Source organism: Bombina bombina, chromosome 2 (assembly GCF_027579735.1).
Source record: "Bombina bombina isolate aBomBom1 chromosome 2, aBomBom1.pri, whole genome shotgun sequence".
In the NCBI taxonomy this organism is placed as follows: Eukaryota; Metazoa; Chordata; class Amphibia; order Anura; family Bombinatoridae; genus Bombina; species Bombina bombina.
In genome coordinates this window covers 190,574,927-190,719,105 of record NC_069500.1, presented here as the reverse complement: position 1 = coordinate 190,719,105, position 144,179 = coordinate 190,574,927, and positions in this window count along the sequence as shown.

Genomic DNA, 144,179 nt, shown 5'->3' with positions numbered 1-144,179 from the left:
TTCTGCGTTACAATGCGATTCCCCTTATATTCCATACTGATAAGGTGGTTTTGCGTACTAAACCTGGATTCCTTCCTAAGGTTGTTTCAAATAAGAATATTAATCAGGAAATTGTGGTTCCTTCCTTGTGTCCTAATCCTTCCTCTAAGAAGGAACGTCTGTTACATAACTTGGACGTGGTTCGTTCTTTAAAATTTTATTTACAAGCGACCAAGGATTTCCGTCAAACATCTTCTCTGTTTGTTGTTTATTCTGGAAAACGTAGGGGTCAAAAAGCTACGGCTACCTCTCTCTCTTTTTGGCTGAAAAGCATCATCCGCCTGGCATACGAGACTGCTGGCCAGCAGCCTCCTGAAAAAATGACGGCTCATTCCACTAGAGCTGTGGCTTCCACATGGGCCTTTAAAAACGATGCTTCTGTTGAACAGATTTGTAAGGATGCGACTTGGTCCTCCCTTCATACTTTTTACAAATTTGATACTTTTGCTTCTTCGGAGGCTATTTTTGGGAGAAAGGTGCTTCAAGCAGTGGTACCTTCCATTTAGGTTCCTGTCTTGTCCCTCCCTTTCATCCGTGTCATAAAGCTTTGGTATTGGTATCCCACAAGTAAGGATGAAACCCGTGGACTCAGTATATCTTGTAAAAGAAAAGGAAATTAATGCTTACCTGATAAATTGATTTCTTTTACGATATACCGAGTCCACGGCCCACCCTGTCATTTTGGGACAGGATTTATTTTTCTAAACTTCAGTCACCTCTGCACCTTTGTAGTTTTTCCCTTTCTCTTCCTATACCTTCGGTCGAATGACTGGGGTGAGGAGTTAAGGGAGGAGCTATATAGCAGCTCTGCTTTGGTGCTCTTTGCCACTTCCCGTTAACAGGAGGATTATATCCCACAAGTAAGGATGAAACCCGTGGACTCGGTATATCGTAAAAGAAATCAATTTATCAGGTAAGTATAAATTTCCTTTTATCTGCCTCTGAATTAACTATCATATTTAGTGATTTTTTTTATTTATTTTTTATACTGCTTAATTTAACTAGGTCATTCTTGTATAATATATATTGTGTACTGGGAAAGAAGCATATGATATAAAACCATATAAAGAAATGTAGAGATTTGAAGTACAAATGTTATCCTTAATTGTTATCATTAATTTTTATCATTAAAATATTTACACAAGTTCACTTATCTTGGCCAGTGAACCAAAGTAAAATCATAGTTAGAAAGCCACAGGAGAAAAAGAAAAAAACATATTGCGTAAATATGAAGAAGTGCTGCCTTGCCTGTAAGACCATACATAGTGCATTAGTCATGCAAAATTGGTCCATACTGTCTTCTAATTTATAAAATAATCCCCTTATTTAAATGGTGGGGACTTTCTTCCTGCACATGTAGCCATTAAGATATTGGAACAAATTCAGTTGGTCAAAGCAGCCTTGGAACAAAGGGCTAGTCTTCCCCATACCTTAATTTTTTTTTCCAACTAATGCTAAAGAACTCTTTATACAAGTTTGACATGTTTTGTACTTGGGCAGAATGGCTAATATTCATATAAGAAAATTTAAAATATATATATATATATATATATATATATATCATATCCCCCTAAACCACCTTATGATGGAACAATGTAGTGCCTCAATTTTAAATAATTTTCTAGCTGAGGACAAAAATGTATAAAGTCTCCTGATTATTATTATTAATGTTAAACACAACCTATGCATTGGTTCAAAAGGATGATGTTAAAATACTTGCAGAAGCAAATTATAAAAAAAAAAAAAAACGTTCAACCTGTTATAAACCAACCCAACACCATCTATGTTTTAAATCTGCAATATCTGATACAATATGTGCCAAGAAGTGATACTATAAGAAATTTCAGAAATATACTTAAATTTAATAGTTGCAAAAATACTCCCAGGAAATATTCTTGGTAATGAATTCCTCAAAAACAAAGAAAAATAGTGTAATACTGTTTCCAGGAGTATTTATTTTAAACAGGTCAGTTTTACTCACAAACAGAGCTACGTTAGGTCTAAGATAAGCGTTCAAACAGGATCTCGCTACAATATATGAATATATTTTGAAGATATTCTGTTTTTACTGGAGGCATATATAGAGTTAAAGGGATAGTCTAGACCAAATTAGACTTTCATGATTCAGATAGAGCACTGGTTTTCAAACGGCATTTTGAGGATATCTGAACTGGAGCACAGGTGTGCTAGCCTAACCTAATCAACAGTTCTAAACTGGGAGCTTCTAATTAAGTTTTTTTGAATGTTTTATATTGGATTTTATTTATATATACAATATATATCAGTAGCCACCAATAAGCAAGGGCTATCCAGGGTGCTGAACCTAAAATTCGGTAAATTAGAAAGTTGCTTAAAATTGCATGCTCTGAGTCATGAAAGAAAAAGAAAAACATAATTTATGTAAGAACTTGCCTGATAAATTAATTTATTTCATATTGGCAACAGTCCATGAGCTAGTGACGTATGGGATATACAATCCTACCAGGAGGGGCAAAGTTTCCCAAACCTCAAAATGCCTGTAAGTACACCCCTCACAACACCCACAATTCAGTTTAACGAATAGCCAAGTAGTGGGGTGATAAAGAAAGGAGTAAAAAGCATCAACAAAGGAAATTGGAAATAATTGTGCTTTATACAAAAAAAAAAAAATCAATAACCACCATAAAAAGGGTGGGTCTCATGGACTCCTGCCAATATGAAAGAAATTAATTTATCAGGTAAGTTCTTACATAAATCATGTTTTCTTTCATGTAATTGGCAAGAGTCCATGAGCTAGTGACGTATGGGATAGTAATACCCAAGATGTGGAACTCCACAGAAGAGTAACTAGAGAGGGAGGGATAAAATAACAGCCATTTTCCGCTGGAAAAAGTTAATCCACAACCCAAAATATAAGTTTATTTTCATAATGAAAAGAAAAAAACTTAAACATAAGCAGAGCAATCAAACTGAAACAGCTGCCTGAAATACTTTTCTACCAAAAACTGCTTCCGAAGAAACAAATACATCAAAACGGTAGAATTTAGTAAATGTATGCAAAGAAGACCAAGTTGCTGCTTTGCAAATCTGATCAAAAGCCCACGAAGTGGAGACTGATCTAGTAGAATGAGCTGTAATTCTGAGGCAGGGCCTGACCCGACTCTAAATAAGCCTGATGAATCAAAAGCTTTAACCAAGATGCCAAGGAAATGGCAGAAGCCTTCTGACCTTTCCTAGAACCAGAAAAGATAACAAATAGACTAGAAGTCTTCCTGAAATCTTTAGTAGCTTCAACATAATATTTCAAAGCTCTTACCACATCCAAAGAATGTAAGCATCTCTCCAAAGAATTCTTAGGATTAGGACACAAAGAAGGGACAACAATTTCTCTATTAATGTTGTTAGAATTCACAACCTTAGGAAGAAATTTAAATGAAGTTCGCAAAACTGCCTTATCCTGATGGAAAATCAGAAAAGGAGATTCACAAGAAAGAGCAGATCATTCGGAAACTCTTCTCGCAGAAGAGATGGCCAAAAGGAACAACACTTTCCAAGGAAGTAGTTTAATGTCCAAAGAATGCATAGGCTCAAACAGAGGAGCCTGTAAAGCCTTCAAAACCAAATTAAGACTCCAAGGAGGAGAGATTGATTTAATGACAGGCTTGATACGGACTAAAGCCTGTACAAAACAGCGAATATCAGGAAGCTTAGCAATCTTTCTGTGAAATAAAACGGAAAGAGCACAGATTTGTCCCTTCAAGGAACTTGCAGACAATCCCTTATCCAAACCATCCTGAAGAAACTGTAACATTCTAGGAATTCTAAAAGAATGCCAGGAGAATTTATGAGAACACCATGAAATATAAGTCTTCCAAACTCGATAATAAATCTTCCTAGAAACAGATTTACGAGCCTGTAACATAGTATTAATCAAGGAGTCAGAGAAACCTCTATGACTAAGCACTAGGCATTCAATTTCCATACCTTCAAATTTAATGATTTGAGATCCTGATGGAAAAACAGACCTTGAGACAGAAGGTCTGGCCTTAATGGAAGTGGCCAAGGTTGGCAACTGGACATCCGAACAAGATTCGCATACCAAAACCTGTGAGGCCATGCTGGAGCTAACACTTGTGTGTCTTACCCCTTTTTTGTTTAAGTAGACTAGGACAGTCCTTTACCCCATGGTCTTTGGCAGCATAATATAAACATAGGTTATGTAACCTGCGTCTAGTATTTTCCTCGGCCTTAAGAGGCCCTTTTACAAAAGCGATCTCCATAGGTTTGTCTATAGATCTTGATGGCATAATAGGATTAGATGGGTAGGATTTTATTTGTAGGAAACTTCTGATAGTCCTTTCTCAGATTTCCTCTCCCTGAGACGGCGGTCTATAGATAAGGTCATAAGGGATTCTAAATCAGTAGGGATGTCACCACGTGCCAATTCATCCTTCAGCAACTCAGAAGACTCAGCGACTCAGAAGATATGATATGACAGTTAATACTTCACTTTTTCAGTGGGGTAAGTTCTAGGCTTAAGTCAAAAATATAGAGTACACAAATTTTTAAATTTGCGAAAGAGGGATCTTTCTCCGGCTAACTTTCTGGTGCACATATTTAAGGTTCAGGGACAACATCAGAAGGAGGGGTTTTGTTAGATAAATGATCCCTAATGGACTTCCTAAAATGTTCATTTTCTGTTGGGATGTCTCTAAGACCCTGTATCATGAGATCCGTGTTTTGAGCTAAGGTACCTACGCGGTTTGTAAGCTCTGTGATATCCATATTGTTTTGGGTATATTTTATGGCTAGGTAATATGTAAGGAATACAGGTAACGTTAACCCAATATGTTGTTACCACTCAGTCTCACACCAAACCTCAGGTTCAAATGATGTAACTTAGAACCCTATTGTGCTCATAGATCTGAGGGTGACTTATGAATAAGTCAAGCAAGATAATTAATATGTTTATATATATATATATATATATATATATACACATATACAAATTAAGGCTAGGACCTAAAGCAAGTAGAATTGGTGTTTGTGTCCCAGAACTCTCAGATTGTGAATGTGCTAATGGTGGATAAATGCACAAATATTTATCTTGCAGAGTTAGTGTGCATAAATTAGTAATATACAGATTTTCCAAACTATAGCTTTGACAGGTAGTAGTTAGGGAGATAGCTGAATTACAGTCCTATGAATGTTTTAGCAAGCAGTATCTGTTAAACCGTAATTAGTTTCAGTTAGTAGTATAAAACACAAAGACTCTTGTAATTTAAGATATAGGCTGCAAATGTCTAGTTCTGAAACAAAGTAGAACTATACCATAATCCTGATGAGTTGTCTCTGAGCTCAGCCACGCTGGAAGCTGATGTCACACGCAGACTGCGTGTCTGATGCTGATGAAGCAAAAGAGACAAGTCTCCTTACCGGAATACCAGGCAGAATACCGGGCTGAAAGGATAAGACCCTTAGCAAGTGGTGAATTGGGTACTTGCTGAAGGAAGACCTACTGTGGTAGGAAGGTGATCCGGATAAGCGAAACAGCGGAGCTCTGTCAGAACTACAAAGTGTAATTAGTTTAGTTTGCTGTCTGGCTTAACTAGAGAGGTCTCCAACTGAATGGACAGGCTAGGAAGTCGAGGCACTGACTGGAAGTAGTATCCACTGCTAACAAATTACCTAGCAATGAGAATAGTAAGGAGGGGCCTTAAAGGAACATGAAACCCAAATTTTTTCTTTGATGATTCAGATAGAGAATACAATTTTAAACAACTTTCCAATGTACTTCTATTATTTAACTTGCTTCATTTTATTGTTATCATTTGATGAAAGGTTTATCTATGTAAGCTCAGGAGCAGCAAAGAACATAGGTACTAGCTGCTGATTGGTGGCTGCATATATATGCAGATTGTCATTGGCTCATCCATGTGTTCAGTTAGAAACCAGTAGTGCATTGCGACTCCTTCAACAAATGATACCAAGAGAATTAAATAAATGTGATAATAGAAGTAAATTAGAAAGTTGTTTAAAACTGTATTCTCTATCTGAATCATGAAACAATTTTTTTTGGGTTTCATGACCCTTTAAGTAAGGTAGAAAACCATGTGATGCAAGGTCTTAAAGGGAAAACCCTAAATAGGAATAAAATACCATTATAACATGACACAAACACTTTTAAATTGTGGCTCTTCCATTTGGCCTTGCCAGAGCTCCCAGCATTTTCTTAAAGGTTCTGAGGCTCTCTTGGCAGTTTTCAGGTCCCGGAGAATTGCAGTGGTGCCATTTCTGGACGACATATTGGTTCAGACGCCATCTTTTCAACAAGCAAACTCTCATACACAGATCTTGTTGTCTTTTCTATGTTGCCACGGTTGGAAAGTGAATCTGGAAAAGAGTTCCCTTGTTCGAGCTACAAGGGTTGTTTTCTTAGGGACCATAATAGATTCCCTATCTATGAAAAATTTTCTGGTGGAGGTCAGAAAATCCAGAATTCTCTCCTCTTGCCTCTCTCTACAGTCTACTGTTTGGCCATCAGTGGCTCAATGTATGGAGGTAATTGGTCTGATGGTCGCTTCCATGGACATCATTCCCTTTGCTCGATTTCATTTGAAAACTCTGCAATTATGCATGCTCAGACAATGGAACGGAAACCATTCAGGTCTGTCTCAGAGGATAGATCTAGACCAGTCGACAAGAGACTCTCTCCCATGGTGGCTTTCTCAGGACCATCTGTCTCAGGACACATGCTTCCGGAGTCCTTCCTGGGTGATTGTGACCACGAATGCCAGCCTGCTAGGCTGGGGAGCAGTCTGGGACTCTTTAAAGGCACAGGGACTAAGGACTCGGGAGGAGTCTGCTCTCCCCATAAACATCTTGGAATTGAGTGCGACTTACAATGCTCTGATGGCTTAGCCTCAATTGTCCTTAGCCCGGTTTATCAGGTTTGAGTCGGACAACATCACCTCAGTGGCTTACATCAACCACCAGGGAGGAACTTAAATTTCCATAGCCATTGAAGTAGGTGGCACAGATTATTCAGTGGGCGGAAAGCTCACAATTGTTGTCTATCTGCCATCCACATTCCTGGAGTGGACAACTGGGAAGCGGATTTCCCGAGCAGACAAACATTTCATCCTGGGGAGTGGGCTCTCCATCCAGAGGTGTTCACCAGGTTAACCCTCAAATGGCGGGTGCCGGAGTTGGATCTGATGGCGTCTCCACGCTTCCAAGGTACAGTTCAAGGTCAAGAGATCCTCAGACCGAGTAAAGATGTCATCTCGGCCACCTTGGAGGTTGCCTCTGAGGAAGGACCTTCTAACTCAGGGTCCATTCCTCTATCCAAATCTTGTTTCTCTGAAGCTGACTGCTTGGAGATTGAACGCTTAGTTCTGTCTAAGCGTGGACTTTGAGTCGGTCATTGAGACCATGATCCAGGCTCGCAAGCCTGTTTCTCTAAAAATTTACTATAAAGGTATGGCGTAAGTACATTTATTGGTGTGAATCTACGGGCTACTCTTGGAGTAGGGTCAGGATTCCTAGAATTTTGTCTTTTTTCCAGGAAGGTCTGGAGAAAGGGTTGTCAGTCAGTTCTCTGAAAGGTCAGATTTCTGCATTATCTATTTTATTACACAAGCGTCTGGCGGATGTGCCAGATGTTCAATCTTTTTGTCAGGTCCTGGTCAGAATCAGGCCTGTGTTTAAACCTGTTGCTCCTCCTTGGAGCCTTAATCTTGTTCTTAAAGTTTTGCAGCCAATGCATTCCATAGATATTAAGTTGCTATCTTGGAAGGTTTTGTTTCTTATTGCTATCTCTTCTGCTCAGAGAGTCTCGGAACTCTCGGCTTTGCAGTGTGATTCGTCTTACCTTATCTTTCATGCGGACAGGGCAGTTCTTCGTACTAAATTGGGGTTTTTTCCTAAAGTGGTTTCGGATAGAAATATTAATCAGGAAATTGTTGTTCTCTGTCCCAATCCTTCTTCTCATAAAGAACATCTGTTGCACAACTTGGATGTTGTGCATGCTCTAAAGTTCTACCTACAGGCAACAGGATTTTCGTCAGTCTTCTGCCCTGTTTGTATCTCAGGAAAGTAAGGGTCAAAAGGCTACTGCTACTTCTCTTTCCCTCTGCTGGAGAAGTATAATTCATTTTGCTTATGAGACTTCTGGACAGCAGCCTCCTGGAAGAATTACAGCTCATTCCACTAGGGCTGTCTCCTTTTCTTGGGCTTTCAAACATGAAGCTTCTGTGGAACAGATTTACAAGGCTGCAACTTGGTCCTCTATGCATATTTTTTCTAAATTTTACAAATTTGATACTTTTGCCTCGGCTGAGGCCTCTTTTGGGAGAAAGGTTCTTCAAGCGGTGGTGCCTTCTGTTTAGGTCTGCCTGTCTTGTTCATTCTGTGTCCTCTAGCTTGGGTATTGGTTACCACTAGTAATTGAATGACATCGTGGACTCTCCATATCTTAGGAAAGAAAACAAAATTTATGCTTACCTGATAAATTTATTTATTTCCGGATATTTTTTACTAAATCTCAGGCACCTCTACACCTTTTTGTTATTCCTTTTCCATTTCCCTTCGGTCGAATGACTGGGGATTATGGGTAGGGGAGTGACACTTAACAACTTTGCTGTGGTGCTCTTTGCTGCCTCCTACTGGTCAGGAGTGATATTTCCACTAGTAATTGAATGACTTTGTGGACTCTCCATATCCGGAAAGAAAGAAATTGATCAGGTAAGCATACATTTTGTTTTTCTTTCATATAGGTGGCGAGAGTCCACGACCTGTTACTTTGGGGATATAATACCTAAGATGTGGAAGTCCACGAGTAACAATAAATGGAGGGATTAAAATAAACAGCTATTTTCGCTGGGAAATTAAATTCATAACCCAACAAATAATGTCTTTTATGACAAAAGATATATAGGCACAATTATCAAACAGAGACAACTGCCTCAAGGACCTTTCTACCAAACGCTGCTTCAGATGAAGCAAAACCGTCAAAATTGTTATATTTAGTAAATGTATGCAAAGAAGACCAAGTGGCTGCCTTGCAATTTTCTATTTTTTTTTCAAATAATTTTTTTATTAGTATTTTAGTTGCAAACAATAAATTAAAACATAGGTATTGCATGGTGAAGTATCATTACATACAGTAAGAGACACAATATACTATTGGATACATAGCTCAGTAGTAGCTTAACAATACAGTGATAGCTTTCAATCACGTAGGAAACAACTTTAGCTGGGTATTAATATCTTTAAAAATGTCTAAATCGTAATTTTACACATGGTAAGTTATTATGATAGGTTCTAGTATGGGGAGGCTATAGTTTATTGGATGGGGGAGGGGGCAAAGATAAAAAAGGGGGGTTGCTAGAAGGGTAGAGAAAAAAAATTCAAGGTCAAGTTATTAAGGGGAGAACTATAGTCTCTAGGCGCAGTTCTGGTTTTATCGTTATAGATTTTAATTTAAAGGGTCTACGGACTATCTGTGTATCCACACGTCCCAAATTTCCCAATACGTTTCTAGTCTATCTTGTGATGTGTAGTAGTGTTTTTCCATCTCCGCCATGTATTCTATTGTAGCCAGAACTTTAGATATATGTGGAGGATCCTGTTTTTTTCCATTCCCTAGCAATGAGAGTTTGGTAGCTGGTAAGATATTAAAAGCTAATTTTTAAAAAAGCGCTAATACCAATATAAATCAATATTCTCAGGAATTCCTATATTGAATTATAACAACAAGCAATAGTATTAAATACACAAATTGGATCAATTTGATATCTAAGAAAAAAGAAAATACCCAGGAGCGCTAACACAAAGCTAAAGTGTAACTGTATTGGATAATATATAAAAAACAAGCCCACATAAGACTCTAAAATATAATAAAATGTATTACAAAGAGTATGGAAGCTGACAACTACCATGCAGCAATAGAATATGATAAGTTTTTTAGATAAAATATTTATTAATATCAGGTGGAGAAAACTGAAAAAATGTAACTGCGGACAAACGCAGAAGATTAACCACAGATGTCTATTATAACAGTACAAATTTAATCAATAACCTCAACAATAAAAAACTACCAAACTAATTAAAATAGATTTAAGATCACAAAAAAGAAAAAAAACACAATTAAGGTCGACTTTAAGAAAAATAAAAAAAAACACAATTCATAAAAATCGATACATACAAGATATTTCTTTAAAAGCAATTTCATAGAAGACACCGCTTCATAAGCTTAGCGGTGCAAACAGAGCGAAAAAAAGGGTGACAAATTAATAGCAAGCAAATTAATATGTATAGAAAAAAATAAAAAAAATAAAAATAATGGATAATAATGCTGATAACAGATACGCAGGGACAAGCGTTTCAAAGTCAGTATGAGTCCAGTGTTCGTAAACAGAAGCGTAATCCTCAGCACTGTGTGTGAATAGTAGTATTCGTTGAAATTTCTAAGTTGTATGTAGGTTCCTCCTAGTAGAAGAGAGAATCCTCTTAGTGCAATATACAAGCCGTGTGAAATAACGAACAATCTGTACTCACAGTATTAAACTGCTTCGGTCTGCATAGCGGTTCTGCACATTAGAAAACAGCTGATGTTCCATATATGTCCGTCCGTAAATGCAAAATTTAGACTGAATGTCCAAATAAACGAGGTGCAAGAAACACCTTGCTAACAAGTCTTTAAGAGTGCAGAAAAGTACCACAAATTAAAAGAAGCAAGTGTCTCTATTGCGCTAGCTAACTGAATACACAGTGCTCAATCCGGCTGATATACAACCAGCCAAAAAAAGTCAGAGGTGCCGTAGCTAAATCCAGTAGCAGCCAAACTTCGAGAACACTAAGCTTAGTACTAAAACAAGTGTGCTCCGTTAAGGAGACCACATGAGCTAACGCAATAGAGACACTTGCTTCTTTTAATTTCTGGTACTTTTCTGCACTCTTAAAGACTTGTTAGCAAGGTGTTTCTTGCACCTCGTTTATTTGGACATTCAGTCTAAATCTTGCATTTACAGTCGGACATATATGGAACATCAGCTGTTTTCTAATGTGCAGAACCGCTATGCAGACCGAAGCAGTTTAATACTGTGAGTACAGATTGTTCGTTATTTCACACGGCTTGTATATTGCACTAAGAGGATTCTCTCTTCTACTAGGAGGAACCTACATACAACTTAGAAATTTCAACGAATACTACTATTCACACACAGTGCTGAGGATTACGCTTCTGTTTACGAACACTGGACTCATACTGACTTTGAAACGCTTGTCCCTACGTATCTGTTATCAGCATTATTATCCATTATTTGTTTGTTTGGTTTTTTTTCTATACATTCTTTATTTGCTTGCTATTAATTTGTCACCCTTTTTTCGCTCTGTTTGCACCGCTAAGCTTATGAAGCGGTGTCTTCTATGAAATTGCTTTTAAAGAAATATCTTGTATGTATCGATTTTTATGAATTGTGTTTTTTTTTATTTTTCTTAAGGTCGACCTTAATTGTGTTTTTTTCATTTTTGTGATCTTAAATCTATTTTAATTAGTTTGGTAGTTTTTTATTGTTGAGGTTATTGATTAAATTTGTACTGTTATAATAGACATCTGTGGTTAATCTTCTGCGTTTGTCCGCAGTTAAATTTTTTTCAGTTTTCTCCACCTGATATTAATAAATATTTCTCTTGTTAAGTGTATCCAGTCCACGGATCATCCATTACTTATGGGATATTAACTCCTCCCCAACAGGAAGTGCAAGAGGATTCACCCAGCAGAGCTGCTATATAGCTCCTCCCCTAACTGCCATTACCAGTCATTCTCTTGCACCCAACGACTAGATAGGATGTGTGAGAGGACTATGGTGATTATATTTAGTTTTATACCTTCAATCAAAAGTTTGTTATTTTATAATAGCACCGGAGTGTGTTATTCCTTCTCTGGTAGAATTTGAAGAAGAATCTACCTGAGTTTTTACTATGATTTTAGCCGGCGTAGTTAAGATCATATTGCTGTTTCTCGGCCATCTGAGGAGAGGTAAACTTCAGATCAGGGGACAGCGGGCAGATTAATCTGCAAAGAGGTATGTAGCAGCTTATTATTTTCTGACAATGGAATTGATGAGAAAATTCTGCCATACCGATATAATGTAAACTCAGCCTTAAATGCAGTAGCAGCAACTGGTATCAGGCTGTCATGTATGTATATTTTACACTTCAGTATTCTGGGGAATGGCACTTCACTGGAATTATACTGTGTGCATAAGACTTTAGCCTCATTTGCAGGGACTGGCAACAGGCTCTTTAATAATACTTAATTTATGTTAAACGTTTTTTGCTGGCATGTAAAATCGTTTCATTTTCTGAGGTACTGGGTGAATAAAATGTTTTGGGCATTATTTTTTCCACTTGACAGTTGTTTTATTTAATTTATGACAGTTTACTGATCTCTCTCACTGTTGTGTGTGAGGGGGAGGTAAAAAAATTCAGTCAGAAGCTCATTGTATTTCCTGCATGATCCGGTTCATCTCTACAGAACTCAGGGGTCTTCAAAACTTGTTTTGAGGGAGGTAATCATTCACAGCAGAGCTGTGAGATTGTAGTTGACTGTGATAAAAACGTTTATATCTGTAACTTTTTTTTCTGCTATCAGGGTTAGTTATCCTTCGCTAATGGGAACAAGCCTTTGCTAAAATTGTGTTTTTTACAAAGATTTGATGCTATAACCTTTCAGTTTATTAACTTTCAACTGTCATAACTCTTTCTGTGCTTCTTATAGGCACAGTACGTTTTCATATTATAGTAAATTACTTGAAAAGTATTTCCAAGTTGCTAGTTTATTTGCTAGTGTGTTAAACATGTCTGATTCAGAGGAAGACATCTGTGCTATATGTGCTAATGCCAAAGTGGAGCCCAATAGAAATTTATGTACTAACTGTATTGATGCTACTTTAAATAAAAGTCAATCTGTACAAATTGAACACATTTCACCAAACAACGAGGGGAGAGTTATGCCGACTAACTCGCCTCACGTGTCAGTACCTGCATCTCCCGCTCGGGGGGTGCGTGATATTGTGGCGCCGAGTACATCTGGGCGGCCATTACAAATCACATTACAGGATATGGCTACTGTTATGACTGAAGTTTTGGCTAAATTACCAGAACTAAGAGGTAAGCGTGATCACTCTGGGGTGAGAACAGAGTGCGCTGATAATGTTAGGGCCATGTCAGATACTGCGTCACAACTTGCAGAACATGAGGACGGAGAGCTTCATTCTGCGGCTGACGGTTCTGATCCAAACAGATTGGATTCAGATATTTCAAATTTTAAATTTAAGCTGGAAAACCTCCGTGTATTACTAGGGGAGGTGTTAGCGGCTCTGAATGATTGTAACACAGTTGCAATAGCAGAAAAAATGTGTAGGTTGGATAAATATTTTGCGGTACCGTCGAGTACTGACGTTTTTCCTATACCTAAGAGACTTACTGAAATTGTTACTAAGGAGTGGGATAGACCCGGTGTGCCGTTCTCACCCCCTCCGATATTTAGAAAGATGTTTCCAATAGACACCACCACACGGGACTTATGGCAAACGATCCCTAAGGTGGAGGGAGCAGTTTCTACTTTAGCTAAGCGTACCACTATCCCGGTGGAGGATAGCTGTGCCTTTTCAGATCCAATGGATAAAAAGTTAGAGGGTTACCTTAAGAAAATGTTTGTTCAATAAGGTTTTATATTGCAACCCCTTGCATGCATTGCGCATGTCACGGCTGCAGCAGCATTTTGGTTTGAGTCTCTGGAAGGGACACTTGAATCAGCTCCATTAGATGAGATTACACACAGGCTTAAAGCTCTTAAGTTAGCTAACTCATTTATTTCAGATGCCGTAGTACATTTAACTAAGCTTACGGCTAAGAATTCCGGATTCGCCATTCAGGCGCGCAGAGCACTGTGGCTAAAATCCTGGTCAGCTGACGTTACTTCTAAGTCTAAATTTCTTAATATACCTTTCAAAGGGCAGACCTTATTCGGGCCCGGATTGAAAGAAATTATCGCTGACATTACAGGAGGTAAAGGCCATGCCCTGCCTCAAGACAGAGCCAAACCTAAGGCTAGACAATCTAATTTTCGTTCCTTTCGGAATTTCAAAGCAGGAGCAGCATCAACTTCCTCTGCTCCAAAACAAGAAGGATCTGTTGCTCGCTACAGACAAGGCTGGAGACCTAACCAGTCCTGGAACAAGGGCAAGCAGGCCAGGAAACCTGCTGGTGCCCCTAAAACAGCATGAATTGAGGGCCCCCGATCCGGGAACGGATCTAGTGGGGGGCAGACTTTCTCTCTTCGCCCAGGCTTGGGCAAGAGATGTCCAGGATCCCTGGGCGCTAGAGATAATATCTCAGGGATACCTTCTGGACTTCAAATACTCTCCCCCAAGAGAGAGATTTCATCTGTCAAGGTTGTCAACAAACCAAATAAAGAAAGAGGCGTTTCTACGCTGCGTACAAGAGCTTTTATTAATGGGAGTAATCCATCCAGTTCCACGGTCGGAACAGGGACAAGGGTTTTACTCAAATCTGTTTGTGGTTCCCAAAAAAGAGGGAACTTTCAGGCCAATCCTGGATTTAAAGATCCTAAACAAATTCCTAAGAGTTCCATCGTTCAAAATGGAGACTATTCGGACAATTTTACCCATGATCCAAAAGGGTCAGTACATGACCACAGTGGATTTAAAGGATGCTTACCTTCACATACCGATTCACAAAGATCATTACCGGTATCTAAGGTTTGCCTTTCTAGACAGGCATTACCAGTTTGTAGCTCTTCCATTCGGATTGGCTACGGCTCCGAGAATCTTCACAAAGGTTCTGGGTGCTCTTCTGGCGGTACTAAGACCGCGAGGAATTGCGGTAGCTCCGTACCTAGACGGCATTCTGATACAAGCTTCAAGCTTTCAAACTGCCAAGTCTCATACAGAGTTAGTACTGGCATTTCTAAGGTCGCATGGATGGAAGGTGAACGAAAAGAAGAGTTCTCTCTTTCCACTCACAAGAGTTCCCTTCTTGGGGACTCTTATAGATTCTGTAGAAATGAAGATTTACCTGACAGAAGACAGGTTAACAAAGCTTCAAAATGCATGCCGTGTCCTTCATTCCATTCAACACCCGTCAGTGGCTCAATGCATGGAGGTGATCGGCTTAATGGTAGCAGCAATGGACATAGTACCCTTTGCACGCCTACATCTCAGACCGCTGCAATTGTGCATGCTAAGTCAGTGGAATGGGGATTACTCAGACTTGTCCCCTACTCTGAATCTGGATCAAGAGACCAGAAATTCTCTTCTATGGTGGCTTTCTCGGCCACATCTGTCCAGGGGGATGCCATTCAGCAGGCCGGACTGGACAATTGTAACAACAGACGCCAGCCTACTAGGTTGGGGCGCTGTCTGGAATTCTCTGAAGGCTCAGGGACAATGGACTCAGGAGGAGAGTCTCCTACCAATAAACATTCTGGAATTGAGAGCAGTTCTCAATGCCCTTCTGGCTTGGCCCCAGTTAACAACTCGGGGGTTCATCAGGTTTCAGTCGGACAACATCACGACTGTAGCTTACATCAACCATCAGGGAGGGACAAGAAGCTCCCTAGCAATGATGGAAGTATCAAAGATAATTCGCTGGGCAGAGTCTCACTCTTGCCACCTGTCAGCAATCCACATCCCGGGAGTGGAGAACTGGGAGGCGGATTTCTTAAGTCGTCAGACTTTTCATCCGGGGGAGTGGGAACTTCATCCGGAGGTCTTTGCCCAAATACTTCGACGTTGGGGCAAACCAGAGATAGATCTCATGGCGTCTCGACAGAACGCCAAGCTTCCTCGTTACGGGTCCAGATCCAGGGATCCGGGAGCGGTTCTGATAGATGCTTTGACAGCACCTTGGACCTTCGGGATGGCTTATGTGTTTCCACCCTTCCCGATGCTTCCTCGATTGATTGCCAGAATCAAACAGGAGAGAGCATCAGTGATTCTAATAGCGCCTGCATGGCCACGCAGGACTTGGTATGCAGATCTAGTGGACATGTCATCCTGTCCACCTTGGTCGCTACCTCTGAAACAGGACCTTCTGATCCAGGGTCCCTTCAAACATCAAAATCTAATTTCTCTGAAGCTGACTGCTTGGAAATTGAACGCTTGATTTTATCAAAACGTGGTTTTTCTGAGTCAGTTATTGATACCTTAATACAGGCTAGGAAGCCTGTTACCAGAAAGATTTACCATAAGATATGACGCAAATACTTATATTGGTGCGAATCCAAGAGTTACTCATGGAGTAAGGTTAGGATTCCGAGGATATTGTCTTTTCTACATGAAGGTTTAGAAAAGGGTTTATCCGCTAGTTCCTTAAAGGGACAGATTTCAGCTCTGTCCATTCTTTTACACAAACGTCTGTCAGAAGTTCCGGACGTTCAAGCTTTTTGTCAGGCTTTAGCTAGGATCAAGCCTGTGTTTAAAACTGTTGCTCCACCATGGAGTTTGAACTTAGTTCTTAATGTTTTACAGGGGGTTCCGTTTGAACCCCTTCATTCCATTGATATCAAGTTGTTATCTTGGAAAGTTCTGTTTTTAATGGCGATTTCCTCGGCTCGAAGAGTCTCTGAGTTATCTGCCTTACATTGTGATTCTCCTTATCTGATTTTTCATTCAGACAAGGTAGTTCTGCGTACTAAACCTGGGTTCCTACCTAAGGTGGTCACTAACAGGAATATCAATCAAGAGATTGTGGTTCCATCTTTGTGTCCTAATCCTTCTTCGAAAAAGGAACGTCTGCTACACAATCTAGATGTAGTCCGTGCCCTGAAATTTTATCTACAGGCAACTAAGGATTTTCGACAAACGTCTTCCCTGTTTGTCGTTTATTCTGGTCAGAGGAGAGGTCAAAAAGCTTCGGCTACCTCTCTCTCCTTTTGGCTTCGTAGCATAATACGGTTAGCCTATGAGACTGCTGGACAGCAGCCTCCTGAAAGAATTACAGCACATTCTACTAGAGCTGTGGCTTCCACTTGGGCCTTTAAGAATGAGGCTTCTGTTGAACAGATTTGCAAGGCTGCAACTTGGTCTTCTCTTCATACTTTTTCCAAATTTTACAAATTTGACACTTTTGCTTCTTCGGAGGCTGTTTTTGGGAGAAAGGTTCTTCAGGCAGTGGTTCCTTCCGTATAAAGAGCCTGCCTGTCCCTCCCGTCATCCGTGTACTTTAGCTTTGGTATTGGTATCCCATAAGTAATGGATGATCCGTGGACTGGATACACTTAACAAGAGAAAACATAATTTATGCTTACCTGATAAATGTATTTCTCTTGTAGTGTATCCAGTCCACGGCCCGCCCTGTCACTTTAAGGCAGGTAATTTTTCCATTAAACTACAGTCACCACTGCACCCTATGGTTTTCCTTTCTCTGCATGTTTTCGGTCGAATGACTGGTAATGGCAGTTAGGGGAGGAGCTATATAGCAGCTCTGCTGGGTGAATCCTCTTGCACTTCCTGTTGGGGAGGAGTTAATATCCCATAAGTAATGGATGATCCGTGGACTGGATACACTACAAGAGAAATAAATTTATCAGGTAAGCATAAATTATGTTTTTATCTAAAAAACTTATCATATTCTATTGCTGCACGGTAGTTGTCAGCTTCCATTCTCTTTGTAATAAATTTTATTATATTTTAGAGTCTTATGTGGGCTTGTTTTTGATATATTATCCAATACAGTTACACTTTAGCTTTGTGTTAGCGCTCCTGGGTATTTTCTTTTTTCTTGCGTATAACCTTCCCTATAAGGGAAGTTGAGAGACCCTATATTTCCTGTGGAGTTTGTGTATCAATTTTATCTTGGCGCAGGTTATCTTGTATTTTTTGGAAAATCAATTTGATATCTGCAAACAAAGAAAATATATAAAAAAGGTTCATAAAATCAAAGAGTGCAAGAAATTTGATACTTAGTCCATAAATGCAGGTATTTCTATGTATGATGTAACCGGGTGCAGCTTCAATATGCTGGTAATTCCTCTTTCCAGCGTTATTCACAAAAGAGTCTAGTACAAAGAGAAATGGAAAAAGCGCAACTCTGATTCAATTTAATTTATTTGAGTAAAAATCAGCAAACAATACATGCTCACTTACATCTAAAAAGCAAAACTTGAGTGTCTATGGTCTCCCGGTCTGCCTGGTACAGTGGTTCTGGGTTCAGAGTATGTTACGAAGCGCAAGGTAAGTTCCAAGCAGCATTCAGCTGCCGGTCTCCTCTCTGCATTCTCAGCCGTAAGTGTCAAAACCACATGACCGTATCTACAGGTCAAGTTCCGGATGAGCGTCACTCAGTAAATCACACCTCTACGCGTTTCATCCGGATTACGACCGGACTTTATCAAGGAGGATTAAGGGAATCGAATACTATACACTGGTAGTAGGTTCCCTTTTAAATGTGTCCATAGCCATTATTGATTGGTTGATTCCACTTATGTTCTTTTTAATCCCAGAATTTTGGCCAATTCAATTTCATACAGGTTCTAACTTCAGAATACATAAGTCAACAAATGTCACAAAACAAATAAAACAGAGAAAAAGAGATACGTAAAAAATACATCCTATTTAACACAATTAAAATGCTTTTTTTTTTTTAAATCATAATTTATATACCGATAAGCAAAATACATGCATAAAACATAGTAATTAAAAATGATAAAAATGTAGATAATATTTTATGCAAATGGTATTTAGAAAGTGAAGACAAGAAGCCCAGAGGGTGGCATTTAGAAAATAATCTACATAAATGCCTGTATGTCTCTCTAAGTCTAAGTTTAACCCCCTGGTCTTCATTTTGTCCAATTTATAAATCCAATAGGTTATCTGTTTTCTCAACTGCAACAACCTTTTGTTTATGGATGGTGGTATCCAGTCAATAATTTGCACTTTTAAAGAAATAGGATTCCCATAATGGCAATCAGAGAAATGACAAGGTATGCTATGTAGAATTAGTTTTTTATTGGGATCTCTAGTATTCTTGATATTATAAATGTTCATTTATTCTAGTCCTTATTTCTTTCCTAAGATATGGAGAGTCCACAAAGTCATTCAATTACTAGGGGGAATATCACTCCTGGCCAGCAGGAGGCAAAGAGCACCACAGCAAAGCTTTTAAAGGGATACTAAACCCATTTTTTTTCTTTTGTGATTCAGATAGAGCATGCAGTTTTAAGCAACTTTCTAATTTACTCATATTATCAATTTTTCTTCGTTCTCTTGCTATCTTTATTTGAAAAAGAAGGCATCTAAGCTTTTTTTTGGTTGAGAACTCTCGACAGCACTTTTTATTGGTGGATGAATTTATCCACCAATCAGCAAGGACAACCCAGGTTGTTCACCAAAAATGGGCTGGCATCTAAACTTACATTCTTGCATTTCAAATAAAGATACCAAGAGAATAAAGAAAATTTGATAACAGGAGTAAATTAGAAAGTGGCTTAAAAGTTCATGCTCTATCTGAATCACAAAAGAAAAAAAATGGGTTCAGTGTCCCTTTAACCCCTTGAGTGCTAAGCACTTTCCCACCTGGGTGCTAAGGTGATTGAAGGTTTTTTTTTTTATTAAAATTTTTTTTTTTCTTTTAACTTTTATATATTTTTTTCAGATCACTGGAAAGGTTAGGCGATTACCTTTCCAATGGTGGGTCTTGGGGGTCTGTAGCTGCTTTAGATGCCTGAGATACAGGCGTCTAAGCAGCATGCCCCCTTTCCCTATACTTTGTATTGTTAGATGCCTGTCACTATGCAGGTCTGATCGCCGGGGTAGGAGCGGGTGGGAGCCCCCAGATCTCCCTCAATGTGGGAGAGTGCTAGCGACGGCTCTGAGCCGTCGTTAGCACCAGAGTGGGAAACTCTGTGACGGCTCAGAACCGTCGTTAACACTCAAGGGGTTAAGTGTCACTCCCCTACCCAAAATCCCCAGTCATTCTCTTTGCCTCTGTCAATGGAGGAGGTGAAGTTTGGTGTCTTAAGAAATGAATTTATTTTTCGGGTACTTTTCCGTGCAAGCAAGGATTTGGGTTTAGCTGTGTCCACGGCAATCTCTTCAGTAGAGTAGTGGTGACTTTTACACAGTTAGGAAGTTGTGAGGTACTCCTTGCTTTGTTTCCTAATGGTACAGAAAGCCAGAGTTGGTTACTCTATTCTTTCTTTTTCTACAGGTCTCTGTAAGGAGTATGTGTCTTTTCACGCCTTGTGAGCTGTCTTCCTGCCGGACAGCTAGACTGTAGGTAAGTGCTTTTGTCTTCTAGGTCTTGGACACTTGCACTTCAGAAGAATATGTCATATGCAGTTGATGGGGACATTTTTAAAATCCTTTATACAGGATTTTCTTTGGCAGTGGGCAGGCACATTATGTATGTTGAGACTAGGGTTTAATCTTCCCTTTATTGAGACTGTTTTCATCTTTGGGCTAATTTTGTTGAAATACTTTATTAGTATGTGTGTGGCTTCTGTTTTATACAGGGATTTAGCTATAAACTTAAAATTTGGCAGTTGGTTTTCTTTGCTTGCATAGCTAGAACAGGTTAACTAACAAACTGCTTGAGTTTGAAACCAGCTGCAGCTACTTGCATCTTATGTTGAAGGCAGAGGGAAATGCGCGCCTTTTACGTGCTGTGTAGTTTCCTCTCTCTGCCGGTCATGTGACTTCTCTATGCTGTCGGATATTCACGGAGCAGAGCGGCATAATAGAATTTCAGTGTCGATCATTTTAGAAACTTCAGGCAGCCAAATTGTGGTATTAAAAATTCTTAAAGTGACAGTGTATTTTAAAAATTTCTACATTTTGGGGAATTTTTTATTTAGTATTATGTACATGGACCAAATGCTTGTTATGCCTAGAGGCACACATTTTTTTCCTATGCAATTCTGTGCTGCATCCTTAGCTAGAACAGTCAAGATAAATTGTTTCCCTCTGAGCAACAATTCAGGATGATGCTGTTCAGGCAATGACACAGCTTTCTCCTCAAACGTCCCAAGCCTCTATGGCATCACATACAGTGCCCTGCAGTTCCTCTCAACCTCCTGGAGGAGTTTATTTGTCTGCAGATTTTGCTGCACAGGTATCTTCTGTGGTATCTGCGGCATTATCTGCTTTTCCTATGCAGGGAAAACGCAAGAGGAAAATTAGACATTCAGATAGTAAGGTTTCTGTTCCACCTACTGCTATGCAGGTTGCCCTCCCTCATAAGTCTGATGAGGAGGATACACCAGTAGCCTCTGAGGGTGAAATCTCAGATTCGGACAGTAGTATTCATTCACCTGATACTGAAGAAGTAAACTTCAGATTTAAGCTTGAACACCTTTGTGTACTGTTAAAGGAGGTATTGGCTACTTTGGATGACTCTGATACTTCTGTTGTTGTCGACCCTAAGAAGTCTAGTAAACATTATAAATACTATGATGTTCCTTCCTCTGTGGAAGGTTTTCCTGTCCCAGACCGTGTGATGGAGATTATTTCACAGGAATGGGAGAAGCCAGGGATTCCTTTCTCCCCGTCTCCCGTATTTAAAAAGATGATTCCTGTTGCTGACTCCATTAAAGATTCTTGGCGCACAGAGTGCCTAAAGTATAAGGGGTTATTTCTACTCTGGCTAAGAGAACTACGATTCCCTATAGAGGATAGCTGCTCCTTTAAGTATCCCATGGACAAAAAGCTGGAAGCTTATTTGAAGAAGATGTATGTTCATCAAGGTCTTCAATGGCAACCTGCAGTTTGTATTGCCACAGTAGCAAGTGCGGCATCTTATTGGTGCAACGCCTTGTCTGAATAAATTTTAGTAGAGACTCCGTTGGAGGAGATACAAGATAGGATTAAGGCTCTCAAACTAATCAATTCCTTTATTTCTGATGCTAACATGCAAGTTATTTGACTGGGAGCCAAGATATCTGGCTTCACTGTCCTAGCCAGCAGGGCATTGTGGCTAAAATCTTGGTCAGTTGATATTACCTCTAAGTCCAAGCTTCTGGTGCTTCCTTATAAGGGTAAGACCTTGTTCGGACCTGGTCTGGCAGAAAAAGGGTCTTTTCTACCGCAAGACAAGAAAAACAGACTCAAAGGACGTCAAAGTAATTTTCGTAACTTCAAAGATCAAAAGTCTTCCTCTCCCTCTTTTCCAAGCAGGAGCAGTCCAAGTCTTCTTAGAAGCCCAATCAGTCTTGGAATAAGTGGAAGCAATCAAAGAAACCATCAGCTGAATCTAAGTCAGCATGATGGGTCGGCCCCCGGTCTGGGTTTCGATCAAGTGGGGGGCAGACTTTCCCTGTTTTGTCAAGCGTGGAGACGAGATGTCCCAGATCTTTGGGCTGTGGACATAGTATCTCGGGGTTACAAAATAGAATTCAAAACTTTCCCTCCCAGGGGCAGATTCCACCTCTCAAAATTATGTGCAGACCAGGTAAAAAGAGAGGCATTCTTGAACTGCGTTCAGGACCTTTCCTCCCTGGGAATGATTGTTCCATTTCCAGTAAGGGAACAGGGTCTAGTATTCTATTCAAATCTGTTCGTTCCCAAAAAAAGGGAACTTTTCGACCCATTTTAGACCTAAAGTGCCTCTACAAGTTTCTCAGGGTACCGTCCTTCAAAAATGAAACCATTCGTTACATTCTTCCTTTGGTCTAAGAGGGTCAGTTCATGACGACCATAGACCTGAAGGACGGGTATCTTCATGTTCCCATCCACAGGGATCATCACACATTCCTGAAATTCGCCTTTATAGACAAACACTTTCAGTTTGTGGCTCTTCCATTTGGCCTTGCCACAGCTCCCAGAATTTTCTCAAAGATTCTGGGGGCTCTCTTGGCAGTGGAATTGTAGTGGCACCATACCTCGACGACATATTGGTTCTGACGCTATCCTCTCAACAAGCAAACTCTCACAGAGAGATCTTGTTGTCTTTTCTACGTTCCCATGGTTGAAAAGTGATTCTGGAAAAAAGTTCCCTTGTTCCAGCTACAAAGATGGTTTTCTTAGGGACCATAATAGATTCCCTATATATGAAAAAATTTCTGACGGAGGTCAGAAAATCCAAAAATTCTCTCTTCTTGCCTCTTCAGTCTACTGTTCAGGCATCAGTGGCTCAATGTATGGAGGTAATTGGTCTGATTGGATCAGCCAATAGGATGAAAGCTCAATCCTATTGGCTGATTCTGTCAATCTGAATGTAAGGGATGCCATCTTGGATGACGTACTTCATTCTACGTTGACCATCGGAAACAGAGGATGCTCCGCACCAGATGTCTTGAAGAAGGACCCGCTCTGAGACAGATGGATGAAGATAGAAGATGCCGTCTGGATGAAAACTTCTGCCGGCTTCGATGAGGACTTTGGCACGCTTGAATGAAGACTTCTGCCCCTTGGATGAGGATGGATGTCCGGTCTTCAAAAACTGTAAGTGGATCGTCGGGGGTTAGTGTTAGGTTTTTTTTAAGGGTTCATTGGGTGGGTTTTATTTTTAGCTTAGGGTGTGGGCAGTGAAAGAGCTAAATGCCCTTTTAAGGGCAATGCCCATCCAAATGCCCTTTTCAGGGCAATGAGGAGCTTAGGTTTATTTAGATAGGTTTTTATTTGGGGGGTTTGGTTGTGTGGGTGGTGGGTTTGTATTTTTTTTTTACAGGTAAAAGAGCTGATTTCTTTGGGGCAATGCCTTTTAAGGGCTATTGGCAGTTTAGTGTAGGCTAGGGTTTTTTTTTATTTTTTGGGGGGGGGCTTTTTTATTTTGATAGGACTATTAGATTAGGAGTAATTCATTTTTAATTTTTGATAATTTCATTTTTTATTTTGTGTAATTTAGTGTTTATTTTTTTGTAATTTAGATAATTGTATTTTATTAATTTAATGTATTTTATTTTATTGTAATGTTAGGCTTTATTGTAAGGCAGGTTAGGTTTTATTTTACAGGTAAGTTTGTATTTATTTTAACTAGGTAGTTAGTAAATAGTTTGTATTTATTTTAACTAGGTAGACTAGTTAGTAAATAGTTATTAACTATTTACTAACTACCTAGTTAAAATAAATACAAACTTACCTGTGAAATAAAAATAAAACCTAAAATAGCTACAATATAACTAATAGTTATATTGTAGCTAGCTTGGGTCTTATTTTACAGGTAAGTATTTAGTTTTAAATAGGAATTATTTAGGTAATAATAGTAAGTTTTATTTAGATTTATTTTAATTATATTTAAGTTAGGGTTATGTTGGGGTTAGGTTTAGGGGTTAATAGGTTTTTTATAGCGGAAGTGTGGGTGGACAGCAGATTAGGGGTTAATACTATTTAAATAGTGTTCGCGATGCAGGAGGGTGGCGGCTTAGGGGTAAATAATTTTATTATGGTGGCGATGATGTCAGAAAGTGGCGGAATAGGGGTTAATAAATTTAAGTGGCGGCGATGTCTGGAGCGGCAGATTAGGGGTTAATAAATTTATTATAGTGTTTGCGATGCGGGATGGCCTCAGTTTAGGGGTTAATAGGTAGTTTATGGGTGTTTAGTGTACTTTGTAGCAGTTTAGTTATGAGTTTTATGTTACAGCTTTGTAGCATAAAACTCATAACTACTCACTTTAGATGGCGGTATGGATCTTGTGGTTATAGAGTGTACCGAGAACACTATTTATATAGTATTAACCCCTAATCTGCCGTCCACCCACACTGCCGCTATAATAAACCTATTAACCCCTAAACCTAACCCTAACATAACCCTAACTTAAATATAATTAAAATAAATCTAAATAAAACTCTGCCGCTCCGGACACCGCCACCACCTACATTATACTTAATAACCCCTAATCTGCTGCCCCCAACATCGCCGACACCTACATTATATTTATTAACCCCTAATCTTCCCCCCCAATGTCGCTGCAACCTACCTACACTTATTAACCCCTAATCTGCCGTCCCCGACATCGCCGCCACTATAATAAACATATTAACCCCTAAACCGCCGCACTCCCGCCTTGCAAACATTAGTTTATTATTATTAACCCCTAATCTCCTGTCCCTACCTCGCCACCTACCTACATTTATTAACCCCTAATCTGCCGCCCCCAACATTGTGACCACTATATTAAATTTATTAACCCCTAAACCTAAGTCTAACCCTAACACCCCCTAACTTAAATATAATTACAATAAATCTAAATAAAATTCCTATCATTAACTAAATTATTCCTATTTAAAACTAAATACTTACCTATAAAATAAACCCTAAGCTAGCTACAATATAACTAATAGTTATATTGTAGCTAGCATAGGGTTTATTTTTATTTTACAGGCAAGTTTGTATTTATTTTAACTAGGTAGAATAGTTACTAAATAGTTATTAACTATTTAATAACTACCTAGCTAAAATAAATTCAAAAGTACCTGTAAAATAAAACCTAACCTAAGTTACACTAACACCTAACACTACACTATAATTAAATAAATTAAATACTATTAAAATAAATTAAATTATCTAAAGTACAAAAAAAGCCCCACTAAATTAAAGAAAATAAAAAACAAATTACAGATATTTAAACTAATTACACCTAATCTAAGAGCCCTATCAAAATAAAAAAATGCCCCCCCCCAAAATAAAAAAAACCTAGCCTAAACTAAACTATCAATTGTCCTTAAAAGGGCCTTTTGCGGGGCATTGCCCCAAAGTAATCAGCTCTTTTACCTGTATAAAAAAAAATACAAACAACCCCCCAACAGTAAAACCCATCACCCACACAACCAACCCCCCAAATAAAATACTAACTAAAAAAAAAAACTTAGCTCCCCATTTCCCTGAAAAGGGCATTTGGATGGGCATTGCCCTTAAAAGGTCAGTTAGCTCTTTTGCAGCCCAAACCCTATCCTAAAAATAAAACCCACCCAATACACCCTTAAAAAAACCTAACACTAACCCCCAGCTGAAGATCGACTTACCGGGAGACGTCTTCATCCAAGCCGGGCGAAGTGGTCCTCCAGACGGACAGAAGTCTTCATTCAAGCCGGGCAGAAGTGGTCCTCCAGACGGGCAGAAGTCTTCATCCAAGCCGGGCAGAAGTGCTCCTCTAGACGGGCAGAAGTCTTCATCCAGACGGCATTTTCTATCTTCATCCATCCGGCGCAGAGCGGGTCCATCTTCAAGACATCCGACGCGGAGCATCCTTTTCAAACAACGGCTTCTTCGTAATGAATATCTCTTTAAGTGACATCATCCAAGATGGCGTCCCTTAGATTCCGATTGTCTGATAGAATTCTATCAGCCAATTAGAATTAAGGTAGAAAAAAATCCTATTGGCTGATGCAATCAGCTAATAGGATTGAACTTCAATCCTATTGGCTGATCCAATCAGCCAATAGGATTGAACTCGCATTCTATTGGCTGATTGGAACAGCCAATAGAATGCGAGCTCAATCCTATTGGCTGATCCAAACATTGCATCAGCCAATAGGATTTTTTCTACCTTAATTCTGATTGGCTGATAGAGATATTCATTACGAAGAAGCCGTCGTTTGAAGAGGATGCTCTGCGTCGGATGTCTTGAAGATGGACCCGCTCCGCGCCGGATGGATGAAGATAGAAGATGCCGTCTGGATGAAGACTTCTGCCCGTCTGGAGGACCACTTCGCCCGGCTTGGATAAAGACGTCTCCCGGTAAGTCGATCTTTAGCTGGGGGTTAGTGTTAGGTTTTTTAAGGGTGTATTGGGTGGGTTTTATTTTTAGGTTAGGGTTTGGGCTGCAAAAGAGCTAACTGCCCTTTTAAGGGCAATGCCCATCCAAATGCCCTTTTCAGGGCAATGGGGAGCTTAGGTTTTTTTAGTTAGTATTTAATTTAGGGAGTTGGTTGTGTGGGTGGTGGGTTTTACTGTTTGGGGGTTGATTGTATTTTTTTTTTACAGGTAAAAGAGCTGATTACTTTGGTTCAATGCCCCGCAAAAGTCCCTTTTAAGGGCTATTGATAGTTTAGTTTAGGCCATGGGTTTTTTTATTAGGGGGGGGGGGGCATTTTTTTATTTTGATAGGGCTCTTAGATTAGGTGTTATTAGTTTAAATATCTGTAATTTGTTTTTTATTTTCTGTAATTTAGTGTTTGTTTGTTTTTGTACTTTAGATAATTTAATTTAGTTAATTTATTTAATTATAGTGTAGTGTTAGGTGTTATTGTAACTTAGGTTAGGTTTTATTTTACAGTTACTTTTGTATTTATTTTAGCTAGGTAGTTATTAAATAGTTAATAACTATTTAGTAACTATTCTACCTAGTTAAAATAAATACAAACTTGCCTGTAAAATAAAAATAAACCCTAAGCTAGATACAATGTAACTATTAGTTATATTGTAGCGAGCTTAGGGTTTATTTTACAGGTAAGTATTTAGTTTTAAATAGGAATAATGTAGTTAATTATAGGAATTTTATTTAGATTTATTGCAATTATATTTAAGTTAGGGGGTGTTAGGGTTAAACTTAGGTTTAGGGGTTAATAAATTTAACATAGTGGCGGCAGATTAGGGGTTAATAAATGTAGGTAGGTGGCGGCGATGTTAGGGACGGCAGATTAGGGGTTAATAATAATAAACTGTTTACGAGGCGGGAGTGCAGCGGTTTAGGGGTTAATATGTTTATTATAGTGGCAGCGATGTCGGGGGCGGCAGATTAGGGGTTAATAAGGGTAGGTTGCGGCGACATTGGGGGCGGCAGATTAGGGGTAAATAAATATAATGTAGGTGTCGGCGATGTTGGGGGCAGCAGATTAGGGGTTCATAAGTATAATGTAGGTGGAGGCGGTGTCCGGAGCGGCAGATTAGGGGTTAATAAATATAATGCAGGTGTCGGTGATGTTGGGGGCAGCAGATTAGGGGTTAATAAGTGTAAGATTAGGGGTTTTAGACTCGGGGTTCATGATAGGGTGTTAGGTGTAGACATACATTTTTCCCCCCATAGGAATCAATGGGGCTGCGTTACTCAGTTTTACGCTGCTTTTTTGCAGGTGTTAGACTTTTTTTCAGCCGTCTCTCCCCATTGATTCTTATGGGGAAATTGTGCACGAGCACGTTACACCAGCTCACCGCTGACTTAAGCAGCGCTGGTATTAGAGTGAGATTTGGAGCAAAATTTTGCTCTACGCTCACTCTTTGTCTTTTAACGCCGGGTTTCTGAAAACTCGTAATACCAGCGTTGCATGAAAGTGAGCGGTGAGAATAACGTGCAAGTTAATACCTCACCCCTGTTACAGCAAAACTCGTAATCTAGGCAATTGTTAATATAACAATGGTATTTGACAATGTTATTACTAAAATGAATATTGCTCCAAATTTGATGATTTATTTCCTATGGCATGGAGAGTCTACGACTTCATTCCAATTACTAGAGGGATATTCAAATCCTGGCCAGCAGGAGGAGGCAAAGAGCACCCCAGCAGAGGTTGTATGTGTCACTTCCCTTACCCATAATCCCCAGTCATTTTCTTTGCCTCTACATGGGAGGATGTGTGAAGATGGTGTTTGAAGATTTTAATCCTTTAATGGGTACTTTTCCCTGCAAGCAAGGATTGGGCTCAGGCTGTATCCATGTCAATCTCTTTAGTAAGAGTAATGGTGGCTTTTAGCAGTTAGAAGGCGGCGAAATGGTCTTTGCTTTACTTCTAACACCATTGTTACCCCTTTGTAGAAAACCAGGGTTGGTTACTCTGGGTTTTTTTTCTTTTTCTATAGGTCCCTGACAGAGAGTGGAGTGTCTGTCACACCTTAGTAGCTGTTTTCTGCCCTGCAGCTGGATCCACAGGTAAGTGCCTTTGCCTTCTAGGTACTGAAGGTCAGCACTTTGGAGGTTAAGTGGATAATTTTTTGGGACATAATCTATCCTTTTTATTGAGGTATATAAAAATTGGGCAGCACTGCAGGCACTTATGTATGTGAAACGTAAAGTAATTCGCCCTTAATTTGTGACATGAGACTGGCTGAAGGATATAAGGGGTTTTATGTTGACTCCTTTTATTAAAGGAAGTTGTACACTCAGCAAAACATAATAAAGGGTGGACATTTGATCACTTTTTTCTTTTCTTTTAGGTCTGCTAAGAAACGCACACTTTTTATCTGTGGTGCAGTTTCGTTTTACTTAATCCGCTCGCGTGACTATCCGCTCTTCCGTTTTCTTCATAGCAGAGCAGAGCTTGTTGAGTCCGTGAACTTGGACTATTGCGGCTTACTTATTTGACGATGGAATCATCTGGCATTAGGAGAGGATATCTGATCTCTGCAGGAGAGTCTCCTTTTCAATTGCTAGTGGCGAGTCCTGGTCCCGGTATGGTAGGACGCATTCAGACTGGGGTTTTTAGAGGTGTGAACCTAGTGGGTTTTTTTCTAGCCTCTGATAAACAACTTTTATATGAGTAAAAGTTTCTGTGATTTATTATCGTCTGGGGTGTTAAAGGGTTTTTTATATTTAAATGTAATTTAATTTTATAAATGTTATTATTGGAATCAGTTCTAAAGTTATGGACACTGAACAAGATACTTCTGTTTCTCTGGATGAATGTTTACTTTGCCTGGAGGCTCAAATTGTTCCGCCTATGCAATTTTGTTCCACATGCTTATCTAAGACTTTAAATTTTAAAGATAAATTACTCTCTTCTGAGCCATATGTCTCTCAGGATAATGCTGTTCATGATATGCCTCAGTTTTGTGCTCAAATGTTCCAATCCTTAGTAAATTCACATGCAGTGCCTTGTGGTTCCTCTCAACCTCTTGGGGGTGTTTATTTGCCAGGAGATTTTGCTGCGCAGATAACTTCTGCGGTGTCTGCAGCTTTATCATCTTTCCCTGCTACGGGTAAACGTAAGAGGAAATCTAAAAATATTTCTGCTATTAAGGTTTCTGACTCCACTAAGACTGCGTTGGTGAACCTTTCTCAAGTGTCAGATGAAGAGGATACCCCAGTAGCCTCTGAGGGCGAGATTTCTGACTCTGACTTTATTGGAGAAAATTTTGCAGATTCAGAGGAGGTTAATTTTAGATTTAAACTAGAACATCTTAGTTTACTTTAAAAAGGAGGTCATCGCTACTTTGGACAACTCCGACTCTTCTGTTGCTAGCAACCCCAAGAAGTCTAGTAAACGTAATAGAGTTTATGATGTTCCTTCATCCAGGGAAGTTTTTCCTGTTCCAGATGTCGAAAATTATAGCACAGGAATGGGAAAAACCAGGGATCCCTTTTTCTCCATCCCCTGTCTTTAAAAAGATGTTTCCTGTTGCTGACTCTATATGTGACTCATGGCGCACAGTGCCAAAGGTAGAGGGAGCAATCTCTACTCTAGCAAAGAGAAATACTATTCCTATTGAGGATAGTTGTTCTTTCAAGGATCCCATGGATAAGAAGCTAAAGGCTTACTTAAGAAAGATGTACATTCATCAGGGATTACAGTGGCAAACACGTGTCGCAAGTATTGCTACGGTTGCAGGGGCTGCATCTTATTGGTGCGATGCCTTGTCTGACCTGATTTCAGAAGAGACCACTATAGAGGAGATCCAGGATAGGATCAAGGCAATTAAGTTGGCCAATACCTTTATCTGTGATGCCAATATGCAAGTGGTTAGACTGGGAGCCAAGGTTTCTAGCCTTGCTGTTCTAGCTCGCATTACCCTGTGGCTAAAATCTTGGTCTGCTGATGTGACTTCCAAGTCCAAACTTCTGTCTTTACCTTATAAAGGCAAGACTCTATTTGGTTCTGGTCTGGCTGAGATTATTTCAGAAATAACGGGCGGAAAGGGATCTTTCTTACATCAGGACAAAAAGAATAGACCTAAGGGTCCCCAGAATTCTAATTTTCATTCCTTTTGTAGCTTCAAGGGACAGAAGTCTTCCTCTTCCAAGCCAGAGCAATCCAGAACCTCATGTAGGTCCAGTTAACCTTGGAACAAGGGGAAGCAAGCTAAGAAGCCTTCCACTGACTCTAAATCAGCATGAAGGAACCGCCCCCCATCCCGTCTTGGATCAAGTGGGGGGCAGGCTCTCTTTTTTTCAGCAGGCTTGGATATGCGATGTCCCAGATCCTTGGGCAGTGGACATAGTATACCAAGCTTACAGAATAGGATTCAAAACTTGCCCTCCCAGGGGCAGATTTCTCCTATCAAGGTTATCTGCAAACCTGGTAAAGAGAGAGGCCTTCTTAAACTGTGTAAAGTACCTATCTTCCCTGGGAGTGATTATTCCTGTTCCAGTAGAGGAACAGGGTCAAGGATTCTATTCAAATCAATTTGTGGTTCCCAAAAAGGAGGGAAATTTCTGCCCCATTCTAGACCTAAAAATTCTCAACAAATTTCTCAGGGTTCCGTCCTTCAAAATGGAAACCATTTGTTCCATTCTTCCCTTGGTCCAAGAGGGTCAGTTCATGACGACCATAGACCTGAAGGACGTGTTTATTCATGTTCCCATTCACTGGGATCATCATCAATTTCTGAGGTTTGCTTTCCTGGACAAGCACTTCCATTTTGTTGCCCTTCCTTTTGGCCTTGCTACGGCTCCCAGAATCTTCACAAAGGTTCTGGGGGCTCATTTGGCAGTGGTCAGATCTCAGGGAATAGCAGTGGCTCCTTACTTGGACGACATCTTGGTTCAAGCATCATCTTTTCATCTAGCAAGTTCTCATACAGAGATGTTGTTGTCTATTCTACGTTCCCACTGATGGAAAGTGAATCTGGAAAAGAGTTCCCTAGTACCAGACACAAGAGTGTGTTTCTTGGGAACAATTATAGATTCTATATTAATGAAAAATGTTCTGACGGATGTCAGAAAATCCAAACTTCTGGCTTAATGTCTTTCTCTCCAGTCTTCTGTTTGTGCATCTGTGGCCCAATGCATGGAGGTGATTGGTCTGATGGTAGCTTCCATGCATATCATTCCTTTTGCTTGGTTCCATCTGAGACCTCTGCAGTTATGCATGCTCAGTCAATGGAACAGAGACCACTAAGATCTCTCGCAGAGGATAGATGTCTCTCTCATGGTGGATTTCACAGGACCATCTGTCTCGGGGCACATGCTTCCTGAGACCTGCCTGGGTGATTCTGACCATGGACACCAGTCTGTTTGGGGCTCCTTAAAAGCTCAGGGTCTCTGGACTCGGGAATAGTCTTCTCTTCCCATAAACATCTTAGAGTTGAGAGCAATCTTCAATGCCTTGACAGCTTGGCCTCAATTAGCCTTGGTCCAGTTTATCAGATTCCAGTAGGACAACATCACCTCAGTGACTTACATCAACCACCAGGGGGAAACGTGAAGTTTCTTAGCAATGAAGGAGGTGACACACATTTTGCAGTGGGCAGAAGCTCACGATTCCAGGGGTGGACAACTGGGAGGTGGATTTTCTGAGCAGACAGATCTTTCATCCTGGGGAGTGGTCTCTCAATCCGAAGGTATTCTCAAAGATAACCCTCAAGTGGGGGGGTCAAGAGTTGGATCTGATGGCGTCTTATTAAAATGCCAAGCTTCCAAGGTACGGTTCAAGGTCAAGAGATCCTCAAGCAGTTCTGATAGACGCTCTGGCGGTTCCTTGGAACTTCAATCTGGCATATCCGTTTCCTCCGTTTGCTCTCGTTCCACGAGTCATTGCTCGTATCAAACAGGAGCGAGCATCCGTGATTCTAATAGCTCCTGCATGGCCCCGCAGAATCTTGTTCGTGGATCTAGTGAAGATGTCATCTCTTCCACCTTGGAGGTTACCTCTGAGGAAGGACCTTCTACTTCAGGGTCCCTTACGTCATCCAAATCTAGATTCTCTGAAGCTGACTGCTTGGAGATTGAACACCTAGTTTTGGCCAGGCATGGCTTCTCTGAGATGGTCATTGATTTATGCTTCAGGCTCGCAAGCCAGTTACCCGCAGGATTTACCATAAGCAGGGGCATATTAATGCATAGGACAACAAGGCCGGTGACTAGGGCGACAGATTTTGGGGGCGGCACTTGGCCACTGCACTGAATATGTGGCCAGGCTTTTAAAAAAAAAAAATTTTTGACAGGACGTATTATTTTTTATTATTTGACATTTTTTTCTGGGGGGCGGGACAGGTGCGCACTCAAATGTGCATTACTGTGGAGGGCAGGGGGTATGAGCGGCAGTGCTCTGTCCGCAGATACAGAGAGAGAGTCAGTCATGAAGTGGAAGGAATAACTTGTCTGACTTGAAGGTAAACTTATAACGTGGCCATGCACTTCAGCAATCCAGCCTGAAGTTGTTTAGCTCTGACTGCAGTACAGTAATCAGGACACTCAGTGAAGGAGCCACCAACATTTAACTACTGTGCAGTTGTTTTGTTTAAATTCCCCTCCCTGCATGTCCCTTCTTATCCAGCCGCTGCCTGCTTGTAGTTGCCAGCCACATAACTTTCATTATGTGTGTGTGCTGTTTTATTTAAACTTTTTATGGCATGGCCACCACCCGCTATCTAACTAATAAATCAGGTGCTGCAGAGACACTGGCAGCTGCAATTTACATTCTCCCTGCTACTGGAACTTAATCCTACAAGCTCTGCACATAAAACAACGTGGAGAGCTTTTAGGGTTAAGTTCACTGAGCAGAGAGTATAAATTGCAGCTGCCAGTGTCACAGTACAGCATCTGATTTATTACTAGTTAATAGCCGTGTGGACGCAAAGATGATTTGTACAAAGCATTTTGTGGTATCAAACTGTAAAATTAAAGTGCTTTTTGAGTAATTAATTTAACTTTTGATTTCCTATGAAACTTTTTATTTTGATTCCTTACTCTCCTCCCCTTATTTTCTTCAAAACAATTTGGCAGCCCTACTGTGCAGATCAGTTGATACAAAGTCTTTCTTTTTACTAGAAACTGTTGACTTCTAACATTTATGGTCTTTTCTATGGATGTTCAAATGTATGGAGAAATATTGGTTAGCAAACACCCTATACTTTAAAAAAAAATAAAAAAAATTTAAAGCTAAGATTATACTAAATCTTTATTTCAACTGTACAAAAAAAGTTAAATTGAAGTGTTGGAGGGAAAATATCTTTATGGTTAGTCTGATTTTAAAAATCTCAAAACCACACCTTTAATTTTGGTGCACCAACCCTGACACTCAAAAATGTAATTCATTAGTTTTAAGTGGCACTTAAGGTTGGTGAACCCAGGATATCTGCATAAGAAAGAAGTAACCGCACAAATACCTTGTACTTAAGGTGTATGGAAAATCAGATTTGTATACATAGCTTATTATATACATATATATATATACATATATATATATATACACATACACACACACATTTTATATATATATATATATATATATATATATATATATATATATATATATACATATACACATACATATACACACATACACACATACACACACACACACACATATATATATATCTCAAAATTAAATCGATGTAAATATTTGCATAGGAAATTAGCACATCGAGGCAAGAATCCCCGCTCACTTTTTCCCCAGAAATAACTCATATACAATGTTACCAATGCACAAGAGAATTCTGGGTAAGATATGCAAATTAGATATGCAAATTCTCAGTTTTTTGCTTCAAAAATACTGTTTTAACACAGCTTTCCTTTTAACAGGAATATTTGCTGCTATATTCCTGTTAAAAGGAAAGCTGTGTTAAAACAGTATTTTTGAAGCAAAAAAAATGAGAATTTGCATATCTAATTTGCATATCTTACCCAGAATTCTCTTGTGCATTGGTAATATTGTATATGAGTTATTTCTGGGGAAAAAGCGAGCGGGGATTCTTGCCTAGATGTGCTAATTTCCTATGCAAATATTTACATTGATTTATATATATATATATATATATATATATACACACACACACATACAAGTCCTAGTGAACATTTCCTAAAACAATACCCCGACCAAAAAATATTGTGGCTGAAAAACAGCCTAAAACCTAGGGGGGGAGGAGGGGGGGCAGCACAAAACCTAAATACGCCACTGACCATAAGGTATGGCGCAAATACCTCTATTGGTGTGAATTGAAGGTTTTTTCTTGGAGCCGAGTAAGGGTTCCTAGAATTTTATCTTTTCTTCAGGAGGGCCTGGAGAAAGGTTTGTCAGTCAGTACTCTGAAGGGTCAGATTTCTGCACTGTCTATTCTTTTGCACAAACGTCTGGCAGATATGCAGATGTTCAAACTTCTGTTCAGGCCTTGGTCAGAATCAGGCCTGTGTTTAAACCTGTTGCTCCTTCTTGGAGCCTTAATCTTGTTTTTAAAGTTTTGCACCAAGCTCCGTTTGAGCTGATGCAGTCTGTTGATATTAAATTGTTATCTTGGAAGGTTTTGTTTCTTCTTGCTATGTCATCTGCTCACAGAGTTTCTGAGCTTTCAGCTCTACAGTGTGATTCCCCTTACCTTATTTTTCATGCGGATAAGGCGGTCCTTCGTACTAAGATGGGATTTCTTCCTAAGGTAGTTTAGCTGACAACAACCTCCTGAGAGATTTATGTCTTATTCCACTAGGGCTGTCTCTTCTTCCTGGGCTTTCAAAAATGAAGCTTCTGTGGAGCAAGGCGACAATATGGTCCTCTTTGCATACCTTTTCTAAATTCTATAAATTTTATACTTTTGCCTCGGCTGAGGCTTCTTTTGGGAGAAAAGTTCTTCAAGCGGTGGTGCCTTCTGTTTAGGTACGCCTGTCTTGTTCTCCCTCCCTTTTTTCATTCTGTGTCCTCTAGGTTGGGTATTGGTTCCCACTAGTAATTGGAATAAAGTTGTGGACTCTCCATGCCATAGGAAAGAAAACAAAATTTATGCTTACCTGATAAATGTATTTATTTCCGGGCATGGAGAGCCCACGACCCTGCCCTTATTAAATTTAAGACAGTAGTTTTTTTGTGTTAACCCCAGGCACCTCTGTATACTTGTTATCTTCTTTTTCCATTGCCTTTCGGCCGAATGACTGGAGGTTATGGGTAAGGGAAGTGACACTTAACAGCTCTGCTGGGGTGCTCTTTGCCTCCTCCTGCTGACTCGTGGACTCTTCATGCTCGGAAATAAATACATTTATCAGGTTAGCAGAATTTTTGTTTTTCAAAATTGTTCATGTAGAGGTTGGCATATGATGGGACGAAAGTCGTCCCAATCGCTGTCTCCTGTTTCTGATTATAAAATTTCCCCTCAAACATAAAATAATTGTGCTCGAGGATGAACAACATTGCTGTCAAAAGGAACTCAATATGTATTGTTGGGATGTTCCAATTGAGTAATTCTTCTTCAATCGCTTTTACCCCCCTGGTATGAGGGATGCATGTATGTAGGACTGTCACGTCACAGGTTAACCACCATAAATCTTTATCCCATTTTAGTCCCTCAAACTTATTAATAACCTCAGTTGTATCCCTCAGGTAGGCCCTAGTTTTCTGTACAATGGGTTGAAGAACAAAATCTACATATTTGGACAAATTGTCACATAATGCTCCAATGCCAGAAACTATAGGTCTACCTGGGGGATTCATAGGGTCTTTATGAACCTTGGGTAGGTGGTAAAAAAGTGCTATGTTAGGGCTAATGTTTTGTAGATATTGAAATTCATTATTTGTCAGGATACCCTGATCTTTAGCTCGAACAAGCAACAAGGTTGAGTTCTTTCATATAAGACATAGTAGGGTCTTTTTCAAGAATCACATGTGTTCCTATCATTAAGTAATCTGGAGGCTTCCTGTATGTACTCATGCTTCTTTTGTATAATGATCCCACCGCCATTATCGGCGATGCGTATCACAATCTCCTTATTATTCATACGTTTTTCTTAAGGAACTCCTTTCTTGGATATTAAGATCATTATTAAATGTATTAATTATTTTATCCTTTTTGCTAAAAGTCTTATTCAGCTGGTAAGATATACATCATCATTCTCCCTGATTTGTCCGAGACCGTGTCATCAAAGATGTGGAGTAGGGCCGAGGCAGGGGTAAGGTTTAAAGTAATGTCACAGATACCAGACAGCTAAGGCTACCCCCACCCCCCTACTACATGGCTCACTCCCTGTTACATTAGATTTGGCCATTTCATGGCTTATGGGATCTCCCAGAAGCGTGCTATGTGTTTTGCTGTGTACACTTGGTCATGGAAGAGCTGATCTATGACCAGGAAAAAACCTCTTAGGCTAACCGGGCTCCTGGAACTCCCGGTCGGCCACAGAACAGCAGGACACCTGCTAACTTTACCCCTGGTCGCTCCAGCGGCCCTTTGCCCCAGAGACAGTCGATCTCTCTCCCCAGTGGCAGAGCCAGGAGCCGGGAGAGGAGACAGTCGGTCTCTCTCCCCAGCGGCAGAGCCATCCCCTGGGAGCGGAGGTAGTCGTCCTTCCTCCCCTTACACAGAACCCCTTCCTGGGAGAGAAGACAGTCTCTCTCCCCAGCGGCAGAGCCAGGAGAGGAGACAGTCGGTCTCTCTCCCCAGCAGCAGAGCCATCCCCTGGGAGCGGAGGTAGTCATCCTCCCTCCCCTTACGCAGAACCCCTTCCTGGGAGAGGAGACAGTCGGTCTCTCTCCCCAGCGGCAGAGCTGGGAGAGGAGACAGCCGGTCTCTCTCCCCAGTGGCAGAGCCATCCCCTGGGAGCAGAGGTAGTCGTCCTCCCTCCCCTTACGCAGAACCCTTTCCTGGGAGAGGAGACAGTCGATCTCTCTTCCCAGTGGCAGAGCCACCCCCTGGGAGTGGAGGTAGTCATCCTCCCTCCCCTTACGCAGAACCCCTTCCTGGGAGAGGAGACAGCCGGTCTCTCTCCCCAGCGGCAGAGCCATCCCCTGGGAGCAGAGGTAGTCGTCCTCCCTCCCCTTACGAAGAACCCCTTCCTAGCAGAGGAGACAGCCGATCTCCCTCCCCAGCGGCAGAGCCATCCCCTGGGAGTGGAGGTAGTTGTCCTCCCTCCCCTTACACAGAACCCCTTCCTGGGAGAGAAGACAGTCAGTCTCTCTCCCCAGCGGCAGAGCCAGGAGCCGGGAGAGGAGACAGTCTGTCTCTCTCCCCAGCGGCAGAGCCATCCCCTGGGAGCAGAGGTAGTTGTCCTCCCTCCCTTTACGCAGAACCCCTTCCTGGGAGAGGAGACAGTCGGTCTCTCTCCCCAGCGGCAGAGCTGGGAGAGGAGACAGTCGGTCTCTCTCCCCAGAGGCAGAGCCATCCCCTGGGAGCAGAGGTAGTCGTCCTCCCTCCCCTTATGCAGAACCCCTTCCTGGGAGAGGAGACAGTCGGTCTCTCTCCCCAGCGGCAGAGCCATCCCCTGGGAGCGGAGGTAGTCGTCCTCCCTCCCCTTACACAGAACCCCTTCCTGGGAGAGAAGACAGTCAGTCTCTCTCCCCAGCGGCAGAGCCAGGAGAGGAGACAGTCGGTCTCTCTCCCCAGCAGCAGAGCCATCCCCTGGGAGTGGAGGTAGTCATCCTCCCTCCCCTTATGCAGAACCCCTTCCTGGGAGAGGAGACAGCCGGTCTCTCTCCCCAGCAGCAGAGCCGGGAGAGGAGACAGTCGGTCTCTCTCCCCAGCAGCAGAGCCACCCCCTGGGAGTGGAGGTAGTCATCCTCCCTCCCCTTACGCAGAACCCCTTCCTGGGAGAGGAGACAGCCAGTCTCTCTCCCCAGCGGCAGAGCCATCCCCTGGGAGCAGAGGTAGTCATCCTCCCTCCAGTTATGCAGAACCCCTTCCTGGGAGAGGAGACAGTCGATCTCCCTCCCCAGCGGCAGAGCCATCCCCTGGGAGTGGAGGTAGTCGTCCTCCCTCCCCTTACACAGAACCCCTTCCTGGGAGAGAAGACAGTCAGTCTCTCTCCCCAGCGGCAGAGCCAGGAGCCGGGAGAGGAGACAGTCTGTCTCTCTCCCCAGCGGCAGAGCCATCCCCTGGGAGCAAAGGTATTTGTCCTCCCTCCCTTTACGCAGAACCCCTTCCTGGGAGAGGAGACAGTCGGTCTCTCTCCCCAGCGGCAGAGCTGGGAGAGGAGACAGTCGGTCTCTCTCCCCAGAGGCAGAGCCATCCCCTGGGAGCAGAGGTAGTCGTCCTCCCTCCCCTTACGCAGAACCCCTTCCTGGGAGAGGAGACAGTCGGTCTCTCTCCCCAGCGGTAGAGCCATCCCCTGGGAGCGTAGGTAGTCATCCTCCCTCCCCTTATGCAGAACCCCTTCCTGTGAGAGGAGACAGTCAATCTCTCTCCCCAGCGGCAGAGCCACCCCCTGGGAGTGGAGGTAGTCGTCCTCCCTCCACTTATGCAGAACCTCTTCCCGGGGGAGGAGACAGTTGGTCTCCCTCCCCAGCGGCAGAGCAGTTTCCAATGGAGCGAAGGTAGCAGACCTCCCACCCCAGTGGTAGATATCCTTCTTGGTAGACGAGACAGATGGTATCTCACCTCAGTAGCTTGGCAGTGTCTCTACCCTTTTCTCGTCCTGGAGTATTTCTCACAGGGGGATACCTGCCTCTGCATTTGGTGCCACCAGTTTGGGCACCCAAGTCTTGCCTGCCCCACCAAGGTGCAACCTCAACCTACAGTCTGGGGTGGGGATACAGCCGGGAAACCGGCACTGGCTTTGTTTGTGGGTGGGTCAGCCAGTACTCAACAGAGTTTCACAGAGGGAGGCAGTGTGGCCATGGAACTTAAGGACACTGGAATTTGTGGGAGAACAACTGTTTGGGAGCTGGCCTTGGCAAACTTATTTGGGACATTACATCATGTGACTGTCCCTGTGCCTAGGGGGATAGATGCCAGGAAACCCCCAGGAGGCCCCAAGCCCCGGAGAGATGGGATAACCTTTCCCAGCAACCGAGAAGTGGAGGGCCACCGTCGGACAGCCCCAGTATACATGTAAAACTTTGGGGCAATGTTATGAAAGAATTAGTAAAACTATAAATTTTTACAAAAACACACACAGATGGGCTATTTAAATGGATCATCTGCAAAACATTTATGCAAAGAAAAATCTTGTGTACAATATCCCTTTCAAGGTACATTAAACACTAAGGGCTAGATTTATCAAAGCTCAGATGTACAGGGGCACGTATACGTCTGGTGACCGCTGCTTGATAAATCACGGTGAGCAAGTTCTTGTGAGAACTTGCAGCCGTAGGGGCTTGATAAATCAAGCCCTAAATAGTTTTATATCACCTCAGCAGAGGGTGTGACAGGAGCAGATCACACTGCTAAATAAATCATTACTAAACGATCAATAAGCTGGTACAACTCTCAGCCCTTAGTGCTTTACATAAACAGGAGAGGTCATAAAAAGCAGAAATCTTCTGCATTCAGTACATGCAGCGTGATAGCCTCCCTCTCCCCCTCCCAGAGCTTTGCTAATGATTTACAATGAGAATAGAATCTGTCTGAAGCCATACACTGCAACCAACTTAGTTTAGAACTTGTGCGCAGTTTGAAGAATAAAACTGTGGGGGGAGTTAAAAACATAAACACAGTACATATGTATATATCATGAGATGAGAAGTGTACAACAAAATGTGTTAAAAAAATTATATTTTTATTAAAATGTTAATAAACATTGTTGTAAAAACCAGTGTGTGTGTTTTTTTTTCTAAACTCTATAACCAAACGAAGAAGCGATTATCCTCATATAAATAAGGGCATTTAGGTATATTACTTTGAACTGCATATAGAGGCTCCCATGGGCCCCTGTTCAAATAAATGCACATTTATACACATCAGGTGATCAATATTACCAAAGTGATCACCTGGCTATAAAAACCTTTAAGTGCCTTAGAGACCAACAGCCTGCAAAAAGGTAGTGTAGTTTTTTTTAAAACTGTGTTTAAACAGTATACACCAAAGACACCTAGGTGATTGCCTTTCAAATGGAAAGTCTTGGGAATTTCAAGGTTTGAGAGGGAAGAAGTCGAGGGGTTTAAATACTTACCCTCAATCCAGCTCCCTTAAAGGGACAGTCAAAATTAAACTTTCATGATCCAGATAGGGCATACAATATTTAATAACTTTCCAATTTACTTCTCTTGGTATTCTTTGTTGAAAGCTAAATCAAGGTAGGCGCAAACTGATTTCTAAGCCGTTGAAGGCCACCTCTTTATCTCAGTGCATTTTGACAGTTTTTCACAGTTAGATGCAGCTAGTTCATTGTGCCATACAGATAACATTGTGCTCACTCCTGTGGAGTTGTTTATGAGCCAGTACTTATTGGCTAAAATTCTAGTCTGTCAAGAGTACTGAGATAAGGGGGGAGTCTGCAGAGGCTTAGATACAAGGTAATCACATGGTTAAAAAGTTAATCAATATAACAGTGTTGGTTATGCAAAACTGGGGAATAGGTAATAAAGGGATTAGCTATCTTTTTAAGGCAATAAAAAAATCACATAGTCTGTCCTTTTAATACATTGTGTGGATGACAATCATGTGTCATCATGAGCACTTAAAGGGTTAAGCATGACACTTTCCATAGGTATCTTACATCAAGCCCAGGCAAAATAAATAAATATGGAATGCATTAATATTGCTATGTTTTATTTTCTCTCCGTGCTTCGTTCTTTTTAATCTTTTTCATTTGTGCAAATAATATTTACAAAAAAAAACACTGTGTTTTATTGGTGCTCTAGTTTTCTCATGCACACAGGTTGTTTGATGACAATAAAGGGACAGTAAAGACAAAATTTAATTTCATGATTCAGATCAGGCATGTTATTTTAAACAACTTTCCAATGTACTCCTATTATCTATTTTGCCTCATTCTCTTGGTATCCTTTGTTGAAAAGTATACCTAGTAGGTATGTGCATTCGGATCATTCGTTATGATCTGAATGCGTAAATGTGCGGCAGCTCTCAGCATTAGGCTCTTTTCAAAGCCGCATTTATTCTTGTGAAAGTAGAACACACTAAGGATTTGCACTGATCTTCGTGTGTGGCACTTTCACAAGAATAAATGCAGCTCCGAAAAGAGCTGAATGCCGCAAGCGGACGTCTTCTTCTGCATTCGGATCATAACGAGCTAGCTCCCAGTAATGCATTGCTGCTCCTTCGTGTTACAAAAACAAGGGGTAGAGTGTCAGCGCTAATTTGTAAAACCTATATAGAAAACACACAAATAGGTATATCTCCTTAAATACCTGTAGACTACAGGCGTAGTTTAACTTAAATCTATTTAAAGTGAAAGTAAATCCTAGCGTTTTATAAACGCTGGGATTTACTAATGAAACAAATAAAGGTCACTTTCATTCATGAAGTGTAAGATACTTCATGTAGAAAGCTCCTTTATTTGATTCAATCGTTCGCCGCTCTTGGCTCCTACAGCAGAGCACGGCTAAAAAAAATTTTGGATAAGAGGTGACGTTTTCACCTATTAGCCAATAGCAGTGCGGTAAATGTGGCTCCCATGGGTGCCAAGCCAGATTTACCGCATGGCTATTGGCTAAGAGGTGAAAATGTCACCTCTTAGCAAAAAAAAATTTCGCCGTGGGCTGCTGTAGCAGCTAAAAACGGCGATCAATTGAATCGAATAAAGGAGCTTTCTACATGAAGTATTTTATACTTTATGAATGAAAGTCCCCTTTATTTGTTTCAATAGTAAATCCTAGCGTTTGTAAAACGCTAGGATTTACTTTCACTTTAAGATATAAGATAAGAGTTCTGTGGCGCCACCCAGTGGCTAAATCAATATAGGATTAACTGAGAATGCAAAAAAAAATGGATTTTTCAAAGGTTATATTAATCCATAGCTTTAATAGGCTTGTTCAAAGAAAGAGAATATATAAATGGACTTAAGAAAATCCATATCTGTGGACTCCCAGATTAATTTAAATAGTCACCCTGAAATAAGAAAAGGGTAATTTTATTACCGCTATCGCGGCTAACTGCAACAACTGTTTTTGCATTTGTGTGTACAGTATATGCATATTCATGTATTGTAACATTTTATTGGTGTATATGTAATCAAATATATATTTTTTATATGAAACATAGAGAGAACTTTTTAACTTTTAGACTGAACTAGCGCTGAGTATTTTTGATACTACACTTCAAATTAGACAGGTACCATAATCATTTTTTTATTTTGTATTTATTCACTGACTTAAGTGAGACACTCATTTGTGGGACCTGATACATAAGATCAATTGCTGCTCCTTCAACAAGGAATACCAACAACAACAAAAATGAAGCAGATTTTATAATAGAAGAAAATTAGAAAGTTATTTAAAACAGTTTGCTCTATCTGCATCATGAAAGAAAATGTTTGGATTTCATGTCCCTTTAATTTCATTATTTTTACATACAAAGCTATTGTGCTTCAATGAAGAGGTGTTTAACAAGTGCTATAAAATAATGAGCTACAAAGAGAATTAGTTACCTTTGTTTATAGATGACAAGTAGGTTTCATACTATTTGTACATTATTTGATATACATTCACAACAGAAATATGTGTTTATTTAGCAATGTTTAAATCTAATGAAAAGCAACAGTTATTTCAATATTAAAGTGAATGTAAAGTTAACCGGACAGCCTCACGGCATTGTATAGACATAAAAATGAGCATGAGTTTAAGTGATGACATTTTTTAAATGTATTTATTTTCTTACATATTTACCTTTTTACTGCTCCGCCGATAAGCGCAGCTCTCCCACCCGCCATACTGTCTAATTGATTGACAGGTGACGATTCTTAAAACAAATAATCCTTGTTCCCCCCGGGGCGTTCAGACCCTTTGCATAAACATCACGGCTCGGGGGAAACAAGGATTAGTTGGTTTAAGATCGTCAAAAAAAAGGTAAAAATGTAAGAAAAAAAATAAATTTCAAAAATGTCTTGAATTAAACTCATGCTCATTTTATAATGCCGTGAGGCTGTCCTGTTAAATTTACATTCACTTTAAACACCACAAATAAATATTTATATAACAATATTATTGCAAATGTACAATAGTTCTCAATAGTAATAAATTCTATTAATAAATTTATGATCAGTTAGATCAAAATCCTCCATAATCTAATCTATTTGCACTACTAACAATAACCATAACTATTAGTAATGTACACTTTAAATCATAAGATATATATGTTATGTTATACTTATATATACCATACAATGTTTCATTGCATACATTCATAAGTTAAGCTCATGGTTGTGAATGTTCAGTAAACAGGAAATCTGCTAACTGGCAGCCGAGTATCAGTCCATGAGCTGGGGAGATTTGATGTTCATGGAAGTCATTGGCTCACAGCGCTCTGATGAGAACATGAGCTGACTATTCTGTCACTGGTAGGAGGGTCAGCTAGATGCTGTACAGTTGCATGCAACAATACTGAATCAGTGAACACTATAAACAGAAAGGTACATTGTACACACACACACACATATATATATATAAATATATATACACATACATAATCACGTTTCTATAAATTTGTTTGAAACATTAATTCTTTGCAACTACAAGGGTTTTTAATTATTTTATGTACAACAATTCAAAAAATAGTGTCCAAAATTATGATAAAACTCTTAACCCCTTAAGGACCGGGCATTTCAGACAAAAACTTCCCCAAAAGACCAGAGCATTTTTGCCATCACTACATTTAAACAGAAATAGAGCCTTTTTTAAATTTACCTATCAAAACTATATATTTTTTTTTTAGTAGACAACCCAAAGTATTGATCTAGGCCCATTTTGGTATATTTCACACCACCATTTCACCGATAAATGCATTAAAATAAAATAAAAATGTTAACTTTATTTACAAACAGCTTGTTCAATCATGGCACAAATGGTTGTAAATGATTCTCTGTGATCCTCTTTGTTCAGAAATAGCAGATATATATGGCTTTGGCATTGCTTTTTGGTAATTGGAAGGCCGGTAAATGCCGCTGCTCACCACACTTGTATTATGCCCAGCAGTGAAGGGGTTAATTAGGTAGCTTGTAGGGTTAATTTTAGCTTAAGTGTAGAGATCAGCCTCCCACCTGACACATCCCACCCCCTGATCCCTCCCTGACCCCTCTCAAACAGCTCTCTTCTTCCCACCCCCCTAAAGGTCACCCGCATCTTAAGTACTGGCAGAAAGTTATTTTTTTTTTTTAAATTATATATTTTCTGCAGGGTAGTATCCCCCTTACCTTCCAACCTCTCTGACCCCCCCCCAAACAGCTCTCTAACCCTCCCCTTCTACCTATTTGCCACCATCTTAAGTAAAGGCAGCTTTATGCCAGTTTGCTGCAAATAAGGCAAAAGAAAAAAATTTAAATTAAATACAGTACCCATTTTTTCTTTAGTGTAGCTGCCCCCCTTCAATAATCTCCCCCCTCTCCCTCCCAGATCACTTTCCCCCAACAGGTCCCACAGAGGATATCCTTTATTGCCTTGACTCCCTTCTCCCCCCTCCTTACTGTAACTCAGCGCCGGCACTTTTTTTTTTCTTCTTCCTTGAATGCCTGTAGCATGGTGTACCGGTCCCAACTGCTCCTGCCTCCCCACAGAGATGGGCCGCCCACCCGCCTCCCTCCTTACCCTCCCACCCACCAACGAATGGCACCACCACTGTCTGATACAAAGAGGGACAGACAGTGGTAACTCTGCAAATCTATTTCTGCAGTGCCCCACTCACGGACATGCAGAAATAGCGCAATCTCGCTATTTTGAGTGAGATTGCGGCAGAGAGAAGCCCAGTACTGCAGTGACGTACAGGGTACATTGCTGGTCCTTAAGGGTATAAGGGTATGGCCCTGGTCGTTAAGGGGTTAATAGCCATTACCTGACTAAGGGCCAGATTACAAGTGGAGCACTTAATTGCTTTTGCACAATTAAATTTGTGCTCCACTGAGTAATGCCAGCGCACGCTAATGTTCGCTGGTATTACAAGTTGACAGCAATGCGAACTTGAGCGTGCTTCCATAGGCTCCAATAACATGCTCTATCTGCATCATGAAAGAAAAAAATTGGGTTTCGTGTCCCTTTAAGACCCAGAATCCCCCATAACCCATCATTTGAAACGCAATTGTTTGCTCTTCCAAACGGTGGGTAACTTGGGGGTAAAAATTCAGTGCACATTTAAAAAAACAAACAGGGTTATTCATCATATTCGATAAGTAAATTTGTATTCAGAAAAATTAATTCAGTCCTTATTTTTGTACCCAGGAATAAATTGGAAACTGTTTGTCCTAAGCTAACAGTATCATTTAAAGTTATGGGATTACTGGAAACATAGACATAGTGTATAGAAAACAACAAGAAAAACATGAAATCTTGCATCAGATGAAAGAATATTGCAGTGGTCTAACAACTTAAACCATGAAGTGATGCTAGATGCAAGTCACCAGAACTGGATAGGTTTATTTGATATGCAACCTTACCTTTGTTATCTTATGCAATAAATCTATTGAAAGCCATGCCTCATGAGTTAGGTAACATAAATCCCTATACTTATGCAATGATGGTGTGATTCCTTGGCATGTATGAGTTTTCCCTGACGCCACCTCGGGCACCGATGGCGCAAGGAGAGTACAAACCTGAATACTTATTGTGTGCCAATCTTATTCCTGCTTATTCCATAACCTCCTGTTAACTATGATCTAGAGATTTGAACGTTTCTTTGTTGCTAATTTATATTGCGTGTTGAAAGTTGTAGAGGTCTTATGGCCTACAATAAAATGTTGTTGCTTGGGTTAGATCTAAAAAAGTCCCCACTCTATGGTTGCCGTGACTAACAGTATTGTAAGTTATTATTTTTTTATTTTATTGGGGGGGGGTTATGCATATATAAATAGTTTAATTTAAAGTTATGCAAGGCATTATCAGTAAACTTCTAAAAAGCAAACAAATTTCCAACATAGAGTACAAAAAAGAACCTTATAACATGTGAAGGTGGAACGTTGCAGCTTCGTATCTAACACTATAAAGCTGTCTAATAGTTATGCATTCCACATGGGGACTCAACCCCCAAAGGTTAACTGCATTGGGTGCTCAAATTTAGTGGAAGGTGCTTTAAATTTGTCCAGGTTCTCTGCTAAAACATGTAGCATGTAGGGGTTTCCATCCAGCGGTGTGTGATCTAGGATAGCGTCCGGGGGCCCACCAAAGAACAGAGGCTTTAAAGGGACATGAAACCCAAAGAAAAACTCTCATTATTTAGAAAGAGCATGCAATTTTAAACAACTTTCTAATTTACTTCTATTCTCATTTGCTTCATTCTCTTGATATCCTTGCTGAAAATCATATCTAGATAGGCTCAGTAGCTGCTGATCGGAGGCTGCATATAGATGCCTTGTGTGATTGGCTCACCCATGTGCATTGCTATTTCTTCAACAAAAGATATCTAAAGAATGAAACAAAATAGATAATAGAAGTAAATTAAAATGTTTTTTAAAATTGTATTGTCTACCTGAATGATAAAAGCAAAATTTGGGGTGTCCCTTTAATGAGTCCACAGGCCCCCCCTCCCAAAGCCCCGGGGCAGCCACTGTGAACCCGATCTTTGATTAAGTTGTGTAAGCAATATTACTGTTCCAGGGGGATTCCCAGGGTTGAGAAAGATTTGTTCCCATTTGTTATTAGAGTGATCGTTGCTGGTCACCAAGATTTTCAGCTGAGTCCTATATAGCTTTAGATACGTTGACTTTATAGGGCGAAGAACAGTGACTTATTTCTCTGGTATCTCCGATTTTGGTGGAATAGATGTCGCTGGCAGATATTTCCATTTTATGTTCTCCGGTTGCAGGCGGATGTCATTATGTGTGATCTGCATGTAATCAGTTGTGGTACGGCTGGTCGACTGGTAACGTTCCCCACTTGACTGCGTGTTGTGTGGTACGGCATCCCTGGACCCTAGGGGTAGGCCGTTTCCAGAGATCAAGGGTTGTGGTGTTATTGGTGCCCTCGTTATTGTGAGCGATACCCTGTTTATGAGGAGTTGTAGTTCAAGCTCTGAAGGCGCCTTATCTATTAATGGCTGGAATATTGCCAGCCTAAGGAGTATTGGCTCTTGCATGGCGAAGAAGTTTTCGACCCACGTGTCGGCTGTAAAGTATGTTATTGCTCTTTTCTGCGTAGCTAGGCTGTTTTGCAGTTTAGTCCTGGCAAGAAGAGTGTTAAAGATTGTAGATAGTACAAGGTGCTATCGTGGTTTTTGAATGTGTTCAGTTCTGGTGGCATGCCAAATTTTTTTCTCGCTCAGCGATAACTGCACTCAAAGTGAAATATTAGAGCTCCTGGATTTGCACGCATATTAGAAGTTGAAAGTAATAAGTTAGCTCGCCAGTGAAAGGCTTAAGGCTTAGGTGCACTCAACTCAGGACTTCGGATATCAACTTCGTATATCGTGACCACGCTAACTTCTTTTCCACAGAGACTTCTATGGGGCGTGCTGCAAAAAAAAGACTTAGTTATCACTGACGAGGAATACTTTCTTTACAAAGAAAAAAAGTTATTTATATATATATATATATATATATATATATAAGGTAGAAGACCGCACTCACTGGTCTTTTTCAAGTGTACTTTTATTAGAAAAGTGTGACGTTTTGGGGACACACTCCCCTTCCTCAGACTAGCAAACACAAAATACAAGAGTCCATTTAAACAGTATAGACCCCTCCCAGTGAAGTGAAAAGTGCGCCAAAACCGTAGTCATGGCAATGATCCAAAACACATAATGTCAATCAATACATAAACAATCATGTCAGAGCATATATCAATATACATATACTGCATTTCTCTAATAAATCAATGTGTAAATAATATGACCCACAACGTATATGTAGGCAAATGTGATAGAACACTTGTATAGCCCTAGGACTAGCATCCCTCTTGTTACATGCAAGGCAAATAACACAAAAATACAAAAATAAAGATAAAAATAACGATAAAAAATAAAAATTATGTTTAAATCAAAACACACATTACTTGTCCACAGATAACTGCTGGGTTTAGCGTGTAGCTCATCCATAAGAAACACAACTAGATAAAGTCAAGCAAACCTTTGCAAAAGTTACAATAATATCAAATGAACTACAAAACATTGAATATACTATATAGGAAACATCTAGATATCCACATATTAAACGGACCAACATACCCGTATCCCAAAACAGAGCAAACAGCAAAACACAGAGGGTAAACCGCAATCATATGCAGATGTATGGGGTACATAAAATAAAAACATAAAAATGTGTATATAAATGATTACGGCAAAATAATGCAGTTTACCTTTAGTATCATCCTAATCCGTTCCACCGGTTGGATGTCCACCTGTCCCCAGCGTGCGGTCTCACCGCAGCCACAACACACTGGCACATAGGATAGGCGTCATATTGCAGAGACCTGATTGAGAGTCCGCACACTGTTTCCATGGAGACCATCCGCCTCCCTGTGGTCTATACAGTTTGCTTGTTTGCTTGCCTGAGGAAGGGGAGTGTGTCCCCGAAAACGTCACGTTTTTCTAATAAAAGTACACTTGAAAAAGACCAGTGAGTGCCGTCTTCTACCTGCTATGTTTAACCGCTGGCACCCTGGCAGTTGTTATTGTGGTGAGAGTGCTCTTTTTTGGAACTTTATATACTATATATATATATATATATATATATATATATATATATATATATATATATACTGTATATATATATGTCGTTTTTTGGGTTTCCAAGCACTCCTTGTATAGTTAATCCGCCTGGGTGCTCTCTATTTATTTCAAGACTGTATCTAGAAATAAAGTTGTAAATATTGGGGAAAAAAACACATAATTATGCTTGCCTATTAAATTCATTTCTTTCCAGGTGCGGATCCAGAACCTGATATTGGGAGGGACAATCTGTTAGATTATTGCGTGGCAACACGACTCGTATAAAAAAATTCTGTTGTTTTTAAAACTGACAGATTGCATACCCCCCTACTGTCCCGATTTTCGCGGGACAGTCCCGATTTTAGGGGTCTGTCCCCCTGTCCCGGGTTGCTAGCCATATGACCTTACTTGCCCCATGCATTTTTTTTTTTAATTCTATTGGGCCCATACTCAGAGGCAGCTGGCTTTGCTCTCACAGGGTTAGATACCTGTTATATTCCCTGTGGAAAAGGAATGGTGTGTGGGTTAAGCAGGAGTAAGAAGGCTGTATACACTCTGACCACAGGTAATGGTGACCTCTCTAACCTATCTCTGGTAATGATGATGTCTAACCCCTGGTGATAATACTAGCATGCCTTCAGTTTTATACAATGAGCAGTGCTAATACCAGGGTAACGAACAGTGGCAGCCACAGACTGCCAGCTAATGTGCTTGCCAACCCCAGGACCCCATACAATGAATTACAGATACCCATATATGATGTAGTGTGTGTGTCTATCTGTATCCATAACTGTGTGTGTGTATCTGTATGTATAAGTTTATGCTATGTAGTGTGTGTGTGTCTGCATGTATAAATGTAAGCTATGTAGTGTGTGAATGTGTATCTGCATGTATAATAGTGTATCTGCATGTATAAGTGTATGCTATGTAGTGTGTGTGTGTCTGCATGTATAAGTGTATACTATGTAGTGTCTGTGTATCTGCATGTATAAGTGTATGCTGCATGTATAAGTGTATGCTATGTAATGTGTGTGTGTATATCTGCATGTATAAGTGTATACTATGTAGTATCTGTGTATCTGCCTGTATAAGTGTATGCTATGTAATGTGTGTGTGTATATCTGCATGTGTAAGTGTATGCTATGTAGTGTGTGTGGATCTGCATGTGTAAGTGTATGCTATGTAGTGTGTGTATCTGCATGTATAAGTGTATGCTATGTAGTGTGTGTGTATCTGCATGTGTAAGTGTATGCTATGTAGTGTGTGTGTATCTGCATGTATAAGTGTATGCTATGTAGTGTGTGTGTATCTGCATGTATAAGTGTATGCTATGTAGTGTGTGTGTATCTGCATGTATAAGTGTATGCTATGTAGTGTGTGTGTATCTTCACGTGTAAGTGTATGCTATGTAAAGTGCTACTGTGCATTTTTGCTGACTTTAAAGGCCAGAATCTAGAATATTAATGGAGAATGCAGAGAGCAGTTTTAAAGAATTTATTATTAAATGTCCAATTAAAATAAAAATATTTAGCAATGTCTTTGCAAAGGCTAATTAAATACATAGCTCACATAGCCATACCAGTGATTTGAGGTTTTGTTTGATTTGCTGCCTAAGTGTATTAGAATATATGACTTTATTTAAAATTTTATTTATATTACTTTGGTCTTATGATTTTTTTAAAGCCCTGCCCACCACATTTCAATTTTTTTTGCCGCAGGGGGGGGGGGGGGGGGGGGGGGAGTCCCTCTTTTGAATTTTTAAATGTTGGAGGTATGAGATTGGTAACTGCTAATTTAAAGACCTTTGGTTTACATTCAAGAACAAAATGTTAAACCTCATTATAAACAGCATGAAATTGTCTGTGTAATTTAGGAATAGAATTCCCCATCATAAACTTTTAGCATCAAATTTGTTTGTTCTCTTGGTAGTGTTTGTTGAAAGCTAAACTTAGGTAGGCTCATATGCTTATTTCTAAGCCCTTGAAGGCCGCAACTTATCTCAGTACATTTTTACAGTTTTTCCACAGCTAAATAGCCATTTAGATAATATTGTGCTCACTCCCGTGGAGTTATCTGCGAGTCAGCACCGAGTGGCTAAAATGTAAGTCTGTCAAAGAACTGAAATAAGGGGCAGTCTGCAGAGGCTTAGATACAAGGTAATCAAAGAGGTAAAATGTGTATTAATATAACAGTGCTGGTTATGCAAAACAGGGGAATGGGTAATAAAGGAATTATCTATCTTTTTAGACAATACAAATTCTAGAGTAGACAGTCCCTTTAAATGCTGATATTTATTTTTATATTAAAATGTCATTTAAGGCTTTACACAATTCTGAAGTGTTGGCTTTCCTGTCATCTAGGTACACATCCCTTTCCCCCCCTAACCTTTACTTCCCTGAAGATAGATGTTCATTTTGTTGCTATGATATAAAATAAATAAAACAGCCTAAATTACTAGAAATTCTAATTACTTCAATCCTCCCCCATAACCAGTTTATCCTGTAAATTAATATATTTCTATAAAGTACATCTTATAGGCTGAAAAAATAAATGTAATAAAAAATAATCTTGTGGCAACGTTTAAGTAACTGGATTTATTATTATATTTTGGCACTATGAAGATAGAAAGTGTGGGTTCATGCGCATTGAAGAAAATGATAAACGGTATAAAAGAAAAGGATTAATTTTACAGTTAAAGGGATATGAAATTCAAATGGTGTATTTCATGATTGAGCTAGAGCATGACTTTTTAAACAACTTTCTTATTTACTTCTAAAGTAAATTTTCTTAATTTTCTTGGTATCGTTTGTTGAAAAGCAGGGATGTATAAGCTTAGGAGTCGGCTTATGCCAGCACTATTTCTTGCCAAGTAGTGCTACAGATGCCTACCTAGGTATCTCTTCAACACAGAATATCATGGAAACGATGCAAAATTTGAGAATAGATGAAAATTGGAAACTGTTTAAAAATGTTATGCTCTTTCTGAATCACTAAAGAAACGTTTAATGTTATGCAGGATTGAGTTACAGAGGTATAGAACAACATTTGTGTGCTCACTACCCTGCCACTCACAGTAAACACACACATATACACACATGCACATACACACACATTCATAAACACACACATGCACATACACACACATATTCATAAATACACACATGCACATACACACACATATTCATAAACACACACATATACACACATGCACATACACACACATATTCATAAATACACACATATACCAGTGATGTGCAGTGAGGTCAGAGGCTGGTGAGGCACTAGATATGATACGCCAGAGAAACACATGTACAGAGGGCCGCAAGTACCCCCAACAGGGCAGGTTAAAATGATAGCTGAACCAGTGCACAGGTGACATAATCAGGTGATGGGTGAGAGCAAGTTAGTAACCACTGAGTTACTGATCAGCTGATTACTTCACCTGTGCACTGATTTGGCTATAATAAAAACCTGGCCTGTTGGGGGTACTTGAGGACCATTGTTGAGAAACACTGCACTAAAGCATCAGCTCATCGGAAATGTATTGATTACCTGGAGAATAAAGCACACATACTCTGCTCACTGACACCCACACACACTCTGCTCACTGACACTCACACAATTCTGTGGCACAGTGCCAGTTACTAAGCAATTAGAATGATACACAATCTCTTCTCTACTCACTACTGTATTGTAAAAATAGAAATAATTTACCATACAAGTTTTACACAAAGTTATCAATACTGAAAACACAGCTGCTGCAATATGGTGTTCATATGCATGTGCACATCCCACTTAGGTATGCTCTTCAACAAAGGACACCAAAGGATACCAAAAGAATGAAGTACATAATAATAAAAGTAAAATAGAAAGTTATTTTTTTTATTTTTTGTGCAATTTCTATCTGAATGATGGAAATGTAATTATGACTTTCATGTTCCTTTCAAAAACTAATTTGATTTGCTGACATGGGGCCAGTAACAGTTGATGCTAATTCTCAAAATATATAACTAGAAAAGTCTATTAAAATAGCATGCTCTACCTCAATCATGAAAGTTTAATTTTAAATGTCTCCCTTTGACTATGTGTTTAACCAGTTACTTTACAGTGGCATTATTTCTAAAAACATTTAACTGCAATAATTACATATATATTTTAAATGACTCATTATCTCCTTTTATTAATATAAACTTGTATAAAAGCAGCACATATTAAAAACACAATGCAACAGCTTTCAATTGATTTGTGAATTACAAGTTAACAGCAGTCTTTAAATAAATGGAGACACAGAGAAGAATAAAAATAGATACTGCATCCTCTGACTGAACAGACATGACATATATGGAGTTTGTACCTAATTAAATCAAATAACCATGAAAAAGGGAGGCTTAGCAATATTCAATGTCAAAAACTTTAATTTAAATAATGTGGACACTGCACATTTAACTTCAAACTCTGGGTTTTAAATTATGGATTTACATTTGAATTGACCCTTTGACTTCCTGTCAGTATTGGGTTATGCTCACTTAATGTCCCCCTGTTAATAAGCTGTATCTGAACACAATTCAACAAAAACACTAAACCACATTCATTAAATTATCATTTTCACTAACAGAATCCATTTCAGTAAAGTCTGCAGCACTTACTACAATAAAATGTGGCTGAAACACTGCTCTCTCTGCCTCTCTCCCTTTCCTGCTCTGTAAGGATTCAGGAAGTGTTACTGTGGAACATTCCACTGCACTTAGAGGGGAAGAACAGAACTCTCTTTTTCACTTTAGCAAAGCTGTCAGCTTCACAGGACAGCAACAAAATAAATGAAAGTTGTTTATTTCCGTTTTTGTTTTGTTTTATGTGATTTAACATCCAGCCCCAACCCTAAATTCCACTTACTAATGCCTCTCACTGGATTGGGTCAGCCCAAATGGGACTGCCTCAAATAAGCAGATAATGGGCCATGCAATGATCTTAACCACTTTCATCCAGTAGATGGCGCAGCATGTTGTGTAATGGTGGGCAGACCTGCTTGTGCCTCTCCATTGCACAACATATAGCTGTGAGAAAAAAAATGCTGGGGGAAAAAAATAGCAATTTTTTTATTTTTTTAAAGCCAATAAAAAAAAATATTTATTTTTGCCCATATGAGAGGTGAAGCACTGCCTCACCTGCCTCTAGTGACTGCACATCACTGACATATACACACATGCACATACACACACATTCATAAACACACACATGCACACATGCACATACACACACATATTCATAAACACACACATATACACACATGCACATACACACACATATTCATAAACACACACATATACACACATGCACATACACACACATATTCATAAACACACACACATACACATACACACACATATTCATAAACACACACATATACACACATGCACATACACACACATATTCATAAACACACACATATACACACATGCACATACACACACATATTCATAAACACACACATATACACACATACACATACACACACATATTCATAAACACACACATATACACACATGCACATACACACACATTCATAAACACACACATGCACATACACACACATATTCATAAACACACACATATACACACATGCACATACACACACATATTCATAAACACACACATATACACACATACACATACACACACATATTCATAAACACACACATATACACACACATTCATAAACACACACATGCACATACACACACATATTCATAAACACACACATGCACACACATGCACATACACACACACATTCATAAACACACACATATACACATATACACATACACACACACATTCATAAACACACACATATACACACATGCACATACACACACATTCATAAACACACACATATACACACATGCACATACACACACATATTCATAAACACACACGTGCACATACACACACATTCATAAACACACATATTCATAAATACACACATATACACACATGCACATACACACACATATTCATAAACACACACATATACACCAGTGATGTGCAGTCACTAGAGGCAGGTGAGGCAGTGCTTCACCTCTCATATGGGCAAAAATATATTTTTCTTTATTGACTTTAAAAAAAAAAAAAAATTGTATTTTTTTTCCCCAGCATTTTTTTTTCTGCCCACCATTACACAACATGCTGCGCCATCTACTGGATGAAAGTGGTTAAGATCATTGCATGGCCCATTAACTGCTTATTTGAGGCAGTCCTATTTGGGCTGAACCAATCCAGTGAGAGGCATTAGTAAATGGAACTTAAAGTTGGGGCTGGATGTTAAATGATATAAAATAAAACAAAAATGGAAAAAAACTACTTTCATTTATTTTGTTGCTGTCCTGTGAACCTGCTAGCTTTGCTAAAGTGAAAAAGAGAGTTCTGTTCTTCCCCTCTAAGTGCAGTGGAATGTGCCACTGTCACTTCCTGAATCCTTACAGAGCAGGAGAGAGGCACAGAGAGCACTGTTTCAGCCCACATCTTATTGAAGTAAGATTTTACTAAAAAGGGATTCTGTTAGTGAAAATGATAATTTAATGAATGTGGTTTAGTGTTTTTTTTACTCTTTTACAGCAAAGGATCGTTTTTGTATTTTGTTTACTCAAACTTTACACCCACTAACTTAGCAGCTTGCCTCTGTACTGCACACTAATGTATGGTCTCATTTAGTTATAGTCTCACTTAGTCTCTGTAGCTTTGCTGTTTTATTACTTAAAAATGCAGTGGTCCCTCTCCCCCCCCCCCTTGTATGTGTGTGTGTGTGTGTCTCTCTCTATCCATCTCTCTCCTTATGTGTTGTTCTCCCCCATGGTCTCTTTCTCTCTCTGTCTCTCTTCCTCCCCCTCAGACTCTCTCATCCCTTATGTGTCTCTCTAACCCTCTGTGTGTGATTGTGTCTCTCTCTAACCCTCTGTGATTGTGTCTCTCTCTCTCTCTCTGTCTCTAACCCTCTGTGTGTGATTGTGTCTCTCTCTAACCCTCTGTGTGTGATTGTGTCTCTCACTCTCTTTCTCTCTAACCCTCTGTGTGTGATTGTGTCTCTCTCTAACCCTCTGTGTGTGATTGTGTCTCTCTCTAACCCTCTGTGTGTGATTGTGTCTCTCTCTCTCTCTCTTTCTCTCTCTCTCTATCTCTAACCCTCTGTGTGTGATTGTGTCTCTCTAACCCTCTGTGTGTGATTGTGTGTCTCTCTCTCTCTTTCTCTCTAACCCTCTGTGTGTGATTGTGTCTCTCTCTCTCTTTCTTTCTTTCTCTAACCCTCTGTGTGTGATTGTGTCTCTCTCTCTCTTTCTTTCTTTCTCTAACCCTCTGTGTGTGATTGTGTCTCTCTCTCTCTTTCTCTCTCTCTAACCCTCTGTGTGTGATTGTGTCTCTCTCTCTCTTTCTCTCTCTCTAACCCTCTGTGTGTGATTGTGTCTCTCTCTAACCCTCTGTGTGTGATTGTGTCTCTCTCTTTCTCTCTCTCTCTCTAACCCTCTGTGTGTGATTGTGTCTCTCGCTCTCTCTCTCTAACCCTCTGTGTGTGATTGTGTCTCTCGCGCTCTCTCTAACCCTCTGTGTGTGATTGTGTCTCTCTCTCTTTCTCTCTAACCCTCTGTGTGTGATTGTGTCTCTCTCTCTCTCTCTTTCTTTCTCTCTCTCTCTAACCCTCTGTGTGTGATTGTGTCTCTCTCTTTCTCTCTCTCTAACCCTCTGTGTGTGATTGTGTCTCTCTCTCTAACCCTCTGTGTCTGATTGTGTCTCTCTCTCTAACCCTCTGTGTGTGATTGTGTCTCCCGCTCTCTCTCTAACCCTCTGTGTGTGATTGTGTCTCTCGCGCTCTCTCTAACCCTCTGTGTGTGATTGTGTCTCTCTCAACCCTCTGTGTGTGATTGTGTCTCTCTCTTTCTATCTCTCTCTAACCCTCTGAGTGTGATTGTGTCTCTTTCTTTCTCTCTCTCTCTCTGTCTCTCTAACCCTCTGTGTGTGATTGTGTCTCTCTTTCTCTAACCCTCTGTATGTGATTGTGTCTCTCTCTCTAACCCTCTGTGTGTGATTGTGTGTCTCTCTCTCTTTCTCTCTCTCTAACCCTCTGTGTGTGAATGTCTCTCTCTCTCTCTCTCTCTTTATTTCTCTCTCTCTAACCCTCTGTGTATGATTGTGTGTCTCTCTCTCTTTCTCTCTCTAACCCTCTGTGTGTGATTGTGTCTCTCTCTCTTTCTCTCTCTCTAACCCTCTGTGTGTGATTGTGTCTCTCTCTCTTTCTCTCTCTCTCTAACCCCTCTGTGTGTGATTGTCTCTCTCTCTTTCTCTCTCTCTCTAACCCCTCTGTGTGTGATTGTGTCTCTCTCTCTTTCTCTCTAACCCTCTGTGTCTCTCTCCCCCGTCTGTCTCTCCCTCTCCCCCCGAATGCTTTTCTGTGTTTCTGTCTACCTTTTATTTATTTAATTAATGAATTGATCGTGCCACCTGATGGTGTGGCTTTATTTAAAGGGGTGAGGCCAAGCGCCCCACCATCTTTAAATCTCACCAGCCGCCACTGGATCAAGACATTTTTATATTTACTGCATAATGAAAGAATCTATAAGCATAATTTGCAGCATTAAAGTAAAACGTATGTTTTAAACATATTTTAATGGGCATGGATTTCTAGATCTCATGATCAGAGCAAGTCTTGTGTTATCTGGCAAGAGTTTCTGTTACAATCCTTTTAGACTAAAATCAGATGTTTACTAAGTTGACCAGTTTTCCAAGACACCATTTAAAGGGACATGAAACCCATATCAATCCCATATGCAAATTAAAATAACTTTCCAATTTACATCTAATATCTATTTTTTTCATTCTTTTGATATCCTTTGTTGAAAATCATATCTAAATATGCTCAGTAGCTGCTGATTGGTGGCTGCACATAGATACCACATGTGATTGGCTCAGCCATGTGCATTGCTATTTCTTCAACAAAGGATATCTAAAGAATGAAGGCGTATCCTAGCCACTGCCTCACCAGCCTCTGACGTCACTGCACGTCACTGATATACACACATGCAGATACACACACATATTCATAAACACACACATATACACACATGCACATACACACACATATTCGTAAACACACACATATACACACATGCACATACACACACATATTCATAAACACACACATGCACATACACACACATATTCATAAACACACACATATACACACATGCACATACACACATATTCATAAACACACACATGCACATACACACACATATTCATAAACACACACATATACACACATGCACATACACACACATATTCATAAACACACACATATACACACATGCACATACACACATATTCATAAACACACACATATACACATATGCACATACACACACATATTCATACACACATGCACATACACACACATATTCATAAACACACATATACACACATGCACATACACACACATATTCATAAACACACACATGCACATACACACACATTCATAAACACACACATGCACATACACAAACATATTCATAAATACACACATAATCACACATACACACACATTCATAAACACACACATATACACACATGCACATACACAGACATATTCATAAATACACACACATATTCATAAATACACACATATACACACATATTCATAAACACAAACATATACACACATGCACATACACACACATATTCATAAACACACACATATACACACATGCAGATACACACACATATTCATAAACACACACATATACACACATGCACATACACACACATATTCGTAAACACACACATATGCACACATGCACATACACACACATATTCATAAACACACACATATACACACAAGCACATACACAAACACACACATATACACACATGAACATACACAAACATATTCATAAACACACACATATACACACATGAACATACACACACATATTCATAAACACACACATATACACACATGCACATACACACACATATTCATAAACACACACATAGACACACATGCACATACACACACATATTCATAACTACACACATGCACATACACACACATATTCATAAACACACATATACACACATGCACATACACACACATATACACATACAAATACACACATATTCATAAATACACACATATTCATAAATACACACATATACACACATGAAAATACACACATATTTATAAATACACACATATACACACATGCACATACACACAAATATTCATAAATACACACATGCACATACACAAACATATTCATAAATACACACATATACACACATGCACATACACACACATATTCATACACACATATACATAGATGTACATACACACATATTCATAAACACACACAAATACACACATGCACATACACAAACTTATTCATAAACACACATGAACATGCACACACATATTCATAAACACACACATGCATATACACAAACATATTCATAAATACACACATGCACATACATAAACATATTCATAAACACACACATGTACATACACAAACATATTAATAAATACAGACATATACACACATGCACATACACACACATATTCATAAACACACACATATACACACATGCACATACACACACATTTTCATAAACACACACATATACACACATGCAGATACACACACATATTCATAAACACACACATATACACACATGCACATACACACACATATTCATAAACACACACATATACACACATGCACATACACACACATATTCATACAGGGAGTGCAGAATTATTAGGCAAATGAGTATTTTGACCACATCATCCTCTTTATGCATGTTTTGTCTTACTCCAAGCTGTATAGGCTCGAAAGCCTACTACCAATTAAGCATATTAGGTGATGTGCATCTCTGTAATGAGAAGGGGTGTGGTCTAATGACATCAACACCCTATATCAGGTGTGCAGAATTATTAGGCAACTTCCTTTCCTTTGGCAAAATGGGTCAAAAGAAGGACTTGACAGGCTCAGAAAAGTCAAAAATAGGGAGATATCTTGCAGAGGGATGCAACACTCTTAAAATTGCAAAGCTTCTGAAGCGTGATCATCGAACAATCGAGCGTTTCATTCAAAATAGTCAACAGGGTCGCAAGAAGCGTGTGGAAAAACCAAGGCGCAAAATAACTGCCCATGAACTGAGAAAAGTCAAGCGTGCAGCTGCCAAAATGCCACTTGCCACCAGTTTGGCCATATTTCAGAGCTGCAACATCACTGGAGTGCCCAAAAGAGCAAGGTGTGCAATACTCAGAGACATGGCCAAGGTAAGAAAGGCTGAAAGACGACCACCACTGAACAAGACACACTAGCTGAAACGTCAAGACTGGGCCAAGAAATATCTCGACTGATTTTTCTAAGGTTTTATGGACTGATGAAATGAGAGTGAGTCTTGATGGGCCAGATGGATGGGCCCGTGGCTGGATTGGTAAAGGGCAGAGAGCTCCAGTCCGACTCAGACGCCAGCAAGGTGGAGGTGGTTTGGGCTGGTATCATCAAAGATGAGCTTGTGGGGCCTTTTCGGGTTGAGGATGGAGTCAAGCTCAACTCCCAGTCCTACTGCCAGTTTCTGGAAGACACCTTCTTCAAGCAGTGGTACAGGAAGAAGTCTGCATCCTTCAAGAAAAACATTATTTTCATGCAGGACAATTCTCCATCACACGCGTCCAAGTACTCCACAGCATGGCTGGCAAGAAAGGGTATAAAAGAAGAAAATCTAATGACATGGCCTCCTTGTTCACCTGATCTGAACCCCATTGAGAACCTGTGGTATCATCAAATGTGAGATTTACAAGGAGGGAAAACAGTACACCTCTCTGAACAGTGTCTGGGAGGCTGTGGTTGCTGCTGCACGCAATGTTGATGGTGAACAGATGAAAACACTGACAGAATCCATGGATGGCAGGCTTTTGAGTGTCCTTGCAAAGAAAGGTGGCTATATTGGTCACTGATTTGTTTTTGTTTTGTTTTTGAATGTCAGAAATGTATATTTGTGAATGTTGAGATGTTATATTGGTTTCACTGGTAAAAATAAATAATTGAAATGGGTATATATTTGTTTTTTGTTAAGTTGCCTAATAATTATGCACAGTAATAGTCACCTGCACACACAGATATCCCCCTAAAATAGCTATAACTAAAAACAAACTAAAAACTACTTCCAAAACTATTCAGCTTTGATATTAATGAGTTTTTTGGGTTCATTGAGAACATGGTTGTTGTTCAATAATAAAATTAATCCTCAAAAATACAACTTGCCTAATAATTCTGCACTCCCTGTAAATACACACATATACACACATGCACATACACACACATATTCATAAACACACACATATACACACATGCACAAACACAAACATATTCATAAACACACATATTCATAAATACACACATATACACACATGCACATACACACACATATTCATAAATAGACACATATACACACATGCACATACACACATATTCATAAATACACACATATACACATGCACATACACACATATTCATAAATACACACATATACACATGCACATACACACATATTCATAAATACACACATATACACATGCACATACACACACATATTCATAAACACACACATATACACACATGCACATACACACACATATTCATTAACACACACATATACACACATACACATACACACACATATTCATAAACACACACATATACACACATGCACATACACACACATATTCATAAACACACACATATACACACATGCACATACACACATATTCATAAACACACACATATACACACATACACACACATATTCATAAACACACACATATACACACATGCACATACACACACATATTCATAAACACATACATATACACACATACACAACCATATTCATAAATACACACATATACACACATGCACATACACACATATTCATAAACACACACATATACACACATGCACATACACACACATATTCATAAATACACACATATACACACATGCACATATACACATATTCATAAATACACACATTTACACATGCACATACACACATATTCATAAATACACACATATACACATGCACATACACACACATATTCATAAACACACACATATACACACATGCACATACACACACATATTCATTAACACACACATATACACACATGCACATACACACACATATTCATAAACACACACATATACACACATACACATACACACATATTCATTAACACACACATATACACACACATATTCATAAACACACACATATACACACATGCACATACACACACATATTCATAAACACATACATATACACACATACACATACACAACCATATTCATAAATACACACATATACACACATGCACATACACACATATTCATAAACCCACACATATGCACACATGCACATACACACATATTCATAAATACACACATATACACACATGCACATACACACACATATTCATTAACACACACATATACACACATGCACATACACACACATATTCTTAAACACACAAATATACACACAAGCACATACACAGACATATTCATATATACACACATATAAATGCACATACACAAACATATTCATAAACACACATATACACACATGCACATACACACACATATTCATAAACACACACATTTACACACATGCACATGCACACACATATTCATAAACACACACATATACACACATGAACATTCACACACATATTCATAAACACACACATATACACACATGCACATACACACACATATTCATAAACACACACACACACACACATGCACATACACACACATATTCATAAATACACACATGCACATACACAGACATATTCATAAACACACACATATACACACATGCACATACACACACATATTCATAAAAACACACACACACACACATGCACATACACACACATATTCATAAATACACACATGCACATACACAGACATATTCATAAACACACACATATACACACATGCACATACACACACATATTCATAAATAGACACATGCACATACACAAACATATTCATAAACACACACATATACACACATGAAAATACACACACATAAAAAAAAAAACACAGAGAATTTGTACAATTATTGGTTTTTGGAACTACCTGAAAATTGTGTTCTATAAAAATACTCATGCTTATTCTGATACGAGGAAAGAAATTTTTTTTTTATTTTTTTTTTATTTTTTTTTTATTTTTTTTTCTCTTCCTTCTCTCTTCCTTCTCTCCCCTACGCCCCCGCCCCCGCCCCCTATTTATGTGTTATCTTATAGCTAGCAAGAATGATGTGCTAAAGAGGCCAGATGAGGAAGATTAAGTTTATTTCCTGGAATATAGATGGAATAACGTCGCCTAATAAGAGGAAGCTAATAATTAAGCATCTTGCTAAATATAAACCCGATATTGTTCTATTACAGGAAACCCACTTAAAAAATAAGGAAGTACAGAAACTTAAATGTAAATGGGTTGGCCAAGTAGTAGCATCAGATTGTGCCAGGAGGAAAAGGGGGGTTGATTTTTTAATTCATAAAGATTTAGATTACAGTATTCAAAAAGTAGAAACAGACCCTAATGACAGATGGATAATACTTTCACTAGAAATTCCTCAGGTTAAATATGTACTCTGCAATGTCTATGGCCCTAACACTATGGATCAACCTTTTTGGGATAATATTATTGCCAGATTGGCTGTGAAATCCGAACAAAACATTATACTTGCTGGCGATTTTAATCTAACACCGATACCATTATTAGATAGATTTTCACATAATCAGAGATGTAGGCCCCGGCAGAAATCTAAGATTTTTTTACAAATATGTAAATATCTTAAGTTACACGATATATGGCGTATCCATCACCCTGATAGAAAAAGTTATACTTGTGAATCTCGGACCCATAGATCCTTCTACAGGATTGACTTCTTCTTAATTTCCGACTCTCTTCTTAGAGATGATACCTGGACCGAGATTAATGAAATTGCTATATCGGACCACGCAGTATTATCAATGGCGATTGGTGCTAGATCGAACAAGACAGGTACTGGAAACAATTTTTATTTCCCAAAATATATGATAAATGATAAATCATTTCAAAATTGGATAAAGAACAAGTGGTGCGAATATAGTCTTAACAACCAAAGTTATGCTAACAACTATGAGGTGTTTTGGGAAGCTGCAAAAGCCTACATAAGAGGCGAGATAAAGCTTTATATGATTAGGGCCAAAAAAAAGTTTAAGGCCCGTGACGTCCAATTGGCAAATACTATTTCTAGGGCCTACCAGAAATATATAAATAGTCCACTTAGAAAACATTGAGATAAATATAGAATAGCCAGACAAGAAAGAGACTTGTTTCTCTGTTCAAAATCGATAAATGAAGAAGCCAGAATAAATGCTATCTACGGTGGTCGATATGGTAAGTCGGCTAAATACCTTGCTAGATTAGATAGGTCTAGGAAAAAGAATAATCTAATTGAGAATATTATTATGGAAGGGCAGAACTATAGCCAGTTTTTTTTTTTTAAATTATTATAAGAGTATATACTCTGCTAAGTCAATAAATTCAGAATCTAGTGAGATTTTCTGGAATAAGATTAATTGTCCAAAAATATCAATAGAGCAGGCTAATTTAATTAATGTTCCTATTTCCCCAGCTGAAGTCTTGAAGGCTATAGAGGAAGCTAAACTTGGCAAGGCCCCCGGGCCAGATCAACTCCCTGCGGAGTTCTATAGGTTGCTCAAGTCGGAAGTTGTCCTTATTTTGACTTGCTTATATAACGATTATTTTATTGGGCAAAAATTTATGTCACGCTTTTTCTCGGCATCAACCATAACCCTTATTCTTAAAAAAGACAAAAATCCAACAGACCCTGGGTCCTACAGACCTATTTCTTTGCTGAATACAGACTATAAACTTCTCACTTCAATAATAGCTAATCGATTAAAAGAACCACTTCAAGAAGTTATTCACCCGGATCAAACGGGGTTTATGATTAATAGGTCTCCCACCAAAAATATCCGAAAAACATATATGATGCTAGAATATTTTTGGAATAAATTACATAATGGTAACTCTCCACTCAAATATGATCTAGCTATGGTTATGGTTGATGCAGAGAAGGCCTTCGATTCTATAATCTGGGAACATTTATATAATGCTCTGTCAAATTTTGGTTTCCTCGGGAACCTGATTAACTTTGTTAAGAGTATATACAATTATCCGATCTCTTCTACACTAGTTAATAATATCCAAACATCTTTTTTCAAATTAGAGAAAGGAACACGGCAGGGTTGCCCACTTTCTTCCCTTCTCTTTAATATAGCAATCGAGCCTTTGGCAATTTATTTAAGACAGGAACTAGAGGGAATAAATCTGGGCACCCAAAAATGTGTCATCACTTTATGGCGATGACTTACTACTATATTTTAAAAAGACTGATATAAATATTCCAATAGCCTTTAGAGCATTAGATCTTTTCAGCACAATATCAGGATACAAGGTGAACACCACTAAATCAGAGATTCTCTGGATACACAGAAATAAGGATAGTTTTATGCAGCATAACTTAAAAGAGGTCGAGAGTTTTAAATATCTTGGAATCAAATTACACAGGGATCCGAACACTTGGTATAAACTTAACTTTACGCCTTTTTTCTCACATATAACATCCAAGTTACAACGCTGGACTCTTTTGCAATTCCATTATCAGCGAAAGTTATGATGATAAAATCTATTTTGTTTCCACAGATAATTTATATTATGAACAATCTCCCTTTATTTATTAAGGATAAAGATATTAGAATGTTTAATCAAGCATGTGCCAAATTTTTCTGGAACAAGACCAGGCAGATGAATGCTATAACAAAATGATCTCAATATAAGGAATTTGGTGGTCTAGCATTTCCTGATATAAAGCTGTATAATATTGCTATTCTAGCACGCTATGGGGTTGACTGGCTTCTATCCTCTGACCATTTAACCAATATTGGAATAGAAGAGAACCTTATCCATCCATTATCAATTAAAGCAATTCAACACTGTACATATTCACAGCTCCCTATTAATATTAACTCATTGGTTAGTCTATACAACGTGGTTAAAGCATAGCAACAACTATGTATCCTTCCTTCTAAGGATTAACTTTTATATGTCAGGATAGGATATTCAGGGGATGGGCTGAAAAAGGACTGAAAAAGGACTAACAAAGATAATTCAATTTCTTGATGAGAGGCATAATATGAGAACATTTGAGAGTATCGCAGTGGAATATAACCTTTCTAATAAGTCTTTCTTCGCGTATTTGCAACTACGACATTTCATAAATAAGAAATTACACTTAAAAACTTGGTTGGATTGTTTTGAAACAGTTGGAGATTATATTAACTTATACAGACAAGGAAATCATTCGATTTCATTATTATATAATATCTTATTGGCAAAACAAGGTCAATTAAATCTGGAACAGTATGTAACCTATTGGTTGAAGTATTTAGAAGAAATCAATTATGAACATATTAGGAAAGGTATTAAATGGCTCATTGAAGCCCCCCTCCGTTCATCCTGGCATGAATCTTACCTAAAACTACTTAATAACACTTACATCTCTCCAAAGAGGTTAGCTATTTGGAAACCAGATCAACCTGGTCTTTGCTATAAATGCGCCATACCTGGGGCAGATCTCCTTCATTGTTTCTGGTATTGTCCAAAAATAAATCAACTCTGGTTGAAGGTAAATTTTTGGTTAAGTAAGTGTATTCCAGAGTATTGCTTCTTCTTTGACCCAAGGACTATTTTTTTCTTAAATTTTGATGATCAGAATTTTGATCTGATAAATACTATTTTCTTTCATGTAATTAGCAAGAGTCCATGAGCTAGTGACGTATGGGATATACATTCCTACCAGGAGGGGCAAAGTTTCCCAAACCTTAAAATGCCTATAAATACACCCCTCACCACACCCACAATTCAGTTTTACAAACTTTGCCTCCGATGGAGGTGGTGAAGTAAGTTTGTGCTAGATTCTACGTTGATATGCGCTCCGCAGCAAGTTGGAGCCCGGTTTTCCTCTCAGCGTGCAGTGAATGTCAGAGGGATGTGAGGAGAGTATTGCCTATTTGAATGCAGTGATCTCCTTCTACGGGGTCTATTTCATAGGTTCTCTGTTATCGGTCGTAGAGATTCATCTCTTACCTCCCTTTTCAGATCGACGATATACTCTTATATATACCATTACCTCTGCTGATTCTCGTTTCAGTACTGGTTTGGCTTTCTACAAACATGTAGATGAGTGTCCTGGGGTAAGTAAATCTTATTTTCTGTGACACTCTAAGCTATGGTTGGGCACTTTGTTTATAAAGTTCTAAATATATGTATTCAAACATTTATTTGCCTTGACTCAGAATGTTCAACATTCCTTATTTTTCAGACAGTCAGTTTCATATTTGGGATAAATGCATTTGTTTCAATCATTTTTTCTTACCTTAAAAAATTTGACTTTTTCCCTGTGGGCTGTTAGGCTCGCGGGGGCAGAAAATGCTTCATTTTATTGCGTCATTCTTGGCGCGGACTTTTTTGGCGCAAAATTTTTTTTTTCTGTTTCCGGCGTCATACGTGTCGCCGGAAGTTGCGTCATTTTTTGACGTTTTTTTTGCTTCAAAAATGTCGGCGTTCCGGATGTGGCGTCATTTTTGGCGCCAAAAGCATTTAGGCGCCAAATAATGTGGGCGTCTTTTTTGGCGCTAAAAAATATGGGCGTCACTTTTGTCTCCACATTATTTAAGTCACATTATTTATTGCTTCTGGTTGCTAGAAGCTTGTTCACTGGCATTTTTTTCCCATTCCTGAAACTGTCATTTAAGGAATTTGATCAATTTTGCTTTATATGTTGTTTTTTTCTTTTACATATTGCAAGATGTTCCACGTTGCAACTGAGTCAGAAGATACTTCAGGAAAATCACTGCCCAGTGCTGGAGCTACCAAGCTAAGTGTATCTGCTATAAACTTTTGGTATCTGTTTCTCCAGCTGTTGTTTGTATTGCATGTCATGTCAAACTTATTAATGCAGATAAAATTTCCTTTAGTACTGTTACATTACCTGTTGCTGTTCCGTCAACATCTAATTTTCAGAGTGTTCCTGATAACATAAGAGATTTTATTTTTTAAATCCATTAAGAAGGCTATGTCTGTTATTTCTCCTTCTAGTATACATAAAAGTCTTTTAAAACTTCTCTTTTTTCAGATGAATTTTTAAATGAACATCATCATTCTGATACTGATAATGGTTCTTCTGGTTCAGAGGTTTCTGTCTCAGAGGTTGATGCTGATAAATCTTTGTATTTGTTCAAGATGGAATTTATTCGTTCTTTACTTAAAGAAGTATTATTTGCATTAGAAATAGAGGATTCTGGTCCTCTTGATACTAAATGTAAACGTTTAAATAAGGTTTTTAAATCTCCTGTAGTTATTCCAGAAGTGTTTTATCTCCCTGATGCTATTTCTGAAGTAATTTCCAGGGAATGGAATAATTTGGGTAATTTATTTACTCCTTCTAGACGTTTAAGCAATTATATCCTGTGCCATCTGACAGATTAGAGTTTTTTGGGACAAAAATCCCTAAGGTTATGGGGCTGTCTCTACTCCTGCTAATGTACTACTATTCCTACGGCAGATAGTACTTCATTTAAGGATCCTTTAGATAGGAAAATTGAATCCTTTCTAAGAAAAGCTTACTTATGTTCAGGTAATCTTCTTAGACCTGCTATATTTTTAGCGGATGTTGCTACAGCTTCAACTTTTTGGTTAGAAGCTTTAGCGCAACAAGTAACAGATCATAATTTTATAGCATTATTATTATTCTATAACATGCTAATAATTTTATTGGTGATACCATCTTTTGATATCATTAGAGTTGATGTCAGGTATATGTCTCTAGCTATTTTAGCTAGAAAAGCTTTATGGATTAAACTTGGAATGCTGATATGTCTTCTAAGTCAACTTTGCTTTCCCTTTCTTTCCAGGGTAAATAATCATTTTCGTTCCTTTCCTCACAACAAGGAACAAAAGCCTGATCCTTCATCCTCAGGAGCGGTATCAGTTTGGAAACTATTTCCAGTTTGGAATATATCCAAGCCTTATAGAAACCTATAGCCAGCTCCTAAGTACCTATGAAGGTGCGGCCCTTATTCCAGCTCAGCTGGTATGGGGCAGATTACGTTTTCTTCAAAGAAATTTGGATCAATTCCGTTCTCAATCTCTGGTTTCAGAACATTGTTTCAGAAAGGTACAGAATTGGCTTCAAGTTAAGGCCTCCTGCTAAGAGATTTTTTTCTTTCCCGTGTCCCAGTTAACACAGCAAAGGCTCAGCATTTCTGAAATGTGTTTCAGATCTAGAGTTGGCTGGAGTATTTATGCCAGTTCCAGTTCTGGAACAGGGGCTGGGGTTTTATTTTATCACTTCATTGTACCAAAGAAGGTCAATTCCTTCAGACCAGTTCCGGATCTATCATTATTGAATCGTTATGTTAGGATACCAACATTCAAGATGGTTACTGTAGGACTATCCTGCCTTTTGTTTAGCAAGGGCATTATATGTCTACAATAGATTTACAGGATGTGTATCTGCATATTCCGATTCATCCAGATCACTTTTAGTGTCTGAGATTCTCTTTTTAGACAAGCATTACCAGTTTTTTGGCTCTACCGTTTGGCCTAGCCTCAGTTCCAAGAATTTTTTTCAAAGGTTCTCGGTGCCCTTCTTTCTGTAATCAGAGAACAGGGTTTTGGTATTTCCTTATTTGGACGATATCTTGGTACTTGCTCAGTCTTCTCATTTTCGAAGAATCTCATACGAATCGACTTGTGTTGTTTCTTCAAGTTCATGGTTGGAGGATCAATTTACCAATCAATTCATTGATTCCTCAGACAAGGGTAACCTTTTTAGGTTTCTAGATAGATTCAGTGTCTATGACTCTGTCCTTGTCAGACAAGAGAAGTTTAACATTGATATCAGCTTGTCAAAACCTTCAGTCACAATCATTCCCTTTGGTAGCCTTATGCATGGAAATGTTGGGTCTTAGGACTGCCGCATCAGATGCGATCTCCTTTGCTCGTTTTCACATGCGACCTCTTCAGCTCTGTATGCTGAACCAATGGTGCAGGGATTACTCAAAGATATCTCAATTAATATCTTTAAACCGATTTTACGACACTCTCTGACATGGTGGACAGATCACCATCGTTTAGTTCAGGGGGCTTCTTGTTCTTCCGACCTGGACTATAATCTCAACAGATGCAAGTCTTACAGGTTGGGGAGCTGTGTGGGGGTATCTGACGGCACAAGGGGTTTGGGAATCTCAGGAGGTGAGATTTCCGATCAATATTTTGGAACTCCGTGCAATTTTCAGAGCTCTTCAGTCTTGGCCTCTTCTGAAGAGAGAGTTGTTCATTTGTTTTCAGATAGACAATGTCACAACTGTGGCATACATCAATCATCAAGGAGGGACTCACAGTCCTCTGGCTATGAAAGAAGTATCTCGAATTTTGGTTTGGGCGGAATCCAGCTCCTGTCTAATCTCTGCGGTTCATATCCCAGGTATGGACAATTGGAAAGCGGATTATCTCAGTCGCCAAACGTTGCATCCGGGCGAATGGTCTCTTCACCCAGAGGTATTTCTTCAGATTATTCAAATGTGGGAACTTCCAGAAATAGATCTGATGGCTTCTCATCTAAACAAGAAACTTCCCAGGTATCTGTCCAGATCCCGGGATCCTCAGGCGGAGGCAGTGGATGCATTATCACTTCCTTGGAAGTATCATCCTGCCTATATCTTTCCGCCTCTAGTTCTTCTTCCAAGAGTAATCTCCAAGATTCTGAAGGAATGCTCGTTTGTTCTGCTGGTAGCTCCGGCATGGCCTCACAGGTTTTGGTATGCGGATCTTGTCCGGATGGCCTCTTGCCAACCGTGGACTCTTCCGTTAAGACCAGACCTTCTGTCTCAAGGTCCTTTTTTCCATCAGGATCTGAAATCCTTAAATTTAAAGGTATGGAGATTGAACGCTTGATTCTTGGTAAAAGAGGTTTCTCTGACTCTGTGATTAATACTATGTTTCAGGCTCGTAAATCTGTATCCAGAGAGATATATTATAGAGTCTGGAAGACTTATATTTTTTGGTGTCTTTCTCATCATTTTTCTTGGCATTCTTTTAGAATACCGAGAATATTACAGTTTCTTCAGGATGGTTTAGATAAGGGTTTGTCCGCAAGTTCCTTGAAAGGACAAATCTCTGCTCTTTCTGTTCTTTTTCACAGAAAGATTGCTATTCTTCCTGATATTCATTGTTTTGTACAAGCTTTGGTTCGTATAAAGCCTGTCATTCAGTCAATTTCTCCTCCTTGGAGTTTGAATTTGGTTCTGGGGGCTCTTCAAGCTCCTCCATTTGAACCTATGCATTCATTGGACATTAAATTACTTTCTTGGAAAGTTTTGTTCCTTTTGGCCATCTCTTCTGCCAGAAGAGTTTCTGAATTATCTGCTCTTTCTTGTGAGTCTTCTTTTCTGATTTTTCATCAGGATAAGGCGGTGTTGCGAACTTCTTTTGAATTTTTACCTAAGTTGTGAATTCCAACAACATTAGTAGAGACATTGTGGTTCCTTCATTATGTCCTAATCCTAAGAATTCTAAGGAGAAATCGTTGCATTCTTTGGATATTGTTAGAGCTTTGAAATATTATGTTGAAGCTACTAAGTCTTTCCGAAAGACTTCTAGTTTATTTGTTATCTTTTCCGGTTCTAGAAAGGCCAGAAAACTTCTGCCATTTCTTTGGCATCTTGGTTGAAATCTTTAATTCATCTTGCCTATGTTGAGTCGGGTAAAACTCCGCCTCAGAGGATTACAGCTCATTCTACTAGGTCAGTTTCTACTTCCTGGGCGTTTAGGAATGAAGCTTCGGTTGATCAGATTTGCAAAGCGGCAACTTGGTCCTCTTTGCATACTTTTACCAAATTCTACCATTTTGATGTATTTTCTTCTTCTGAAGCAGTTTTTGGTAGAAAAGTACTTCAGGCAGCGGTTTCAGTTTGAATCTTCTGCTTATGTTTTTCATTAAACTTTATTTTGGGTGTGGATTATTTTCAGCAGGAATTGGCTGTCTTTATTTTATCCCTCCCTCTCTAGTGACTCTTGTGTGGAAAGATCCACATCTTGGGTAGTCATTATCCCATACATCACTAGCTCATGGACTCTTGCTAATTACATGAAAGAAAACATAATTTATGTAAGAACTTACCTGATAAATTCATTTCTTTCATATTAGCAAGAGTCCATGAGGCCCGCCCTTTTTTGTGGTGGTTATGATTTTTTTGTATAAAGCACAATTATTCCAATTCCTTATTTTATATGCTTTCGCACTTTTTTCTTATCACCCCACTTCTTGGCTATTCATTAAACTGAATTGTGGGTGTGGTGAGGGGTGTATTTATAGGCATTTTAAGGTTTGGGAAACTTTGCCCCTCCTGGTAGGAATGTATATCCCATACGTCACTAGCTCATGGACTCTTGCTAATATGAAAGAAATGAATTTATCAGGTAAGTTCTTACATAAATTATGTTATTCTAGTTGTCCGTAATTTGATACTAAGAAATTGGAAACAGAAAAAAACCCCTCTTTGAATGTATTTATAGAAGCTTTGAAACAACAGATTATTTTTGAGCAACATAATATTTCAAATATACATAACAAACAAGTACAACGTTTTTTTAATAAATGGATAAATATTATACAATCATTCCTATGAAATGTGCGCAGATCTGACTGAATAACTGCACTGAGCTGTTTGCACGGCAGGAGCCCCATATCATTCCCCCCGGCGTGAATGATTAAAACATGGGGTTTTTCCCACCTACACAACGCCCCCTGCAGTAACTCAGGCAGACCCTGCCATGTCAGACCCCTACGCCCTAACCATCTAATGGTGACACGGGATGAGGGGAACCCCAGCTGATGCCCATCAGGTCTCGCGATCGCTCTCAGCTCCGCCCAGTGGATGTAAGAGTGACCCGTAATCCAAACTCTCAGTGGACCGCTCCTCGGCCCTAAAAAGAAATAAAAGTTAACCGTGGAACATTACAAAAGTAAAGCATCTACACAGTTAAAGGCCTAACGTACAGCAAATACCTTTTAGACCTCCATCTCCCCAGTGCTCTGATATGGTCTGCAGACCAACCTAAACCCGCAGCGGTGGTAGCCACTCCAACTCTGAATGAATGAGGAGCAATGAGCCTCGGGTCAAGGCCCACTCGAGATGCTGCCCAGCCCAATACTCTCCAAAACTGGAATCTCGTCAATGGGGAACCGTCTCCGTGAACAAGGAATTTTGAGGAACCCTCCGGACGCACGTCCATGTAGGCTTTGATGAGCCTGACTGGGCAACATACAGATCCCTCATGGGCTGGCAAAGATAACCAAGCTCCTTTCCCTTCTTGGTCAGTTTTGGATCTGGGAATGAAGACAAGAATCGACGACTCGTCGCTCTTCACGCAGGAGGCCATAAGGCCTCCAGGCTTGCTCTTCGAAGGGGGGACCAGTTCCCCCACCCTGAGTGCCCTGTGAAAAGCCAGCCCAAAGGCGGCTGAAAACAGGGTGGCCTCGTAGGCGGACGAACATACCGCCGGCAAGGCCTGACATAACACAACCAAGCGCTCAATAGTAACCGGTTCCCTAACATCCCTTGTTCTGGGCACCATACGCCCCCAACCCCTCAGTACCTGCCGAACCAGGAAGGTCCTAGAGGAGTGAGTGAGGCCATATAGTTTGCAGAAGAAGGACACGGTGGTAAGCCGAGACCCAACCGCACTCTTTGAAACCCCATTACCTTTGAGTTCGGTAATCCATTCAAGAAGACCCCATTGGTCGCCATCGCAAGATGAACGGCCCCTTGAGTCACAGAAAGCGATCCATTCTGTCCAGTGCTTTACATAAGTTGTCCAGGTGGACGGGGCGAGCGAAGAACGAATAATCGCGATCAAAGGTCCCCATCCAGCGCCACCTGCCATAAATAATCAGGACAAGGCGAACCATTAGTATCCGCAAGAGGAACTAACGCATAGAAGGCTACCCATTGAAAACGGGAAAGCACATCAGCAATCCTATTCTGAACGCCCGGAACATGCCGAGCACGGAACACGATATTCAGGTGCAGACACCTCAGCACCAAAAGACTCAAATATCGCACCACCGGAGGGTATCAAGACGTGAGCTTGTTAATAGCAAAAACAACGCTCATGTTATCAGTCCAGAATATTACCTCGCGGTCTCGCAGCTGATTGCCCCAAATCTCAAGGGCAACCATGATGGGGAAGAGCTCCAAAAGGCATAGGTTCTGGACCAGCCCTTTGTCCACCCACGAGCGAGGCCAAGGGCCGGCGCTCCACCTCCCGGACAGGAAAGCGCCGTACCCGTGAGACCCGGCCACATCAGTAAACAGTTGCAATACTGCATTGGAAGGAACAACCTCCCGCCACAAGCAAATACCATTAAAGTGGGTTAAAAATTCTTCCCATACCTTAAGGTCATCCACCATTTCCAGGGATACCCGAAACCTATGCGTCTGCGACCTCTCACTGCACAACTGCCGTTCAAGCCGACGAAGGAAAATCCTTCCCATAGGAACGATCCTGCCCGCAAAATTAAGTAAGCCCAACAAAGTCTGAAGATCCTTCACGGATCGATAGGGCTCTGTTCTCATAGCCCGTACAGCCTCCAGCATACGTTCAAACGGCACTGCCTTGCCGCAGAATCAATTTCAATGCCCAGAAAAGTAAGGCATGTACAAGGGCCCTGGGTCTTGTCCTCAGCCAGAGGAACTCCCATCCTGTGCAGCAGCAATCTCGTCACTTTCATCAAGAAAAGCGCATTCTGAAGATCCCTCACGCCCGACGAGCAAAAAATCGTCCAAGTAGTGTGCCAGGCCATCAAAACCGGCAACCGCCGCGATGGCACAGTGCAAGAAACTACTGAAAGCCTCAAAATATGCGCAGGAAATTGAGCACCCCATAGGCAAGCACTTGTCTAAGTAATACTTGCCCTCAAACCAAGACCCCATGAGCCGAAAGGAAGAGGGATGAATCGGGAGGAGCCGAAACACGGATTCCACATCCAGTTTTGCCATATCAGCCCCAACCCCTGAACTACGAACCAACGCTAGGACGTCATCAAAGGACTGGTAGTAAACCGAGCTAAGCTCGGGAGGGATAGCGTCATCAACCGAACGACCTTTTAAAAAAGACAGGTGCTGAATGAGCCGGAACTTAACCGGCTCCTTCTTTGGGACGACCCCCAACCAGCCCCGGAATTGGAATCTCCTCAAATGGGCCCGCCATGCGACCCAACGCTATCTCTTTGTTCAGTTTCTCCTTCAAAACACAGGGAAACTGATATGCGGACTTCAAGTTCCTATGAGTGGAGGAACCTACCATATGCGATCTGACGGGGATAATAAATCCCCATCGGAGACCATCCCTAAGTAAAATGGTGGCTTCTTCAAACGGATAAAGAAGCAGCCATTTCTCAATTACTGCTACCCTCAGCGGGGTGTCCGCCCTTTCCCAAAGGGAAAGGCTTGGGACCAGCGCCTGGTCTTTCCTGGGAACGACTTGCATCCTGGGGCCTGGTACACTCAGAAGCCGAGTGGCCGCCCCGCAGTGCTTACAGGCATGGCGGAAGGCGCATGCCATACCCCTGGCACATAGCTTGTCCTGGAAACACCAGCACACACCTGTAGGCCGCCATCAAGAGCGCTGTGAGGCCTTGGCGCCCGGTAAACCAACAGGAGACTGCCCAGGTGCCACCTGCCTTTCAGGCTCCAATTGCGCCCACAGTCGCGAATCAACATCGCCGAATGTAAGAAGAGGGTTACCAACCATCTTCCTGCAAAATGCTGTGTCGTAATCCCGCCACGCCCCTTCCTTGTATTTCTCAAAAACCGTCTCAATAGAATCCTGATACTTCAGGATATTCAAGGCCTGGTCAGGGAATCTGGTTATGTAACACGACGCATAAACCCGGAAACACTTGCGCCTTTTGAATTTCTTAGGGCCCGTGCCGTCATCCGCCATTTCTTTCTGACGGTAGGCTTCCGCTGAAAGCTCAAACATATGCACGTATTTGCCGTCCTGAATCCGCCGCATCATCTTAGATTTAAGATGCTCATGCAGACTGAATGCGGGCCACGTATCCGTGTCCCCATGCATAGCCGCTCTACGCCTATTTGTCGCCACCGGGCTAACTAGTCCCGTTGGTGCAGGAGGTGTCGGCAAAGGAACACGGGGCTACATGCGGGATGAACCAGGGGGAGGGGTAAACCCATGGCCTTCCTTTCTTCTACTAGCCATTTCACCATCCTATACATCCTCTTCTGCCCCTTAGCTTCCAACCCCAGGGATCTATCACTCTCGGACCCCGAATTATCAGAGGATGAGCTAAAACCCCTATGTTCATAAGTCACAGTGTGCTTACCAGCTCCCATGAGACTCTGCACCGGCAAAAGGATCTGAGGAGGTGGATGGTTGTTCCCGGCTCTGCTCCTCCCTTTTACCAATGCCAGGACTGGACTGCAGTGGCACCAAGGCATTTCTGGGCTCCATGATTTTCTGGAAAGAAAAATGCGAGAGAGGAGTACCACAGGGGGAGGACGAAGGCCCACAAACAACAACATCAATCCCCCCTGGGCTAGGACTCCTACGCTCTATGCCACACTCATGCCTCACACTGCCAGACACACTTCCCACATGCGCATCCAAAACAGCGTCAATGAACTGAACCTGTCTGCCTAGGCCCTGTTCTGGAATAACTGATGCTTGACATAAGCTGGGCATGGATACTGGGGCTTTCTTTGCCAAAGCCCTAGTAACAACTCCCGGGGGGACCCCGCTGAGGGCCACACCCACGGGTAACATGCACGCACCCTGCGATGTGCTGCGGGTGCTGCGTGATGCAGCAACACGGCATCTACTAGGTCGCGAGGTACTTGCGGCTCGCCGTTTGCCCCCCGCCTGTCTAATCGGGCCCTGAGGCCCTACTTCCTGAGGAACTACTGGCGTGTCCCCTGTCAGGCCTGTGGCCTGCTCATATATGTCAGAATCACCCTTATCTTGTGGCCCACTAACAGCTGATGCCGCCCCTGCCTCTTGCCCATCTGCGACACAACTGCCCCCCAACTGCGCATTAGCAGATAACAACATACACCCGGTCAGGCCTGCGGCCTGCTCATTTAAGCCCTCTTGCTGCTGCCTACCGCGCCCAGAGGACGCCAGAACAGTGGCCCCTTGCGAGCGCTGTGTACTTGAGGCTCGCTGAGACCCCCCGCAGGCATCGCCCCCCCCAAGGTACTCCTCTCTTACCTGCGTACCCCGGGGGCGACGACGATGCTGCCCGCTTGCTTCTCAGGTCCGGAATGGCGTTTCCGAATGCGACGTCAGCGGATGTGACGTCACCGGAAATGGCCAAACCGGAAGTGACGTCACCCGACACCGGCATGGATGGCCGACGGATCCGACCGACGAACCGGAGAAGAGTACCCGACGCCTTGGGATGACGACCCCCCGCCGGAAAGCACAGATGCGAGGGATTGAAGCAGCACCACAGCCGTGGACACCGCCTCAACGGTCAGTGTAACAGATGCAGGTAAGTCCTCCCCGGCAATGATGCTCCTACTAGGCCCAGCCAGCGGAAGGTTAGGGGGGAACACATGTGAAGATTGGGGGCTAGCTCCGGACACACCCGGGACCCCAATACTACCCACTAAGGGAGAGGGGGCTGATGGGGCACCATATTTAGGGGGAGAAACCACCTGGACAGTGGGGTACAGGGAAGACCCAGGGGTATCACCGGATTAGGAGGAGAAGGTGGCACTACATCCTCCTCAGAGTCGAAGTCCCCAATCAGCAGCTCATCCAATTCCTCCATTTCTTACAGGAACCCTGACTGATCCTCAGCAGATGAACTGGTATAACGGACCCTGCAAGCTGTGAAGACGAGCTGGAAAGAGGGTTTGGGGCCTGTAACCTGACTACTTAAAGGGTAAGCTAATAATGCAACATTGTTGCCACTTCACAGCAGCACACTCCTAAGGGCCTTAATTATTATGTTGGTTCCGGGCTATGCTGCCCTCCACTGTCTTACACACACACATATTCATAAACACACACATGTACCCACATGCACATACACAAACATATTCATAAATACACACATACACACACATTCATAAACACACCCATATACACACATGCATATACACAAACATATTTATAAATAGTGCCAATGGTGCAGATCAATGGTGGATCTTATTAAATTCTGACAAGGGACGAACACAGGGTACTCACTTGTATAAAAGGCAATCAGTTATGCCTATAGAGACAGGCTGGATTTCTACAGCAGTCCAGCTAGCTGATCCAGGGTAACTCCAAGGTGCAGGGGATCATCAAACCCATTGTATATACCAGCAGGGTATGAGAGCAGGATACTGGGGTCAGGGATTCGCACCCTGATAGTAGCGTAGCATAAAACTATACACAACACATAGAGTTGGTAAAGTTAAAAACAAATTTATTATAAAAAGTTATAAAAATACACAACTCATGTTTGTGCCAATAAAAGTTTTGGCAAGCAGAGAAACAGTGCGACGCGTTTCTCAGTAAAACTGTTTCCTCAGGCATCTGCTGGTATATACATTGGGTTTGATGATCCCCTGCACCTTGGAGTTACCCTGGATCAGCTAGCTGGACTGCTGTAGAAATCCAGCCTGTCTCTATAGGCATAACTGATTGCCTTTTATACAAGTGAGTACCCTGTGTTCGTCCCTTGTCAGAAGTTAATAAGATCCACCATTGATCTGCACCATTGGCGCCTCTATCTATTGTTCTTTTCTAACAGATTGCCTTCCATTGGATGTCGTTAGAGAGCTGCCTCTGTGACACCATGAACATCAAGCATACTGATCCATATTCTGGAGGATCTCCAGCCAGCTGATATTATCTGGACTTTATCCCGATGCTGACTTTATATGGTGGTAATATTCCACACTTTTGTACTCGGAGATCCTTCTAATACACATAACCTCTTGTTTTGTGCATTTTATGTCTCTATGTATATTAGTACTTTTTATACACGTATCTGTCTCACCTTGTATAGCGCCTCCTAGAGGATATAAGGGAACGTGTGTATATTCTGTTACCTTGATTACCTCTATCATTGCTTATATTTATAAATAGACACATATACCCAAATGCACATACACACACATATTCATAAACAAACACATGCACATACACACACATATTCATAAACAAACACATGCACATACACACACATATTCATAAACACACACATATACACACATGCACATACACAAACATATTCTTAAATACACACATGCACATACACAAACATATTCATAAACACACACATGCACATACACAAACATATTCATAAACACACACATGCACATACACACACATATTCATAAACACACACAAATACCCACATGCACATACACAAACATATTCTTAAATACACACATGCACATACACAAACATATTCATAAACACACACATGCACATACACAGACATATTCATAAACACACACATGCACATACACAGACATATTCATAAACACACACATGCACATACACAGACATATTCATAAACACAAACATGCACATACACACACATATTCATAAATACACACATGCACATACACACACATATTCATAAACACACACATATACACACATGTACATACACACACATATTCATAAATACACACATATACACACATGCACATACACAAACATATTCATAAATACACACATGCACATACACAAACATATTCATAAACACACACATGCACATACACACATGCACATACACACACATATTCATAAACACAAACATGCACATACACACACATATTCATAAATACACACATGCACATACACACACATATTCATAAACACACACATATACACACATGCACATACACAAACATATTCATAAATACACACATGCACATACACACACATATTCATAAACACACACATATACACACATGTACATACACACACATATTCATAAATACACACATATACACACATGCACATATGCACATACACACACATATTCATAAACATACACATATACACACATGCACATACACACACATATTCATAAACACACACAAATACACACATGCACATACACAAACATATTCATAAATACACACATGCATATACACACACATATTCATAAACACACACATATACACACATGCACATACACACACATATTCATAAACACACACATATACACACATATTCATAAACACACACATATACACACATGCACATACAGACATATTCATAAACACACACATATACACACATGCACATACACACACATATTCATAAACACACATGCACATACACAAACATATTCAGAAACACACACATATACACACATGCACATGCCATGCAGAAATAACGCAATCTCGCTATTTTGAGTGAGATTGCGGCAGAGAGAAGCCCAGTACTGCAGTAACGTACAGGGTACATTGCTGGTCCTTAAGGGCATAAGGTTATGGCCCTGGTCGTTAAGGGGTTAATAGCCATTACCTGACTAAGGGCCAGATTACAAGTGGAGCACTTAATTGCTTTTGCACAATTACATTTGTGCTCCACTGAGTAATGCCAGCGCACGCTAATGTTCGCTGGTATTACAAGTTGACAGCAATGCGAACTTGAGCGTGCTTCCATAGACTACAATAATATGCTCTATCTGCATCATGAAAGAAAAAAATTGGGTTTCATGTCCCTTTAAGACCCAGAATCCCCCATAACCCATCATTTGAAACGCAATTGTTTGCTCTTCCAAACGGTGGGTAACTTGGGGGTATAAATTCAGAGCACATTTAAAAAACCCCAACAGGTGTATACATCATATTCGATAAGTAAATTTGTATTCAGAAAAATTAATTCAGTCCTTATTTTTGTACCCAGGAATAAATTGGAAACTGTTTGTCCTAAGCTAACAGTATCATTTAAAGTTATGGGATTACTGGAAACATAGACATAGTGTATAGAAAACAACAAGAAAAACATGAAATCTTGCATCACAACATGAAATCTTTTCCCTCACGACACCTCGGGCACCGATGGCGCAAGGAGAGTACAAACCTGAATACTTATTGTGTGCCAATCTTATTCCTGCTTATTCCATAACCTCCTGTTAACTATGATCTAGAGATTTGAACGTTTCTTTGTTGCTAATTTATATTGCGTGTTGAAAGTTGTAGAGGTCTTATGGCCTACAATAAAATGTTGTTGCTTGGGTTAGATCTAAAAAAGTCCCCACTCTATGGTTGCCGTGACTAACAGTATTGTAAGTTATTATTATTTTTTATTTTTTTGGGGGGAGGGTGGGTTATGCATTTATAAATAGTTTAATTTAAAGTTATGCAAGGCATTATCAGTAAACTTCTAAAAAGCAAACAAATTTCCAACATAGAGTACAAAAAAGAACCTTATAACATGTGAAGGTGGAACGTTGCAGCTTCGTATCTAACACTATAAAGCTGTCTAATAGTTATGCATTCCACATGGGGACTCAACCCCCAAAGGTTAACTGCATTGGGTGCTCAAATTTAGTGGAAGGTGCTTTAAATTTGTCCAGGTTCTCTGCTAAAACATGTATCATGTAGGGGTTTCCATCCAGCGGTGTGTGATCTAGGATAGCGTCCGGGGGCCCACCAAAGAACAGAGGCTTTAAAGGGACATGAAACCCAAAAAAATTCTCTCATTATTTAGAAAGAGCATGCAATTTTAAACAACTTTCTAATTTACTTCTATTCTCATTTGCTTCATTCTCTTGATATCCTTGCTGAAAAACATATCTAGATAGGCTCAGTAGCTGCTGATCGGAGGCTGCATATAGATGCCTCGTGTGATTGGCTCACCCATGTGCATTGCTATTTCTTCAACAAAGGATATCTAAAGAATGAAGCAAAATAGATAATAGAAGTAAATTAAAATGTTGTTTAAAATTGTATTGTCTACCTGAATAATAAAAAAAAAAATTTGGGGTTTAGTGTCCCTTTAAAGTAAACTTTTCTTTTAATTTTGTTGCTATGAGATGCAATCAAAAGTTGGAATAGTTTGATTACCATATAGCTGATAATATGCCTGTATTAGTGTGATAGCAACATAATCATTATTATGCAAACCAACCCCACTAAGTCAGGATTGTATCAACTAAAAGTTAGACTACCAGCTGTCACGTTATTCATTTAGCAAGCTTTATCATCTCTAGACAGGTAAGCTAAATTGGTCTTAGATCTAAAAGGGATAGGAAGGTCAAAATTAAACTTGCATGATTCAGATACAGCAGGTAATTTTAAGACACTTTTAAATTTACTTCTATTTTCAAATGTGCTTTGTTCTTTTGGTATCCCTTGTTGAAGAAGAATATGCACATATCCTACACTAGTGGGAGCTGCTGCTGATTGGTGCCTGTATACATTTGTCTCTTGTGATTGGCTAACTAGATGTGTTCAGCAAGCTGCCAGTAGTGCAATGCTGCTACTTCAACAAAGGATAACAAGATAATGAAGTAAATTTCATAATAGAAGTAAATTGGAAAGATGTTTGAAATTGTATGTTCTATCCAAATCATGAAAGAACATGTTGGGGGTTCCTGTCCCTTTAATATGCCGTAGAAGGTTTGCTGATGTAAAATATGTCTAGAAGGTAGTAGTGTGTTAATGACCCTGACAGATGATAAGCAGAGTTGCTGAATCCTTAAAGGGACACTGAATCCAAATTTTTTCTTTCGTGATTCAGATAGAGCATGAAATTTTAAGCAACTTTCTAATTTACTCTTATTATCAAATTTTCTTCTCAAGTATGGAGTTCAATTAAACATCCCCTGTGGAAGCAGGAGGGGGCATGTCTGTCATCTGTGTGCTTAATGGAGCACTGCGCCCAAATTACCAAGCAAAGAAGATAAGCAGAGGAGGGATTTTTATAAAAGGATATGGAAAATAGTAGTGACAAAATTTAAAGAGACAAGAATCCAAAAAGATATTACATATGCCCCCAAAAGATCCGCTCAGCGGATCAACAGCGTGGTCTATCAGGGTGTCTTCTATGCAATAAAGAGACTAATCAAGGAGAGGTTGGATGATGGTTCCCAAGAATCCTCATCATGTGAATAACCTTTCCAATGTACCAAATACTGTAAGGTTCCTTTGTACCTTCTTGAGTCAAGAATACTGTGCACATCATGTTCTGGAACAGTCTGGTGACAGCGGGTGCAGATGGTACAAGATGAGTATTCCTATATATATATGGACCGATAAATACACATGTTAATTTCATTGAAGGCGTATGCAATTTGAGGTGTTTGGTAGATAGCCGAACCATATCTCCAACTTTAGAATCAGGTGGCTTCCTTCTTCTGATGTCATAATAGACCTTTAGTCTTTTCTGAGCTTGTTTAATTGTAGATTGGAGAGTACTGAAAAGCTCAAGAAACAATCAGATTGTTCTTGATAGAAGGGTGGAAGAGTTGGGTGAAACCGTAAGTGGAAAAAACGGTTTTGGTAGAGGCATGAACATTGTTGTTATAAGCAAACTCAGCAGTTGAGAGATGGGATGACCAATTATCCTGTTGATTAGTACAGTAGCATCTAAGGTACTGCTCCAACCATTGGTTTGTCCTTTCTGTTTGGCTGATTGTTTGTGGGTGGTATGTGGTGCTTAACCTGTGTTTGATACGTAAAGTTTTGCATAATTGTGTCCAGAATTTGGATGTAAATTGGCTTCCACGGTCTGAGGTTATGGTGGTAGATATGCCATTGAGTTTAAGCCTTTGAGTGCTAAGCACTTTCCCACCTGAGTGCTAAGCTGTTTTAAGTTTTTTTAAATTTTTTTTTATATATATTGAGCTCAGTATTTTGAGCTTAGCCAATACAACAATGAAAAAATTTCTACAATTTACATCTTGTACTTTATAGCATAGAAATAAAATATGACTCTGAAACATGAGTACAGCTATATAAATTATTAACCTATATATTTAGTTTGTAATCTCTTTCATTTTTTTTATGTTTGGCTATTCCCCGTTTCAATAAACGGCCACTCTTGAGCCATAAATATCGATAATGCAAGTAGTTGGGGATAGTAGTCAAAACTCTACTTCTTGTAGAACAGCGCACATCTTTGTCCTCTGGATTTAAATAACATTTGGTTGAGGAAGTGAGACATATAAATCATAAGTTATCTAGTCCCTTGAGAACACACTATAATCAGTCACTTCTATAATAAATCAGTATAAATATGTTGGGGGTGGAGAACATCTATAGGATACATTTTCCTTTGTTTACAAAATAAACTATTTGTGGGGGGGGGAATAAACAATAAGATAACAACTATTATGGCCTCAACTGATGGGCAGCAGATAGATAATACATTTAGACCACATTTGATTGTCTCCTCAATCAAGGGTGGCTTATTTAGTAAGGCTGGTAGTATGGCCATAGAGGTCTCATCACTGTATGCTTTGAAATCAGGATGTGGGTCAGCAGACTCAACCAACGTTTCCTTAAATAAAGAGTTATTGGCAAGCTCCTCCAATTGTAACTTTTGCCAGTCTAGCAGTTGTAAGGGACCATTAAAAGCTTGTGAGAGAGCTGAGGATATGTTCTGTTCAAATATCAGAAGGCGGTTATTAAGTGCCTCCAGCAGTGTCGCTTCGCAGCTTCGAAACACAGCCATTTTAGGCATAAATCAATAGGTTCAATGGTCCTTTTGAATGTCTCCACAGAGGGGTGTCCCATCCAAAACCTGTAGGCTATTGTTCCTAATATAGGCTTGGCTGTGGTTTAGACTGTGTTGTCTCTGGCTCTGTGTTATCTGCATGCTCTGGTCTGCACTATGAAGATTTCCCTGCGTCACATACTCTGCAGTATGGGCACCGTTACTATCCATGGCGTGGAATCTGAAAAGCACGGTTAATTTAAGTCCTAGAGGCTCCGGAGTTACACCAAGAGGTGAACAGGATGATTAGTGTGCGGTATAGCCGACATAGTCCTCACTCTTTTGCGGTCTCATAATGGAGCTCTGGACATAGGCTGCCATCTTAGCTGCGGCCAGCTCCGCCCCCCCCCCCCCTGAATTTTTTTACTTTTTATTTTTTTTCCAGATCCACAAGACTTACAAAGGTTAGGCGATTACCTTTCCAATGGTGGGTCTTGGGGGTCTGTAGCTGCATAGATGCCTGAGACACATGCTTCTAAGCAGCATGCCCCCTTTTGCTATACTTAACATTGTCATTTTGTTAATAAAGTTGCGCGGTGACGTCATCACGTCATTGCGCGTGACATCACCATGCAAAACGGGAAGCCCCGGCGATGCCTGTCACTATACAGGCACGATCGCCGGGGTAGGAGCGGGTGGGAGCCCCCAGATCTCCCTCAAGGTGGGAGAGTGCTAGGGACGGCTCTGAGCCATCATTAGCACCAGAGTGGATAACTCTGTGATAGCTCAGAGCCTTCGTTAGCACAGAAAGGGTTAATGATATGATCAATGAAGAGCTGAGCAGTTTGCGAAGGAAGTGGGGAGGCAAAGGTAAGGGATAAAATGTGCCATTTTACTGAAGAGTTGACGACAACTAAAATAGTGTTATTTGCAGCGGCTGTTGGCAGGTCGACTATAAAGTCCATTGCTATATTGGTCCATGGATGATCAGGTACGGGTAAAGAAAGCAGGAGCCCATATGGATAGGATCTGTCAGGTTTTGATTGACAGCAGATACTAAAAGTGTTGACGTAATTTTGAACAATTTGGTACATACATGGCCACCAAAATGTTCTTTTTACAAGTTCCAGGGTTTTATGTATACCTGGGTGTCCTGCTAAGGGGGAGTCATGCATAGAATGAAGGATATAATTTCTTAGGCTTGGGGTAAATAAAGCAGGTTATGGTGTCTTAATAAGCCTTTCTCATCCTTTTGAAGAGCAGAGTAATAGTTATATCGGTGGCTTGAGCATCTTTAATGGTTCGTGAAAAATCAGTGGTGCGGGCGATGTTCCAGAGGAATGACTGTAGAAGGCTGTTGTAGATGATCAGGTCTTGGTTCTTTCCTGGAAAAGGCATCTGCCTTACAATTTTTAGAACCAGGTCTGTAAGTTATCAGATAGTTAAATTAAGAGAAGTACAAACTCCATCTGAGTTGTTGGCTAGAAAGTGTCTTGTTAGTTTTTAGATATTCAAGGTTTTTGTGATCAGTGTAAATCAGGATAGGTAGGATAATTCCTTCCAAAAGATGTCTCCAATTATCCAGGGAGGCTTTGATAGCCAACAATTAATTATCCCCAACCGGGTAGTTTAATTCCGCTTGGGAAGTAGGAACTGGATGGAGAAAATCCTTGACTGATTTTCTTTGGGAGAGTATGGCTCCAATTGCATAATCCGAGGCGTCTACTTTAAGAAAGTATTGATATTGAAAATCTGGGAATTGGAGAATCGGTGCTGTAGTGAATTTGGTTTTCAATGTATTGAAAGCTTGTTGCACTGAGGTAGACCAAAATAATCTGGTTTCATTGCCAGTTAACTGTGTTAAAGGGATACTAAACCCAATTTTTTTTCTTTCATGGTTTAGATAGAGCATGCAATTTTAAGCAACTTTCTAATTTACTCCTATTATCAATTTTTCTTCATTCTCTTGCTATCTTTATTTGAAAAAGAAGGCATCTAAGCTAAGGAGCCAGCCAATTTTTTGTTCAGATCAGGAATCTAGGCTTTTTTTGGTTCAGTACTCTGGACAGCACTTTTTTATTGGTGGATGAATTTATCCACCAATCATTAGAATGAAGAAAATTTGATAATAGGAGTAAATTAGAAAGTTGCTTAAAATTTCATGCTCTATCTGAATCACAAAAGAATGGTAGTTATTTTGTTATCTTCCATTTTTATATCCTTCAGGGATATTTGGTATCCAAGGAAGGAGATTTGATGGGTATCAAATATACACTTTTCCAATTTGGTGTATAGGTGATGTGTACGGAGGCGTGAAAGAACCCAGCAAACATGTTTTACATGATCTTGGAGGTTGTTGGAATAGATCAGGATATCATCCAAATAGATGATGATGCAAATGTCCAACAAATTTCAGAAACATAGTTTATGAAATGTTGGAAAGTGGCAGGGGCGTTAAACAAGCCGAATGGTATCACCATATACTCGAAAAGCAAATACCTCGTGCAAAAAGCTGTTAGCCACTCATCTCCAGATCTTATTCGAATGAGATTATATCTACCTCTCAAATCCAATTTAGTGTAATATTTTGCAACTTGCAACCTCTCAATAAGTTCTGGTATTAGGGGTAATGGATACCTGTTTTTTATAGTTCGCTTATTGAGTTCATTGTAGTTCACTGGGTCTGAGGCTATTATCTTTGTTGCGGACAAAGAATATTACTGCTCCAGCTGGAGAAGTAGATGGTCTAATGGAGCCTTTTTTTAGTTAAATTCTTTTTATTAATGTAGAATCTGTGCACAGTTAACAACAATTCCATATAATAAGCAGTTGTAGAGACATTCACATTTCACATAGAGAGGTACAGATTCAAATTATACATTAGAACAGGTAATAACTAGGTATAACCAAAACTGTTACAATAAATAACGAAGTAGCAGAATCGGATATGTCCAGTCTCGGGGTACAATTTATAGTGACACTTAGTAAATAGCTATCTTGAACTAGGATAATCAATAGAGAGTTAGTTAGTTTCCTATGATCTCGCATTCGCCTCAGCTGAAATATCTGGTGCTCTGTTGTATTCGTCCCAAATTGCTTGTATAGCTGTAAAACTATCTGTGTTCCCTTTCTTATAAGCAGAATATTCTTCCAACTCCAATATTTCAGAGACCCTAGCCCTCCACATTCCCAAGGAAGGAACATCTTTTACTTTCCAGTATCTGGCTATCAGTATTTTAACACCGTTTGTGAATATCCAAAATAGGGGAAGGACTTAAACGGCAGCCTGACTGACTTGTTCAACAGCCAAATTAGGTGGTCAGGTGGTATCTGTGTATGTAATATTTTCCCGACCTCGTCTATAACTTCGTACCAAAAGTGGTTTAGTCGAGAGCACCACCACCACATGTGGCCCATGCCGCTCCCCACATGACCGCATCTCCAGCATCTATTGTTAGTACTAGGGTATAGCTGGTGCATTTTTCGTGGGGTTAAATACCGGCAGTGTAGGATTTTATAATTAGTTTCTAGAATAGATGCTGAGATAGAGGATTTTTTTAGTGTTTAGGAATATGTTAACTGCTGTTTGTGGGAGAATTATCATACCCAGTCCCCTCTCCCACATCTCTATGGAATATGGCAAATTGCCTGGTAAAGGTTGGAGGATAATTTTATAGATGGCGGAGAGAGAGTGTTGTATTGGTGAGTTTGAGAGGAATAGTTTCTCAATATTAGTGGGGGGTCGGGTCATGTTGTTTTTATGTATGTGGGTGTTGATAAAGTTTTGAAGTCTTCTATAAGAAAACCAATTACGTGCCCAGTCATATCCCTTGTCAATTAACTGTTCTTGAGTACATAGGGCTTCATTTGTTGTAACATTAAATATTAGTATATTGTCGTCAGGCGGGGCGTGGAAGCGTGGGCCCATCAGTGGCTTTAATGAGAAATCATAGTTTTGGAGCAGAGAGGTCAAAGGGCTCGGGTTGGAGGATAGGCAAGGGTATTGTCGGGAAGCCCGATCCCAGACGACCACGTTCTCTCTAGTGATCGGATTAGGTAGCGCCTTTATTCTCTCGTGGAAATTAGGGCTCCAACAGAGAGTAGCAAGCGGGAAGTCGGGGTTTATTTGTTCCTCAAGGCGGACCCATCTCCTCTGTCCTCCAGCAACCCTCCTGTCCAGGATTCTTTGCATAAATATGGATACCCTATATTTATCCAAGTCGGGCAGGCCTAGGCCCCCATGTTCTCGTAATAGTGACATGGTAGTTTTGTTGATTCTTGGTGGTCTTTTTTTCCCAAACAAAAGTGCTAAATAAACTCTGTACCTGGGAGAGGTATTTGGGAGGCAGAGGTACTGGCACCGCTCCCATAATATATAAGAGTCTCTGGAAAATATTAATTTTTATAGTGTTGATCCTACCCCCCCCCCCCCCCATGAGAGCTTCTTTGAGCCCCAGGATGATAAATCACGCATAATTGCTGTTTTAATGGGTGAGTAGTTTTCCCAATATAAGCTATTGAAATTTTTAGGGAGGTAGATGCAGAGGTACTTAAGTGCACCTGCACACCACTTTAGAGGGCAGCTGTGTTTGATAACTCTTATGGAGCACTCTGTGAGTCTGAGGGCCAGGATCTCAGACTTAGTTTGATTAACCCAAAAAAATGTGAGTTTATGGAAGGTAGCGAGTTCTGTCAATAGCAGGGGAATTGATGTTTCTGGTTTGGTCAGGGTAAATAGGATATTGTCAGCGAAAAGTGATAGCTTGTATACGTCCCCCCCACACTGTGATACCCTGAATTTCAGGAATATTTCTAATCTTCGAGGCAAAAGTTTCAATAAAGAGGGCAAACAGTAGGGGTGAGAGAGGGCAGCCTTGGCGTGTGCCATTCTTAATATCTATTGGGGGGGAAAGGGAGCCGGTAACTATAATACGAGCACTGGGTGAGGTATATAAAGCAAATATCTGTTTTAGGGTGGTGGTGCCTATGCCGAAGGCCTCCAGGGATGCTCTTAAGTAGGACCAGTTTACCAGGTCGAAAGCCTTTTCGGCATCTGTTGAGATTAGTGTTGTAGGTATATTTTCGTTGACGGCATGCCAAATTAAATGTATATTGCGGACAGTGTTGTCCCTTGCTTTGCACCCAGGGACAAAACCCACTTGGTCATTATGTATGAGGGTGGGGAGGAGGCGGTTGAGGCGGGTCGTTATTATTTTTGCGTAAATCTTTAAGTCAGTGTTAATGAGTGAGATCGGGCAGTAGTTGGTTATTAAGTCAGGGGGATTTGTTGGGTTTTGGTATAACAGTAATGTGTGCTTGAAGTGATGTTGGCAAGAAAGCTTCAACATCATCTATGCTTTTATAATATCTAAGTAGGTAGGGGGATAGTATTTCCTTAAATTGTATGTAATAAGAGTTACCGAACCCGTCTGGGCCAGGAGCTGTACCAGAAGGGAGGGAGGACACAGCATCAAGGAGTTCCTCCTCTGAGTATGGAGCGTCCAACTCATTTCTCTGTTCAGTGGTCAGCTTAGGGAGGGTTATGTTATTAAGATAGGCCGCTATGTCGTCTGGGTGGGGGTCTGCTGAACCACGTCTTATGTTATAGAGATTATCATAGAAGTCCCTAAAAGCTTGTGTGATTTCAGTGGAAGTGGATTTCATAATCCCATCGGAGTCTCGTATACCCATTATGTATTGTATGTTCGTTCTTTTCTTGAGCTGTCGGGCCAACATCCTACCTTGTTTATTCGCTCCTTCGTAATAAATTTTCTTAAAATATAAGGCTTTATTCTTAGCTTCAGTGCCCAGGAGCAAGCGGAGCTGGTTTCTTTTATGTGTGATACTATCGGAGAGGGATATATCTGTGGGGTGTGTTTTATGTAGGGCCTGAAGTTTAGCTATGTTGTCTAAGAGAGAATTCAAATAGGCATGTTGTTGTTTGCGTTTAGCTGCCTTAAGCGCAATTAGTTCCCCTCGAAGTACGCATTTATGTGCTTTCCATATATTGTGTATGTCTATCTTAGGGATATCGTTTCTTTGGAAATAGTCAATCATTGTCTTTTGTACCTGTATTAGCGTCTGGGGGTCTCTGAGGAGAGATTCATTGAATCGCCATGTAGAGGCGGAGGGGTCAGTAGGACGCCAGTAAAACTGGCTGCTAATTATGGCGTGGTCTGACCACGTTATAGGATTTATGTTAGTAGAGGCAATGGAAGATAAACTAGATACGTCTGCAAAGATATAATCTATCCTCGTATATAATTGGTGGGGATTAGAGTAAAAAGTAAAGTCTCTGTCGTTCGGGTGTTGGAGGCACCACGTATCGTGCAGTGCTAGGTACAAGAGAGATTGTTTAATGTGTTTTAGTGTCTTGTTGGGTGTAGAGGATGTGCCAGTCGAACAGTCTAGAGCTGGGTCAAATGCTAGATTGAAGTCACCTCCTAGGATCAAACAACCCCTAGCTACCTCGAGAACCTTGTTGCAGAGTTGGTGAAAGAAGGGGGCAGGGTTCGCGTTGGGGGCGTAAAGGTTCACCAATGTAATGGGCTTATGGTAGAGGAATCCCACCAGTATTATGTATCTTCCCTCCTTATCTTTATGGGAAGATGTCACCATGAAAGGTATATTTCTATGTACTAGGATCCCTACCCCATTATGTTTAGAGGTGTGAGATGAGAAAAAACGCTTTCCAAATTTCTGAAAGCTAGCTTTGGGTTCAGATCCCCTTCTAAAGTGGGTCTCTTTTATAAAGAGGATATCACCCTTATGTCTCCTATAATCTCTGAGGGCCATTGACCTTTTTTAGGGACTATTGAGGCCTTTAGTATTATGGGAGAGAAGTTTAATCTTAGTAAGTAAGTTATTCATTAGTCTGAGGGTAATTGAGATCACCTATTGCGGGAAACTTAGTGCCGCTTTGATCTAAGAGAGAGGGTGAAACACCCGAGACTGGACAGAAAATTAAATTAAGGAAAAAATTATAAAGAGCAAAACCTAAAAATTCAAACAATGCATATTGACATACATCAAACATAGTGATTACAGTGACTTTTGTAATAAGTGTACGAATTGTTCTGTTGTACACCTTACTAGGGGGAAAGAGTATCGCCTAACAAGCTCTTAGGTTAGAGTATAATCAAATCATATCAGGGATGAGTCATAGAATGAGAATTATATTACCTCAGGTGGTAGGTATATAAAGTATTTTTGATAGAAAGTAGGCCTAGGGGAGCTACATTATATCTTAAAATTTCCGGGAATTGTGTTGCTGGTTAGGTGTAGTTTTAAGATGGCCTATTTCTGGAGGATGTCTTATTCTCAACAATTAAAGGCAGGTAAACTTGTCTAGTTGTAAATCTGTGCCTGACAGTACGGGGAGGTGGCTTAGTTTATTGCGGGACAACCCAACAGGAAGTCCCCAGGCCATATATAGTAGCCAAGGGTGTACAGGGCCTAACAGAAGGGTAATGGCTACCGCTTAAAACTCTGTGTGGGGTGGAGTATAATACCTTTAATAGCATAATCTCCTGCAAAGGACCACCTGGAGTCCACCATAAACCACAGGAAAAAAGGTATCGCATATATCTCCATATGGGGTGGAGATTACTACATTTAAGAGCATGGCCTCTTGCTAAGAACTACGTGAGGCTCAAAGTAATTAAAAGGGTTTGTTGGTTGATTGTCCGTGTACCACCGGGGGCCACAGGATCACACAAGATGTAGCTTATATTGTAGAAAAAAGCAATGTAAACTGGGAGGGCTTCTAGGTAAAGAAACACTCTACTACCTCTGACGGCAACGTGAACCCAAAACATGGAGATATATTGTAACAACAACTTGTATAATTACACACATTGAAATTTGAACAGTATAAGCAGTAAGTAAAATTGCAATATAACAGTTTACAATAAGTGATGTAGAGTACAGTGTGTTACAGGGTGAGGTCTAACCACAGTAGTCCATCGTTGCTGTGGAAATATACACAAAAATGAATTAAACTAGAAGCATAAAAAGGAGAATATAGGTGTAACTTATATCCTTATAGGTGGTGTGGGTTAGACAGTCTGTAATCATAACAAATTAAGGAAATTGTACAGGGCCTAACAGAAGGGTAATGGCTACCGCTTAAAACTCCGTGTGGGGTGGAGTATAATACCTTTAATAGCATAATCTCCTGCAAAGGACCACCTGGAGTCCACCATAAACCACAGGAAAAAAGGTATCGCATATATCTCCATATGGGGTGGAGATTACTACATTTAAGAGCATGGCCTCTTGCTAAGAACTACGTGAGGCTCACAGTAATTAAAAGGGTTTGTTGGTTGATTGTCCGTGTACCACCGGGGGCCACAGGATCACACAAGATGTAGCTTATATTGTAGAAAAAAGCAATGTAAACTGGGAGGGCTTCTAGGTAAAGAAACACTCTACTACCTCTGACGGCAACGTGAACCCAAAACATGGAGATATATTGTAACAACAACTTGTATAATTACACACATTGAAATTTGAACAGTATAAGCAGTAAGTAAAATTGCAATATAACAGTTTACAATAAGTGATGTAGAGTTCAGTGTGTTACAGGGTGAGGTCTAACCACAGTAGTCCATCGTTGCTGTGGAAATATACGCAAAAATGAATTAAACTAGAAGCATAAAAAGGAGAATATAGGTATAACTTATGTCCTTATAGGTGGTGTGGGTTAGACAGTCTGTAATCATAACAAATTAAGGAAATTGTGTCAGAAGGCTATACGTTACCAGAGTGAGTCCAACCTTCAGATAACTGCTACTGCTGCAGTGATTTAGGCAAAAGGAAAACATTGGCTTGCAGAGATGTAAACATGTGTCACATCAAGTGTGACTGGCTTGGGCATACTCCGGTCCTCAGAGTGTACAGGGCATAGAGAGTTTATAAGACTTGGTGGAGTTGCTACATCATTGTGGCGGTGCTCCATCTCTTGATGGCATATTATCCATTTTTCTTCTCTTTGGTTGGACCCTCTGCCACTGGGGTCTCTGCTCCAATAGGCATGAAGGCCCTGGTTCTGCTGATACAGGGGGCAAGATGACATTTGCTTCAGCTGGGGTGTTGAATGAAATATTGAGAGATCTGGATAAGTGTTCGAGATCATTGTAGTCTTTATAGGTTATTTGTGAACCATTGTGGCTGATTATTAAACTAAAAGGAAATCCCCAGCGATACTTGATGCGGTGTTCTTGTAGGGTGCTTGTGATGAACTTGACCTCCTTGCGCCTTTGGATCATGTAGGGGCTGAGGTCCTGATATATGTGGAGAGAGTGACCCCGGTAAGAAATGGACTGTCGTGTCCTAGCTGCCTGGCAGATGGCATCTTTGGTAGTGAAGCGTAGGAATGTAACAATGACATCTCGTGGGGGTAGTGGTGGTTTAGGTAGAGGGTGCAACGCTCTGTGTGCCCTATCCAGGTCTTCAGTTAGCAACAGTGGGGAGTTAGGGGATAGATGTTGGGCTAGGCCGATAATATAATTTTTAAGTTGTTCTGGAGGTACATCTTCTGGGATACCGCGGAATCTTAAATTGTTTCTGCGGCCGCGGTTATCCAAGTCCTCTACTTTATCTTGAAGGGACTGTACCATGGAGTCCTGAATGGAGATTTGTTGCGTGTTGGAGCTGACCAAATTATTCAGGGTCTCTTGGCCCTCTTCTAGGTATTCCATGCGTGCTCCCATCTCATAAAGGTCTCTCTTCAGGTCTCTCATCTCTTCTTTAATAAATGATTTAAGTGACTCTAAGTCTGATTTGGATGGTAGGGTAGCAAGTCTCACCTGTATGGCCTGTAGTGAGTTTTGGTGACTATTTGCAGACTCTGTGGGGCATGGTGGACCCGGCGGATCAGGTGTTCCCCCTGATGCCATTGGAGCAGAGTCAGTGGATTGAAAGAAGGAAGAGACTGATGGAGTCTGGGATGAAGTTTTGGCGGGTTTATCTGATCTTTGCCCTTTTTTAGGGGTCATTATGAATCTGTACCCCTTGCTAGTGGGACTTAGGCTGTTGAGGTCTGCCTCCTCCAAGAGTGGTGTGATAGGGAGGATAAGCAGTGTGTCCTGTTTTTGTGGGCAGATTATATGATGGCCAAATATGTGTGGAAATGTGGTGGGGGAGTAGCGTTGTAAAGGCTTTGGTTGCTGAAAATTAGCTGATTGTAGGGCTTAAGGAGCCTCCGGTATTTTTTTATTCCTCCCCTTTGCTGACCTAAGTGCAAAATGTCCAGATTGGGCCAGCAAGACCCAGGAGATGGGGACCCTGTGATTACTTGCCCGGGAGAGAGGCCCTCTTTATTTTTGCCCGGTAGTGTGGAATGTACAGACTGGCCACGTGGGGAGCGTGTATCGCTAGTGGCGACTGAGCAAGTTGGTATGAGGGAGACTGCGTCTGTTAGCTCTGGTCGGCTAAGTCATTAATTAAGGTCAGTACCTTATCTTCCTCTGACTGCGTGTTGAGCAGTTCCCGGGATGGGCTGTCAGGGAGGTCCGTTACCGCGGCTCAGCTGGCCAGTAATGGCGCTGCCTCCTGAGGTTTCAGAGATGTTCCGGCGGTCTCCGTTAGCTTCTACACATGAGAAGGATGTAGGCTTGGGGCAATACCCTGACCTCCTCAGTCCGTATGGGTTCTGGTGTCAGGCTAGAGAAATAAGATGATCTAGGCTGAGGGCTCAGTTGTAGGGTAATGGTGCTGCTTCCCTATAAGTGCCGAACTGATCTGGCGATCTCCAACTGCTCATACAGATTAGCAGGGCTGGTGTTTAGGTAGCCTGTTATTAAGCCAACCTCCAGTAGCTATTTCCATTATCTGGGGCTATCTCCTGACTAGGTAAAAGTGGCTAAGAGTGAAGGCTGATATGGAGCCTTAATAATGTGCGGCCATGTCCCTGCATGGCTTGGCTCCGCCCCATGGAGACTTTTTTTAAGTTGTAATCCAAGTATTCTTTGAGGTGGTTGAGATAGATGGTAGATATGTCCATATGGAATTGTAGAACCAGGCAGGAGCTCAATGGGGCAGTCGTATGAGCGATGAGGAGGTAGTCCCCTAGCATCTTTCATATCGAAGACATCTGAAAAATCTGAGTAGTGTTCAGGAATAACTACCTCAGTAGCCTGAAGAATAGGGAGTGATGGATAACAGGTTTTGGTACAGAAGCTGGAGTCAAGGTTAATTGTTAAAGATTCCCAACTAATAGTGGGTTGATGTTAAGTTGACCACTTTAACCCTAAAATTACTGGGAAGAGGGGTGACTGAATCACATCAAATGTAAGATGTTCCCTATGACCCAATTTAGTAGACATAGCTATGGGTATGGTGTGGTGAGTGATAGGACCAATGGGAATCAATGAACCATCAATTACATGAATGGAGACAGAGTTTTGTTTTTGAATGAGTGGTATTTTATTATTATGTACAATGTTTTTATCAATGAAGACTTCAGAGGCTCCTGTGTCAATGATTGCTTCAACGTTTAAGTAATGTTGATCCCACTGAGTCGACGGTCTAATTTTATGCTTAGATTCATTTGGGAATCCAGGGTATCAGGGAAATCTACTCTTGATAATTCATCTTTTAAGGATTCAGACAACCCTAATCTACATTTGTTTCTGAGGGACAAGTTGTTCCAATGGGTGTCTCTTATGCAGGACTTAAATTCAGAGATTAAATCCTCAACTGGGCGCTTTCCTCTTTGGGAAAGATTTACAACATGGTTTGCTAACTCTGGAAGTTCCATGTTGTATTTCTTGTTTTTAGGGCTCGGTAATATGTCACAATCTGTCTCAATAGAAGTCTCACGTGTTCTGTTGGAAAACAATTGAAGATTATTTCAATTTGAGATTAAGTAATATGATGAAAGATATTTAAAGTAAACTGCTATATACAGCTGCGCACAGGCTAAGCCTTGGCTATGTTGGCCCTGTGCTTCTAAGTGACCTGTGTTACAAGTGGCAGAGTTAAGAACTGGACTTAAATCCATAATGCTATCATCCAGAATGCTCTACTAACAACATAAAGCATTGTTCTAACTACTTGTCATCTCATCTCTTTACAGATATGCATCTACTCCTCTGCTTTTTATGCCATGGTTACCATTCCATGTCCCTTTAATGTGTTTTCAATTCCCTGGTTTGCATCTACTCCTCTGCTTTCTTTGCCCTGGTTACCATTCCATGTCCCTTTAATGTGTTTTCAATTCCCTGGTTTGCATCTACTCCTATGCATTCTTTGCCCTGGTTACCATTCCATGTCCCTTTAATGTGTTTTCAATTCCCTGGTTTGCATCTACTCCTCTGCTTTTTTTTTGCCCTGGTTACCATTTCACATCCCTTTAATGTGTTTTCAATTCCCTGGTATGTATCTACTCCTCTGCTTTTTTGCCCTGGTTAGCATTCCACGCCCCTTTAATGTGTTTTCAATTCCCTGGTATGCATCTACTCTGATATCTGAATTTATGACTTTTCTGTATATATTTTTTTTTATCAGCTCCTTTGTACAATGTTTGTGTGCATCCCCCAGCCATTTGCTCCCCCCCATCTAATTTACAAGTGTGTAACTCCAGTCTTGCTAACTAGTCTACTTGTGACACAGCTGCCTTAAATACAATCATTCCGACTCTGATTTCACTGCTATATACAGCAGAGCACAGGATATCTGAGCCATGGCTATTTGGGCCCTGTGCATCTAAGTGGCCTGTGTTACAAGTGGCAGAGTTAAGAACTGGAGGGGGAAACTGCAGTACCCACTAACAGGTAATCCTTACAAACTATACACCTGCACAATGCTCTCTATGTCTTTTCTGCTCTGTCTGCCATTTTACTCACTGCATGCCCTTATAACAACAATAATCCCCACACTATCCTTATCTCTCCCTCCCTTCTCTCATCCTCTATGGCAGTGATTTTTAACCTTTTTTTTGCCGTGGCACACTTTTTTACATTAAAAAATCCCGTGGCACACCACCATCCCAAAATTTTTAAAAAATCACACATTGTAGCCTAATACAGCATATATATATACACATACACACAAACACACACCTACTGTATGTATTGTGCTGTTATGCCATGCCTCCTACAAACTACCCCTGCACTGGGAGTAAAAAACAAGCAAAGTTTAAAAAATATGTCACACTGTTGTCAGTCTGCCGTGGCACACCTGAGGATCTCTCACGGCACACTAGTGTGCCACGGCACACTGGTTGAAAAACACTGCTCTATGGTGTCCTCTCATGAACTACTCTGCCTCCTTAGAAACACTTCCCCCTCTAACTCTCCTGTGTCTAGTCATACACGCTCCTACAAGTCTCACTCTCACCTTCTGTCACTCACACTCCTACTACTGCTTGCTGCTGGTGACATCTCTCCTAACCGTGGCCTTGCAGCAATCACCACACTTTTACACTCTCGCTCAGTCTTTCTCAATACAAACTCAAGGTCACGCAATCCTAACAATCTCATCTCCATTAACCCACAGCGTTTATCCCCTCTTTTCTTGTGCCCTCTGGAATGCTTGCTCTGTCTGTAACAAACTTACAACTGTTCACGACCTGTTTGTTTCTAACATTTTCAATCTTCTAGCAATTTCTGAAACCTGGCTATTGTCTTCTGACACTGCTTCCATTGCTGCTCTCACGCACGGTGGTCTCCATTTTAGCCACACACCTAGGCCAGGTGAGAGACATGGTTAGCGGTGTTGAAATCTTACTCTCCCCCTCCTTCTCCTATCAGCTCCTGCATCCTCATCCATCTCTCTCCTTCTCCTCCTTTGATGTCCACTGCATCCGCCTGTTCTGCCCCCTCTCCCACAGAGTGGCAGTTATTTATTGCCCCCCTGGACCAACCTCCCAATTCCTTGACAACTTTGCTGCCTGGCTTTCTCACTTTCTCTCTACAAATACACCTGCTCTAATCCTAGGGGACTTCAACATCCCCATTGATAACCCAACTGCCCCTGCTGCCTCTAAATGTCTCTCACTCACAAACTTCCTTTGGTCTCTCACAATCCACCCTATTCCCTACTCACTGTGATGGACACTCTATCAATCTGGTATTCTCCTACCTCTGCTCCCTTTCTGATGTCATAAATACAGGCGCAGCCCGACTCAAGTGAAATAATTTTAATGCATTGTAAGTGCACACATAGCAAAATGGCAACTTACTAGTGTTTTAAACAGTAAAAGCATGAGCGTACTCAGACTAAACGCGTAGAGAGGATTTTATACCTGCACATCCCAGACCTGTTCCTAGTGATCCCTGGTGTCTGATTCCAAACTTGGTTCCACACGGCTGAGGTGGTGTGAGCACCTGGGAGATCTTACCTAGATACAGACAGAACCGGAGTGACTGCACCGATTTTTGCATTGATTTATAGATGCTTTTACTATTTTACAGAATCCTTCCTTTTTGGTGATTTCCTGGAAATACCCACCTACGATCACGGGCGGCAGATGACTCCATTGGTGATTCTGTGGGGCTCCTTGGTTACATATCCGGGATATACCCTACTACCAATCTGATTTTACCCATTGAGGACAACCGGCTCTCTTCAACTTTTCTTCACATTTCCCACAGTGACCGCTTAAGCGCTGATACTGGTACTTTTTTCAGTTTTTCCCTTTCTGATGTCACCTGTCGCCCATTTCCCATCTCAGACCACCATCTGCTCACGTATAATGTGCATGCTAAACCTATTTCTCCCCCTCGCACCTGTAGGAATCTGCACACTGTGGATCCTCTCCAACTTTCCATGGTATTCTGCCCTGACCTTGCTACAAACCACTATAACAATGCTCTCTTGTCTGCACTTGACACCCTTGCTGCTCCACAAATACGCAAAACCCAATGTTGTCAGCTCCAGCCCTGGCACCCTAGCAAACATGCTACCTACAAAAATGCTCCCGTACTGCTGAACGTGCCTGGAGGAAATCCCGCTCTGAACCTGACTTCCTTCACTGTAAGTTCATTCTTTATTCTTACTCCTCTGCCCTTCACTTAGCCAAGCAAAACTACTTCTCTTCTCTTATATCTTCTCACTCCTCAAACCCTAAACATCTCTTCTCCATTTTCAACACTCTCCTCTATCCACCTGCACCACCCCCTTCATCTGTCTTTAGTGCTCAAGACTTGGCTGACTACTTTTTCAACAAAACACTTCCGAAGTAACATCCCACCACAAGATTGCAACCTTCCTTCTCCGCCCCTGGTCACCCCCTCCACCACTCTCAGTACCTTCCCCCCAACCACTGAGAATGAAGTGAGTTCCCTAATGTCTTCCTCACACCTCACTACCTGCCCACATGACCCTATCACTTCACATCTAATACCTTCTCCTTCCAACATGCAAAGGTCACTCCCATCCTCAAAAAAAACTTCCCTTGACTCCAATTCTCCTGCAAACTACCACCCCATATCACTGCTTCCGCTAGCTCCAAAAGTCCTTGAAAAACTAGTTTTCAACCGCCTAACCCACTTCCTGTCCTCCAACTCCTTGCTTGGCCCCCTGCAATCTGGCTTCCGTCCCCAACACTCAACTGAGACTGCCCTCACCAAGGTTACTACTAACGATCTTCTTTCTGCTAAAAACAATGGCCACTACTCTATACTTATCTTACTTGACCTGTCTGCTGCCTTTGACACTGTTGACCATGCCCTCCTCCTACGGACTCTCAGCTTCCTTGGGCTCTGTGACATTGCCCTCTCCTGGATCCACTCTTATCTCTCTAATAGATCCTTCTGTTTCATTTGCTGGTGACTCCTCTTCTTCATTGCCTCTGTCTGTTGGAGTACCTCAAGCCTCTGTTCTAGGCCCTCTACTCTTCTCTATCTATACTTCCTCACTGTGTAAACTTATCAGTAGCTATTGCTTCAACTATCACCTCTATGCTGACGATACTCAGATCTACCTATCCACCCCTGCACTCTCCCCTTCTGTCCTTTACCACATCAGCGACTGCTTATCTGGCATTTCTTCCTGGATGGCCTCTCAACACCTAAAAATCAACATGTCCAAGACTGAACTTCTTCTAATCCCCCCATCTAATTCTATTCCAGTTTCTAACTTTACTATCACTGTTGGCAACACCACTATCTCCCCATCACCCCAAGTCCGCTGCCTAGGAGTTACACTTGACTACAATCTGTCCTTCAAACCCCACATCCAATTGCTCTCTTCATCCTGTCTCAACCACCTACGCAATATCTCCAAAATTCGTCCTTTTCTGAGTGCTGAAACTACTAAACAGCTAATCCATTCCCTAGTAATTTCCTGGCTTGACTACTGTAATAACCTACTAACTGACCTTCCTCTCCCCCCCTTCAATCCATCCTAAATGCCTCTGCTAGGCTAATCCACCTCTCCCGATGCTCTGTATCTGCTGCACCCCTCTGTGAGTCCCTTCATTGGCTCCCCATTCACAGCAGAATTAAATTCAAAATTCTCACTCTGACCTACAAAGCCCTTACCAATGCAGCCCCCCCTACCTGTCCTTACTAGTCAACAAATATACTCCAGCCCATCCCCTAAGGTCCAACAACCTTTCTTTTAATTGTTTTGCTATGAGATGCAATCAAAAGTTGGAATAGTATGACTAAAATACAGCTGATATTATGCCTGTAATAGTATGATAGCAACATAATGGATATTATGTAACCAAACCCACTAAGTCCGGATTGGATCAATTGAAAGTTAGACTACCAGCTGGAAAAAACTGTCACGTTATTAATTTAGCAAGGTTTAACAGTTCTAGATAGGTAAGCTAAATAAGTAAAATATGTCTAGAAAGTGGTAGTTTGTTAATGACGCTGACAGATGATAAGCAAAGTTGCTGAATCCTTAATACGGAGCAAAGTACTGCAGCTGCAGAGTTCCAAGTGTCAGCGTGAGATACACGCAGAGAAATGCAGGAGATTCGAGGTACACAAACATGAGATGCTTAGTTTAACAGAGTTCCCACCAAAGCAGTGAAAGCTGTTAGGCTTACCATGGCTTGCAGAGATTTATGAGAGTCCTGTTGCAGTCACAAAATGTCAGGATCTTATTCCACTTTCCTATTTGTTACAAGTAATGTAACAATATGTAACAGATCACAAAAGCAGACAAATTGTATATTTGTACCACTCAAGACTTATCTATTAATATTGAGGATTAATAGCTCAATTGATGAGTGGAGTTGATACAATGATGGAATAGATTGTTATAAGATAGTTATACAATCTAAATTTAGATATTAGAGGAATTGCAGGAATTCACCAAGTATTGGTTGCCAGTGCTGTATGAGAGAGTTCAAAATAACCGTTATATAACTTATGTTATTATTGGTAAGAATCACTTGAGCAATAGCAATAAGTATTACCAGAGAAATATATATTTAGTACTTAGCTGAGGTGAGATGAAGTGGCAGTACTTGTGAGGGCGATAGATAACAGATTGAGCTTATTGGTGCAGCCACAAGTGATGCAGCTCTGTGTAAACAGCTCCTGCTGTTTCTTGTGCAGCACGGAGACAAGTGGGCGTGAGTTGGCAGTGTCGGACTTGAGTGACAGATGACGTCACACGCCGATATTCGGCTCCGACTTACAGCAAGTTTTGCAAGTAGAAAGTCCAGTAAGGTAACTGTTGTACTCCGATACTTGAATGTAAATTATGTGTGTGTATAACGGCTGTAGCAAATATTGTGCCAGAAGTGGAACTTGTTAGCTTGAAGTGAGAGCGGTAGTGATGTGGAGATGATTCTTCCTTATAAATCCAGTTCTCCTTTATGCTGCTGTGCAGAGATGATTTCAGGATCCCACTGTCAATGCTGGAAAGATTTTTGTATTTCTCTAAAGATACACGGTAGAATGAATAACTTTGTAGAGAGCTCAGATACTAGAGACTTCAGTGTGCTTTGACTCTAAATTACTAAGCACTAGGAACAGGGTGGAGTTAGCATTTAAAGGTTCAGAAAGAGGCAGCTGTCATAAGTGGGAGGAACAGAGAATAATCCTGACACAAAACTAAGATGAAACAGAGGAATGTTCAAGTAGAACCAGGCACAAGCTCAAGTCATATGAGCGATGAGGAGGTAGTCCCCTAGCTTCTTTCATATCGAAGACATCTGAAAAATCTGAGTAGTGTTCAGGAATAACAGGTTTTGGTACAGAAGCCAAAGTCAAGGTTAATTGTTAAAGATTCCCAACTAATAGTGGGTGGATGTAAAGTTAACCACTTTAACCCTAAAATTACTGGGAAGAGGGGTGACAATCACATCGAATGTGAGATGTTCCCTATGACCCAATTTAGTAGACATAGCTATGGGTATGGGTGGTGAGTGATAGGACCAGTGCGAATCAATGAACCATCAATGACATGAATGGAGTTTTGTTTTTAAATGAGTGGTATTTTATTATTATGTACAATGTTTTTATTTATGAAGACTCCAGAGGCTCCTGTGTCAATGATTGCTTCAACATTTAAATCATGTTGATCCCACTGTACGAAGACAGGGAGAGAACAGTAAGATGTGTTCAAATTATTTACAGCCTTAGTATGGGTGGTTACAAAAAGCTTACCCACTTTAAACATCTTTCAATTTTCCTCTCTCAGTCGACGGTCTATTTTTATGCTTAGATTCATTTGGGAATCCAGGGTATCAGGGAAATCTACTCTTGCTAATTCATCTTTTAAGGATTCAGACAACCCTAATCTAAATTGGTTTCTGAGGGACAAGTCATTCCAATGGGTGTCTCTTATGCAGGACTTAAATTCAGAGATTAAATCCTCAACTGGGCCCTTTCCTTGTCTTAAGGATCTCATACAGGATTCCGCAGTCAACTTCTTATTAGGATCTTTGTTTAAGGAGGCCATGGAATTAAAGAATGTGTCTAGTGAATCTAGCATGGGGTCATTGGACTCAAAAAATTTGTTACCCCAAGCTCTGAGTTCCTCTCTAAGGTAGGATATAATAGTTAACACCTTAAACCGGTCATTACAGTAAGTTTTAGGGTTTAAAGTAAAGGGTAAATTACAAGCATTTCTAAAATCCCTGAAACGTGTTCTATTATCATTAATAAAGGGTTCTGGGGGCTAACATGGGGCTCTGGGGAATGGACTGGTTTTAAGGTTAATGTCTCTTTAATGATTGTACGTAGAGTTTCATATTCTTGTTGAAGCTCTCTTTACCCCTGAGTCAAACATGATTTGCTAACTCTGGAAGTTCCATGTTGTATTTCTTGTTTTTAGGGCTTGGTAATATGTCACAATCTATCTCAATAGATCTGTTGGAAAACAATTGAAGATTATTTCAATTTGAGATTAAGTAAAATTATGATGAAAGATATTTAAAGTAAACCTTTCTTTCTTTTTTTTTGCTATGAGATGCAATCAAAAGTTGGAATAGTTTGATTAAAATATAGCTGATAATATGCCTGTATTAGTATGATAGCAACATAATGGTTATTATGTAACCAAACCCACTAAGTCCGGATTGGATCAATTGAAAGTTAGACTACCAGCTGGAACAAACTGTCACATTATTAATTTAGCAAGGTTTAACAGTTCTAGAGAGGTAAGCTAAATTGGTCAGATCTTAATATGCAGTAGAAGGTTTGCTGATGTAAAATATGTCTAGAAAGTGGTAGTGTGTTAATGATGCTGACAGATGATAAGCAGAGTTGCTGAATCCTTAATATGGAGCTAAGTACTGCCAGGGGTCAAGTTGGGCGGGAATGCATGGGAACGGAGTTCCTGCACTATTTTTGCTGGAGGAAGTAAGTTCCCTCTGGACAGAGAACATAAATGCTTCAGTAAACACTGATGCTGCTGGTGGAAGGAGCAAGAGCACAGTCTGGTTAGAGGGATAGTGGGAACCTCTAGTAATGGGCAGTAACACTTCCTACAATACACTAAATGCAAGCCTGTCAGTGGTCCTGCTGTGTGATCACCCCGCAATGTGTTTAACACATGGTGCTTACATATTTGTTTGGCTTGCTCTGGGGTTATTTAGCTCCCCTCAGCAGAAATAGGACTATTGCACCTTAAGTGGATGAGACTGTGACAGAGAAGGATTCTCAGGCAACCATTCAACCCTTCATTGGATTTAATTTGTTTCCATTAACCAAATACCAAATTGTATAGATTATATACATATAAATACAGTGTGTGTGTGTGTGTGTGTGTATATATATATATATATATATATATATATATATATATATATATATATATATATATTAATTGTGAGGGGCGGTGGAAGTCTTGGTGAGTTCCCAAACTTTTGTTTGTAGGACTTTACCGCTGAGTACTGCAGCTGCAGAGACTGAGAGTTCAAAATGTCAGCGTGAGATACACGCAGAGGAGTGCAGGAGCTTCGAGGTACACAAAGATGAGATGCATAGTTTAACAAAGTTCCCACCAAAGCAGTGAAAGCTGTTAGGCTTACCATGGCTTGCAGAGATTTATGAGAGTCCTGTTGCAGTAGTAAAACTAAGATGAACGGAAGAATGTTCAAGTATGGGGTTCAATGAAACATCCGCTGTGGAAGCAAGAGGGGACGAGGCTGTCAGCTGTGTGCTCAATGGAGTACTGTATCCAAATTACCAAGCAAGATAGATAAGGAGAGGCAGGATTTTAAAAACAGACTAGGAAAACAGTGGTGACAAAATTTAAAGAGACAAGAACCAAAAATATACTACAAATATCACTCATACTTCCTGTTCCCTCCCAGTCTATTGTATAGCCATAATAGGAGAAAGAAGTAACAACACAGTAGGGTAAAAGAGGTGAAAAACTGCCACCAACTAGGAAAAAATGGGCAGGTCCGTGAACTCTCATCACTAAGAAAGAAAGGAATTTATTAGGTAAGAATAAATTATGTTTTCTTTCTAAGGTGATGAGAGTCAGATTCCTTACTGTTGAGAATCTATACCCAAGCTGTGGAGTCCGTGTACAGAATGGGTGGGACAAAAATGAAAAAGAAGATTCAATGCATGTATGGGATCCCATGGAAAGGAAATAAATACTCTGAAAACCAAATTAAGATTCCATGGAGAGTAATTGATTCAATCATCGGTCTGATTATAACCAGACTCTGAAAAAGGACCTGAACACCTGGAAGACAAGCCAATTTCCTATAGAAAAAGATATTGAGGGTCTAATGTGCCCTTTTCAAAGTGCAGACAGACAACCACTTGATAAATCTAGCTTGGAAAAATTTAAAAATATTGAAAAATCCAAAGAAAATTTGATCCACACAGACACAGATTAAAGCCTGCACCCCAGACCACAGAAGGTGATTTGGGCCTGACTGGGCCACCAGTTAGACTTTGTGGAACCTGCTTTCTAAAAGGAAGAAGAATTTGATTTCTTGATTATGGGACAAAAAGCTCCCTTTCTTCCTGACCCAGTGGAAGTGATAGATTTAAAACAGAGCCAAACAAGATCTTTCTTTGGAGAGATAAGGACAACAGTTTGGACCTTGGGATCATAACTGCAGGCCAGATATAAGCTACAAAGTATTTTAAGGGTTTGCATTTCTAAACACTAGCAACCTTAGCTGGATTTTATCCGCAACCTTCTGGTAAGATGGTAACCTTGTTAACAGCAGGGCCACAATGTACAACTTTCCCTTCTAGTAAAAGCCTTCAAAGTTATATTCTTAGCAAAAAAGCAAATAAGTTCAATAACGGTACCACCAATAAAGGATTGGCTAATCTTAAACTCCTAATCTGTTCCTGGAAATGTTCTAAGGAAGAATCATTTGATACCATTCTGACAAGGATTTGAACCAAAAGGATGTTGAGAGAAATAACAACCCCTTGAAAGTATGCTTTCCCGAGATATCTTCATGGCTTCCAATTCCTCTGATACCTGAATTGGGAGCTATTTTCTAAAGGAATAGTGGTTCTTATTTCCAGAAATTGTTCAAAATTTGTAGTTGGTTAAGGAATAAAATGGAACTCTAGAATTGCACCATTCCTTAGATTTTGTTTTGAGACCACTACTGGAACAGTAAATAAGTTCACAGACTTAGAAATTACTTAAAGAAAACATAACATTATGCTTACCTGATACATTAATTTATTTCATGGTGGTGAAAGTCCATGATCCATTACTCATGGGAACTACCATCCCTTCACCTAGAGGAGGCAAAGATTCCCAAACCCCAAGAGCTTTATATAACCCCTTACCTTAGTCTTACGCACTGGTTTTCAAACCTGCCTTCAGGCCTCCCCCAACAGGCCAGGTTTTCTGTATTACCTTGGATGAGAGCAGGTAAAATCACGTTTACTAATCAGCTGATTATTTCACCTGTGTGCCAGTTCAGATATTCTCAAAATGTGGCCTGTTAGAGAGGCCTGATGACAGGTTTGAAAATCAGTGCTCTTTCTGAATCATGAAAGTTTAAATTTTGTCTAGATTATCCCTTTAACTCTATATATGCATCCAGTAGAAACAGAATCTCTTCAAAATATATTTATATATTGTAGCGAGTTCCTGTTTGAACAGGAAGCATATGTTTGAACGCTTATCTTAGACCTAAGATAGCTCTCCATTTGTGAGTACAACTAACCTATTTAAAATGAATACTCCTTGAAACTAGTTCAGATAGCCTCACAATTTGGCATGGTAAGGAGGCCTGAGGACAGGTTTGAAAACCAGTGCTCTGACGTATAGCCAAGCAAAGTGAGGTAAGAAAAAGGAACAAGAGCCATAAAAGGAGGAGAGAAAAAAAGATGTGCTGAAGAAAAAAATTAACCCTAAAAAACATATGGGTGGAATCTTGTGGATTTTCACCACCATGAAAGAAATGAATCAGGTAAGCATAAAATTATGTTTCTTTCATGTAAGTGGCAAGAGTCCATGAGCTAGTGATGTATGAGATATACATTCCTACCAGGAAGGGGCAAAGTTTCCCAAACCTCAAAATGCCTATAAATACACCTCCCACCTCACCCATACCTTCGTTTAAGTTTTTGTTCTATGATTAAATTAGCCAATTTTTTTTCTTCAGCTCAAATATGCGGCACTTGTTATGTTATATTTCATACTGATAATGTTTCTATAGTACAAATACATCTTCTGTTAAACCTTCACAGTCTAATGTACATGATATTCCTGTAGATATAAAGGATTATATTGCTACAGACATAGAGAAGGCTTTGACTGCTTTTCCACCTTCAAATTAATGTAAAAGATCTCTCCTAACTTCTCATAAATTTAATGAAGATTGTATTGATCAACAGCATACTGAAGTATTTCTGCTGATGAGGTTTTCTCTGACTCAGAGGATTCTACTGATATTAATAAATCAACCTTTCTATTGGATTTATTCATTCTTTATTAAGGAAGTATTGTTTATTTGGGGTATTGAGGAATCTAGTCCTCTTGATAACAAGAATAGAAAATGTTTGAATTCTGTTTTTTTAAGCTTCTGAGGTTACTCTTGAAGTTTTTTTTTTATTCCAGATGCTATCTATCATATGTTTAGTAAGGAATCTAAACTTAGTGCTTCTTTTTACCTTTCTTCTAGGTTTAAAAAATATATATCCTTTACCTAATGGCTAATTTAGAGTTTTTTGGTAAAAGTCCCTAAGGTGGGGCTATTTCTACTCTTGCCGAACATACTTCTATCCTATGGAAGATATTTCTTCTTTTAAGGATCCTTTAGATAGGAAATTTGTTTCCTATCTTAGAGAAGCATATTTACATATTGGCTATATTTTTAAACCTGCCATTTCTATGGCTGATGTTGCTGCTGTTTCAACTTTTTGGTTGAATAGTTTAGTTATTAGATCTTGAATCATCTAAGCATTGTTCTTTTACTTCAACATGCTAATCATTTCATTTGTGATGCTATATTTTATGTAATTTTAATTGATATAAAATCTTTGGTTTTAGCCATTTTTACTTGAAAAGTTTTATTTCTTAAATCTCTCATATAGTGTCTAAATTTACATTACTATCTTATTATTTTAGGATAGTAATTTTTTTAGGTTTTCTATTGGATTTTATTATCTCCTCTATTACTGGGGGAAAGGGAGTTGTTTTTTTCTGCCTCAAGATAAGAAATCTAAGGGTCATTTTTAAGCTCCCAATTAAGTTTTCATTCCCCTAAGCCCTCTGGCTCTAATTTGAGATTTACTCAGAATTTAAATAAATCCAAGCCTTTTAAATTAACTAAACCCAGTTTGTCAGGGTATCTGTGAATGTCAGTAGACAATACATATTGTATAATAAGATAAAATAAGTATGCAATCTATCAAATATTAAGTTTGAGCATGCTCATTTGATCGCTGAATACATTCTGTGTATTGCAAATCTGAGGTCAGACATGAAATGCCTTTTCCTTATTACAGAACATTTGAGAACAAAGGAATTGTTTTCAAAGATTCCCTATCAGACCCCCCTCTCTACCTTATACATCTAAAGGGTTCAAAGGAGAATATTTGTCTCATTAGTTCCGCACAGACCTCTGGGGTGATGTAGACCATATTCTGTGTTTTGGTGGAAGATATGCTCAGAAGCCCAGGAAGATAGTAATTAGCACAGACCTGTTAATTGCCCCTGAACCAACTAAATACACATCAACCCAGCTAAGCAGAAACACATGTTGCATTTTAACTTTTAAATTCATTTTAAAGTACAACTTGTGTTTAAATTTTAAGTAAAATATACCTCAGTATTGTATAAAAATGTATATTTCCATTGATCTGAGAAATGCATTTCAGGTTTGTAATAAATTAAATGAGTAACATATTAGATAAGTATTTGCTGAACTTAATAAATAGCTGTATAATAAATGTATAAATATTTGACTCATTTCAAATAACAACATCTGTTTCTTTATTTTCCAGACAACAAGATGTCCTATAAATATTGGTCATAAACATAAGTCTATGCACTCAAAAAAATTATTAGAAACATGAAATGTACTGTATTTAGATTAGATATAATACAATGCCAGGATATTGAATGCTATGATTCTGTGAAGAAAAATAATTAACAGTAAACTGCTTACTAGTATGATGCTGGAAGTATACACAGGTTTAATATCTATGAATGCATGCTAGTTAATATTAGATGGGACAGATATATGACCAGACAGGTTTATTAATATCATGAAATAGTGTATTTGATCAACATTTTTTTTGGATGTTTGAACTGTTAGCAAAATTAATAATGAGACTGCATTTCTGGTTATCTGCTGCCACCTATAGTTCAAAAATTATATTACAACCAAAAGGCATTTGGCTACTCAGGGAGGCGTTTCCCATAATAACCTATGAGATGTTCAGATTCCATGGCCAATCAGAGACAAGCACCGGTAAGGTCCTATCAAAATCTTGTAGCAATGATTAAAGAAAAGAAGGAGGGATTCTTTATTTTTGGGATAAAAACCCATACACACAGGAGACAAAAGATATAACACAGACTCAAAGAAGCATTAACTTTTGGAGAGAAAAATACACAGACTTTGGGTCAAGTATATTCTCTGCCATTTTGGGGACACTTTCTTGAACAAAGGAAGATTAACAATTTTGAGGCCTGTACCTTTGCACATTGTGAGTAAACTCTTTTTAGATGACCCACAAAAAATTCTGGAAACTGAAACATTTGATTTAGTTATTTGGGTAAAGTATACACAATTGATAAATATATATACATAATATTTAAGTCAAAGGTATTTGGTAACTACAACCAGATTGTAGTTAGTAATTTTAAAAGGGCACAATTAGTATTTTAAGCTCATGTTCATAGTCCTGTGTAGTTTTAATTAGTCACATTACTTCTAAAGAGTTTATTTCAGCTCAAATAAATTGGCATAGAAGTTGGCTGTTTGTATTAATAATATATACAATTTCTGATGTTTTTAATTGGAGTTATATAGAATCATTTGTGGGCTAAGTAGCTTAATTATATTTGTCTGAAAGTTAACAATCCTTACTCTGGTACTTTATTGTGGTATTTTAATGCAATTCATTGTGAATAAGGTAAATTGTAAAGGTATATTTTATGATCTTTGTATAGAATATTGTAACAGCATAAGTGTGTATAGTTTGATTCATAATTTGGTTTCTATAAATATAATTCAATGTGTATATAGAATTTAACTAATCTTAAAGAATTTAGGAATAAATATTTATTTTAATTGTTTTGTATATGCATTTTAATTGGGGGTTTGTTTTAAAGAATAATAATAAATAAATTGTATTATAACCCTGCTATATACTGACAAGTTCAACTGGTAGGAGGGCAGATTGAATTTATTTCAACACAATTAGACAGTTTCTGTTCAAAATCAGTGGATTCAAAATATTGTTTTCTCAGGGGGTATCGAATAGGTTTTCAGACTAAAACCTCCCATGGGAAGATTCTTTCCAATGTTACAACAAACCCTGTGAAAGCTCAGGTTTTTCAGATTTAGAGTTTTCAGGGGTGATGGTTCCAGTTCCTCTGCAGAAACTGAGTTTGGGTTTCTATTCAAATCTATTCATTGTCCCAAAGAAAGAAGATTCGTTCAGACCAATTCTGGATCTGAAATTTTTAAATCATTTTGTAAGAGTCCCAACTTTCAAGATGGTGACTATAGAGACTATTCTGCCTTTCTATTCAGCAAGGTCACTTCATGTCCACAATAGACTTACAGGACGCTTATTTTCACATTCCAATTCATTCAGACCACTATTGTTTTCTGAGATTCTCTTTTCTAAATAAGCATTACCAATGTGTTGCTCTTCCTTTTGGACTAGCAACAGCTCAGAGATTCTGTTCAAAGATTCTTGGTGCCCTTCTATCTGTAATCAGAGAGCAGGGTATTGTGGTGTTTCCTTATTTGGACAATATCTTGCTACTAGCACTAATATTTTCATTTAGCAGAGTCTCCCTTGAAACAACTAGGGTGGTTTCTTCAAGACATGGTTGGAGGATCAATTTACAATAGAGTTTCTTGATTCCTTAGACAAGGGTCACCTTTTTAGGTTTCCAGATAAGATTTAGTGTCTATGATTCTTTCTCTGATAGACTAGAGACAAATTAAGCTCATTTTAGTTTGTCTAAACCTTTATGACTACAGCATCAGGTGTGATCCTCTTTGCTCATTTTCGTTTGAGGCCTCTATAGCTTTGCATGTTGCACCAAAGGTTCAGGGATTATTTTCAGATATCACAACTAATATACTTAAAAATCCCAACACTCTTTTCTCTCTGATTTGGTGGTTGGACTATCACCTTATTGTTCAGGGGGCCTCATTTGTTCGTCCTACCTAGACTGTATTCTCAACAGATGCATGTTTTTCAGGTGTGGGAGCTGTCAGAGTCTCTGACAGCACTAGGGGTTTGTAAACCTCAGGAGGCGAGGTTACCAATCAATATTTTAGAGGCGTGACCTCTATTGAAGAGAGAACTGTTACATTTGTTTTCAAACAGACAATATCACAACAGTGGCATATGTCAATCATCAAGGAGGGACTTGCAGTCCTTCAGTTATGGAGGAAGTATCTTGGATACTTTCTTGGATGGAATCCAACTCTTGTCTAATTTCTGCGATTCATATCCCAGGTGTAGACAATTGGAAAGGGGATTATCTCAGTTGTCAGACTTTATATCCGGGGGAGTGGTCTCTCCATCCAGATGTGTTTTTTTCATCTTGTACAGATGTGGGGTCTTCCAGAAATAGATCTGATGTTTTCTCGTCTAGACAAGAAGCTTTCCAGATACCTTTCCAGGTCCAAGGATCCTTAGGCGGAGATGGTGGATGCTCTAGCAGTTCCTTGATTTTTACCAACCTGCTTACATTTTTCTGCCTCTAGTTCTTCTTCCAAGGCGGCATCTCAGGTTTTGGTATGTGGATGTCCAGTTGCCAGCCTTAGCCACTTCCTTTAAGGCCAGACCTTCTGTTTCAGGGGCCGTTTTTCCATCAGGATCTCAAATCTCTAAATTTGAAAGCATGGGAATTGAACGCTTAAGTTCTTAGTCATAGAGGTTTCTCTGATTCAGTTATTAGCACTATGATACAGGCTCGTAAGTCTGTTTCAAGAATTTATTTTTGGGTTTGGAAAACCTATATTTCATAGTGTTCAACTCATGATTATTCTTGGCATTCTTTTAGAATTCCTAGGATTTTACAGTTTCTTCAGGATGGTCAAATTTCTGCTCTGTCTGTTTTATTTCATAGAAAGATTGCTAAACTTCCTAATATTCACTGTTTTTTTAAGGCTTTGATTCATATTAAACCTGTTTTTAAATCTATTTCTCCTCCTTGGAGTCTCAATTTTGGTTTTGAAGATTTTACAGGTTCCTCCTTTTGACCCTATACATTCTCTGGACATTAAATTACTTCCTTGGAAAGTGTTATTTCTTTTGGCTATCTCTTCTGCTTGAAGAGTTTCTGTATTGTCTGCTCTCTCTTGTGAGTCTCATCTTATTTTTCATCAAGATAAAGCTGTTTTGCGGCCTTAATTTACATTTTTGCCTAAAGTTGTGAATTCTAACAACATCAATAAGGAAATTGTTCTTCTTTCTTTGTGTCCTAATCTTAAAAATACTCTTAAAAGGTCTTTACATTATTTGGATGTGGTAAGAGCTTTGAAACATTATGTTGAGGCTACTAAAGATTTCAGAAAGACTTTGTTTATTTGTTATTTTTTTCCGGCTCCAGGAAAGGTCAGAAAGCCTATGTTATTTCTCTGGCTTCTTGTTTGAGACTTTTGATTCACAAAGCTTATTCTTCCCAAGCACACACTTTTTACCCTTTATTGGGTACCATACCCATAAAGGGAATCCTTTTTTTTTTTTTTCCTCCTTTGGAGAATTTCATCACTAATTTTTTCACTTACATATTATATTTTTTCTTTTTGGCATTATTTTTCTATTTAATTTTTTTCTTTTAAAACCGTTCACAAAGCTTTTTTTCCATTGGAACTTTTTTTCCATTGGCACTTGGAACTAGCTCATGGACTCTTGCTACTATGAAAGAAATGAATTTATCAGGTAAGTTCTTACATAAATTATGTTTTTCTTTCATACAGGTGGTGAGTCTCTACGATCCTTTACTCTTAACAACTAATACCCAAGCTGTGGAGTCCACGAGCAATAACAAAGAGATGGATTAAAAAAAACATTTTTTTTAATGATAAATTAAATCCAGAACCCCAATAATTTTTTTTTTTTTTTTTTTAATGCACTTAAAAACATGAAACAGACAGACTCAAACTGAAACAACTGCCTGAAGTACTTTCCAAAAGCAGCCACAGAGGAAGCAAAAACATAAATGTAGAATTTAATAAAAGTATGCAAAGAAGACCACGTAGTTGCTTTACAAATTTGATCACTGATGCCACATTTTATTTTATTTTTATTGAGGAGGAAAAACGTACATCAAGAATATGAAAAGAGCTTGGAATGTAAAAGAAAAAAAAACATACATTGCTATTATCTTTTTTTTTTTTTTTAACCTTCATATAAGAAAGAGAGAGCACTCTTGGGGTCAATTAAAACAGTATAGAAAGAATTATAAAGGGATTCTTTCAATGAACAGTAACATAAAATCTTAATAATATTCTATATTGCTTCTTAATTAAGTATGAACATTATTAGTAAAATGATATAGAAAAAGACCAGAACTGGACATCTAACTAGTATAGTAAAACATTTCTTATGGGGAAAAAGGGCAGGTTTAATGGAGCCAAGACAAGGTAGTAAGTAGGTTTAAGTAATCAAGAAGAAAGATGTGATCCAATTCGCTAATATAAATGTGCTTAAAGGGACATAATACTCATATGCTAAATCACTTGAAACTGATGCAGCATAACTGTAAAAAGCTGACAGGAAAATATCACCTGAGAATTTCTATGTAAAAAAGGAATATATTTTTCCTCACAACTTCCTCAGCTCACCAGAGTAAGTCCTATGTAAAAAGTTATACTTCAGCTGCTGTCCAGTTGCAGATAAATTTTTTTTTTTTTTTTTTTAAATGAAGAAATGAACTGCAGCCAATCAGCATCTACAGTGCTTAGGTCATGAACTCTTTTACCGTTATCTCATGAGATTTCACTTAACTCTCATGAGATTTTATAGTAAGCTTCCTTAAACTGAATAGGGAAATAACATGAGTGTGCACGAGGCTCACTCTCTTGCCTGTCCCGGGACATACTGATTTTCTGCTTAAAGTCCTTTACAATGGGGTGTGAATACTTAGGACATTTTGGGGTAAAATATCTTTCTTTATTACATAGAGATGTTCAGGTGATATTTTCTAGTGTCTCAACATTTGGGTATCATGGCCCGTTAAAGGGACATGAAACCCAAATTTGATTTTCACAATTCAGATAGAGAATACAATTTAAAATAACTTTTTAATTTAATTCTATTATCTAATTTGTTTCATTCTCTTGGTATCATTTGTTGAAGGAGCAGCAATGCATTACTGGTTTCTAACTGAACACATGGGTGAGCCAATGACAATCAGTAAATATATGCAGCCACAAATCAGGAGCTAGAACCTAGGTTCTCTGTTGCTCCTGAGCTTGCCAAGATAAATGTTTCAGCAAAGGAAAACAAGAGAAGGAAGCAAATTAAATAATAGAAGTAAATTGGAAAGTTGTTTAAAATTGTATTCTCTATCTGAATCATGAAAGACAATTTTTTGGCTTTTCATGTCCCTTTAATGTCTGGTTATGTTGGAGCCATCTAGTCTCCAAAAGAGAACTAAACTTAATACGACACAAAGGAGGAACAATTTTTCTGCTGATGTTTTTAGAATAAACAACCTTTGGCAATAATTCAAAAGTAATTCTTAAGACATGCCTTATCCTGATGAAATATAAGAAAGAGCAGATAATTCAGAAACTATTCTGGCAGATGAAATAGCAAAAAAAACAAAAAAAACTTAATGTCAATCTTATGCATAGGTCCAAAAGGAGGAGCTTGCAAAACTCTTAATACCAAGTTAAAGGACCATTTAATGCAGTAGAAATAGTATAATTTACAAGTGCACAATAAAAAGACAAGGCAATAACTCCTACTCTGAATTGCAAATAAGCAGTAGATTTTATTTTCTGATGAATGATTTTTTCTCCCATTTTCCGGCCCTCTGTATCATGTGACAGTCATAAGCCAATCACAGACTAGTATACGTATATCCTGTGAGCTTGTGCACATGCTCAGTAAGATCTTGTTCCCCAGAAAGTGTGAATATAAAAAGACTGTCAAATTTTATAATGGAAGTAAAATGGAAAGTGTTTTAAAACTTCATGCTCTTTATGAATCATAAAAGTTTATTTTGACGAGTGTCCCTTTAAAATTCCAAGTGTGAGAAATTGGCTTAAAGGGACAGTCTACACTTAACCCATCTTTAGAGAAATCGGAGAAAGAAATTTATAATTTATCAAGTAGAAAACTAAAGGAAGATGAAATTAGAATATTGTCCAAAGGCTTAAATATGCCCCTAAACAGCAGCCAAATAAATTTGAGATGTATATAGACCTACAAAAATATATCAGAAAGTTGACCTTAAAAAGGTACTAGGCAAAGGAATATAATAATGGTAGGGCTAATACTGCTATAATTGACTTTGATTCTATAGATATTAACACTGTGGGGATATTAAAAAGTTTAGAAGCTGAAAGTAACATGGATACCTTTAGAGAAGTAGAGATAGAGAACCATGCAAATTGTAATATATATGAGTTAGAACCACTAATCCAACATAGTGGTCTAAAGCCCCCTTCGACTTTTTTCCCTACGCAAGCACAGGGAGAGTTTATACATTAAAAACATTAAATAAATTAGTTACTGAAGAATTAAATACATTTATAGACCAAAATCAAAAAAGCTTTGTTACTAAATAGAATGATAATCTAACTTCAGGAGACTGTAAGGCGTAAAAAGAACTAAGCAAGTATCATCATACATCAGGCTGACAAGGGGGGGGAGGCATAGTAATACAAAAAAGAGCAGATTACCTAAAAGAAGCCTCCTCTATTTTAGGGGATAAAGAAGTATATATCACCCTAGAAAGAGATCCCATTGAACAGTTCAAAAGGGAGTTACTGTCTATTTTATCTGAAGCAAAAATGCAAATATATTAGACAATCAGGAATTTAATTTTATCTATCGAATACATCCCAAAACCCCAATATTTTATCACATCCCCAAAATCCACAAGAATAGTATAAATCCCCCTGGTAGACCGATTGTCTCGGGGATAGATTCAGTTACCTGCAATCTATCAGTATATGTGGATTGGTAGCTACAACCAATGGTCAAAAGTTTACAATCGTATTTAAAAGATACAGCTGACACCATCAAAAAGTTTCAAGGGTTGAAATGGAAAACAGAGTATTTACAGATTTCATGTGATGTATCGTCGCTTTATACAAGCATTCCTCACAAACAGGGTGTTGAATCTTTTCTGAAAAAATACCAGTCTTGGAATATGCCTGAATCACATGGGGTGTTCCTGGGGAAGTCTATAAAACACACCCTCAAACAAAAAATAATTATGAGTGAGGATATATTCTATAGACAGATCCAGGACACCGCCATGGGTACCACTATGGCACCCCTCGTATGCTAACATTTATATGGGAGTATTTGAAGATGAGAAGATCTGGGGAAATAATATATTTATTACAAATATTTATAAATACTATAGGTATATTGACGATATCATTATGATATGGCAGGGGCCGAAAGAAAAAGCAGAAAAGTTCATTGAATTTCTAAATACTAATTATTTTAATCTAACATTTATCAGCAATATTAAAGAGAGGGAGATTGAAATTTTAGATCTAATTTTGTTTGTAGACAAGGAAGATACAGTGGCAACAAGAAATTACAGGAAGCAAAGTGACAGAAATGGATACCTTAATGCCTAAAGTGCCCATTTATCCTCTTGGAAAAATAATATACCCCAAGGACAGTTTAACAGAATAAGGCATAATTGCACTAAAGAGGAGGACTATCTAAAAGAATCAGCAAGGAGCTTATTAGTAAAGCAAGAGAAGACTTTCTAAGAAAATCTAGAAGCCAGTTAATTGCCAAAAATAAGCAAGACTCCAAGTATAAACAGGATTAGAATGAGGTAAAATGTATTACTACATATAATAAAGGGGTCAGAGGAATTAAGTCCATTCTCCAGAAGCATTGGAGTATTATAAAAGCTGATCCACTTCTAAAAGTGGGAGATGGCCCTATATTAATATACAAGAAAAATAGGGATATAAAAAGTTTGGGGGCGCCCTTTAAACTGAAACCAATTGTAAGCAAACAGATAAATAATAAATAAAGATGTCTATAACTGAAAAATGGTACAATTAAAAGTGGAACAAAAAATTGTTGTATGTGTCCTATAATTGATAAAGAAATGGAAACAACAAAAAATTGGAATAGGAATTTGTCATAAAGCATAGAACAACGTGTAAATCCACATTTGTGGTTTATCAAATGACGTGCAAATGTGGGATGATCTATATAGGCCGTACAAAAATAAAATGCAGAGTATATAAACATCTTACTAATATTAAAAATGGATTTGAAGGACATAGTTTGTCCAATCATTGCAAATATAAACACATATAAACATATTGGTAGTAGTGAGGGACTTAAGTTTAAGGTATTAGAATATAGTGGTAATGCAGGGAATGAGGGAGCTCGATTAATGAAATTAAGAAAAGGCAGAAACAAAATGGATCCATTCCCTAGGAAGTATGCCACCACAAGGGTTGAACATTGATATAAATCTACAAGTTTTTATGCTTAAAGGATTATAGCCACAAATTAATAATAACGGTAGTGTATGTGCAATCTTCTGGTACACATTAGAAATAAGAATACATTATAGAGTTACCCAGGTAGAATAAGAGGATGTGTGATACAATGTCCTATCATATTGCTGTAAATTTGTATGTGTTTTATGTGCTTCTTTAAGAGGTGTAGTATGTATCAAATTTTTTATGTATAGGGTTTTTATTCATCATTGATTGTGGTGTTTTTAATAAGGATTTTTCTTGTACGTAATAATTAATGTTAACCTCTACATTTGGGAATGAATTATGTGAATAATTACTTGAATTATGCTGTCACTAAGTAATGCCTAATGAGGCAGATACAAAGTATCTGAAAACCTATTGCAGAAATACTTATGGATTAAAGGACCAATAAGAAACGTTTGTGAAGTTCAAGAGTGGGGCTTTACAGCAAGCCCAGTAATTTTTAAATGGTAACTGGAGCCACAAACATATCGCATCATCTGTTGAAAAAGTCTGCCCGAGAGTGGACGAAACGCATTCAGGAATAGAATTAGGAGAGCAACGCTGCAAGGCTAAGGGACCCGGAACAAATGGGAGAAAGGAGGGCTCCAACCTGAGCTCGGGATTACAACTGTTCTAAATCCCATTCGTTTTTGTTATCACGGACACTCGCCCTGAGAACCGGAGGCTTTGAGAGCGCATAAGGAACTTTACATAAGGATTCCTATTAAGGCTTTAATTTTCTTACTTCTAGTAAGTGCAATATATTGTGTGTGTATGTGTAACCTAAATAAATTGATACAGTGAGTAACTTTGGTGTGCCTGTTCCCTTCTTCCCTTCTTGTCCACTCACAGCTTCTTGTATCCAGAGGACTGACAGGCTACAGCAGTCCAAGAGAAATGCGCACCAGACTCAGAGTGATTCAAAAGGGATCATTACACACAGGAGTGTGTTGGCCTATATGGAAAACATACATTTCCAGGAAGACTAAGTATGTTCTTAGGCTGATTTAGCCTTTAGAGTTTTTTCTGGACACCGATATTTATTTTAGCAAAGGTATTGTGTAGAGCAAATTGTGTGAACATTGTTTACAAAACATATATACATATGTATATGGAAAAGGTCCTGCCTAACTTGTTAACGCTATAAATACTGCAAATACTATGAATAGTTTTTTTCTGACACTCCATCCAGTGGAGCGCAGCTAATTTTAACAACATTTTTAAAAGATAATCCCTTTATTATACATTCCCTAGTTTTGCATAACCAACACAGTTATATAAATACACTTTTTACCTTTGTGATTACCTTGTATCTAAGCCTCTGCAAACTGTCCCCCTATTTCAGTTCTTTTGACAGACTTGCATTTTAGCCAATCAGTGCTGACTCCTAGGTAACTCTACATGCGCAAGCCCAGTGTTATCTATATGGCACACATGAACAAACACCCTCTAGAGTTAAAAATCTGTTGAAATGCATTTGGATAAGAGGCGGCCTTCAAGGTCTAAGAAATTAGCATATGAACTTCCTAGGTTTAACTTTCAACTAAGAATACCAAGAGAACCAAGCAAAATTGGGGATAAAAGTAAATTGGAAAGTTGTTTAAAACTAAATTCCCTATCTGAATCATGAAAGTTTATTTTGGACTAGACTGTCCCTTTAAGCTGCAAATTGCCTCCTGCACCCCTTTCTATATCATGCAGCAGGAACAGTAAAAAAAAGTTATTTTAAAATGAATATTTTTTCTGGTTAATTTGAAATGGCTGCCAAGCTCCACCCACTGATGACATCACAATCTGGGCTGCAACTAGGCACTCTGCTGAATAGCATTGACAGTCTGTTGAATGTAACTAGTATTTTGTAACTAGTAAACCTTTAATGCAGCCAAGATCATGATGTCATCAGTGGGCAGCCATTTCAAAGTGGCCAGAAACAATATTAATTTTAAAATATTTTTTGTTACTGTTCCTGCTGCATGATATAGAAAGGCTGCAGGAGGCTATTTGCAGTTTAATCTAAGGTAAGACTTTAAGATGACTAAGGTGTAGACTGTCCCTTTAATTACAGGTTTGATACAAATCAAAACCTGGACAAAACCATGAATATCAGGAAGATGAACAAGGTTTTATGAAACAAAACTGAAAGAGCAGAAATCTGACCTCTCAGGGAACTGGTAGATAAACACTTATCCAAGCCATCCCGTAAAACTGTAGAATCCTAGGAATTCTAAAAGAATGCCAAGAAAAACCATGGTCTATACACCAAGAAATAAAGGCTTTCCAGACTTCAAGGTAAATGTTCCAAGTCACAGGCTTATAAGCCTGAATTAAGGTTTCAATCACAGAATCAGAGAAAACCCTATGTCTTAGAACCAAACATTCAATTTTCATACCATCAAGCTCAGATACTTGAGAATCAGATGAAAAGCAAATTTAGGATTAGGAGGCCTAGCCCCAGAGACAAAGGAAAAAGGTAAACTCTGTAATAGATTTGGATACCAAATCATGTAAAATCACAGTTTGATTACCAAGACCACTAATGTTCTTTCTTTCTAGGCTCAGCTTGAAAACTATTAGATGTACCAACAGATACACAGGCTGAAACAACTAAGTAGTAGAGCAACTACCAATACTATGCAAGGGACCCGGATCCTTACCAGGTGCCTTAGAAGTTTGTTCAATTTCTGTTTGAACACATGCTGAAGAAGAAGCCACTCCTCTAGGTGACAAAACCGAGGACTGAAAAATTCAAACAACTTTTCTTTAGCTAAGAGGGAATTCAAAAAATTACCCTTATTACCAGAAAACACACAAATGGATGACATATTCCCTACTGTGATCCTTTCTTACTGCAAGAGGAAAATAAACTCTCTTTTCAGCAGATGCTAAACCTAAAGAGCCTTGAAGTTTCCTTGCCAACTGAGGAAACCAGACCCATTGTATTTTTAGAAACCTCTATATTATTGACAGGATCTTTAGAAGCAAAATCTTGAATTCCCAGTTTCAGGAGAGAGACTGGAACAGAACTTAAACTTTTAAAAGAAAGGTTAGTACATAGAACAGAAGAAACTTCTCTCAGAGAGTCTCTATTCTGAATTCTATCTGATGTTCCTAAATAAACTTGAGCAGTAGCCAGAGAATTAGAATAGAGTGAAACTAAGCATCTTAAAATAGACTAAGGTATGTGTGAGATTGGAGGTCTTATATAAAGCTTTTGGGGTTTGGGAAACTTTACCTTCCCTTCCACTTGGAGGAGGCAATTAACATGAGTAACGGATCGTGGACTCTTACCACCTATATGAAATAAATAATAATGATGTTAAAACAGTCATATACTTAGCAAATTAAGGAACCTAGATCACTAAAGTCTGCAAAACTTCCTAGTGCAGAGTGTGTACATGCTCAAGTGTAAAATTAGACAATGCCTCAGATTCCGGATATGAATTAGAGGTAAACTCATCAGAAAACAACCAGCCCTCCTATATAGAGGAAAAACCTTCAGAGAACAGAGACCTGAACAGAAAAGAGAGACAGCATAGTAGCCAACACCTCAGATAAATGAGACTATGAATTTTATAAATCCTGGAAAAAATCAGAAGTACTACTCTGAGTAGTATTCAATGATTGTGTGAAGATGGAAATAATAGCATAAGCAATCCCTGCATATTGTAAAGCTGAGCTGCAAGGATAAAGACCCAATTGTAAGGCATGCATTTATCTGATGGCAAAATAAAAACTGAAAATCTACCCTGAATTGGACTAACCCAGAGGGGACTGCTCCAATCTGCTCCTTTATGAATAGGAAAATAAACAGCATAAGGCATTTCGCAATAGAAGAGGGAAATTTAGCAATGTATAATCAGAGAATTACTGTACATTAACAAGTACTATGTGTGTCGCAAACGTATAACACAATTATATTCATTATATCCTCTTAACTATGGCCCTCTTTTTGCTCCTGGTATAGGGAATCCTACTCCCTCTGGAAAATTGCTCAGCCAAGATGGAAGTGACTGTGGTGAGTAATGGATGCCTGCAGAGAGAAGCAGAGAAAGTGCATGCAAAACAGTACTGAAGGCGGGAAAACTGCTTAACACTCCTGACCGGAAAAAACAATTAATGAAAAATGTGCCCACGCGGTGCTCTGAACTAACTCTGCTGGAGCGGCATGTGCGTTGACACCAGCACTAACAGAGTTTCTCATTATGTCCCCAGAGCAGTACATCTTCTCCATCTGCCTTTATAATACAGAGTAGTGCAAAAAAACTAAACCGACAAGTAAAGGAGCTCTTAAAAAGGCAGCAATAGCCTTAAACTTATTACTATTAGCTCAATTCTGGTACAGAGCAAATAAAAATACATGTGTAAAATATAACTTATGGTAGCTCTAAGTTGCTATGTACCAGATCCTAATCTGACTGGTTGCTAGCTCAGAAATGGCATTGGGCTACTGATTATGCTGCTATGATGTACTTCTGCAAATGTACCTACTGATAGCTTGCAGGCTGAGAGAGTAACGCAGGTAATTACGCAGCAATGCCCACTCCACTGTTCGTACCCTGAAGCATCAGGAGTATGCAGTAGAAAGCCCATCCTGTACTGTAACAAACACCAGAGGATATACTGAGGGAGTACATCTTAATAAGCAAACAGGAGGAGGCTAAAGGAACTGTCCCGGTGACACCCATGGCAGGCTTGTGAAAACAACTCCAGAGAGATTAATATTGCATAGCTAGTACTCTCCTATGTCCCTCTCTCCCAAGTTGCACCTTATGAGGGGAATGTTGGATCAAAGATCCCTTAAATTAAATCCTGAGCACCTCCATCTTCCCCAGCTCCTGAGGGAGGCAAAAAAAAAAAAAAAAGACTGTGAGGGAACAGAAACTAGGAGGGATATTAAAGCTCCTCTTGGTGTAGGGTGTCTTTGCTTCCTCCTGGTGACCAGGTGATGAATTCCCACCAGTAAGGAATCATGGACTCTCACTACCTTAGAACGAAATTGCTCGTTCTGTGTAAGGTAGGAGTCAGGGGGTCAAAGTTAACCAAGTGCAAATGGAATGTAAACAGTCACTTCGGAGCATTGAAAGCTTTTGAATATTATGTAACATAGTAGATAAGGTTGAAAAAAGACTGAAGTCCATCGAGTTCAACCTATACAAATCTAAAATACTTACAAAAAGCTCCAGTTAAGCTTAAATAACCCCATTAAAATGTGACCCATTTAATACTAGCAATCATATCCATTAATTTTGTTTATACACAGAAATTTATCCAGACTATTTTTAAATGTATCTATGGTATTGGCATTCACTACCTCCTTTGGTAATGAGTTCCACAATTTTATTGCTCTTACAGTGAAAAAACGTTTCCGTTGCAGGAGATTAAATCTCCTTTCCTCCAACCTTAAATTATGACCTCTTTTCAGAAACAATTTTCTTGGAATAAACAGAGCTTCTGCCATCTCTGTATATGGGCATTGAATATATTTTATATAAAGTAATCATGTCACCTCTCAAGCACCTTTTTTCTAAAGAAAACAGACCCAGTTTGGCTAGCCTCTCCTCATAGGTTAATTTCTCCAATCCCCTTATTAGCTTTGTGGCCCTTCTCTGAACTATTTCTAGTTCTGCAATATCTTTTTTAGCAATCGGTCCCCAGAACTGCACTCCAAACTCAAGGTGAGGTCTTACCAGGGCTTTATATAATGACAGAATTATGCTTTCCTCCCTTGAATCAATGCCTCTTTTAATACATGCTAGTATCTTATTAGCCTTTGAAGCCGCTGCCCTGCATTGTGCACCCATCTTTAGCGTGTTATCTATTACTACTCCAAAATCCCTTTCCTCCTGTGTTTGGCTAAGTCTTGTCCCATTTAAAAAATACGTAGCCTGCTTATTTTTACTTCCAAAATGTAGAACCTTGCATTTTTCCGTATAAAATCTCATTTTCCATTCACTTGCCCATAGTTCTAATTTTAGCAAATTCCTTTGTAAAGAGAGTTCGTCCTGCTCTGACCTAATGACCTTACTTAACTTAGTATCATCTGCAAAAATAGAGATGTCGCTATTTAATCCTTGCTTCAAGTCATTTATAAAAATATTAAAAAGAACAGGGCCCAGTACTGATCGCTGGGGGACGCCACTGATTACCTTTGTCCAATCTGAGTATGATCCATTTACTACTACTCGTTGCTCCCCATCTTTTATCCAGTTATTTATCCATGAGCTAACATTTTCAGCTATTCCCAGTCCCTTAATTTTGTGCATTAATCTCTCATGTGGCACTGTATCAAATGCCTTTGCAAAATCTAAGTATATCACATCAACTGATTCCCCTTTATCTATATTTTTTACTTACTTATATTTTTTATCAGTCTGTTATGGTAATTACTGAATCCCCATAAAGTCCCATTCTTTTCTAAAGGTGTGTGAGACAAAAGGGGAAGAACTAGTTAAATATTTCTCAGTGAGTGCGCAAACCTTTCAAAATGTTGCTCTTTTTTGTGTGCGGATAATCACATAAGAAAACTACCTTTTTTTAGATTAATATAATCTACAGAAGATACATATTACTTCTAAAGCACTGAATTGATGTTTTTGGTATTGTGTTATTCAGTTGCATTTATTACTGTAATTAAGACACTGGGTACTAATATCTCACCTAGTAATTGTAATATCTTTAATATGCATATGTAAGTAACCCATCTGAATTTGCAATTTCTAAACATCGGTGTAGATTTATATGGTAACATATATTTCAACTTTTACAGGTCTGCTCTCAACCAGGAAGGTCTTGTGAAGTATCACTTTCAGCCACATGCATGTGACTGCTTTTTATTGGCAGAGACATGACAGTTAATAGAAAAGCTTTCCAGCAATAATGTAGCAGGTGTGCCTATGCAGACTTGAGTTTTTCTGGCAGAACCTCACAAAAATCCAAAAGATATAGAATGTCCACAGCACTGAAGTCCATCGAATTGTTTACTCTTAAAACAATTCCTTTATTAGGACAAGATTAAATACATGCAATGTTTCAGCCCTTAATCATGCATAGATTTGATAAAGCTGCTTGCTTCTATTTATATCACAAAACATCATACAATTAAAACACTGAAAATCATGGTTTTGTAAGTTTATAACGCAACATTGCCTTCTAGTGGCCAAAATGAGGATTGATTATTAAAGGAAATTCGTTATTAAATGCACTTTTTTTTACCTAAAGTTATCACCAAGTTAAAGGCATTGCCTCTAGTTTTAACAGTACATGCAAAACTACTATTTCTGTATTATTTTATCACACATTTACATTTCATTTAAGCAATAAAGCAAAATCTTATATACACTGAATACCAACATTAAATCCAAACTATATCCCTCTCCCTAATCTCCTATTATATTAAACTAGTCCTAAAGCCCGTTCACACAGGCCATTTTTTGCAGTACAGCGGTCCCACCCCTTGCGCTCTCTCTCCCTCCCCCTCTCTTTTGCGCTCTCTCTCCCCCCTCTCTTTTGCACTCTCTCCCCCTCTTTTGCGCTCTCTCTCCCCCTCTCTTTTGCGCTCTCTCCCCCCTCTCTTTTGAGCTCTCTCTCTCCCCCTCTCTTTTGCGCTCTCTTCCCCTCTCTTTTGCGCTCTCTCTCTCCCTCTCTCTTTTGCGCTCTCTCTCTCCCTCTCTCTTTTGCGCTCTCTCTCTCCCCTTCTCTCTTTTGCTGTCTCTTTCCCCTTCTCTCTTTTGCTGTCTCTTTCCCCCTCTCTTTTGCTGTATCTCTCCCCCTGTCTTTTGCTGTCTCTCTCCCCTTATCTCTCTCCCCTCTCTCTATCTCTCTCCCATCTTCCATCTATCGCGCGAGCGGCCATGCCCCTTCATGCCGGCCACGCCCACTTCTGCCGCAGATCATCAGCTAGGGACTCAAAGGCCAGGTGTGTTTGTCCTTGTGCTGTCTCTACTGCGCATGACAGCTTCGGACAAACACACTTGGCCTTTTATTATATAGGATGTAAACCCATTAAATGGACAACCAATCAAAATTTCTATTATGTGCTATTGGCACCAGAATATCTAATTCATATATCCAATAAAGTTCCCTTTGTTTGATAAGTCTTTCTCTATCCCCCCCCCCACATCTAAGAGGTTGGATTTGATCTATAGCACACCAACATAGTTGGCTAATTAAATTACCTTTCTCAATAAAATGAAAAGACACTGGTGCCTGAATATCAATACATCTTATATTTGACCTTTGTTGACTAATTCGGTGACAGATTTTGGGGGTCGTCTCTCTCCCCTATATAAACCTAAGAAAGTGGGCAAATAATCATATATATTTAAATGAGTTGATTCACATGTAAAAAATAAATAAATATTTTTTTATAACCTTTTCTTGGGTGGTTAAAGGTGTCGCCTTTAATCATGAAGTGACAACTCACACAGCCCATACAAGGATAAAATCTGTTTTCACTAACTGATCTATAAGATTTTTGACTCTTCTAAAGGCCATTGGTTGTTCTTGGGAGACCTCTATATCATTATTACAATCCCTAAGAATATGCAAATGTTTCCTAATTATTTCAGAGACCCTATCACTATATAGGATGTATTGGAATACAAAACCCATAATAGAATAGGGAGAGAGATATAGTTTGGATTTAACGTTGGCATTCAGTGCATATAAGATTTTTCTTTATTGCTTAAATGAAATGTAAATTTGAGAAAAAATAATACAGAAATAGTTGTTTTGCATGTATAGTTAAAGGGACACTCAGGTTAAATAAAATTTTCATGATTCAGATACAGCATGTAATTTTACACAACTTTCCAATTTACTTCCATTAAAAAAATGTGCACAGTCTTTTATATTTACAATTTTTGAGTCACCAGATCCTACTGAGCATGTGCAAGAATTCACAGACTATACATATATGCATTTGTGATTGGCTGATTGCTATCACATGGTACAAGGGGAGTGGAAATATACATAACTTTAAAATTTGTTATAAAAAAATCTACTACTCATTTGAAGTTCAGACTACGTACTATTGCATTGTCTTGTTACTTATCTTGCATTTGTTGATTATGCAAATCTAATGTGTTGACTGGTCCTTTAAAACTAGAGGAAATGCCAGTGATCAACTCAGAAACAAAAGTGTATATACTCATTGAATCTTGGCGATAGTTTTGAAGAACTGCCAAGTTTGTAGTGGATACCTGCCACTGTAGTAGTCCTAGTACTAAGCAGCACAGCAAACCATGTCTAGGAATTGAAATTGCTCCAGCACGAGATAAATAGCTCAGCAGCAGACATTAAAACAGGGTACTTACATAATTGTTAGATCTCCCCTATAACCTGTCAGCTGCCGGTCACAAAGTTGCTCCATTTGTTAAGTAATACAAGTAAGCAAGTAAGGATGAAAGCTGATTATCTCTAAAATAAATAGTTTAGCAAAAGTAAATGCAATGTACAGTCCTGGTCAAACGTTTTGAGAATCACACAAATATTAATTTTCACAAAGTCTGCTGCGTCAGTTTTTATGATGGCAATTTGCATATACTCCAGAATGTTATGAAGAGTGATCAAATTAATTGCAATTTATTGCAAAGTCCCTCTTTGCCATGAAAATGAACTTAATCCCCCCCCCCAAAAAAAAAATATTTCCACTGCATTTCAGCCCTGCCACAAAAGGACCAGCTGACATGTCAGTGATTCTCTCGTTAACACAGTGTTGACGAGGACAAGGCTGGAGACCGCTCTGTCATGCTGATTGAGTTAGAACAACAGACTGGAAGCTTTAAAAGGAGGGTGGTGCTTGAAATTATTGTTTTTCCTCTGTTAACCATGGTTACCTGCAAGGTAGTCATCAGTAGTCATTGCTTTGCACAAAAAGGGATTCACAGGTAAGGATATTGCTGCTAGTAAGATAGCACCTAAATCAACCATTTATCGGATCATCAAGAACTTCAAGGAGAGAGGTTCAATTGTTTTGAAGAAGGCTTCAGGGCGCCCAAGAAAGTCCAGCAAGCGCCAGTACCGTCTCCTAAAGTTGATTCAGCTGTTGGATCGGGGCACCACCAGTGCAGAGCTTGCTCAGGAATGGCAGCAGGCAGGTGTGAGTGCATCTGCACGCAGTGAGGCGAAGACTTTTGGAGGATGGCCTGGTGTCAAGAAGGGCAGCAAAGAAGCCACTTCTCTCCAGGAAAAACATCAGGGACAGACTGATATTCTGCAAATGGTACATGAATTGGACTGCTGAGGACTGGGGTAAAGTCATTTTCTCTGATGAATACCCTTTCTGATTGTTTGGGGCATCCAGAAAAAACCTTGAAGAAGAAAAGGTGAGCGCTACCATCAGTCCTGTGTCATGCCAACAGTAAAGCATTACACCATTTACGTGTGGGGTTGCTTCTCAGCCAAGGGAGTGGGCTCACTCACATTTATGCCTAAGAACACAGCCATGAATAAAGAATGGTACAAAAACATTGTCCAAGATCAACTCCTCCCAACCATCCAAGAACAGTTTGGTGACTAACAAGTCATTTTCCAGCATGATGTAGCACCTTGCCATAAAGCAAAAGTGATAACCAAGTGGCTTGGGGAACAAAACATAAAAAATTTGGGTCCATGGCCAGGAAACTCCCCAGACTTCACCTTAATCCGATTGAGAACTTGTGGTCAATCTTCAAGAGGCGGGTGAACAACCCCCCCCCCCCACCCACAGACACATATTGTGACAAACTCCAAGCATTGATTATGCAAGAATGCCAGTCAGGATGCTGCCCAAAAGTTAATTGACAGCATAACAGGGTGAATTGCAGAGGTCTTGAAAAAGAAGGGTCAACATTGCAAATATTGACTCTTTGCATAAAATTAATGTAATTGTCAATAAAAGCCTTTGACACTTATGAAATGCTTGTAATTATACTTCAGTATACCATAGTAACATCTGACAAAAATATCTAAAAACACTGAAGCAGTAGACTTTGTGAAATTAATATTTGAGTCATTCTCAAAACTTTTGGCCAGGACTGTAGTACACACATATATAGGGGAACAAAGCAATCATAAATCACCAGCCCCTTACAACAGGTGATAAGGTAGATACCCAGATCACAAGAATGTTAAATGATAATAGCACAATAATGTATACAGTACTGAAAACTATAAGTGGTAAGCTCTGATATGACTTAGAGCAGACTAACCACCTCCAATATATATAAGATGACTACCATAATGCAAGGTGAAGAAGCCTGCAAACCAGAAAGATAGAAACCAGCCAAAAACATAATTTATGTAAGAACTTACCAGATAAATTAATTTCTTTCATATTAGCAAGAGTCCATGAGCTAGTGACGTATGGGATATACATTCCTACCAGGAGGGTCAAAGTTTCCCAAACCTCAAAATGCCTATAAATACACCCCTCACCACACCCACAAATCAGTTTAACGCATAGCCAAGAAGTGGGGTGATAAGATAAAAGTGCGAAAGCATAAATATAAGGAATTGGAATAATTGTGCTTTATACAAAAAAAAACATAACCACCACAAAAAAAGGGTGGGCCTCATGGACTCTTGCTAATATGAAAGAAATGAATTTATCAGGTAAGTTCTTACATAAATTATGTTTTCTTTCATGTAATTAGCAAGAGTCCATGAGCTAGTGACGTATGGGATAATGACTACCCAAGATGTGGATCTTCCACGCAAGAGTCACTAGAGAGGGAGGGATAAAATAAAGACAGCCAATTCCGCTGAAAAAAATCCACACCAAAAAATAAAGTTTAAATCTTATAAAGAAAAAAACTGAAAATATAAGCAGAAGATTCAAACTGAAACAGCTGCCTGAAGTACTTTTCTACCAAAGACAGCTTCAGAAGAAGAAAACACATCAAAATGGTAGAATTTAGTAAAAGTATGCAAAGAAGACCAAGTTGCTGCTTTGCAAATCTGATCAACCGAAGCTTCATTCCTAAACGCCCAGGAAGTAGAAACTGACCTAGTAGAATGAGCTGTAATCCTTTGAGGCGGAGTTTTACCCGACTCGACATAAGCATGATGAATTAAAGATTTCAACCAAGATGCCAAAGAAATGGCAGAGGCCTTCTGACCTTTCCTAGAACCGGAAAAGATAACAAATAGACTAGAAGTCTTTCGGAAATTCTTAGTAGCTTCAACATAATATTTCAAAGCTCTAACTACATCCAAAGAATGCAATGATTTCTCCTTAGAATTCTAGGATTAGGACATAATGAAGGAACCACAATTTCTCTACTAATGTTGTTGGAATTCACAACCTTAGGTAAAAATTTAAAAGAAGTTCGCAACACCGCCTTATCCTGGAGAAAAAACAGAAAAGGAGACTCACAAGAAAGAGCAGATAATTCAGAAACTCTTCTGGCAGAAGAGATGGTCAAAAGGAACAAAACTTTCCAAGAAAGTAATTTAATGTCCAATGAATGCATAGGTTCAAACGGAGGAGCTTGAAGAGCCCTCAGAACCAAATTAAAACTCCAAGGAGGAGAAATTGACTTAATGACAGGTTTTATACGAACCAAAGCTTGTACAAAACAATGAATATCAGGAAGATTAGCAATCTTTCTGTGAAAAAGAACAGAAAGAGCAGAGATTTGTCCTTTCAAGGAACTTGCAGACAAACCTTTATCCAAACCATCCTGAAGAAACTGTAAAATTCTAGGAATTTTAAAAGAATGCCAGGAAAAATGATGAGAAAGACACCAAGAAATATGTCTTCCAGACTCTATAATATATCTTCCTAGATACAGATTTACGAGCCTGTAACATAGTATTAATCACAGAGTCAGAGAAACCTCTTTGACTAAGAATCAAGCGTTCAATCTCCATACCTTTAAATTTAAGGATTTGAGATCCTGATGAAAAAAAGGACCTTGCGACAGAAGGTCTGGCCTTAACGGAAGAGTCCAGGGTTGGCAAGAGGCCATCCAGACAAGATCCGCATACTAAAACCTGTGAGGCCATGCTGGAGCTACCAGCAGAACAAACGAGCATTCCTTCAGAATCTTGGAGATTACTCTTGGAAGAAGAACTAGAGGCGGAAAGATATAGGCAGGATGATACTTCCAAGGAAGTGACAATGCATCCACTGCTACCGCTTGAGGATCCCTGGATCTGGACAGATACCTGGGAAGTTTCTTGTTTAGATGAGAGGCCATCAAATCTATTTCTGGAAGTCCCCACATTTGAACAATCTGAAGAAATACCTCTGGGTGAAGAGACCATTCGCCCGGATGTAACGTTTGGCGACTGAGATAATCCGCTTCCCAATTGTCTATACCTGGGATATGAACCGCAGAAACTAGACAGGAGCTGGATTCCGCCCATACCAGAATTCGAGATACTTCTTTCATAGCCAGAGGACTGTGAGTCCCTCCTTGATGATTGATGTATGCCACAGTTGTGACATTGTCTGTCTGAAAACAAATGAACGATTCTCTCTTTAGAAGAGGCCAAGACTGAAGAGCTCTGAAAATTGCACGAAGTTCCAAAATATTGATCGGTAATCTCACCTCCTGAGATTCCCAAACCCCTTGTGCTGTCAGAGACCCCCACACAGCTCCCCAACCTGTAAGACTTGCATCTGTTGAAATTACAGTCCAGGTCGGAAGAACAAAAGAAGCCCCCTGAACTAAACGATGGTGATCTGTCCACCACGTCAGAGAGTGTCGTACAATCGGTTTTAAAGATATTAATTGAGATATCTTTGTGTAATCCCTGCACCACTGGTTCAGCATACAGAGCTGAAGAGGCCGCATGTGAAAACGAGCAAAGGGGATCGCGTCCGATGCAGCAGTCATAAGACCTAGAATTTCCATGCATAAGGCTACCGAAGGGAATGATTGTGACTGAAGGTTTCGACAAGCTGATATCAATTTTAGACGTCTCTTGTCTGTCAAAGATAGAGTCATGGACACTGAATCTATCTGGAAACCTAAAAAGGTTACCTGTGTCTGAGGAATCAATGAACTTTTTGGTAAATTGATCCTCCAACCATGATGTTGAAGAAACAACACAAGTCGATTCGTATGAGATTCTGCTAAATGTGAAGACTGAGCAAGTACCAAGATATCGTTCAAATAAGGAAATACCACAATACCCTGTTCTCTGATTACAGACAGAAGGGCACCGAGAACCTTCGTAAAAAATTCTTGGAGCTGTAGCTAGGCCAAACGGCAGAGCCATAAACTGGTAATGCTTGTCTAGGAAAGAGAATCTCAGAAACTGATAGTGATCTGGATGAATCTGAATATGCAGATATGCATCCTGTAAATCTATTGTAGACATATAATGCCCTTGCTGAACAAAAGGCAGAATAGTCCTTATAGTTACCATTTTGAATGTTGGTATCCTTACATAACGATTCAATATTTTTTAGATCCAGAACTGGTCTGAAGGAATTCTCCTTCTTTGGTACAATGAAGAGATTTGAATAAAACCCCATTCCCTGTTCCAGAACTGGAACTGGCATAATTACTCCAGCCAACTCTAGATCTGAAACACATTTCAGAAATGCTTGAGCCTTCGCTGGGTTTACTGGGACACGGGAAAGAAAAAATCTCTTTGCAGGATGCCTCATCTTGAAGCCAATTCTGTACCCTTCTGAAACAATGTTCTGAATCCAAAGATTGTGAACGGAATTGATCCAAATTTCTTTGAAAAAACGTAATCTGCCCCCTACCAGCTGAGCTGGAATGAGGGCCGCACCTTCATGTGGACTTAGGAGCTGGCTTTGATTTTCTAAAAGGCTTGGATTTATTCCAGACTGGAGATGGTTTCCAAACTGATACCGCTCCTGAGGATGAAGGATCAGGTTTTTGTTCCTTGTTGTGACGAAAGGAACGAAAACGATTATTAGACCTAAATTTACCTTTAGATTTTTTATCCTGTGGTAAAAAAAGTTCCTTTCCCTCCAGTAACAGTTGAGATAATAGAATCCAGCTGAGAACCAAACAATTTATTACCCTGGAAAGAAAGGGAAAGCAGAGTAGACTTAGAAGACATATCAGCATTCCAAGTTTTAAGCCATAAAGCTCTTCTAGCTAAAATAGCTAGAGACATATACCTGACATCAACTCTAATGATATCAAAGATGGCATCACAAATAAAATTATTAGCATTTTGAAGAATAATAATAATGCTATGAGAATTATGATCTGTTACTTGTTGCGCTAAAGCTTCTAACCAAAAAGATGAAGCTGCAGCAACATCCACTAAAGATATAGCAGGTCTAAGAAGATTACCTGAACACAAGTAAGCTTTTCTTAGAAAGGATTCAATTTTCCTATCTAAAGGATCCTTAAAGGAAGTACTATCTGCCGTAGGAATAGTAGTACGCTTAGCAAGAGTAGAGACAGCCCCATCAACCTTAGGGATTTTGTCCCAAAACTCTAATCTGTCAGATGGCACAGGATATAATTGCTTAAAAACGTTTAGAAGGAGTAAATGAATTACCCAAATTATTCCATTCCCTGGAAATTACTTCAGAAATAGCACCAGGGACAGGAAAAACTTCTGAAATAACTACAGGAGATTTAAAAACCTCATCTAAATGTTTAGATTTAGTATCAAGAGGACCAGAATCCTCAATTTCTAATGCAATTAGGACTTCTTTAAGTAAAGAACGAATAAATTCCATTTTAAATAAATATGAAGATTTATCAGCATCAACCTCTGAGACAGAATCCTCTGAACCAGAAGAACCATTATCAGAATCAGAATGATGTTCATTTAAAAATTCATCTGAAAAATGAGAAGTTTTAAAAGACTTTTTACGTTTACTAGAAGGAGGAATAACAGGCATAGCCTTCTTAATGGATTTAGAAACAAAATCTCTTATGTTATCAGGAACACTCTGAGTATTAGATGTTGACGGAACAGCAACAGGTAATGTAACAGTACTAAAGGAAATATCTGCATTAACAAGTTTGTCATGACAAACAGTACAAACAACAGCTGGAGGAACAGATACCATAAGTTTACAGCAGATACACTTAGCTTTGGTAGCTCCAGCACCAGGCAGCGATTTTCCAGAAGTATCTTCTGATTCAGTTTCAACGTGGGACATCTTGCAATATGTAATAGAAAAAACAACATATAAAGCAAAATTGATCAAATTCCTTAAATGACAGTTTCAGGAATGGGAAAAAATGCCAGTGAACAAGCTTCTAGCAACCAGAAGCAATAAATAATGAGACTTAAATAATGTGGAGACAATAGTGACGCCCATATTTTTTTAGCGCAAAAAAAGACGCCCACATTATTTGGCGCCTAAATGCTTTTGGCGCCAAAAATGACGCCACATCCGGAACGCCGACACTTTTGGCGCAAAAGAACGTCAAAAATGACGCAACTTCCGGCGACACGTATGACGCCGGAAACAGAAAAAAAAATTTGCGCCAAAAAAGTCAGCGCCAAGAATGACGCAATAAAATGAAGCATTTTCAGCCCCCGCGAGCCTAACAGCCCACAGGGAAAAAGTCAAATTTTAAGGTAAGAAATTTTTTTATTTATTCATATGCATTATCCTAAATATGAAACTGACTGTCTGAAATAAGGAAATGTTGAACATCCTGAGTCAAAAGGTGCCCAACCATAGCTTAGAGTGTCACAGAAAATAAGACTTACTTACCCCAGGACACTCATCTACATGTTGTAGAAAGCCAAACCAGTACTGAAACGAAAATCAGCAGAGGTAATGGTATATAAATAAGAGTATATCGTCGATCTGAAAAGGGAGGTAAGAGATGAATCTCTACGACCAATAACAGAGAACCTATGAAATAGACCCCGTAGAAGGAGATCATTGAATTCAAATAGGCAATACTCTCCTCACATCCCTCTGACATTCACTGCACGCTGAGAGGAAAACCGGGCTCCAACCTGCTGCGGAGCGCATATCAACATAGAATCTAGCACAAACTTACTTCACCACCTACATAGGAGGCAAAGTTTGTAAAACTGATTTGTGGGTGTGGTGAGGGGTGTATTTATAGGCATTTTGAGGTTTGGGAAACTTTGCCCCTCCTGGTAGGAATGTATATCCCATACGTCACTAGCTCATGGACTCTTGCTAATTACATGAAAGAAACATTAACCTTTGTGCACTTGGAGGCAGTGAGAGCTATTATCCAGTGGTAGACTCTAAAAATAGTGCAGGTAAAGGTAGGTTTGCTGTTTTAAAGGCTCTGGGTATTACAAGAGAGCACTAAAGCTGGTCATCACACTATTCTTGAAGCAACAGTACGTTTAAAACAGTGTCCAAAAGTGCTTGAATGTTATTTAGTGTGTGCTTGCATGTCCATGATAATAGCCGGTGAGCTGTGAATGAGTCATTTATTTATCTGTCAGCACCTTTATCTGCTGCAGATGACAGCTGTCAGTAGACAAAGACATCCGAGGCAGTGCAAGCACAGTGCCAAGTATCTCACAAGAAGCAGCACATTGTAGACCAGGGGATTGGCAGATACATCCACATTTCAACTAGGAGGCCTTTGACATCTCAACACTGGGAGATCTCTCGCTGCCTGGCTGAACTATCATCTCTCCTCTGTTCAAGAAGCACTTTGAGGGTTAATTGGTAAGAGCCCCTTCCAAAAACCATGTAGATCAGCACTTCAGAATTCACCTCACTCCATCTTGGAGGCAAAAAATTGACTGGGATGGATCAAAGCTTTGGTATGTTGGGGTGTTCTGCCTCTTCCTAGTGTATTGTAGTGTAATCCCACATGTGATTTCTCATGGACACTAATGATCTTATGAAAGAAAAACATAATTTATGTAAGAACTTACCTGATAAATTCATTTCTTTCATATTAGCAAGAGTCCATGAGCTAGTGACGTATGGGATATACATTCCTACCAGGAGGGGCAAAGTTTCCCAAACCTTAAAATGCCTATAAATACACCCCTCACCACACCCACAATTCAGTTTAACGAATAGCCAAGAAGTGGGGTGATAAGAAAAAAGTGCGAAAGCATATAAAATAAGGAATTGGAATAATTGTGCTTTATACAAAAAAATCATAACCACCACAAAAAAGGGCGGGCCTCATGGACTCTTGCTAATATGAAAGAAATGAATTTATCAGGTAAGTTCTTACATAAATTATGTTTTCTTTCATGTAATTAGCAAGAGTCCATGAGCTAGTGACGTATGGGATAATGACTACCCAAGATGTGGATCTTTCCACACAAGAGTCACTAGAGAGGGAGGGATAAAATAAAGACAGCCAATTCCTGCTGAAAATAATCCACACCCAAAATAAAGTTTAATGAAAAACATAAGCAGAAGATTCAAACTGAAACCGCTGCCTGAAGTACTTTTCTACCAAAAACTGCTTCAGAAGAAGAAAATACAACAAAATGGTAGAATTTGGTAAAAGTATGCAAAGAGGACCAAGTTGCCGCTTTGCAAATCTGATCAACCGAAGCTTCATTCCTAAACGCCCAGGAAGTAGAAACTGACCTAGTAGAATGAGCTGTAATCCTATGAGGCGGAGTCTTACCCGACTCAACATAGGCAAGATGAATTAAAGATTTCAACCAAGATGCCAAAGAAATGGCAGAAGTTTTCTGGCCTTTCTAAAACCGGAAAAGATAACAAATAAACTAGAAGTCTTTCGGAAAGACTTAGTAGCTTCAACATAATATTTCAAAGCTCTAATAACATCCAAAGAATGCAACGATTTCTCCTTAGAATTCTTAGGATTAGGACATAATGAAGGAACCACAATGTCTCTACTAATGTTGTTGGAATTCACAACTTAGGTAAAAATTCAAAAGAAGTTCGCAACACCGCCTTATCCTGATGAAAAATCAGAAAAGGAGACTCACAAGAAAGAGCAGATAATTCAGAAACTCTTCTGGCAGAAGAGATGGCCAAAAGGAACAAAACTTTCCAAGAAAGTAATTTAATATCCAATGAATGCATAGGTTCAAATGGAGGAGCTTGAAGAGCCCCCAGAACCAAATTCAAACTCCAAGGAGGAGAAATTGACTTAATGACAGGCTTTATACGAACCAAAGCTTGTACAAAACAATGAATATCAGGAAGAATAGCAATCTTTCTGTGAAAAAGAACAGAAAGAGCAGAGATTTGACCTTTCAAGGAACTTGCGGACAAACCCTTATCTAAACCATCCTGAAGAAACTGTAATATTCTCGGTATTCTAAAAGAATGCCAAGAAAAATGATGAGAAAGACACCAAGAAATATAAGTCTTCCAGACTCTATAATATATCTCTCTGGATACAGATTTACGAGCATGTAACATAGTATTAATCACAGAGTCAGAGAAACCTCTTTGACCAAGAATCAAGCGTTCAATCTCCATACCTTTAAATTTAAGGATTTCAGATCCTGATGGAAAAAAGGACCTTGAGACAAAAGGTCTGGTCTTAACGGAAGAGTCCACGGTTGGCAAGAGGCCATCCGGACAAGATCCGCATACCAAAACCTGTGAGGCCATGCCGGAGCTACCAGCAGAACAAACGAGCATTCCTTCAGAATCTTGGAGATTACTCTTGGAAGAAGAACTAGAGGCGGAAAGATATAGGCAGGATGATACTTCCAAGGAAGTGATAATGCATCCACTGCCTCCGCCTGAGGATCCCGGGATCTGGACAGATACCTGGGAAGTTTCTTGTTTAGATGAGAAGCCATCAGATCTATTTCTGGAAGTTCCCACATTTGAACAATCTGAAGAAATACCTCTGGGTGAAGAGACCATTCGCCCGGATGCAACGTTTGGCGACTGAGATAATCCGCTTTCCAATTGTCCATACCTGGGATATGAACCGCAGAGATTAGACAGGAGCTGGATTCCGCCCAAACCAAAATTCGAGATACTTCTTTCATAGCCAGAGGACTGTGAGTCCCTCCTTGATGATTGATGTATGCCACAGTTGTGACATTGTCTATCTGAAAACAAATGAACAACTCTCTCTTCAGAAGAGGCCAAGACTGAAGAGCTCTGAAAATTGCACGGAGTTCCAAAATATTGATCGGAAATCTCACCTCCTGAGATTCCCAAACCCCTTGTGCCGTCAGATACCCCCACACAGCTCCCCAACCTGTAAGACTTGCATCTGTTGAGATTATAGTCCAGGTCGGAAGAACAAAGAAGCCCCCTGAACTAAACGATGGTGATCTGTCCACCATGTCAGAGAGTGTCGTAAAATCGGTTTAAAGATATTAATTGAGATATCTTTGAGTAATCCCTGCACCATTGGTTCAGCATACAGAGCTGAAGAGGTCGCATGTGAAAACGAGCAAAGGAGATCGCATCTGATGCGGCAGTCCTAAGACCCAACATTTCCATGCATAAGGCTACCAAAGGGAATGATTGTGACTGAAGGTTTTGACAAGCTGATATCAATGTTAAACTTCTCTTGTCTGACAAGGACAGAGTCATAGACACTGAATTTATCTAGAAACCTAAAAAGGTTACCCTTGTCTGAGGAATCAATGAACTGATTGGTAAATTGATCCTCCAACCATGAACTTGAAGAAACAACACAAGTCGATTCGTATAAGATTCTTCGAAAATGAGAAGACTGAGCAAGTACCAAGATATCGTCCAAATAAGGAAATACCAAAACCCTATTCTCTGATTACAGAAAGAAGGGCACCGAGAACCTTTGAAAAAAATTCTTGGAACTGAGGCTAGGCCAAACGGTAGAGCCACAAAACTGGTAATGCTTGTCTAAAAAGAGAATCTCAGACACTAAAAGTGATCTGGATGAATCGGAATATGCAGATACACATCCTGTAAATCTATTGTAGACATATAATGCCCTTGCTAAACAAAAGGCAGGATAGTCCTACAGTAACCATCTTGAATGTTGGTATCCTAACATAACGATTCAATAATGATAGATCCGGAACTGGTCTGAAGGAATTGACCTTCTTTGGTACAATGAAGAGATAAAATAAAACCCCAGCCCCTGTTCCAGAACTGGAACTGGCATAAATACTCCAGCCAACTCTAGATCTGAAACACATTTCAGAAATGCTGAGCCTTTGCTGTGTTAACTGGGACACGGGAAAGAAAAGAATCTCTTAGCAGGAGGCCTTAACTTGAAGCCAATTCTGTACCTTTTTGAAACAATGTTTCTGAAACCAGAGATTAAGAACGGAATTGATCCAAATTTCTTTGAAGAAAACGTAATCTGCCCCATACCAGCTGAGCTGGAATAAGGGCCGCACCTTCATAGGTACTTAGGAGCTGGCTATAGGTTTCTATAAGGCTTGGATATATTCCAAACTGGAAATAGTTTCCAAACTGATACCGCTCCTGAGGATGAAGGATCAGGCTTTTGTTCCATGTTGTGAGGAAAGGAACGAAAATTATTATTTACCCTGGAAAGAAAGGGAAAGCAAAGTTGACTTAGAAGACATGTCAGCATTCCAAGTTTAATCCATAAAGCTTTTCTAGCTAAAATAGCTAGAAACATATACCTGACATCAACTCTAATGATATCAAAAGATGGTATCACCAATAAAATTATTAGCATGTTATAGAATAATAATAATGCTATAAAATTATGATCTGTTACTTGTTGCGCTAAAGCTTCTAACCAAAAAGTTGAAGCTGCAGCAACATCCGCTAAAAATATAGCAGGTCTAAGAAGATTACCTGAACATAAGTAAGCTTTTCTTAGAAAGGATTCAATTTTCCTATCTAAAGGATCCTTAAATGAAGTACTATCTGCCGTAGGAATAGTAGTACATTAGCAGGAGTAGAGACAGCCCCATAACCTTAGGGATTTTTGTCCCAAAAAACTCTAATCTGTCAGATGGCACAGGATATAATTTGCTTAAACGTCTAGAAGGAGTAAATAAATTACCCAAATTATTCCATTCCCTGGAAATTACTTCAGAAATAGCATCAGGGAGATAAAACACTTCTGGAATAACTACAGGAGATTTAAAAACCTTATTTAAACGTTTAGATTTAGTATCAAGAGGACCAGAATCCTCTATTTCTAATGCAAATAACACTTCTTTAAGTAAAGAACGAATAAATTCCATCTTGAACAAATACAAAGATTTATCAGCATTAACCTCTGAGACAGAAACCTCTGAACCAGAAGAACCATTATCAGTATCAGAATGATGATGTTCATTTAAAAATTCATCTGAAAAAAGAGAAGTTTTAAAAGACTTTTATGTATACTAGAAGGAGAAATAACAGACATAGCCTTCTTAATGGATTTAAAAAATAAAATCTCTTAAGTTATCAGGAACACTCTGAACATTAGATGTTGACGGAACAGCAACAGGTAATGTAACAGTACTAAAGGAAATTTTATCTGCATTAATAAGTTTGACATGACATGCAATACAAACAACAGCTGGAGAAACAGATACCAAAAGTTTATAGCAGATACACTTAGCTTGGTAGCTCCAGCACTGTGCAGTGATTTTCCTGAAGTATCTTCTGACTCAGTTGCAACGTGGAACATCTTGCAATATGTAAAAGAAAAAAACAACATATAAAGCAAAATTGATCAAATTCCTTAAATGACAGTTTCAGGAATGGGAAAAAAATGCCAGAGAACAAGCTTCTAGCAACCAGAAGCAATAAATAATGAGACTTAAATAATGTGGAGACAAAAATGACGCCCATATTTTTTAGCGCCAAAAAAGACGCCCACATTATTTGGCGCCTAAATGCTTTTGGCGCCAAAAATGACGCCACATCCGGAACGCCGACATTTTTGACGCAAAAAAACGTCAAAAAATGACGCAACTTCCGGCGACACGTATGACGCCGGAAACAGAAAAAAAATTTTGCGCCAAAAAAGTCCGCGCCAAGAATGACGCAATAAAATGAAGCATTTTCTGCCCCCGCGAGCCTAACAGCCCACAGGGAAAAAGTCAAATTTTTTAAGGTAAGAAAAAATGATTGAAACAAATGCATTTATCCCAAATATGAAACTGACTGTCTGAAAAATAAGGAATGTTGAACATTCTGAGTCAAGGCAAATAAATGTTTGAATACATATATTTAGAACTTTATAAATAAAGTGCCCAACCATAGCTTAGAGTGTCACAGAAAATAAGATTTACTTACCCCAGGACACTCATCCACATGTTTGTAGAAAGCCAAACCAGTACTGAAACGAGAATCAGCAGAGGTAATGGTATATATAAGAGTATATCGTCGATCTGAAAAGGGAGGTAAGAGATGAATCTCTACGACCGATAACAGAGAACCTATGAAATAGACCCCGTAGAAGGAGATCACTGCATTCAAATAGGCAATACTCTCCTCACATCCCTCTGACATTCACTGCACGCTGAGAGGAAAACCGGGCTCCAACTTGCTGCGGAGCGCATATCAACGTAGAATCTAGCACAAACTTACTTCACCACCTCCATCGGAGGCAAAGTTTGTAAAACAGAATTGTGGGTGTGGTGAGGGGTGTATTTATAGGCATTTTAAGGTTTGGGAAACTTTGCCCCTCCTGGTAGGAATGTATATCCCATACGTCACTAGCTCATGGACTCTTGCTAATTACATGAAAGAAACATAATTTATGCTTAATATATATAAGAGAAAAGAGGGAGGAGTTAAAACTACATAAAGTCTAAATCTGGTGCATCCCTTAAAAAGTTATATTACCAAGGAAAGAAAGATAACAAAGTGACATAGGGTCCTGACACTGTAAAGAAAGGGGCAATTGCACACAGGATATATATTAATAAAATGTTTTATTTAAAAAACAAAAACAAAAAAAACTATCGATCAGATTTGACTCAGCAATCCTGAACAGAACAACATTACCAACTTATAACACACAACTAAGCAAGACTAATCATAACTAAATAAAAAGACAAGTGAAAAATAGTACCCTTTTACGATGAATGAGAGCAATGCTGCACAAAGTCCTCAAGAGTAGCGACCTATAACATATCTCAGCCTAATGTCACTATCCCTTTAAGACTTCCTTCTCTGACTGCTGCATTTGGGCAGTATTCACATTCAGCTTGCTTGCCTGCCTGATTAATCATTCATGCACCTGTTTACCTCAGCCTTTTTTTAAGCCTTCTCAGGTCTAATGTGCTTTGCATTAACATTGAAGTTGTGATCCTGAACAACAGAGGTCTGTGACTGTTTCCTGCATGAACTTAGCAACTATTCCAAGATACAGCATTTTCTATTACCTATGCAAAATATCATCAAACCGCAAGTATCAAGAATATCTCTCATTCTGTTTCCTGGACACAGCTACTTAATCTCTGAACTTTATTATAAATCAACTATGCTTTTGCTTACCATCACTCTCTAATTACAACAGCATCTTACTCAGAACTTTATAACTATTTCTCTGCTACAAGTTGTCATTGCTGAAATATCCTGCTGCTATTCAGAACTCTGCATCTTTATGTTCAGTTAAAAGCTTTCATGTGATTCTTCAATATATGCACAAAACAGTAATTAATGCCTAAGACTTGCAACCTGTTTATCACCTGTGCTGCTCTGCTAATTACCGACATACAGCTCTTTATAATATTATGTACTGTGAACCTGCAACAAACCAAGTTTGCATTTATAATCACAAACAATGCCTAAACGTTCAGCTTGTCTAACTACCTGTGCAGCTGTGCTTAACTCTGACAATCAGCTTTATATAATATTATGTACTGTGAACCTGCAACAAACCTAGTTTGCATCTAAGTGTCAATCTTTTACCAGTTTACTCTGAAACCTGAACATTCCACATTGCTATATTTTTCTCTCATTGAATCCTGCAGCTACCAGAATATATTGTAAACAAATATTGCACCCTCCATTAATTCTTCAATAACTTCTAGCAACTATGAATCACAGAATATCATCTATCCACGTCCAGGATACTCTTCCCCGGGTCAGGGGTCGGTGTCTTCAAATCCCTACCACTGCCCCGAGGGTCTGTTTCCTGAGCG